General features: G+C 42.8%; 1 protein-coding gene and 1 long non-coding RNA gene across 4 annotated transcripts; one reads left to right on the forward strand and one right to left on the reverse strand.

The window, feature by feature from the left end:
* The first annotated feature begins 16299 nt into the window (after window positions 1–16299).
* Window positions 16300–51990, forward strand: LOC137226354 (uncharacterized). The gene is made up of 4 exons (XR_010944321.1): window positions 16300–19958; window positions 20072–20144; window positions 50869–50938; window positions 51798–51990. It is a non-coding gene; the product is annotated as an uncharacterized lncRNA (long non-coding RNA).
* AOX1 (aldehyde oxidase 1) lies at window positions 49675–120513 on the reverse strand. Of its 3 annotated transcripts, XM_067741055.1 has the most exons (35): window positions 120160–120492; window positions 113979–114036; window positions 111216–111312; window positions 109597–109705; window positions 107985–108111; window positions 105826–105887; window positions 104746–104835; window positions 104016–104096; window positions 103044–103188; window positions 102149–102241; window positions 101146–101297; window positions 100862–100955; window positions 99422–99531; window positions 98216–98400; window positions 97084–97246; window positions 94920–95012; window positions 90211–90380; window positions 89735–89861; window positions 87386–87508; window positions 83988–84084; window positions 81120–81244; window positions 78971–79104; window positions 77843–77930; window positions 73346–73432; window positions 72315–72506; window positions 69811–70038; window positions 64576–64671; window positions 62574–62702; window positions 61808–61882; window positions 60336–60388; window positions 58995–59109; window positions 55122–55187; window positions 52761–52949; window positions 51962–52129; window positions 49675–51002 (listed from the first exon to the last, which is right to left on the reverse strand). In XM_067741055.1, exons 1-35 carry the CDS (start codon window positions 120202–120204, stop codon window positions 50952–50954), a joined length of 4017 nt encoding a protein of 1338 aa, XP_067597156.1. In that variant the 5' UTR covers window positions 120205–120492; the 3' UTR covers window positions 49675–50951. The 3 variants fall into 3 exon arrangements, with proteins under 3 accessions (XP_067597156.1, XP_067597157.1, XP_067597158.1); XM_067741057.1 differs by lacking the exons at window positions 49675–51002; window positions 51962–52129; window positions 58995–59109 and having other exon boundaries at window positions 52811–52949; window positions 120160–120513; XM_067741056.1 differs by lacking the exons at window positions 105826–105887; window positions 109597–109705; window positions 111216–111312; window positions 113979–114036; window positions 120160–120492 and having other exon boundaries at window positions 49698–51002; window positions 107985–108114.
* Between the last annotated feature and the right edge of the window lie 1715 nt (window positions 120514–122228).

Consider the following 122228-nt stretch of genomic DNA (forward strand, 5'->3'; position numbering starts at 1 on the left):
TTATTTTTATGAATACGCCATAATTTTGTGAGATGATTTTTACAAAAGGTATAATGTTATAAACATCATTCTTGGATATTTTCCCATAGCAGCATATAAAGCTCTACCTCATTTATTTTAATATCTGCCTAGCAGTCCATCATATAGATGCAGCGTAATTTATTTAAGAAGTCCCAAATAAGGAACACTTTTTTTTGGGGGGGGGTGCCCTCTTGTATAAATATCTCCTGAATCAGTGAGTCCAACCCCAGGTAAAGAAAAGAATGGAAAGAACAGCTCTGCTGGATGGTGCCGCATTCCCAACCTTTTGTGGAGCTGGGACAAACCATTGTTTTCTGGATCTCAGGACAGCACCTCCTCCTCCAAGGTGTTATAGCATATATTTGTTATTTAAATTAGAATACATGTATTGTGAGAATTAAAAAATATGTGTATCACAAAATCATGGGGGGTGGGTCATGGAGATTCCATCTATAAAAGGAGTGGGCTGTGGGTTTCTATTTGAGGGCTCATTAGGAGGCAAAGGTAGAAGGTGGGGCCTCCCTCAAGGAGATGAGCAGGTAGAGAAAAGACGAGTTCTGAAGCTCCTAGAATAGCCAGAAACATCGGGGGAACACAGGAAAAAGCCCAATAGGCCAGTGATGCCTTCATACCTATTGCCAAGGGATTAGACAGTGAGTCAAAGGGGCCGTGGGAGGGACTCAATGCGGTTCTGGAACACGAGACAAAGCTGCAGAGGCAGTTGGGCTTGGATGAGGGTCAAGAATGAGGCCCAGGCCCCGGGCAGGAGAGGAGCTGCTGAGAAGTGCCCATGTAAGTGTTTCCCTTGGTATAAGCAGAGGAGGGATGTGCCTGGGACAGGCTCAAACCTCTGCCCTCCCTCCTTCCAGATGCCAAGGGCGTGACACCTACAAGCCTTGGGGTGAGGGCGGTGGGAGGGAAGAGAGGAAACGATGAGTGAGCTCTGTGGAAGTCGTTTGGGGGAAACCTGGGACATCCATCAAAAGGACACGCAGTCACTAGAGTACAGCTGAAGATGGGGTGGCCGAGCGTCAGTGTCGGGGAGCTCTGATGTGCGACCGTCGATGCCAGAAGGCGATCAGGGGAGGGAGGAAGTCCAACGTCCAGGGAGCCCCAGCTTAGAGACTGCAGGGAGGGAGCAGGGTGAGATGGGAGCCCTGGGGATTCTATCCTGGCTGACCAGTCGCCGTGTTTTGTTTGGCTTTAGACGGCGTCCACAGGTACAGCCCTTCCTCCCTTGGCTGCTTCCCGTCTCCTGACAGCGGCCCACGCTCACACCTCAGCTCTTTCCTTCTTCAGACTAAACGTTTTGAGTTTCTTCCATTATTTTAATGTTGTAGCTCTCAGTCACTGTTCTGGTTGACTTACTTGATACTCTCTGGTGGGCTCTATTGAAGAACCCTGAACTACTTATCTATCTGTTGAATGAGTGATCCCTCCAAGGGAAGCAGCCGTATATGACCCTCTACCTGCCTGACCCCTGACTCCTTTATGGTGTGCTGTCACACACTGCATTTCAGCACATATTATTGAGCATCTTGTATGTGTATTTTATGTGCTAGATACTAGGAGAATAGAAATGCAGAGGCAAGAAACTTCCCCCCACAAGAAGCCAGTGGTCTGGCAGGCAGACCAGCTTGTGACAAGCCACTTGATTCAGAATGAGATGTTCAAGGTACTGGGAAAGAGAGCACCTGGCATGTGGGAAGTGCTCACCAATTATGGTGCTGAATGAACTGTGCAGGGAATCTAGGCTCACACAGGGAGATTTCCTAGAGAAGGTGATGTCTGAGCAGGGATTTACTTCTAATGCACAGTGGAGTGGGAAATCACCCATGCTTGTAAATTAGTCTTGATAAAGCTCAGAGTAAGAACCAAAGAGCCTCTCCCGCAGGCTGAAATCTCCTGCGGTATAGTGCTTGGGCTTTGTGATGGTTGTTTTAGATTCTAGTGGTATTTTCTGCTTCTTTAGAGACTCAAGGCTCTATTCCACAGTGTTGATGGTGCCAGAAGAATATCCTTCAGTGAACAGGAGCATTTGTGTAACCAGGTTATAAACGCATGGGGATGAATCAGGCTTGGCCCAGTGTCACCCCAAATCCTAATCTGTCTGTATTCCCAAGGTCCCCCCAAACAAGGAGACCTGCAAATGCTATGGCTTCTCTTCATACGTTCATCCTGCTTTTAGCCTTTCCCTCATTCCCTGCATTAAAATGTTCCCTTTTCTTTTATGTGCAGTGACTCAACTGTCACAGAGTGCAGAAGTGGGGCTTGATAAGAAGGTGCAGAAATCACATTGTCAGCGGAGCCTGTGGGTGAACACAGGGTTCTGTAGATATTTGAAACTGCCAGCTAGTCAATCACTGAATTTTTATTGCATGTAATGACTTTCCACACCTTATATTTCCCAAGTAGTAGGTGGCATCCTCCATTTATTATTATGTCATGCCTACCTTTAGAATAAAATGGATTGGAATAAAATGGAGAGGAAAAAAATAGAATCTCAACTTTAAATGATTTGAGACTGTGAGTTCATGTTTATGGAGTATTCCAGAAACCATTGTCATCTTCTCGACTATATGAGTTAGGAGACAAAGAGTAGAATAACACCCAGGAAAGAGTAGGAAGCTATAAATTTCTTGCTTCTTCTTAATAAATGAGGCAGCTGGGAAGCTATCTTTATGTTTAAGAAGTTCCTTTTCTGTTGATCTTTCTTAGGAGTCACCTAAGAAACTCTCAGTTTCTAAGATTGGTTATCAAAAGCAATTCACTGGATTTCCTCTCAGTAGTTGGAGATTTTTTTCAGTGCTTTCTTTTTTTTTAAAATTGAAGTATAGTTGATTTACAGTGTTTCAGGTATACAGCAAGGTGATTCAGGTATATGTGTATATTCTTTTTTGGATTCTTTTCCATTATGGTTTATCACAGGATATTGAATACAGTTCCCTGTGCTATACAGTAGGACCTTGTTGTTTATCTGTTTTAAGGATAGTAGCATGTATCTTTTAACCCCAAATCCCTAATTATTCCCTCCCCCCACATTTCCCCTTTGGTAACCGTAAGTTTGTTTTCTATGTCTGAGTCTATTTCTGTTTTGTAAATTTACAAGTTCCTTTGTATAATATCTTTAGATTCCACATATAAGTGATATCGAATGATATTTGTCTTTCTCTGTCTGACTTACTTCACTTAGTATGATACCCTCCAAGTCCATCCATGTTGCTGGGAATGGCATTATTTCATTCTTTTTTGTGGCTGAATAGTATTTCATTGTATATATATACATATATATATGTATATATATATATATATATATGTATATATATATATATATATATACATACATATACCACATCCTCTTTATCCGTTCCTCTGTTGATGGACATTTGGGTTCCATGTCTTGGCTATTGTAAACAGTGCTGTTATGAACATTAGGGTGCATGTATCTTTTCGATTAGAGTTTTCATCTTTTCCGGATATATGTCCAGGATTGGGATTGCTGGATCATATGGTAGCTCTATTTTTAGTTTTTTAAGGAACCTCCATACTGTTTTCCATAGTGGCTGTACCAATTTACATTCCCACCAACAGTGTAGGAGGGTTCCCTTTTCTCCATACCCTCTAGTTTGAGATATTTTTTGATTCCTTTATTATTAACTTTGACAAGATTCTTTATATAATTAATGGCGTTAATGATTCACTGTTCTGCAAAGTTTTGTTTCAAGCCTTAATTTCTCATATTCTTCATCCAAATACCAATCCATGTTCAAACCTTGCCATTTATTTCTTCTCTCATAACATTTCTAGGATTCTATTCTCCTCTTTCAACAGCCATCCTTTTGTCTGAGCCTTAATTCTCTCACATCCAAACTACTGCAGCTGTTCAAATTCCAGAGTCTGCTCTAACCATTTCTATTTTAAATCCACCCCATGAAAGTGGCAGAAGCCACCTCCCAAGAAAACATCACTTTGCTTGCGACACCCATAACAGAAACCTAGTGGTTTTTCTTCAGTATACTGAACCCCACCCTTTTCTTTTTTCACTAAGTCACTTAATACCACCTCCTTTATGAAGCTCTTAAGATCACAGTCTGCCTAATTTTGGTTGGACTACTAAAAATTGAACATATGCCTATAATGCCTTTTAAAAATGATCCTGAGTCAGGTGGGCAAGGCAGCACATGTGCCACGAAGATAACCTTGGGTCTGAGGCTGGTGATGGTCCCACTGAGGCAGGTGAGGAGGGGTGATGGTAACTCTGCAGCTGCAGGTGGGAGCAAGTTAAAGAAAGGTGTCTCTCTTTCTTTGTATGGCTGTGTGTCTGCTCAGTACAGGATCCGTGTTTGACTCAGACATCAATCGGGAAATAATTTCTGCTGCCTCACTGGGCAGAATACAGCCCACCAGCACAGAATGCTGGGCCCCACTAGGAACAGACAGGTAGAAAGTAGAGCAGGTGAGCCCCTGGACGAGAGGCCAGGCGAAGAGCAGGAGGCATTCTTTGCAGTGAGTGGTGGTGGGAGCAGCCTGTGTGGAAACATGATGATAAGAAGACTAGATGTCTAGGAACTGAGAATAATCCATGTAGTGCAAGAAGGGTCCTGAATCAGACATCCACAGAGCCGTGTGGGGTAAGAAAGATACTAGAAACATAAACGTATTGTAAAATTGAAGCAGAGAAAGATCAAGGACAGTCTTTAGCTCTGTCTGAAGACTCACCAATTCTTGGATGAGGGATGAACTGAAAATATCAAAGCACCACTGCATGTAATTTCTATCATCTTATTCTCTATATTTACATCTAAGTTACATAAAATTTTACACGATTTCTAAAGATTCAGGGATGCATAATTAATTCTTGAGATACTTCTGGGGAAGAAGAGAGCCCCTCCATGGATTGTTACCAATAGATATTTGGATTGGGTGGCATCTCGAGAATCTTGTGCTCAGAGTTTGCAAGACTGATAAGTAGCTCCTCATAAAGCAATGCATGAAGGAAAACAAACAAAAAAGCCTGACTGACAAAATCCCACCCCCAGGGATTTTGATCTAACTGGTCTGAAGGGGAGATAAGTATCAGCATTCAAAAATCTCTCTAAGTGATAGTAATTGCACCAGGGGTTAAGACCACTGCTCAAAAGAATGGTCTTTGCTGGGTCATTTCTGCCTGGGGGTGGCGGGAGTCCCAGGAGCCCCCAGACACCATGGCTGGGGTAAGAGGAATAGAGGCGACGATAAGCAACATGAGTCCCAGCTTGTGGCCCGTATCCCAAGGGATAATCATGGCAGGTAGGTTGGCAGGAGATGGTATGTCACACTCTTAGGTGTACAAGGACACTGGGGAAGAACAAATTACTATTTATAATATATTTCTGAAAACTCTTCTGAATCCCCTGAAGAAGTCTTTGTAAAGTCTGAGGTTAAGCCCAAATAGCTTACTAGTGAAATATCAACAACTGAAGGATTCTATACATCCATTAATAGTTATGAGGATGTTTTACATGATGAAAAATTACATAAATGGCAATGGGGAAAATTCTCTACAATTGAATATATAAGCAGAAACAAATGAATTTAGCTGTATGTAAAACTGATGCTATTACCACAAAACATTAATCCAAGTAGATGTTGAACTCGATTTTCAGGGTATACACTCTCTCTAGGATCGATTGTTAGAATAAAAAGAAGGCTTCAACTTTACTTAGTAAGTTTGTGGTTTGTAGTGCTGAGCGTAGTGATTCTGAAGCTATTCTGTGTGGGTGTTTACAGGACTGAGCAAATGAATAAATACATGTATATTTTTGGGACCCAGAGTTCTCAGTGTGGGTGAAGGGGGATACAAATATGGAATGGGGGAAAGTGAGGAAGAACCCTGTAGCTTTGGGTTGAAATTAGAAGTATTAAAAGAAATATGAACTCATTTCTTTTAAAAATATGTATTTCCTAGCTGAAAATAGGAAAGAGCAAAGACACCCCAGTAGCAATGAACACACCTAACACCAGATCTGGTTTCTCAATACCATTTCCCACTAAAAGTAACCAGGGCTCCTTGGAGAAAGGTCAATTCCAGATTTGGGGCAATCTTGTTGTATTAGAAAGTAAGAATGTGCTCGAAAGCTGATGGATTTATGTCAAAAGGCTACAGGAGGCAGCTTGAAGGGGCTCCTACTGGCAAATGTGGAACAATCTGAGTGTCAAAAATCATATGGTTGGAAAGGATTTTGACACATTAATTTTTTTAAAGTCCATATTGATACAAAAAATTTAAATTTCTTTACAGAAGAATGTCAAGTAATAAATGTAAAATGTATAATAAAGTTAGAAGAAATCACCAGGCAAGAATCATCAGTGATATTAAAACCAATGGGTGGGGCTTCTCTGGTGGCGCAGTGGTTAAGAATCCGCCTGGTAATGCAGGGGACTTGGGTTTGAGCCCTGGTCCGGGAAGATCCCACATGCCACAGAGCAGCTAAGCCTGTGTGCCACAACTACTGAGCCCACACACCACAACTACTGAAGCCTGTGCTCCTAGAGCCTATGCTCCACAACAAGAGAAGCCGCCGCAATGAGAAGCCTGTGCACCGCAACGAAGATTAGGCCCCGCTTGCTGCAACTAGAGAAAGCAATGAAGACCCAATGCAGCCAAAAATAAATAAATAAAATAAATTTAAAAATAAATAAATAAATAAAACCAATGGGTGAAAGATTTGGGAGGAACAGAATATTCATTCAGTCTCAAACTATCACTCCACGGATAGCATATTCACTACAAAGGGGAAAAGATACCTTTGCATAGGATAAACCTGGCAGTACCACTTTAACCAAATGATCAAACTTAATATCACTGATAATGGGGCACATTAAGGTCTTGTGTCTCCAGACGTGTGGTGCTCAAAAGACATTCCTGATGTTCCTGCCAAAAATGTTTACCCTGAATCCAATCAGGAGGGGAAAACCATCAAATCCAAACAAAGGGATATTCTGCTGAACGGTCCTCCTGGCTCTTCAAAAATATCGATGCCATGAAAAAAATATCTGAGACAGTTTTAGAATAAAAGAGATAAAAGAGACATGCAGTGTATGATCCTGGATTCAATCCTGGACCAGAAAAAAACAAACCAAAAATTCCCAGGACATGATTGAGTCAATTGGAGAAATTTGAATATGACTCATATATGAGAGAAATAGTATTACGTAACGTTAAATTTCCCAAGAATGATTGTGTTGTGATTATGAAGGAAGATACTGTAGGAATACGTGTGTGTGTGTGTGTGTGTGTGTATTTAACATTTTATTTCCTTCTGATGTTTTGCTATTTAAATTTTTTATTTTGAAGAATTTCAAGCATTCAGAAGAATGAACACTGATAGAGGAGGGTGGGGTAAGGGAGAAAGAGAGAGAGAGAAGGGCACAAATATGGCAAAATACTAATAATTGGTGAATCTAGGGGAAGAGCATATAGATTTTCATTTTTCCAAACGACTGAAAATTTTCAAAAAAATTTAAATAGTAAAACATAAGAGAAACATGTTAAATAGTTTTCAGAGAACATTTAAGAGGTAGTTGGGAGGATTTTCTGCAGGAAGTGAGGGTGAGAGATTGAGAATGCCACTTAGTTTTCTGCCTTCTGTGCATAAGTAAATGATAAGGTCATTATTTCTGGTCAAAAACAGAATAAGAAATTGGTTTAAGGAGGAGGAAGGTTAGTTGAGTTTTGATCTTGTTGATTTTGAGGTGTCCATGGCCCAACCAAATGAAATATCTTAGATAGAGAAGTCAGATCTTCATGGGAAAGGTCAGGGCTAAAGTGGATAATTACCAGCATGGAGAGGGTAGAGAAACGATGAGAGACAGTGAGAGCACCAATGAGACCTTAAAGAAAGTGAAGAGCGATGAGCTACGGGATCCAGGGGAACTCTAACATTTAAAGCAGTTCTTAATCTAGGCATAAAGGAGTCTGGGAGACCCCACAGCATTTGCCAATATCCACTCCTCTTCCTTCCTAAGTGTGTAGCTAGCTACTTTTCTCAGTTTCTCCTGCCACTAGGTGAAATCGTGTGACTGAGCTCCAGCCAATGGAATGGGGGCAGGTACCTTCCCCTGCTTTTAGGTGATATCATGTGACCAAGCTCTGGCCGATGGAATGGGGGCAGGATCATATGCGTCTTTCACTCTCCCTGACTTCCCATCTGTGCAGTTGGAAGCTGAAGACTCCAAGGTGGCTGAGCCACATAATGTTGGAGGGCAGATCCCTGAATCATGCTTGGAGAAGAGCCACCTAGGAGAACATTCACACTGATTTGCCCAATCAGGAAATCAACCTCGGTTGTGCTAATCCATTAAGCTTTGGGGTTGTTTATTGAAGCTGGTAGGCTTATTTATACAGGAAATAGTTTATCTGGGAGAAAGGTCCTTTTTCTTTGGGAGAAAGGTCTATACCTTTATACTCTAAGGGGTCTGGGTTTCCAGAAGAATAATAGGACTAGGCAGAGATGGAGGAGCCAGAGAGAAATTAAAGAAGGAACAAAGAGGCACAAAAAGAAACTCGAGAGATTAATGTCAGAGAAGCCAGGAGAGTAGAGTTGCAAGGACCAAACGGTCTGCAGTGTAGAAGGCAGCAGAGATGACCAGAAAGAGCTGAAGAGTGTCTCACATTGGAGGACTAGTAGGCCACTGGTGGCCTTGGCAGAAGCAGTAAGTTGAGGCATAAACAGGAAGGAAGGAAGTACACAGGGTATGAAATTGCTATAAAAACTTGTCTCCGAAGGGAAGGATAAAGAAACAATAGCTAGAGGAGGAAGCAGAATCAAGAGAGGGTTACTTTTAAGGATAGGATGGACTTGAGTTTCTCAGAATGAGGCAGTAAAGAGATGGAAATTAAAGGTATGGAACACAGAAGGGATAATTGTGGAGAGTGAGTGGAACAAGGGAGCTGGTGTCAACACTGACCCCGGGAAGGAGGGAGGCGCCCTCACCATCCGAGACTGCATGCATGGTGGAGGTGGGGAGGGGAAATGGGGATTGGGGCAGTTCATACTTGATGGGCCTCAATTATTGTTATTCCTTTTTTATGAAGTAGGAGGCAGCTATTATCTGGGAAGAAGGGGAGGAGGACTTTTGGAGGAGACTAGAGGAGACTGGTACAAATCGGGGCTGGGCTGTGCCTCTTTTTTGATGTTTAATATTTGCCTAAGCATTAGCTTTTATACCTGGGTTCCACAGCTATAAATCAAGAAAATGACAACACGTCATTTAGAAATGCATCATGACCCCAAAATCGTGACTAGAAATGTACCAACCTGTGTTAATGCTGCATCCTGGCTTGACAGGTATATGTCCACTTCTTTATCCTCTGCCTTTGGTGCCACATAATAATGTTCCTGTCCTAAGTGTGTTTCCCCTGCTAAACACAGCAAGCAGATGAGGGTCTTATATTTATTTTTATTAAAAACTTTTTAAAAATTTAAAAAAAAAAATTTTTTGGCGTTGCCTTGCGGCATGTGAGGTCTTAGTTCCCCAACAGGGATCGAACCCGGGCCCTCGCAGTGAGAGCGCAGAGTCCTAACCACTGGACTGCCAGGAAATTCCCACAGGGTCTTATTTTTAGAGCTACTTAATTTAAACATATTCAAAACACAATACAGCACGTTTTACTAAGTGTTACTATTATTTTCTTCTAGGTCATGGGAGTAACATTTGGTTTCCTATCTTGATTACAAAGAATCATTTTAATTTGGCAAAGTTTTCACAGGCAGCTATTATTATACACAGGAGAATTGAGCGATTATGTGCAATTTAAAATCTCTCACATGTTTGGCTCCATTTCCCTATCTGCTTTCACTGGCATATTCTCAAGAACTCAAAACTAATTATTACTGACTTGAGCAAAAAGTCAGTGATCAGATAAGAATAAATAATGAGATGTTCTCACCCAAGGGTGAATCTACTTCTGCAATGAAACTGCCCAGGGGGCAGGGGTGGCTTTACCCAGCACATAGAGACTAGCGCTTCAGCAGTCACACCCAGCCAGTCATTTGTCTTGCATCTATCTACTAGAAAGATTAAATCCAAACCACAGCCAGCACCCACTGAAAGAGGCCTCTTTAGGTGTGGAGAAAAGGGAACCCTCTTACACTGTTGGTGGGAATGTAAACTGATACAGCCACTGTGGAGAACAGTATGGAGGTTCCTCAGAAAACTAAAAATAGAACTACCATATGACCCAGCGATCCGACTCCTGGGCCTATATCCAGACAAAACTGTAATTCAACAACATACATGCACCCCTATGTTCATGGCAGCACTATTCACAATAGCCCAGACATGGAAGCAACCTAAATGTCCATCGACAGATTAATGGATAAAGAAGATGTGGTAATATATACAGTGGAATACTACTCAGCCATAAAAAAAACAAAATAATGCCATTTGCAGCAACATGGATGCAACTAGAGATTATCGTACTAAGTGAAGTAGGTCAGAGAAAGACAAATACCATATGATATCATGTATATGTGAAATCTAAAATATGACACAAACGAACCTATCTATGAAATAGAATCAGGCACATAGAAAATAGACTGGTGGTTGCCAAGGGGGAGGGCGGTGGGAGAAAGTTGGACTGGGAGTTTGGGTTTAGCAGATGCAAACTGGTATATACAGAATGGGTAAACAACAAGGTCCTACTGTATGGCACAGGGAACTGTAGTCAATATCCTGTGATAAATCATAATGGAAAAGAATGTATATATATATATATATATATATGAGTCACTTTCTGTACAAATTAGCACAACATTGTAGTTCAACTATACTTCAATAAAAAGTTTAAAAAATATATTAAAAAATTTAAAAAGGAGAAAGAGTCCTCTTTAAAACCCACAGGGACCTCAGCTGTGAAGAATAAATGGTTGTATGTGAGGGGGAGAGGGGAGGGAAGGAGTGGAGGATAAAATTTTTTTTTTTTCTAAATTTCACTGAAGTGGGAGGTAAAAACTTCAGAAATCTATAATTAATCGTAGGTAGTAGAATATAAAGTTTGTTTGCCTTCAAGAAGCTGGAGATGGTGCAGAAAAGTACCAGGGCAATTGGAAAGAAGCATTTAATGATCAACCCATCAACATAAATTTTAAACTGACCTGGTACCAAAAAATATTTATATATGGGCAGCTTTTGAATTCATACCCCTGAAGATCTAGGATGGGTATCCTGGAATTACTAGGTTCATCCAATTTCAGTTCTCTCTGTGATAGAAGTCTGGGAATTTAATAGTAACTCCAATGAAAAGTGTTGCTACAGATTCTGTTTTCAGGCCTCTGTTTCTATCTCTTCTCCCTCCAGCTTCTGCCATGAGTTTGGTGGCTATAATTTTCCTTAATAAATCATAGGACCAATTCCTTCTCTCTCCACCCCTTTACTTCAGATTCTGGTCTTAGAGTATTTGTCTTTTTATTCGGAAATCTCTGAAGAACTAGGTGTGATGTATGTTTTAAAAATTGATTTTCAGATATTATTCTCTCCTTTGGTGATGTCATTCACTCACACGGCTTCTCCCAAACCTACATTTCCAGCCTCAGCATTTCTCAAAGCACCAGAATTTCCTTCTAACTGGCTGTGGACAGTACCCTCAAATGGCTTGCTGGCCCCTTGAACCCTCGTCTTCTGCCAATCTCTAATTTCAAGGTTTTCTTTGATTCTTTTTACTCTTCACACCTGGTTAGCGACTCGTACCTGTATTCTCCTCTCTACTCCAAGGTGCCAGCCGTCATCTCTCACTTGGCATACTATAATGACCTTTGACCTTGTTTCCAGTGGACACTTACATCCAAACTGCACTGCCAGGTTCACTGAAGGGAAATTTTGATCCTATCACCTTCCTATTCAAACCCTCAAATGACTTCCATAGTCTATGGAACCAGTACTATTTTTTGGCCAAGGATTCAATGTCCTTCATAAAACCTCCCACTCTTCTCTGAGTCTGATGTTCTGGTTGGTCCATCTCTTTACTAACTTCCATGAGAAGAATTAAGATGAGTCAGTTGCACCCAAGTTCTATAGAAGAAGCATCATCGATTAAAATCGCATCAGTATTTTAAAACTTTCATGATGAAAAGGGACTTAAGAATTGACCTTCAATTACTTGATCAAAGGTTGAAATGCCTCCTCCACATTTCTTTGTTCTCATTTTTTGTCAGGCCTGATGAATGACCTGTGTTGTATTGCATCCCGTGGGTGGTAACAAACAAAAGGTATTACCGATATAGTGTAATTCAAGATTCCTGATTTTGGTCGCCTCCACATTCTCACACTGAAAACCAAACGCAGTGTTAACCGTCACTCCAGGAATTTCCTAGGACAGCACAGATTTCAGACACAATGTCCTAGTGCCTCAAACCATCTTGACCTGGTACAGCTCAGAAAATATGACCATCATATAATGGAATCCCGTCATGTGCGTACTTAACTTACCTATGAACTTCAGCCTTCACTGAAACTGGGACTTCTCTAACACCTTTAATCCTCACAACCACAGACATTCTGGAGGCTTAATTTAGATTAGTCTAATCCCTGCAGGCGAGCAGATGGTCTTTAGAATTCTCCCTCCACCCCTAGCCAGGAATTTGATGGGAATGTTAGAGGAGAATGATTTCAATACTTAGACACCTGCATAGAAACTTAACCCTTGTTCCGTATTTTAAGTCACGTTGTTCTCAGACTTTAGTTTGCATAAACATTACCGAATAGGATCATATGTATAAAACCTTGTGTTCTGGACTTTATGGACAATTCAAGGGATTTTTCAAGGTTACTTTTAAAATTTATTTTTCAAAATTAAACAACACAGAATCAAACAGAATCAAAATGTATTTGATGGACAGTCTTGCCCCCATCATAAGTAACATGTCAGAAGGGAATGAAAATGTATAGCAGCAAGGTCCCGGTCAGCCAGGGACAACATGCCCTGGGATGATGCGTGGGGTTTCTTGTAGGGTAGAGCATGGGGTTTGAACGCCAGCTCAGCTCTGCCACCACTAGCTCTATGACCTCAGGCAATTCACTAGAACTCTCTAAGCCTCAGTGTTTTCATCTTAAAATGCCAACCTAAGAGGGTTCTTCGCTGTCTCAAATTCATTCTGAAATAAGGCTTAGTACAAATAAATAATCTAAGGTTCTAAGGTTGTGAGGAGGGTTACATGTGGTCCTGTGTATAAAGGCCTTTGGAAAATAGCACCAGGGAGGAGCAGTTGCCACTATGAAAGCACCGTGAGAATCTGAGACACTCTGGTCATACCACCTGGTCCTATGCAGATGGCCTTTCTACTTCACGGCCATTATCATGGGTCATCCTGAGTTTTTATCAGGTGGACCACACCAGGCAATGCCAGGGCCTTGGAGGCATCAGTGGGACTGGGGAGGAAACAGAACCACAAAGGAGCCAAGTGTTACATGGGATGCCGTGGCCCTCTTATGTGTGAACAGCATCTCAAGAACCCCAGTGTAATTCACAGGAGCACCACCAGGCAAGTCTATAATGGCAGTGTGTTAAAACCGTGCTAACGCTATGGAAGTGGAAAATATTGGTTTCATTGGATGCTGAGGATGACAAAAAAGGGCGTCCACAGGGGAGCATTTTATTATTCTCACCTTCCACTGAAGGCATATCCTTGAGGTTTCCTAAACCAATGCTCAGCTGGTGGCACTTCTGGGAACTCGGGCTCCTTTGAAGATGGACATTCAGTAAAACAGTAGAGAGAATTGTAGCTCTTTGGGATCTCATGAGCTGAGGAAGTAATTGTCATCCCTTACATTCTCGGGTAGCAATGGCCAGCTCTTCATATACCAGCTCCTTATCTTGGCAGGGATGCACTCTTTACCTGCTCCCAAACCCAGTTTTCTTTCTTCTTTAAAAATTTTCTTTGACCAAGCTAAATGCTGGGATTGCTTTGTTGTGAAATACTTTGATGTACTGAGTTGGGTAGATTGTTAATAGACAATTATGCCTTTATAATACCTGCTAGATATGTCTGGCTTTCTAAGTCTGCCCTTGTTTACTTACATGATTTTAGCGTGTGGTGCTGGTTGCACACCCAGGAAGCGTTCTCCTGCTAAGACAGGCGTGTCATCACAAGATACAGCCTCCCTGTGGCATCTTTAATACCTAACGGGTGCACGATGGAGCATCTGCCTGGGTCTTGGAGGGGCTGCTGAGGATCGACACTCTATGTTTACAAAAACAAAGCCAATCACGAAGCAAATCAGCCAAGCAGGAGTGTTGATGAGATGGAGACATCCACTAAGAAGTGGGTAGATCCTTCCCTAGTCTATGTGAGAAAGAACTTCCCAGACTAGTCTGTTCAACTTAAACTGGAATTTTCTTCTTCCTCGTTGTCTTACCAGTGTGAAGCTAAGAGGGTAGGTGTGATGAAGATGAGTTGGGGTGGGGACTGGACCACGAGAGAAGATGGACTTGGGACAGCTAATATGTGGGAAAGTCTGCTTTTCTGAGAAAGCATACATGTTTCATAAAACAGATCTTAGTGAAAGTCCACTTGAGGTAAACATCTCTAATACTGGCAAGTGGAAGGCCATGTGCTCTGGTCAGCGTCATCTGACAGCTTTGGAAGCCAGCCTATGTGATATCTCCCTCCAGGCAGGCAGTGCTGATCAAACAAGGGTCACATGGGAAACTGGGAGACAGGAGTTCTAGTCCCGGTTCTGCTGTCTTAATTTTGGGAAGGACTTTTTGTTCATTTGCTTGTTTGCTTTAAGCCCTTTGGGCTTCAGTTTCTAAACCAGCAAAAGTGCAAGATTAGATCCATGCTTCTCAACTAAAAAACATTTGAACTTATAAACGGAGAGCGGAGAATTTTCTGTTGACGTGGGACTCTGAATTTGGAGGTGGACTGAGGATAAAATTCCATTCAGGCAAATGGGGCAACATGTAAAAGAAGATCTTTAAGGAGTGTCAGTTCTTACCTTCTGTAATTCCATGTAACCAGAGGAATTCCATGTAACACAGGGAATACTCCTATCCTGCAGACGTCTTCCAGAGATCCTGGGGATGAACACCAGGCAGATCTCCAAATAACAGGCTCTTTTGTGCCATCTGGTAAACCTGTGTGGGCCAACAACCAACCCAGCCACAGCAGATCAGTCAGTGCCAGTGCGAGAACCAGCTTTCTGATCTGGGAAGCACGTTTGACCACTGCTCTGCCCTCTCTCTCCTGTTCATCCCGGGTCTATAGCAGTGGGTTGGTCTGGGGTCCTGAGGACCATGTGAATGTGACTGTCTGTCGTACATGCATACAACAATAAGTCTTTCTGCTTCCAGCCACAGGGGTCAGCCACAAAATCCTTTCCCTCTGCATTTCTCTCACGCTTCCTGCTGCCTTTTGTTGTATTTTTGTCCTTCAGATCTGTCTTTAGTGTTCATTTTTGTGAGATTTTATTAGCATAAAAACATAACAGAGCTATAGGGAGGGTGGGAGGGAGACGCAAGAGGGAGGGGATAGGGGGATATATGTATACATATAGCTGATTCACTTTGTTATACAGCAGCAACTAACACAACATTGTAAAGCAATTATACTCCAAAAAATGTTTAAAAAAGTCAATGTAATTTTTTAAAAAACGTATAACTTCACGGATAATTAAAGAAATGCTAATCAAAATAATAAGATACCCTTTTTTCTAGACTGTCAAATATTAGAAATATATATGTTAGAAATATATATACTGTATATATACAATATATATAAAATATATATATACCCAGTGTTGGTAAGGGTGTGATGAAATAAATGTAATCATACTCAGTTGCTGAAAGTGTAAGTGGAAATAATCTTCCTAAAGGCTACAAGTATTAAGGACCTAAAAAGTGGACAGAAACTTCACTTCTAGGAACTAATTGGAATTGGACATAAGTGGAAATGAAATGCAAAGATTTATGTACTAGAACATTCACTATAATATTATTGTTCTCAACAATGAGGGATTGGTTACATAAATTATAGCATATCCATCTGAATTAAAAAAATAGCCATTAAAATTGTTTTTGAAAAATAGTGACATGGAAAAATGTTCATGATACACTATAAAGTGAAAAAAGAAACATGTCTGATTATATATAAAACATAATCATCACTTGGTAAAAATATGTGTTTTATTTATTCACATATTTATATACACCCTAAAAACTCTTAAGACTAGAGGAAATCTATTAAAATCATAATGATGTGTTAAGAAAAACTATCCAAGGCTTGGAAAAAAGAATGACTGTATGTCCTTGCCATGTCATATCAAAACAGTCTAGCAGAGCCGCTCAGTGATTATCTGATTCTCTAGGGGAACACTCCTTTGTTTAAGTTACTATAGTTGTCACCTCTTATCTGAAGGGACTGTATTCCAAGACCCCCAGCGGCTGCCTGAAACTGCAAATAGTACTGAACTCCATACATATTGTTCTTTTCCTCTACATACATACCTATGATAAAGTTCATAAATAAGGCACAGTAAGAGAATATCCAGATTGCCAACATCACTACTCTCGCTCTTTGGGACCATTATGAAGTAAAATAAGGGTTACTTGAACACAGGCACTAGGATACTGTGGGTAACCGAGATGGCTACTAGGTGAATAACGGGAAGGAAACGCTGAACTAAGGGGTGATTCATGTCCCTGCCGGGATGGAGTGGGACGCCGAGAGATTTCATCATGCTCCTCAGGATGGCGCACAATTTAAAACTTATGAATTGTTTATTTCTGGAATTTTCCATTTAATATTTTTGGAGTGCGATTGACCAGGGGTAACTGAAACCACAGAAAAGTGAAACTGCAGATAAGCAGGATGACTGTCTTTACTATTGATTTAGAGCCTGGACTCTGTGAAGTTACATGACAACAAGTGGATTTTTCCCCCAGTAGCTAATCAAGTTATATCTGCTCTTAAAGATTACGGTTTTATTCTCTGCAAGATAGGAACCATCTTTGTATCTAAACTAGCAGTCTTCCTTCCTTGTTCTCTCAGTGCGTGTACACTCAGTCTCTCAAATTCACTTTCATTCAGTTTTATCATCTAGCTGGTTCCCTCAGTGCTGAGTTAAATAAATCTTTCATGTGTGCTTAGTTTAGATTTGTATGAGAATCAAGTTTTTAATATTTTTGAAATACTTTGACTGTGGCTGTATATTGGAGGTAGGTTTATAAGAGATTTCAGTGTTCTTCCTTACATCCTTCCATATTTGTCAAACATCCATGAAAGGACATGTTTCACTTTTATAAAGAAAGCACAAAATGTATGTGTATACGCGTATACGTACATTCTAAGTTGATTTTTCAGTCCATACTTGACCTGGTCCTATACCCAGTGAAGGGCTTACCTCCCCGATGATTTCCAAACGTGGCTTTGCAACTGACAGGGCAGACTCTGACTCCAGGGGACAAGAAAAGGCGTTATTATGCTCCCAGAAAACTAATCTGTGTTGCTGGATAAGTACAGGTAGGTTGATAAAATCCATTTCCACTGTCAGCTGAGCTGGACGGGGAACAAACTTCTTTAGTGGGAGCTGAGGACAAGTGCCTGAGTAAGGACACGCCCCCTCCCGCCCTCTTCATCAATGGAAACGAGTCAGAGTCCTGAATGAGGGACAGGAAGCACAGGAAGGTCTGAAATGTGAGACCCAGGGGAAGGCAGAGAGGACCACAGGAGGAAAGGGGGCCAAGCATGAGAAAGAGCGGGAGGCAGCAGACTGGAGGGGGAGCCTGCGGAGACCCCAGTGCCCCCTTGTAGGCTGGGAAGGGAGCTGGTTCAGGCTAGTCTTTTGCACCCACACTCTGAATTTATCTTTCATCTTCCCCTCCCGACTTCACCTCGTTTCCAACCCCATAGCCATGCAGCTGACATGACTGTGGTCGCTGGTGTTTGCTTAGAAATGCACATGAGAATTTCTGGCAGTTTCTTACTTTTGTTGCTCTCCTTTGCCTAATTTATTGACTATTGGAAACAATTCTTAGTGAAAAATCCAGATTCGAGTGCTTTAAATGCTGTCTTCCTGCAGAGACAGCTGCCTCACTCAATAATAACCTAGGAACAGAGGTGCTGTCATCCACTGGGCTCTGTGGTACGTATTCTGGCCTGGAGACACCACCTAGACAGCGACCACCTGATTTCTCATTGTCACTAAGGCCAGGACTGATAACACATCTGTTTTCTTGGTTCTGTCACGTCAGAAACCATATCAGAGAAAAAGCCACATCCCTAAAATTAGAACATAAATTACACCGAGGCAGGCGAGAAGGTCTTTGCTGCCCCCTGTTGGTGGGATCCTACTAACCCCTAACATTTTATTTCAAACATTTAAGCAATATGCTACTTGGTTTCCGTATTTTTACTCTTTGAGAGTTCTGGTCCTGGTTTTGCCACCTATTCGCTGTGAGACCTTGTTGAAATAATTAAATTTCTTTGGACCTCAACCCTCCTCACCTATACCACAAGCTTATTAGTCTCTTTCAATGATAGGATTTGTGGTGCTAAGGATCCTAGGTTTTTAGAACTTTTACAGAAGATGGATAAGAAACTAGTGCAATGACCTAAAGCCCTCTAATGATGCAGATCAACATCTAATCTGTTATTACTGTTTGCACCTAGGCATGTGTAAAATATTTGCTGCAAACTCTATTTTTATTATGTTGAATCCAATTCAAGATAAAAATAACTGAAACAGATGAAAGTGGACATCATAAACTTCATAATCTTATACCTTTCTAAAGACAGAAATGAAAACAGAAACTAGGACTTGATCTGGTTTAAGGCTTGCATGTGTTTCTCCAGAAAGAAAATGATCGTTTAAAGGAATTTACTGCGTTCCTTCTTGTTGGGGAGTGGGGGAAGAAGCATTAATTTTAGGCACCATATACTACTGAAACAACCGTATACTTTATTAATCCAGTAGTATTCTTATTATAAAAAGGCATTCTAAAGTTAAAATGAAATTGAAAATAGCCACACATAGTATCGTGACTCTCCCATGATATGGTTATATCCAGATGTATCTAGGGACCCTGCCCTGGAGAAAAAGCTTTCCACCTGTGCTAACAGAGCAAGACTCCTCCAGCTTACGGGAAGCACTCTGCCGAGGCTACAAGGGGGCAATTTATTGGGCAGAAGGGTCTGAGTCAGTGAGTAAATGTGACAGTGGCAGACAGATGGTATACTGTGGGAGAGAGCATGTGGGAGAGTTTGAAGAGCTGAAATATCTTGAGAGGGTCAGTGGTAAACACAGGTATGTTACTCACAAGAACAGTGACATCAACAAATAAAATCCAAATGACAGTGATAACATCAATCAATGAAAGACAGCCATAGAGGCATGTGATTATTTTCAATCCAAATCCTGAACTGTAGACGTGCAACTAAATATTACTCCCCTGGAAGCAGTCTCCTTGGGAGAGACCACACGCTATCTCAAGAGTGCTGTCCTCCTCAAGACATTTGGGGAGCCCTCTGGGAGGGATGTTCTTTCAAAGCCTGTGGCCTCTGTGGCAATAAATGTTTATCCTTTGAAGGGGGTTTGCTTCATGGTAGGAGGTAAAAGACATTCAAAAGCCAGCGTGATGGATAAGGCAGAGGGTCAGATTGGCTAAAACACTTTTTGGTCCAAAGTCAAGTAAAGGGCTTTCCTGGTGGTGCAGTGGTGAAGAGTCTGCCTGACAATGCAGGGGACACAGGTTTGAGCCCTGCTCCAGGAAGATCCCACATGCCGTGGAGCAGTTAAGCCCGTGCACCACAACTAATGAAGCCCGCGTGCCTACAGCCTGTGCTCCACAACGAGAGAAGCCACCGCAATGAGAAGCCTGTGCACTGCGGCGAGGAGTGGGCCCCGCTCACTGCAGCTGGAGAGGGCCCGTGCGCAGCGGCGAAGACCCAACGCAGCCAAAGGTAAATAAATAAATTTTAAAAAACGAAAAAAAGTTATTTAAAAAAAAAAGTAAAAAGAGACCTATTTTTCTCGTGTAGTTTGTAAACCAAAATGTGTTCTGTTTTGTCTTCAGTTTCACCACAGAGGGGCACTTCCCCAGGCCGGTCCTGTGGGAACTTCCGTTTCCAATTAATTTACCTGACAAGGTCAGTATAAATCTAGGTATTTTATAGTCAATAGGCTCTTGACACCATGAAAGATGTCTTGTGATCCTCATGAATCCTCTTCTGGGGATTCCACTATAGTTAAAATTGTTCCCGGTGAAGCACTATTGAACCCTTCCCATGGCTGCAGTACAGATGCAGGCAGCCCAGAGCTGACAAGGAATGAGGGCGTCAGGTGTGAGTGAGGGCAGAGTAACGATGGCCCGTGGGCAACACACAGTCACAACCTTCCTTCTGGGGAAGCTGCCCCCCAGGGAAGGCCATGGATGAGGATTCCATCTTTGAAGAATTCACTTTGAACACTGGACTGCAGATAGACTGAGATTACCATCAGTGGTTAAAGGCCCTCACAGAGAGAGACAGCCGTTCTAACTCAAGCAGCTAGAATGTGAACAGAACAGGATCCCGAGGAAGCCAACAGAAACACAAAGCCCCAGCATTCAAAGAGGGGTGTTTAGACTGGGCTGCAGGCACAACCCAACAATTCTTTCATACAGAGACACTGAGGGCTAACAAGGATAACTCTGTGGTATGTTATTTATATGTAGATTATAGTTTATAGTTAATAATTTATAGCTATATATGACATATTATAGTTGCTATAATATAGAATTACCCTAAAAGGTTGAATAAATTGTGTCATTCTCATTCACATTGATTACCAGTTCAGTTGCTCTCAACGAATCCATTAGTTGTCTTTTTAAATCTCCTTTGGGGGCTGTTAACATAGACTTTCTGGATGGGATAGACCCTCAACAGACAATGGCAGACAGGGCCTGGGTGGGGGGACCAGGAAGGCAGCACCCACCTCCCTTAGAGCCTGGTCATTCAAGTGGCTTATGCCACGAAGATCTGAAATTAAGTAGTCCGTCTGATTTGGCCTTGTGGAAGCACAGATGGATGTAGCAGGAAACGGCAGCAATACTGAGTGACACAACCTTTCCTCACTAAGGTACCCACACCCGGAGGTGGGCCAAGAGAACACAGAGCCATGATCTGCTGTGAAGCCCAGGTTCTCAAGTGACTCACCGCTGTGTTTTCGCCTCTGGGAGCTGTGTGGCGGCCTCTCCCAGGCTGTCCTGCCCAAAAGCGAGATATCATCATTCAGATTCTGTAAGCCTGGAAAAGAAGGCGAGTAGGGAAAGAAGGCTCCAGTGGACATATGGTGACAACTTTTTCGTTCGTAAATGTCGCATTTTTCTGATTATTAAAGTAACATATACTCATTGTGGACCATCTTGTAAATACAGAAAGTAAGAAAAAGAGAGTCAAAATAGCTTAGAACCCCTGAAAAAATATGGACGGAAACCATTAGAACCCTTTCTTGCTCCACAAAGTCGGCGCTCCCTCCCGGGTGATGGGTCCATCTCCAGCCTCTCCCCTCGTGGTCCAGCAGCAGCACGTTTTCCATCTCCAGCCCCTGGCATGCGCTGCGCTCATCCTCTTTACCTGGTTATCCCCACTTACCCTTTGATCTCAGCTAGGAGAAGCCTTCTCTAACTCCCCTATAAAATCGGTCCTCCTGTTATCTCTTCCCCTAACACCATGCACCTCTCCTTTGGAGCACTCGTCCAGTTGAAATTTTAGTTTGTGTGATTATTTGTTTGACATCTATCTTCATGCTTAAACTGTAGGTTTTGTGAGGGTGGCGTCCATGCCTTTTTTTTTTTAAAGACCATTGTATCCCAGTGCCTAGCACAATGCTTGCTTGCTTCCTTGTCTAACTTGACCAAACCCTCCCCATCTTTAAGGTTAAGCCTGAATTCCACACCCTTTCCCTGTGCCTTCAGTAATTCTCTCTTTCTCTCATTTCCTACTAATTTGTATCCAGTTCTACATGACTGGCACGGAATCGTTCTCTAAATGGGTCACATTCCTAGGTGACGCTTTCAGCAAGTGCTAACCTGACTTCCTGCTTCCCTCTCTTCCTCCACCCATTAACAAATATTCCTGTGCACCTACTGTGTGCCTGGCACTGTTCTAGGGCCGAGAGCAGACAAGTTCTTCTCTAACAGGAAGCCAGCATTTTAGCAGGGGAAGACAGCCATCACCAGATCAATGAATAAATAAGGACGGTAATTTCAGATATGATTGAGTGCTGTGAAGAACCAAAGCCAGGTAGTAGGGTAGGTGTGAGAACAGGGGCTTGTAAACACTTCCTGGTGATTCCAGCAATGGTGGTTATAAAGCGTCACCATGCAGGAGTGAGGTTTAGGGGGAAAAATCTCAACTAACGAATCTCTACCTTGTAAATTACTCTCCTCCACCTTTCCATTCCATCCCATATTATAGTCGTGATTTTTAAAAAGGAAAATATTTTTTTCACTTCATAATTGCTTGTTTATAAGAATTTTCTGGCATCACAGGCACTGCACAAATTCTGTTTCATACAATAATTCACTCAGCAGAGGGAGCTCATGCTTTAATTTTGGGAAGTTGGACAGAAAGCAAGATTCTTTAAAAAGAACCTGAAATAAATGCTGCAACTCTCATTTTAAATAAGGTTTTCTTTGAGTACTTCTTGGAGCTAAGACCATTTGACTAATACATAAATAGATGTGACTGATGAATTCATTTTGGGGAAGAATTTTCTTTAATAAGGTTCTGTTTTACATATCAAATAGGCTAATTTAGAACAGGTATCCCAGCTCAGGAGTCTAAGGATTCATCTAGAAAGAAGACAGCTGTCCACTTGTCCACCTTTCTGTTAAATTGCACTCTGAACTCAGAACATGAACTTATTTGACTCATTCTAACATGACTGTGATTTGACACTGAATGTGTGCATGTTGAGGTCCCTGCCTTTGAAATTATAAAACAGATATTTATTCAGACTTCAAAGACTGTTTACTACAACATGAGCCCAGGTCAAAGGCAGAGTGAAGATTGAGAGAATGAGTTAATCTCTTAAAGAGCCAGAACCATGAAGTTGACTCAGCAGTTCTGAAACCACAGGTGAAATCAGCAGCAGTAACAGCTGGGGTTTTGTGTGTGTAAACTACAATTTTCAGTTTCCCAGAGGACTACAATAATGACAGAAAAGGTATATTAGGTAGACTTTCTCTTACTGTACATATCTGATTAGTAATTCTGCATTCTAATTCTCATTTCTACAAGATAGAAAGCAACATTTAAAAACACACTGTCTTCTTATTAGCAAAGTCAAACATTTATTAATAGAAAATTGAGGAAAAAAAACGTTAAGAAGAGCATAAAAAACACAAGATATTTATTTTAGATTAGCACTTGCAACTTTATATCTAGCTTTAAAATTAATGTATGCAGTGTGGGGTTTTTTTGCTCTGTTTTTAAAATTGACGTATAGTTGATTTACAATGTTGTATTAATTTCTGCTGTATAGCAAAGGGATTCAGTTGTACATATATATATATATATATACACATTCTTTTTTATATATTCTTTTCCATTATGGTTTATCATAGGATACTGAATATAGTTCTCTGTGCTATACAGTAGGACCTAGTTGTTTATCCATTCCATATATAATAGCTTACGTCTGCTAACCCCAACTCCCCACTCCATCCCTCCCCCAACCCCCTCCCCCTCGGCAACCACAAGTCTGTTCTCTATGTCGGTGAGTCTATTTCTGTTTCATATGTATGCAGTGTTTAAAATGGTTATTTATTTTTGTCTTTTCCTCACTTAAAAATCCCCAAATTCTCCTTCATTAAAATTTAAAAATCGCCTTAACTGGGCTAATCCAAAAACAGTACAATTTTGAAAGCATCCCTTAGATTGTAGAGGAAGATTCCACTGATGAAAAAGAAAATATTGGGAATTCCTTGGCGGTCCAGTGGTTAGGACTCCATGCTTTCACGGCCTAGGGCCTGGGTTCAATCTAAGATCCTGCAAGCCGAGTGGTACAGCCAAATAGTATCACACTTATCGCTCTTTTTCTACGTCTATCTTTCCCACAATACGATGAGTTCCTAGGGAAGAAATCATGTCTTTTTCATTATTTAGCAGCATATAGCCCAGTGCCTGGCACATGGTAAGTGCTTAATAACTATACAATTAGTAGACAAATGAGTGTTTTGGGATTGCATTGGGTCTTTGTTGCTGCGTGTGGGCTTTAGTTGCGGCGAGCGGGGGCTACTCTTCATTGTGGTGCGCGGGCTTCTCATTGCGGTGGCTTCTCTCGTTGCGGAGCATGGGCTCGAGGCGCAGGGTTCAGTAGTTGTGGCTCGCGGGCTCTAGAGCGCAGGCTCAGTAGTTGTGGTGCACGGGCTTAGTTGCTCCGCGGCATGTGGGATGTTCCCAGACCAGGGTTCGAACCCGTGTCCCCTGCGTTGTCAGGCGGCTTCTTAACCACTGCACCACCAGGGAAGTCCCCCAAATGAGTGTTTTAAAATGATTTTATTTTACCTGTACTTTTCACAGAGTAATATTGGTCTATGGGATTGAGTACAAAAAAATAAAAAGAAAGAATTGAGTTCTAAATAGTTAAAAAAAAAAAAAAAAGCCTCTCCTTGTTGGATACCTTTGGGACAGGCTGCTTGGAGAAGGGAAAGCTGAAGGAGTGAGTGCCTGGTGACTATTTTGACCTGTGAAAACACCACGGGCTGTTTAACAGGGAATGTGGTCGCTGTTGCCGTCTGCTGCTGGAGGGGAGAAACTCACTAAGCCTGCTTGAACAATGGAGGTAGCTAGGGCAGCTAGAGGAGTTTCTGGGTGAATCAGCAAATATTTGTTGAGCCACAGCTCTGTGTAGAAAACTGAGTCTGAAGAGAAAATGTACAAGAATGGGCATCAACAGAAAATCTACAGACAACAAATGCTGAAGAGGGTGTGGAGAAAAGGGAACCCTCTTGCACTGTTGCTGGGAATGTAAATTGATACAGCCACTATGGAGAACAGTATGGAGGTTCCTTAAAAAACTAAAACTAGAACTACCATACGACCCAGCAATCCCACTACTGGGCATATACCCTGAGAAAACCATAATTCAAAAAGAGTCATGTACCACAATGTTCATTGCAGCTCTATTTACAATAGCCAGGACATGGAGCAACCTAAGTGTCCATCGACAGATGAACCGATAAAGAAGATGTGACACATATATACAATGGAATATTACTCAGCCATAAAAAGAAATGAAATTAGGTCATTTGTAGAGACATGGATGGATCTAGAGACTGTCATACAGAGTGAAGTAAGTCAGAAGGAGAAAAACAAATATTGTATATTAACGCATATATGTGGAACCTAGAAAAATGGTACAGGTGAACCGGTTTGCAGGGCAGAAATAGAGACACAGATGTAGAGAACACACATATGGACACCAAGGGGGGAAAGCGGTGGGGGTGGGGGTGGGATGAATTGGGAGATTGGGATAGACATGTATTCCCTGATATGTATGAAATAGATAACTAATAAGAACCTGCTATATAAAAAAATAAATAAAATTAAAAATTTTAAAAAGTCAGTTTAAAAAAAAAAGAGAGACAATGTACAATCTTTACCAGGATTTTCTGAATTTTCGAAAGATCAGATGTGGTTGAGCATCACACTGGAAAGTATGATTTCTTCCAGCCTCATGATCCTGTGATTTGGTTAGTGGCAAGTAGCCTTAGCTTTCTTTAGCAGAACCATCTGTAACGTAAGGGTCTCGTTATAATAAATGAGAAAACACCTTTTGTCTTAGTCACTATAAATAATTCCAGCATCCTTGCAGAGAGATAATAATTGGATGGAACATTTCCTTAAACTTTGTATCAGGCCCTTACAGGTAGGAGAATTATCATTAGTGGGAAAGAAGCCAGCTAGATTTCATGTTGCAAATAACACTGTGACCTAGAAGCAATTATCATAGGCCTAATAAGCAAAGTGAAATAAAACTGTGACAGATGAGGCTTGTTTTCGACCACATTCTAGAGTTGGACTGAGGTGGAATTGCTCTTTAGAAGCCAGAGATTTTAATTATATAACAAGCTGGCTATTAGTTGGGCAAAAGAGTGAGTTTGAATCGCCAGGTATGTATTTTGATTTGTGAGCAGATGCTGTGACACATCTTCTTCCATTAATTTTGATTTTCAATCAAAGTAGGAACTGTGGTGTCATTGCTGTCACCATCACAAGTGTTCCCCACAAGGGGAGCTTTAGGGTCCTTCATTTTCAGTCCCAGAGGTCATTTATGGTTCCTAGGGTGATCCAGGGGGTCCTCTCCCCATAGAAAGCCAGACATTTCTTTTTGGGCTCTTTTGCCAATCTCAGCAACAGATAAATTCAGACTTAATGCTGGTGTCAATGACAAACACACGGCCTTCATTAGAGCTTATAAACTGAACAAGATTTAATGGAACCCACCATGGATAACAAAACAAAGACAGATACTCATAGAACAGTAGCCTAATCACTGCACAATTAAATTCACTGCTTTGCATATTTATTTTTCCATCTCTTCTAGTTTAAAAAAAAAAAACTAAGTGGATTTTAATTAAATCTTATCTTATAAACAAACAAGAATCTTATGTGCCAGGGATGAGATCTCTAATGTCAACTTCTCAACCGAAGAAATAATTGCTGGCTAAGTTACAAATGATAACAGAACATCAACAGAGAATTAACTGTATGTGTGCTGGGAATGTGTGCTATTTATCATCAGGCAGGCTTGCAAAGTGCCAGAACACTGAGTCCATCAGGAAATGGGAGACCCAGGTTCTAAGCCCTGACTGACCACTAGGGAGCCAGGTGAATTTAGGAAAATCTCAGTGAGTCTCTAGGCTTGATTTTATCTGCAAATTAGGGATTTGACTAGAAGCTACTTTGGTTCTCAGAGGCCATACTTCTGTGAGGTAAGGCTGGCTGTGTGTTGAAACATGGTAAAAGAACAGAATGTCAGACTTTTTAAAGCCAATAAGGACCTTCCTTTCACCGACCATCATTGTTTCCCAAGCAAGATTGAGGGGTTTTACAGCTACGGCGGAAAGTTGGACTTTTCTCAGTTAGCAGAAGTAAAGAGCAGAATTTTGTTAAAGTTTTCCTCCCATTTCGTTTCTCTAAAGCCAACGGCACTGCAAGTGAGAGTTGACAATAAGATGGAAAGAACAAGTAAATATTTATGAGGGTAATTTGCAAAGAGTAGATCATGCTTAATTGGGTGACCTTTTCTTTTCCTTTTTCTTCTTTTTAATGGACTTCTGTGCTTCCTGTTTTGACCTGGTACAGGGACCATATAATAAGTCATCTTTTCTAAGTCTGAAATAGTTCCTATTCCACTCAGCCTAACTAAATTTGCCACTATTTTATGATGTTCAGCAAAGAACATGGTGTTCAAGGAAAAGCCCTGGACTTCTGCTTGCTCCTGCACATGAGTGAATCTGAGAACCACTGGTCTAGTTTTATAGACGGGAATAACAATGAGGCTCAAAGAGGGGATGTGACCTAGTCAAGGAGACACCGATGGTTAATGTGAGCAGAACCATGAGCCCAAGGGCACCAGGCTCCCTGCCTGGAGTTCTCTAAAGTTGAAATGGTTCCATACATCTGGAAAAAACATGGTTTAAACAACTTTCGCTAGTTAAAAAACATAAGGAAACCATTTCTCAAGGGAATTGAATTAATTTATTTGAAATTAAATTTGATGATACCTTTATAAAAATATTTTATGCAAAACTGTTTTGCTCTTTGTGGGAGCCATCAAAAGGGCAGATCTTTGGGTGGAGTTCTGTGTTTCCATAAATCATTTCACACTGAATAATTTCAACACTGAACAAAAATCATGGTGGAAGTTGCTTAACTGACTAAAGTGATGGAAATTGAACAGTAAAGGCAGATTGGCTAAAAGAGAATTTCTTTTCATAAGAATTCTGTAAATCTTGTCTTAAGTTATGTGTTTTGTCGGAAAGAATGACAGAGAGATGGAAGTTTCTGGGAACTGATTAAAAGCTCCAGTTAATGAAATAATCTGTACGCTTGTCTCACCAGGTTGGGCCAGTGGTTCTCAGAGGATAGTCCATGGATTCCTTTCAGGGGTTCCAAGGTCTAAACTATTTTATAGTAATATTTACCCTCTTCCTTCTCATTCTCTCACGAGTTACACTGGAGCTTTCCAAAGGTTGCATCATGTGTGGTACAGCAACAGGCTGAATGTAGAAGCAGATATGCAAATCCAGCTGTCTTTTAAGCCAGTATTAAAGAGCTTTGCAAAAATTGTAAAACAATGCCACTCTTCTCACTGATTTCTCTTTGGAAAGATAGAGTTATTCTTCATGAACCATATGTTATTCATGCTAATGTGCAATGTGTTCACCCATGTTATTTTCTTTTTTTAAAAATTTTTATTGGAGTACAGTTGCTTTACAATTTGTGTTAGTTTCTACTGTACAGCAAAGTGAATAAGCTATATGTATACATATATCCCCTCTTTTTTTGGATTTCCTTCCCATTTAGGTCACCACAGAGCATTGAGTAGAGTTCCCTGTGCTATACAGTAGGTTCTCATTAGTTATCTATCTTATACATAGTATCAATAGTGTATCTGTGTTGGACTTCCCTGGTGGCGCAGTGGTTAAGAATCCACATGCCAATGCAGGGGACATGGGTTTGAGCCCTGGTCCGGGAAGATCCCACATGCCTGTGCGCCACAACTACTGAGCCGGCACTCTACAGCCCAAGAGCCACAACTACTGAGCCTGCATGCCTAGAGCCCGTGCTCCTCACCAACAGAAGCCACCACAATAAGAAGCCCGTGCACCACAACGAAGAGTAGCCCTTGCTCGCTGCAACTAGAGAAAGCCCGCGCGCAGCAACAAAGACCCAACACAGCCAAAAATAAATAAATAAATAAATTTATTTAAAAAAAAAATAAAAGGGCTTCCCTGGTGACGGGGTGGTTGAGAGTCTGCCTGCCGATGCAGGGGACACAGGTTCGTGCCCCGGTCTGGGAAGATCCCACATGCCGCGGAGCGGCTGGGCCCGTGAGCCACGGCCGCTGAGCCTGCGCGTCCGGAGCCTGTGCTCCGCAACGGGAGAGGCCACAGCAGTGAGAGGCCCGTGTACCGCAAAAAACAAACAAAAAACAACAAGACAAAAAATTCCCAGTTTTAATTTCACATACTTCAAATGTTAATAGATATAACCCACATAAACAAAGGCTCTTTAGGGCCCTCAGTCATTTTTTAAGGGCATAGGCAGTCTTGAGACCAAAAAATTGAGATGCCCTGCAGGGCAATGGTGACACAGCAGTGAATGCCACATTCTCCTCACAGGGGGCTTGTGCTCACAACCTAGTGAGTATATAGGTGATGTCAATCTGGCAGAAGATACCCTACAGGATAAGCACAGAGCTCTAGGGAGCACAGGGGGATTCCTCCCCAGACTTGAGAAGACTTTTAGTGAAAGGTTTCTGAAAGAAATAGAGAAGGCGTTCCTCAGTCTGTGCTTTCGACCCACCCCTTCCATCTCTGAAGTTTTCAGCTTCTCCCTTTTACTTGTATTCTTCCCATCAATCTTCAAGCTTCTTCCACTAATAAATAATACAAAACTCAAACTCTTCAATCCCAATTCTCCACCAAACCCTATTGATTTTGCCTCTTAACCCTCTCTCCTGTCTGCCCTCTCTCTCCACCTCCACCACCAGCACCCTAATCCTAGACACCATTGTCCCTCTCCTGGGCTGTGTGATACCCACCTGTCACCCTGCATTCACTTGTGACCCCTTCCAATATTTACCCCATACAACAGCCAGAGTAATCTTTCCAAACGGTAAATATCCTTTATTGAAATCCTTTCATGACTCTCCATTACCTGCGCAAAATATTTATATTCTTTAGATCTGCACTAAAGGCCCATCAGGATCTGCCCTTCTCTGCCTTTCCAGTCCCACACTTTGGGGTAGGGGTGGGGGTTACAGTGAGCCCTCCAACAGGCGATGCCCTCATCATTTGGGATTGTTGGTTTTTCCTGAAAGCTCTGAGTTCCGCAAAGCCACTAGCCAATACACGTGATTTTTACTTTACCTAGAATTCCCTCTCCGTGTCCCATTCATTTCCCCTTCCTACTTCTTGATAACTTCTATTGATAATTCAAGTCTCAGCTCAAGCTTGGCGCTTTGGCAAAGTCTCTCTGGATGTCCACCCTCTCCCACCTCTTGCTCTCTGCTCCACTCCCAGCCCCGGTTCCTAGGTCTCCATACAGCCCTCTTGGCCTTCTATCATTAATTGTTATGGGCACATCTGTCTGACTCTTCCCTCCGACTGAGCTCCTGAGAGACAGGCAGTGTATCATTTCTGTATCCCAAGGGCCTAGCAAAGTGTCGATGTATGGGATGCTCCCCATAGAAGTTTGTGCAACAATTACAAATGAGTCCAAGAGATGCCTGGAGGAACAGGTTTTTAAAAAGAAAAGAAAATGCTTTAAACCTGTGCCAGGCTGTCAGGTAAGTGATACAGGGAGCTGGTAACTGCCCTCACCTGCTTACAGTTTGTACCCTGGGTTTTCTCTGGATTTTAATAAAGATGCCTGTGTGCCAAAACAGACTCTGACTGTTCTGCTTTGGACACAGAAGGAGATGAGTTCTACTAGATGAAAGGTCATGGACAAGGTGGGTCCACCCAGGGGCAGGGCAGGGAGGGGAATGCCTTCCACAGTTTCCTGAAGGTGACGGTAGTGCAAAGGTACCCATGGGACAATTTGATATTAAGTCTGTTAACATTTTGAGTAAGTAAAATTTCCTATGATAGGTAGTAAATCCTTGTTCATTTTGGCTTTATTTTTAGTGGGGCAAAAACCAAAGAAACAAGTTCTAAGGAAGAGAGTGTTTTTCTTTGAAGATGTTTTACATTTTCCTTTTGACATTCATGTTAAGATATCTGAGTTAAAGATGCTGGAAAGTATCACCTGGGAATGAGCTGATGGACTGTTTATTCCCTTAGAGTTGACATAAAAAGAGAAATAAATCAGGAGAAAAGAACATACCATTAGTTCAGGTGGAAATATAAGTTCCTGGGTTGAGTCCAAGGGCTGCAGGTCTTCTTTTTTACACAATTTGGTACAAACTTTAAGAAGAAAAATTAGTGTTTTAATCTTTTGATTAAAAAAAAAAAGTCAAAGTTTGATAAGCACCACGGTCATTAACAGCCAAGTACTGAGCCTCTCCTGTTTGAAAGGCCCTGGACTGGGCTCGGGATACATGGCAGTGAGGGACAGACCAGTCCCTCAGTTTTACTCTGACGAGAGGAGCATCTGTCAAGCAGTTGTCCTGTGCCAAGCACAGGGCCTGGCTGGAGCAAGATGAACTACAGTTAGGGCCAACAGAAGCCACGCATCAGAAGAGGGGTCCAGAGGCAGGCGCCCCGGAGGTCAGGGAACAGTGGTTGCAGAGGCTTCCTGGAAGAGGGGCGAGGGGGGAATGGAGCCAGCACAGACCCAGATTGGGAGGCTGTCCACAAGGTGTTAGGAAGAAACCAAGTCGGTGGCTTTGACCACAGGGAAGTGATTAGAAGGAGGCGGTGTGAGGGGTCAGAGCAGACAGACTGTGGAGCGTCTTCAAAGGCGGGCTTCAGTTTTGAGACAGCATTTGGGGCCAGTGGGAGCCACTCAGCATCTCTGAACTGATAGTTCTGGAAGGTTTCTTGAGCTACAGTATGCAGTGGTTCCTGATTCCAGACCTGCAGACTGGTTGCGTTTGTCACCTGGGGAGTTTTGTAAAAATTCTGAGCTACTCCCAGGCTACTCCGCACGAGGTTCCAATCCAGTAAAACTGAGGGAAATCCTAGGCCAGCACATTTTTTAAAAGCTTCGAAAGGAATTCTGGGAAATGTGAGGACCCTGCTGTGAGTTGCGTTGTGTGGGAGGTGTGGGAAGGAAGGTAACCAGGTGCAGAAGTTGTGTAATGATCTCAGTGTAAATGAAGATGGTCTGGATTAGGGCAGCGTGTGTGCGGAGGAAAAGCGACAGATGAGCTTGAGGACTAGTGCATGTTAAAATCATCAGGCCTTGGTTCTGGGTGAGAAAAAGCACACAATGATGGTATCATTTACCATAAGCATGGAAGGCAGGAGAGGGGCTGGTTCAGCAGAGTAAGAGTGGAGGTTATAGTGAGCTCAGGATTAGGTATGGGAGGGAAGGGTCCAGAGAGAGCAGCAGTAGGAGAGGATTCAGGAAGCATTTATGGAGATGTTACCTGGAGTCTCAGGAAGGAAGAGACGTTAGAAAAATGTATGACAATAACTCAGCTAGAAAGGGGACAAGGAAGGGATGCCAGGGTGGGGAAAAAAAGAAAAAGGAAAGGGGACAAGGAGGGTGAGTGCATAAGGATAGAGGGGATGAGAACTGGCTGCACCTATGGGAAAGGCTGTCTCATAAATGAGGCACGGATTTGCCCAACATATCCCATATGTGGACATTACAGGAAAGCGGGTCTCAGACAAAATTAGAAATGGCTTTCTAAACCAGAGTTGGCCTGGGGAACCACTGAATCCAGTTCTGTCTGTTGGCTATTACAGTTCCAGGGAAGTCTACCCGTTCTAACAGGGACTAAACATGGTTAGTTGACACTTTGCAGGGAGGTGATGTAAGGAAAATTATAGCTGAAGAGTGAGGAATGGTGAGATTAAGCACTTTGTTCGATTTTCTGTAACATTATTTTTTGTGTATATGAACTACCATCCTGGAGTCCACTCTTCTTTATATTTCTGTTGATGTCAGAAGTATCAAATGTGGCTTAAGGAGTCCATTCCCAACACCGTCCTTAGTCTCAGATTGTCGGGACTCCGCTCTGGGTCCCAACTCTGGCCCCTTCTTGCCACACCCATCCCCAAGGGGCAAGGGTCCTTGGGACCAAAGGGACATTCCACTCACAGCCAGTACCCCACCTTCCAGCCACAAGCCACGGACACACACAACCTCCGAATTCCCTGCTGCCAAGGCCCCAAACCCACTTCCAGGGCCCATGTTGGCCCCTGCTCTGGTCCCTCCTCCCAGAGAGGGCAGGGGTACAACCAGGGGCTCACCCCCAGGCCTGTGTGGTGGCCAAGGGCAGCTCTTTGGGGCATGGAAGGAGCTTGGAGACGTGAGCTGAGCGCCCAGTCTGTGATGACACCAATGCAGGACTTTAATCCATTCTTTAATCTTTCCTTTAGACATATTTCCTTGCACATCCCCCTTTGGCATCATCATAACGCTTTCTCACTTTTCCACATTCTTCTTAACAATTTAGGAATCCAAACATCTCTGGATATTTAACTTCTACAGTTTATACATTTGTAGGAAAAAGGTTATGTTTTTAAAATGAATAATTCTATATAGTCTTTCTTAGCGACTTATAGGTTTTTTAGGGAGAGGGATGTGGAGGCAGTAGGCATGAGAGGGTCTGAAACAGAAGCTCTGTGGATGGTACGTATACTTAGTGGCTATTGATTCCACATAGCATGAAAGATGGAAACAGCTTCTCCTCTCTTCCCCATAGACCATTAGTACTAATCAAGGATGGAATCACATTCAGAGAGAACACACGCAGTTATTTCAGAAAAACGTTTCACTTTGGCTATGACTCCACAAAACGTGCTGCTGAAATGACAGTGTGAGAAATAGATTCTTTTCTGTTTCTCCCTATCACAAAGCTAGATGTAAGGAAGATGGCATAATCTGTTTTCACTTAGAACATGCTAGTTTATAAACTTCACCTTCAAAAAAGCCATTAAGCCGCTCCCTGACTGTATTTCTGAGAAGAATATCTAGTTACCCTCATTGAGAAGGGCAAAATGGCAAACCTCTGAGTCTCTGATGCACAGTATTGTGCTTTCCTTGAAAACCAATTCCACGTAATGGGTGTGATGCTTTGCTGTTTCCTCCAGAAGTCCTGGCTCGGCAGCTCTCGGATGTTTTATACTCACAGGACTGAAACTTTTCCCACTCTCCACGATGGGTCTGTAGCCAGTACAGCAGCATAATTGCCTGGGTAGAAAGAAATATACAATGATTCGACCCAAAGTTCACTCCTCTGCCCTTGGAATGTCTCCCTCATTCATAACCAAGACTCCTCCCCCCTCCAAAAAATTACTGGGTCTACAAAATCCCAGTAATTTTTCTAGATTGAACTAGCGTCATCAGAAGACATTTAGGACACATTTCTGGACTGCACTCTGTGGAAGGGGGCAGAGCAGGAAACCAGTGAAGAGAAAGGGCAAAGGACTGAGGAAACGTCTTCAAGGCTACAAGTCACGTGCCAGAGATGTGCCCATCTCGTGAGCAGAGGCTCTGCCTCTTTTTGTTCCAGACCCTCTTTCTTCTGTTGTCGTTCTTATTTCTTTTGTTCTTGTTTTTAAAATTATAATATTTATTTTTTATTTACATACAGTAAAATTCACTCTTTTTAGTGTCCAGTTCTGCAAGTTTAGACAAACTCAAACAATTGTATATCCACTACCACGAACAAGCTATGAAACAGTTCTGTCTCCCTCACAAACTCCCCATGCCCTTTTGGAATCAACCCTCCAGCAACTCCCTGTCCCCAGAAACCACTGATCTGTTTTCTGATTCCAGACCCTCTTTTCAAGGATGTTGGTATAGTGAACAGCTTTGGAAAATAAAGCAGTGTCTCCCATGGAGGAATTAGCAGACATTCTTACTGTCCAGTATACTAAAGATAACGCCACCTTCTGGCAGGCTTACTATCCATTATCAAAGATTTGAGTTCCCTAATCTCAGGGTTCCTCTCCTGCAATGCAACCCTTTGCACATCCAGGTGTCCACTGGCCCTACTCATACTGCCTTCAGAATTGAGGCTCAGGAAGCGGGCATAAATTCTAATAATCTAGCTCTGCTGTTGCTGTGAAGAATAAAGTCCTTTGTCTCTGATCCAGGAGTCTTGTGTCTTCTGCTAGCATCCAGCAAACTGTGTCAGGCTAACTTGTTAGTTTGTAAGTAGGGTAAAATCTCAGACCCTTTACAGTTCTTGGAGGTCACTAGGTGGTATTAAGATATCTTTTAACATTGGAAGGACTGACCCAGACACAGAGGGAGTATCTCTTACAAAGCGTGTTTGCGGGAATGGCTCCTAGATCTGATCAGGATGTCACTGTATTGTAATTAGCTCTGTGTCTCTTTAGGCCAGTGATTCTCACCTTTGTGGGAAGTGGTCATAGACTCTTTGAGAATCTGATGATAGTTCTGTTCTGTGAATGTTTCCTCAAAATCACATGTGGATACACACACATTTTGCACATTCATGGACCCCTTTAAAGACTTTAATTGGCCCTGGATCAGAACCTCTGGTCTGGATTGATTCTCACTAGGTGTAAAGACCATATAGGCATACTGCTCATAACACAGTAGGCGCTGATGCTTGTAGAAAGGAACATGAATACATTTGAGCAATAATTAAGTAAATTAGAATACTAAAAACTTATATAGATGATACCCCACAATATGAAACCAAAGAAGACACTGGTTATAGTGGGGGGAAGAGTGATAATAATAAAAGAGGTCCTGGTAATTCTCTAGAGAAAATAACAAGGAAAATGACCTCAGGAAAATAAACATATTCAGATGAGTGGTTAAGAACGTGGATGCTGCAACCAGATTAGCTGAGTTCCAATCCTGACCCTTCCACTTGCTAGTGACGTGATCTCAGGCAGTAACTTACCCACTCTGTACCTCAGTTTCATCATCTGTACAGCCAGCATATAGTACCTACCATAGAATAGCGCCCGGTACATAGAAAGTTCTCAATAAAAGTTAGCTGTTACGGTGGCATCTAGATATTAAAGCACAGACTATGGATGATAAAGAAAGAAGACTTGCAATTTTGGTGCAATGATGCTACTGTTGTCTAATGGACACCACCAAAACCTAGAGGGATGAGATCCACGTGGTACCTGGCAATGTTAAAAACAAGAAAACTAACAAAGGGCGGGACCATATGATCATAAAATATAAACTTGAGTGGAAATCCAGGAACTTCACAGGAAGAAAGGGAGTAGAGACCATTTGGGTGAGAATGCAAATAGAAACAAACAGAAATGTACCTATGACTCTCTCTCGTACCTCACACTACGGGCCACAGTGCTTGCTAAAAGTAACTGTCCAGATTCCCAGCTTTTATTTTCCTAACTTAGTGTTTTTTTTTTTTTTTTTTTTTTTTTTTTTTTTTTTTTTGCGGTACGCGAGCCTCTCACTGTTGTGGCCTCTCCCGTTGCAGAGCACAGGCTCCGGACGCGCAGGCTCAGCGGCCGTGGCTCACGGGCCCAGCCGCTCTGCGGCATGTGGGGTCTTCCCGGACCGGGGCACGAACCTGTGTCCCCTGCATCGGCAGGTGGACTCTCAACCACTGCGCCACCAGGGAAGCCCCCTAACTTAGTGTTTTTATACCTGACCCTCTGATCCTTGGCTTTCCGTGGCTTTTTTGTTTTAAACATCCTTATTGGAGTATAATTGCTTTACCTTTGATATCTGCCTCTAGCCACTTAGTTTTGGGGCTGAGACTTCTACTTCTGGCTTATTGCATCCAGCTTCCTTGATCTGAGCATATAGTTTCAGCATCCGCTGCGGCCCCAACAGGGGTTGTCTTCGTGCCTCCAAACCCATCCTACTGCTTGAACCAGAAGCTTGCTCCCAGCGGGGTTTGGACAACACAAGCCTCTTGGCCCAACGAAAGGTACGGATGGGGCCTCCCTAAAGCAAATCACAAAACTTAAACAGAGGGAGAATATAGCTGGGAAGGGATCCTTCAATTACCCAGGTTTGAGAAGCTCTACCTCTTTTAAAGAAGAAGCCCTAAAAAATGCCTGCGTGGCTCAAAAAGTGAGAGGAATAAATGAGGGGAATGGCTGTCGAGCCAACCACAAAGGCTGTGATAGGAGAGTGACAGAATGTTTGGGGAGAACATCTTTGGGTTCATAACAAGAGAAAGACAAGAGTGCTGGGTGTTGTTATTCAGGGCTATAGGCTTCTCAGAAGTCCGTTTCAGAAAGTACAGAGCAGTGATGGCTCTTCTCCCATTTACCAGCAACTATAAAAAGGAAATATAGCATAAAATGCCCAGGAAGCTCTCAGAAATGAAATTTGGAGGATGTAACTGTAAATGAAGAAGAAAAAAGCACTGTGGGTGCGGGGGGCACTGTAACCAGATTGTTCTCTGCTAGGCAAAGACAAAGAAAGGACGTGAACAAATTATGGAAGTAATGGGGCAAACTGACGCCAAAGGCAGAAGTGTGAACCAGAGCAGTGCCAAGTTGGCTAAGTGCCAGACAGAGAGAACTTTTGTGGGAAATGCTATCGAACATAAGATGTATCAATCAAAGAACAAATATACTGCTCAATGAAGCTAGAGTAATATTAACAAGTGTCAGAGAGAAGGCACAACTATTTTATTCCTAGTTTTGCTTCCGTATTTCTCACCAGAGGAATACTTGGTAAACCAAAAGCATCAGATAAGCACATTTAAAAAGATGTGATGCCCACCATGTGTGGAGATTTTAAGACAGCACTTAGCTTCTTTAGATCTGTTCAAGTGGTCAGATCGATCAAGGTGAACTTTGTCCCATGACCTTGAATTTATAGATGAGATTGTGAAACCATGGTCAGTAGTGTTTTGGGACATCACAGGAAACCAGAGCAGAGCTGGAGCCCGGGAGACAGGCAACCATTGATCCTGGTCCTCGAAAAATGCACGCTGATGAGGTTGACTTTGTTCTCGGGCAACTTTCTGCATCTATTCTGGAATGGGTTATTGATGAGGGGGCCTTGAGATGTGGTCCCTAAGAGGAGAGTGAATACTGAAGAAAACTAGCCTCTTTCCCTTTTGAGAGAAGATTTCTTTCTTCCTTTTTTTTTTTTAATATATTTATTTATTTATTTTTGGCTGCATTGGGTGTTCGTTGCTGTGCACGGGCTTTCTCTAGTTGCAGCGAGCAGGGGCTACTCTTCGTTGCGGTGCGCGAGCTTCTCATTGCTGTGGCTTCTCTTGTTGCGGAGCACGGGCTCTAGGTGCCGGGCTTCAGTAGTTGTGGCTCGTGGGCTCAGTAGTTGTGGCACGTGGGCTCAGTAGTTGTGGCTCACGGGCTCTAGAGCTCAGGCTCAGTAGTTGTGGCGCACGGGCTTAGTTGCTCCGCCGCAGGTGGGATCTTCCCGGACCGGGGCTCGAACCTGTGTTCCCTGCACTGTCAGGAGGATTCTTAACCACTGCACCACCAGGGAAGTCCCTTGAGAGAAGATTTCTACACTGAGAAGCTGGTCAGTGCTGTAGACACAGTGCGCGGGGGTTTTATGAGGCATTTGATGCTGGCTGTGCTCCCTCTGTGGAGGCGATGAAGAAATGTAAATGCATGATACCCCAGAAGGGTTTGTACTTGAGTGAACAAGTCCAATGTCAACAGTGTTGATTAATTTTCTCATAGTTCTCCGCCTGGCTTATTCTATTCAGTATTTTAATCAATGACATACAGACAGAAGGTAATGTTTATCTGATTTGCAAATAATAGTATCAAAGTTAGAAAACAACGTGACAGGCATATATGCAATTTAATAAGAATTTAAAAGTTTCCAAAATGGCAAAAGGGGAAACACTGCTTTAAAAGTCTTAAGGCTTTTTTCAATTGAGTACAAGTTGATGAGTCATAGGGAGTTTGACTGATCCCTAAGAGTCTATAACTTCATAAGCGTTAATAATACTTAAATAACAACTGTAGCAGCTACAGCCACAACAAAACGTAAAGCAAACAAAAGTTCATTGCTTCTTTTGGCTGACTCTAAGTACATAATTAAAAGATTTTTAAAGGCCTAATATTTCCAAACACCATTCCAATGACATTGCAACTGCATCAGAATCACCCGTGCAAAGACTGTTTCCATAAACATGTGCTTCCCAAACATACATTATGTTAAAGTGAGCAGAAACGATTGATATGATGCCAAGAATGTAACAGTCATGTGGAAAACTCACTTTACTTCTTGACTGGCTGCCTCAGTTTCCCCTCCTGCTAAATAGGGATGGATAATATTTGCCAACACAGCTTGAGAGAAGTGGGTCACAGAGATCAACGAGTCAATCTTTGCCAAGTCCTTTGGCCTGATTCCTTGGAGGGAAATTCTTGAGTGTCCTGCTCATCTTGTCAAGGATGGTACTCGTTCTACAGTGTAGAGGTTTGGGACTCACCACCCAAGCTTCCCATTGACTGCTCTGTGGTGGGGCTCTGGGTGGTTCGTTAGGAGAGTGAAGATGCTCGTCACCATGCCTGGGGTGCAGAACTCGCAATGGGTACCATGGCCTTTAGCAATCCTTTTCTAAAAGCAGAGAACACAGAGCACCCAGCCTGAAAGCTGAGGGGTAGGAAGCTCTCAGAAATGAGGCAGAGGCTCCGACTGGTGCAACTGAAGGTCGGCACAGGCCCGGCAGGTATAGGCTGGAAGTGCTGTGATTATTCACATGTAAGATGCCAAGGGATGCTTTCTGGGGAGAGAGTCCATTGATGTCGCTGGGGAGGAAGTCCTCGAAGTTAACCCGGGACATGACTTCAAGGGCACAGTTTGGATTCAGCCAAGACCACAGACATTGAGATTATCTGCTTTTATTTTGTTCTCCCTCTCATTCTGCTACCAATTGGGGAAAAAAATTGAATTCGAGGGATTTGTTGTAAAGTCTTCTGTCCATAGAGAGAGCAGCTTTTCTTCTTATTTCCACTGAAGGGTTACCTGGTGTTTCATTCATTGTTGGACATTTGTACTCATGCAGCTGAGTACCTGAGTTTAAAAATCCCACACAAACTCAGCCTTGAGACTAATGCGCCCAGCTGCGTGCCTCTGATGGTGCGAGGGGCTTTGTGGGAGTAGAAGGACAAAAGGCCGGTGAGGTTCCTTCCCCCTGGCCTCTGGCTCAGCGGTCTGCCAGCGACCTTCCTGGTACACCAGTGCCTTATGGTGTGGGAGGGTCATTTATACGAGACATAGTCCTTGCCCCCAAAGGGTTTATTACTTATTCAACATATATAGTCTTGACTAAAGACTATCACATAGCATGCCAAATTCAAATATCTTAGTCACAAAAGTGTTTTTTTTTTTAAGTATTTTTTTCTGGCTAGAATTAGCAGCTTGGCCATTTACACAGAACAAACACAGAATAGGCAACCTTGTCTTTTTCATTTCGTTATAGGAAACAAGATAAATATTCATTTCCGTGTCTTTGTGCATAGGTCCCAAAACCTTCCTGCAGGAAGGATTCCTCCCTGAGGCAATTAGATGGTCTGAAGTGACTCAGAGAGTCACTCCCTCTGCACCCCTCGCCCGTACATTTTTACGGAAGCGTAATAAGCTTCAAATAATAATAAAGAAAGCCACAGAATGAAAAAAGAAATTAAGAAAAGGTTACCATTTTTTCCTATGAAAGGGACAGAGACCTTTACCTACCATATATATATTTTTTACATCTTTATCGGAGTATAATTGCTTTACAATGGTATGTTAGTTTCTGCTCTATAACAAAATGAATCAGCTATACGTATACATATATCCCCATATCCCCTCCCTCTTGCGTCTCCCTCCCACCCTCCCTATCCCACCCCTCTAGGTGGTCACAAAGCACTGAACTGATCTCCCTGTGCTATGCAGCTGCTTCCCTCTCACTGTCTGTTTTACTTTTTCGCCTGCTATCTTTGTTCTCTGAAACCATAAGCCATGGCCCAGACAGCTAAAGGAGCCACCTAGATCCATATCTATCCTGAACTCATTAACATATGCTCTTACCTGAACTAGATCAATCCTGGTTTTGGTGCTTCCTATGACTTCTAAGGTGGTGGCAGCAGCCCCATCGAGAGAGCAGATGGGCACCAGGCAGGCAGTGATGGAGGAGTGACTTCAGAGTTCACACAGGGAAGCTGAAAAGAATTGGCACAGTGACAGCAGCAGTTTCCAAAAAAGAAAAAGGAAAATGTATTTAGATGATTATAATAGTAATTACTTTGATATGAATACAATTAGTTGAGTATATATCAAAGCTGGGCCATTACATAAATGATTTGGAACTTGAGTATGGAGACCTAAAAATAAATATTCTGTTACTTGGAATTAAAAAAGCCATTTCCCCCTCCAAACTATCTTGTTGAAAAATATTTTTGGAGTCGAAATGGTCTGTTTATTCCTATGCCCTTTTCAGTTTGCCAGCTGTTATATGTCTGGTCAAATAAATTCGTTACCCTTCAAACAATCTCCAGGTTACCTGTGATCTTATAAAGACCCAGAGGATATGAGGAAGTTAAGAGACCACCTTGAAGGCAAGTCATTCAATAACTTCAGCAGAGTGTAAACTCCACGAGGGCAGGTAACTTTGGTTCCCAGTGCCTAGGACAGGGGAAGCTTGATAGATACTGGTTGAGTAAATAATGAGGATAATTGAGCATTTCCCCTAAATGTTCAGGCTTTTGAATGCACATGAAATTCACCTCTCAAGAGGAGGAGAGAACTTGAATTTGACCTTGAATATGGTCATCTGTCTATAGGAGGGTTATTAGGAAGGGTGAGAGCAGGCTTTTAGATCTCTCCTGGGGTGTCTCTCTTTTTTTCATTCACACAAAGACAGGAAAGGAGAAAGTATCTAAAAGGCACACAAACCATCGAAAATGGAAAATTTCTAATATAATTGGAGCCTCCCCAGTACCACTTCTTTTAAACAAGGAAACATAGGATAATTGGAAGAGAATGTAATACAACTTTGGGTGCTTGGCCTAAAAAAAGAAAAAGAAATCTATAGCCATCCCGCACAAAATGCCTGAACTTTCAATTCATTCATAAATCGATGATGGAATGAGCAGAGGGGATGTAGTGAATTACAGCTGGTTTTCTGCATGGTTGTGGGACACACCCCAACGCTGTCATGACACCTTTATACAGTCACAAGAATGTGAAAATGTCAAAGTGGAAAGAAGGTACACGAACAAGGTACTGCTGCCTGTTGAGTTTCTAAGGGCACTTTTCACACTTTTTTTGGGTATTGAAACAAGCAAAAAAAAAAATCAATGTCTCTCAGGGTCCTTCTCTTGATGGTGGCTTTCACTTCTTGCCTGATTGCAGGTATAGTTGTGTTTCCTGGTCTCCAAACCTGCCCCAAGACAAGTCTACAGGGGGCACCTGTCTTCACACTGTGATTGAAGGTTAGGAATCAGAACAGCCTCCAGGAGGCCGGACTGTCAGCCACAGTCTGGGGCTCAACTCTGGTGAATTCAGGCAGACCCCAGCTCTCCAGAGCTCTCACTGGTCAACCCTCAGTTCCATAGAGGGTCTGTGCAGACAGTGATCACGTGCTCACACCTGACCTGGCCCTGGAGACCAAGGCAGGACCCTCAGCTACACGTGATACTGACCAAGAGGCTGAGGGCCCCCATGAACTTACGTTTCTCAGAATGAATCAGGTGTCAGGGAATGGGGCTCAAAAACTTCCACATTTTAAACAATATCTCCAGGTAATCATTATCCTTGATTAAGTTCAGGAACCATTGTTTTATACCATTCCATTTGCAAGACAAGCCACTTACTTTAATCCTACCTACAATCGAAATGTTTGTAATGCCTACTTAGGTCTTCCGCCCATTTTTAAATTGGATTGTTTGTTTTTTTGATATTGAGCTCCATGAGCTGTTTGTATATTTTGGAGATTAATCCTTTGTCTGTTGTTTCATTTGCAAATATTTTCTCCCATTCTGAGGGTTGTCTTTTTGTCTTGTTTATGGTTTCGTTTGCTGTGCAAAAGCTTTTAAGTTTAATTAAGTCCCATTTGTTTATTTTTGTTTTTATTTCTGTTACTCTAGAACGTGGGTCAAAAAAGATCTTGCTGTGGTTTATGTCAAAGAATGTTCTTCCTATGTTTTCCTCTAAGAGTTTTATAGTGTCTGGTCTTACATTTAAGTCTTTAATCCATCTGGAGTTTATTTTTGTGTATGGTGTTAGGTAATGTTCTAATTTCATTATAAAGATATATTTTTTAAAAAAAGAAGCTTACATTACATCTCCTAGTCAAGGCCTATCCCTGTGAATACAGATCAGCCTTATTAAGCTACTGATTAGAAGAGGGAGGAGGTGGTAGAGTCAGCTAAGCTAGGGCTGGTGTAAGTTGGCACAGTTGCCTTATTTAATATTATTTAATTGCTAAATAAACTGATTCAGTGAATCAGCCCCACAGTAAAATGATGTAACAAGCAATAAATCTGGTTTAAAAAAATGTTTGCAATGAAGCATGATAGGAAGAAACAGTTCTAAACTTTGCAAGAGAGATTGCAAAGTTTCCAGAGTTTCTTATTAGCTTTGATTTCCCAAACAAACAAAACGATACAGTGTTTTCTCAGGTGGAGTAATAAATTTACTTCAGGATCTGAATTACTCTCAATGACCCCTGCGGAGGAAATGATTCTATAGATGGAGGCAGTTTACCTGTAGCCCGTTATTTCTGAATAATAAGAATCATTCGAACTATGCTTGTTGATCTTGTTTGCCTGAGTTGATCAAACATCACTCTTTGCAATTATAAAATTATGTAACACTGTATTGTATTTGGCTTTATTTTGGCCAAATGTTTGCCTTTGTGTCAGAGGATAACCAACAAGGATTTGCATTCTAACACAACACAGGTTTCAGGAAAATAATAAAAGATTATGAAATACTGAATATTATAAACTTTTTAAATTCTTGAGTTCACAGAGTTGAGTAAAATGGTTTTAACTCTCAATACTACCTAAAAAACACACTCCTGTTTTTCACTCATATTTGCAAAGTTAAGAAAACAAGACCTTGGCAGTAGTAATCAAATAGCATTATTTCAGCACCCACGGGAAAACATTTGCACAACTCACTGCCACTTCCCGTTGGTGAAGGGATTCTAGAAGGCTTGCTACCACCTGAGGAGAGGAAACTTGGTGCAGGGGAAGCAGCACAAACTCTGGGAGCAGAAAGATGAGAAGCAATGTCCCTCTGATGCCTATTAGCTGAGTGATCTGGGGCACATTACATAGCTGCCCTGAGCCTCCATTTCTGTACATGTGGAGTGGGCGCACATGGGACCATTATGCTCAGTTTCAACCTCAACTGCCTCTTCCTCTCTGCCAGTGGGACTGAGAACAACGATGCTGGGTTGTCCTTCAGGCCCAGCGTTAAAGACAGTGAAAAGCAAAGTGCACATTCCATTCGTGGATCGTGTCTTAGTTAAATCTCAAGAACTCAAAACAAAAGTGGGACCAGAAAATTATTTTGCCCTTTGTCCTAATTTAAGGACAAAGGTCTGATTTAAGCCCACTTAAAGAAGTAACAGATTAAAAGGTGAACTAACTGTAAAATTTATCCCTAGCTTTCCGGGATGACTTCTCTTCTAGTCTTGCTGGTCATAAGTTTTATAATTAGTTGCAAATGATCTGAAGATTTTACACTTCTAATTTGTGTGTGTCGGGGGAGGGTGGCTTGGGGCAGAGGGGAGGAAGGAAGTGGGGAGGAAGAGAGAGATGGGGAAGATGGTCATAAAGAGAAATCGATGTCTAACACTTAGATGAATACAACCTAATTTGGCATGCAATTACCAAATGTAGTCTGAAGACATCAATATAATCAAGTGCTTTTCATCTAGTAGTCCTAATGCATTTTACAAGTAGATTCCACCCCCTCCTCCCAGAGACCTACAGATTGATAGAGTGCCATGGTCACTGAGTCAATCACCAGTTCACACGCTGGTCACCTGAACCTAATACCTTCTTGCTACCATGGTTTCTTTCTCTACATAAATTTAGAAACTACAGCGTAATAAACTTACCTTCCTTCCATTCACAAAGAAAACAAGTTCATCTGACTCCTTAGAATGAGACATTACGCCAGAATAATTGGCCGAATGTTGTGGAGTTGCCCCTAAAGCACCTGCTGTTGTGTCCACCTGAGCCAGGGGCCGGGATGCTCCCATGGGAGGGTGACCAGCAGGACAGAGGGCAGCCCCGAGGGGTGATTCTGGTCTGCTCTCTGTCTGCGTTCCTGCCATCAAATCTTGTTTGCCTGCGCTCTCAGTCGTCTTATTTCCCTACCTCCCTCTGATACCCTCACTTTCCTCCTCCCTTAGGCCAATTTGAAAGGTCAATCTCAATCTAGTTCTTACACAATGTACACTTTTCCCTGCCCTGGGGGCGACCCACCGGAATAAAATTCCTTCTTACAGCCAGCAACAAGAACCTTCTTTAATCTGAAATGGAACTAAATCATGTAGATATAATGCGTTCAGGTGTGTTTTTAGGTGTTAATTTTTTTTTTTTTTTTTTTTTTTTTTTTTGCGGTACGCGGGCCTCTCACTGTTGCGGCCTCTCCCGTTGCGGAGCGCAGGCTCCGGACGCACAGGCTCAGCGGCCATGGCTCACGGGCCCAGCCGCTCTGCGGCACGTGGGATCTTCCCGGACCGGGGCACGAGCCCGTGTCCCCTGCATCGGCAGGCGGACTCTCAACCACTGCGTCACCAGGGTTTTAAATTATGAAGCTAATGCTTATTTTTTAAAAATCAAAACCACAAAATTGTATAAAGTAAAAGCGAAAATTCTCCTTCCCAATTTTCACTTTTCAGAGTTAACTCTTACCAGATTCCTCTGTATCCATACAGAATTTTCCCATGCGTATATGAAATATATGTACATACATGAATCTAGAAAGTGAAATCAAACTATTCATATTACTTCGAAATTTGCTTTTCTCAAGTTACCTAGGTGCTTTGTGCCTCAACTGCCTCACCTGTGAAATGGACAAAATAGTAGTATCTCTCTGGGCATTGCTGTGAGGATTCAATCAGCTAATAGTTGTGCTTAGAACAGCACCTGGCACCTAGGAAGTTCTCAATAAATGTTAACTATTTTTATTATTGTCATAATTTATTAAACTGTTCTCAGTTTACATTGTTTTCCATTTTTCACTATTACAAGTAGGCTTTATCTTTGCACATTTGAGCAAGTATATCTGCTGCACAAATTCTGAGAACTGGAATTCCTGGGTTGGAGGGTGTGCATGCTACTAGGTCCAACTAAACTGGCTTCCAAAATGTGCAGTAATACAATGAATCGTGTATGAGAGAGTGTCTGTTTCCCCATATCCTTCGCCAGCACTGAGTACCATCCACACTTGGCATTTTTCAAATATCTGGGGGAATTTCAGTTCATAATTGGCATTCCTTCTGTTATTGTGAGATATTCCATCTTGCTATAGATTTAGTGAATATTTTTATTTATTTTTCTGTCCTCTATTTTCTCCTATTAGGTTTTTTACTTTCTTACTAATTTGAAGAATTTTCTTATATACAAGGGATATTAACCATAATCTGCTGTAAATGTCCAGGTATTTTATGCCGGTTTGTTAACTGTCCACTGGAGACATCACATATAGCCCTTTAATTGCGAGTATCCTGCATCTGGGAGGATGGAGTTCCATCCCCACAAGCCTTCCAGATGGCATGTCAGTTGTATCCTCTCTAGGTCATTCCATTGCCCAGGCGCTTCTGAGTGGTACAGATGTGATATGACCATTGGATCCCATATCTCACACTTACCCCACCCTGCTGCAAAGCAGGTGACAGTATTTGCTGTAAATTGTTCTGAGGTGATGTTATGTGGGATCTTAAGAGAGCAGATTTAATACTAAGTAAGCCCTTAGGTAGTGGTGATGGCTGAGGTCCTGGAGGCAGGCACAGCAAACCTTCACCCAAGATATGCGTCTCCTCCTGTTAAAATAAATCACAGCTCCTTCCAGGGTAGAAGTGTTCGATGCTGTCAGCTTGCCACCAAGTGGCGAATTGGCCTCCTGGAAGGATGCTGCCAAACTGGGGACTAGCTTTAGTCTGTATTGGGGGCCGTTGGACATTCAGCAGCAGCTACATGGTGCACAGGGCCCACCCCTGCCCCCCTGGCCCTTCCCACATCCATTGTGTCAGCAGTGGAGTGACCAGGGACAGAGGTGGCTAATGTCAAATGCCATTTTGTCTACTTTGCCTCTTTCATGGTGGGTGTTTTCTGCTAGAACTGGAATTCCTGGGTCGAAGGGTATGTACACTGCTGGGTCCAACTAAATCACCTTCCAAAATGTGTGCGGTAGCACAACCAATGACGTATGAGATTGTCGCTACTACACATGAGTCCATGGGCCACTTGGGCCACTCAGCTTTCCACACAAAATGGATGACCAGGTGCGCCATCCAAAGCTCTGCCCATCAGGAGAATCTGCCCTCACCACCTCTGAGTGGGGCTCTAGTGAAGACACCACCCATACCTGGCTTGTACACACATACTGAGCCCACCCGTTGGTGAACCAAGCTGACTTTTCCTTTTCCATCGGTTTGTCCTAAAGGACCTCTCACTCCACCGTGTAGCCACAGGGATGATTTGCGGGAGACATGCTGATGCAACAGTAGTGGGTAACGGGGTCTGGGTTACCTGCAGCTTGCTTGTTCTTTCAATTCCTTGTGTTTGATTTTGGATGTGCCACTTCCGGCTTACCTTATTGCCTCTGGGCTTGCTTAATTGCATTTTAATAAGATCCTCAAGTTATTTGCGTGCATTTTAAAATGAGAGAAGCACTACGTAGTATCAGACAGACAAAAGGATAGGTCAAAGTGATAGTGTCTTCCAGGCAGAGGACACAGGCAAAGGTTCCAAAGTGAGAAATAGAACGGGAAGTGCTCACGGTAAAAGAGAGGGGGTTGTGAGATAATGCTGGAGAGGTAGGCAGGAGCCAGAGCACTGAGGGTACACACGCCACCTTAGGGACTTGGAACAGTATTCTGGTGGGATGAATAGGAAGCCATGGCAGGATTTGAGGCAAGATCGTAACATGATCATATTGTGTGTGTGTGTGTGTGTGTGTCCATACTTCTACACATAACTTTGGCTTTAATCTGGAGAATGGTTTGGAAGGGAAGCAAAATGAACACAGGGCAAAGATGAGGAGACTACCGCAATAGTCAAGTTAGAAATAATGATGGCTCGGGACAACATGGGAACAAAGAGAGTGAGAGGCAGATGTAAGACGTTTCTCTGAGGTGGGATTAACAGGACTTGCGCACCTGGATGACGGAGCATCTCGGATCACTCCCTCCTTCCCCCCAACCCCAGGCTTCGGCTCAGCGTCTTGTGGATGGCTGCACTGACAAGAAGATCTGTTTGGGACCCATTAAGATGGAGGTGCCTTTGAGACATCCAAGTGGCAGTGACAGGCAAGTTGGGTTTTCAGAGCTGGACTTTGAGTGAGAGAAGCCCAGGCTGCAGGCAGAGAAGCCACAGGAGTGAAGGCACCCGCCAGGGAGAGGGAGTGAGATGAGGACCCAGGGCTCCCTGGGAAATCCCAGCATTTATAGACGTGGGCTGGAGGAGGGGTTGGCAAAGGGACAAAAAGAGAGGGGGAGAAAGCAGAAGAAACAGAAAACCTGGGGAAGCCAAGCTGTGAGGATCCTAAGAATGTGCCCTCCTTTGATCTGTGTCACCACAGCACAGGGTGAGACTTTAAAATGGGTCAGTTCGTGTTACTTCTCTGCTCTGCCTTTCACTCAGATTAAAAGCCCACGTCCTCACAGTGGTCTCAAGGCTCTGCTTGTCTGCCCCTCCCCGGGCCTGTTCTGGGCTCACAAGCGCCATTTCTGTCCACAGAGAGGCAGGCACACTCCCACCGGCGCGGACTTTGCCCCCAGATGCTCTGATGTGCTCTTCCTCCAGGTACCTTCTTGGCTCAGACCCTCACCATCCTCATCCCCAGACCTACCAGCTGCAACCAGCTCCAGGCCTCCCTCACTCTCCGTCGCCTTAACCTGCTCTACTTGCATTGTTCCCTCAGCACTCGGCTCCTGCGATCACACTCTGTAATTCAATTATATTTGTTATTTTCTGTCTGTCTCCCCTGACTAGATTATAATCTTCACAAGGGCAGGGATCTTTGCTGACTTGGTTTACTGTTATGTCCTAAGTGACTAGAACAGCGCCTGGCACATAATAGGTGCTCCATAATCATTTGTGATATGAATGAGAAAGGCTGCTCTTTAAAGGGTTTTAACGTAACCATGTGTAACCGTAATAAGAATGACCTTAGTCTCTAGTCCTAGGTCACTGAAGAAGTTTTGCCGTCTTACCTGGCTCTGGGACAAGAGTCAAGAGTTGCAAGTGTGACAGGGAGAAGATATTATACTCTAGTCTCTAGTCCTTTATACATCAGTGCTGATGTTTGGAGTTTTTCAGTGATTCTGTCTTGCTGCTTGGTCCACTTTGAGGTTTCCTGTCACTAAAGGCCACTGGGATATATTTCTTATGAATCTCACAACTTCTCACTCTTTTCCTTGTTTTCTGTTTCTCACATGCCATAAAATTCACTCTTTTAAAGTGTGTGTAATTCAGTGGTTTTTAGTATATACACAGGTTGTTCACCCATCATCACTATCCAATTCCAGAACGTTGCCATCAGCCTGAAAAGAAACCCTGTACCCATTGGCCATCACCGTCCCATTCCCTTTTCCCCTCAGGGCCTGGCAACCATTAATCTACTTTCTGTCTCTATGAATTTGCCTATTCTGGACATCTCATAGATGGAATCATATTATTAATATGTGGCCTTTTGTGCCTGGCTACTTTCACTCAGATAATGTTGTCAAGGTTCATCCATGCTGTAGCATGTATCAGTATTTCACTCATTGTATGGCTCAGTAATATTCCCTTATATGGATATACCACATATATCAGTTTATAGAGTTGGGCTGTTTCCGGTTTGGGCTATTCTAAATAATGCTATGAACCTTTGTGTACAAGTTTCTGTGTGAACATACGTTTTCAATTCTCTTGGGTATATATGTAAGAGTGGTCATATGGTAATTACGTGTTTAACTTTCTGAGGAACTGCCAAGCTGTTTTCCAGAGGACCTGCACCATTTTCATTCTCCCCAGCAATGGATAAAGGTTCCAATGGCTCCACATTCTTGCCAGCACTTACTATTGTCCATCATTTTGATTACAGCTGCCCTAGTGGGTGTGAAATGATACCTCATTGTGGTTTTGATTTGCATTTTCTTCATGACTAATGAGTTTGACCATCTTTTCATGTGCTTATTGGCCACCTGGATGTCTTTGGAGAAATGTCTATTTAATTCCTTTGCCCATTTACAAATTGGGTTATTTATCTTTTTATTGTTGAGTTGTAAGAGTTTTAAAATATATTCTGCACAGTAGATCTTTATCAGACATACGATTTGCAAATATTTTCAATATTTTCTCCTGTTCTGTGGTTTGTCTTTTCAATTTCTCATAGTGTCTTTTGAAGCACAAAACTTTTTAGTTTTGATTAAGTTCAATTTATCTGGTTTTTTCTTTGGTCCTACAGACTCTTTAGACATAGTGCCTAGATCCATTCTGACAAGAAAAAGAGGGTGATAGCAGATGGGGACAAATGAGAAAATGATAACTTTACAGTTCATACTAATAAAGTTACTTAGAAAACCACCTTTCACTAGACAGTATAATTTCTGTTGGTGAATACAAGCCAACTATGAATTACATATAAACCATCATCTTCCATTCCATTCAGCTGGATGGATTTAAGGGACAGAATAATAAAGAATACCATTCTAGAGGAAACCAGTTAGCATTTATGCCATTTAAAATATGATTTCTAAATTGCTTAAGCATATCTATCAAATTCCAAATGGAACATTTAAAATTAGCATCCTATAAAAGCAATACTCTGTGAAATGATTTCTGAACTGTGAAAATTTGTCTTTCAGACCCATCATCCTAGAGCATTGAGACTGGATAGATTGCTTTGTTGGAAGAGCCACCCCATCTTCGCCAGAGGTTTGTATTTGGTTCATATGGGTACACTCCAAGGAACATAGGATCCAGGTTCATCTCTTGGAATCTGGAATAAAAGGACAAGTTTGGATGTTTGCAACTTGGAAAATGTTTGTGATGTGTGACAAATAGCAGACTATAAAATAGGATAAAAACCACCCAGAGGGTGACCAGGACAACGAGAGGTCTGGCCATGACAGTATGAGAAATGTGGAGGAATCCAGGAGGAGACCGAGGGTCAGGCGAGGCAGGACAGCTATGAGAGTCATCTCATGCTTGAAGAGGGACAAAGGAAAGGTGGAATCAGCCTCTGTGCTTCTCCAGAGGGAAGCGGCGATTTGTGGGGCTTAGGAAGAGCTATAAGGGGTACCGTGAAGAGCCCTCATGAGAGGAGGTATAGGACGGGGCTCTCCCCTCAGTATAAGGAATAACTTGTTTACAGTCAGAGGAGTCGCTGGCAATGGCATGACCTCCTCCCACAATGAAAAAGCCCACTGGGAACGCCCAAGGAGAGCTGAGATGTTTGCTCAGCCGGAGGGGGGCGGGGCGGGAGGGGGTTGGCTTGCAGGAGGGATTCCTGCTGCTGGGGGTTGGGAAAGGGCCCGTCCTACTTTGTGGTTCAAATGAGGAATGGCACATACTCCCAGTGGTTTGGAAGGAAGTTTTGTCTGTCCTCTAAACTTCCTTCCGAGGAAGTTAGACTGTGGAGGTGGCCCAGATTCTCGGCCTGGGATTCTTGGGTTCAGGACACAGTTCCTGAACTTTATCCCTGACTAATGTGTCCTGGGAAGGGAACAAAACTAATCAGGAGGAATATACAATTGATGAGTGAAGAAATGAAGAATGAACCTTTCTTTCTTAGTGGTGTAGAACTGAGCCCCACCGCAGGCAGGCTGCTCTCCTGCTCAGATGTCTTCAGGATTCCTGTCACCTCTTCTTCCGTGGAAAACCACCACGGCAGGTTAATGAAACTTAACCACAAGGACAGGGGAAAAAACAATTCAGACTTGCATGAGCAGAACATACCATTTTTGTGAACTTGTCTTCACAGGCCATTCTGATCTTCTCTGGGGTCAGCGGACTATTGAGTTTCAACGGTCCAAACAGCCCTCTCTCCTGTCGTGCTGCACTTACCGCGTCCCGGATGGCGAAAAACACCGAACACCCCAGGAATATCCCAGACTCTCCCAGACCCTGGAAGGGAAACAAGTCAACTAGATTATGACTCTCTCTTTCTCTCTCTGTATATATATACATATGTATGTGTATTATGTATACGTGCATCTATAGGTACATATGTGCATGTACGGGTACATAAAATATTAAATATTACATGTACAACTTTTTCCTTTAAAAAGCTAATTCACTATTTTAACCCAGTATTCCCATTCTTAGGATTCCAGCCTAAGGAAATGATCCCAAATGGAGAAAGCAGATATAGGCATTAAGATGATTATTGGCATGAAGATGAAAAATCAGACAACCTGATGGTAATAGTAGTTTGGGTTAGTCTCCACGATTTGGAGTATTTTTTAAAAATTATATAATGTTGTTAAATTACTTTAAAATTAAAATGTTTTGGGAATTCCCTGGTGGTCCAGTGTTTAGTACTCCGTGTTCCACTGCGGGGGGCACAGGTTCAGTCCCTGGTTGGGGAACTGAGATCCTGTAAGCCGCATGGCGGCCAAACAAAAAAAATGTTTAATAGGGCTTTTTTCCCCTACAATCCTGGCAAAACCCCCAAACAACCAAGAGATGAATGTAGCCCCTCCCTCCTGGCACAGATATCATGTAAACATGCATTTATTCATAGAGCACAGCTTACCTTAGACGAATACAGGGTATTTGAGTTTTGAGACGGAGGCAACAAAGAAACGTGCAACTCCGTGGGGATGTCACAGATGGCAGGGATCTTATATTGGTTTGGGCCCCGAGTGTACAGGACCCCCTGAGGAGAATAATTCAGTTCCTCTATTGTATAAAGTCCCACGCCTTGAATAAATGCACCTTCAATCTGAGGCAAAAAATAAATAAATAAAAATAAAAATGTCCATATATGAGAAAAGACAGTCAACAGTAACATTTCACCTTCTTGCTGTTAGTCTGAATCTTAAAAATGCAGTTGAAGGGGGTTTTCAGCATGTCTTGGAGTATGTCTCCAAATGTTTACTTACAAGTTCACCTCGAAGCATGTCTGAACATCTTAGTAAACGCTAAGTTCACTCAAAGGACTTGAGTTCGAATCTCAGCCTGGCATTAAAATTGCAGCTCTGGAAGAACCCTCAGGGAGCCCGTAGCCCAAATGCCCTGACTTTTTCTGCCTACAAGGCAGATGAAACGCTCTCTGACTGGTTGGCGACAGACCCCAGCACCCCAGGAAAGACTCTCGGGGCTCCGGAACCTTAGCAGCTCCTCACTTACGAGCCTGCTGGCCTCACATCTCTGGACTCAGTTTCCTCGCTTGTAACATGAAGGGTTCGAACCGTGTGCTTGCTTAGCTTCCTTTACAGCTTTAAAATGCTCCAGTTCTGGGCTTCCCTGGTGGCGCAGTGGTTGAGAGTCCGCCTGCCGATGCAGGGGACACGGGTTCGTGCCCCGGTCCGGGAAGATCCCACATGCCGCGGAGCTGCTGAGCCAGTGAGCCATGGCCGCTGAGCCTGCGCGTCTGGAGCCTGTGCTCCGCAACGGGAGAGGCCACGACAGTGAGAGGCCCGCGTATGGTAAAAAAAAAAAAAAAAAAAATGCTCCGGTTCTTAGATGTCAGCACGTGGACAAAATTACCTTTCCACATAGACTTCTGTTTTTTTTTTTTGGTACGCGGGCCTCTCACTGTCGTGGCCTCTCCCGTTGCGGAGCACAGGCTCCAGACGCGCAGGCTCAGCGGCCATGGCTCACTGGCTCAGCAGCTCCGCGGCATGTGGGATCTTCCCGGACCGGGGCACGAACCCGTGTCCCCTGCATCGGCAGGCGGACTCTCAACCACTGCGCCACCAGGGAAGCCCCACACAGACTTCTGATTTCTGAGTCTCTTCTTCCTTTCTTTCCTTCCTGTGGCCATTTTTTCTCCACCCATCTCCATCCTCACTTCTATCTATTAGCAGCGATGTTCTTCTCTACCACGATGTTAGAGGAAGCTTCCTAACACTCCAGACTGCTCCCCGGGCCAAGTCCCCTCCCCCTGCTAAGTGAGGTGCCTGTCTTTGGAGGCTTCCACCAGCCCGGCCCTCTTCTGCTCCCTACCTCCAGCCTCACATCCTGCTCCTGGGACATGGGTGAGCGCTGCCACCAGCCTCTCCTCACTGCCAGCCATGAACACAAGGTGTGCAGAATCTTAGCTCTTTCTTTAGGTTGATTTCCTCCACTCTCCTCCCACCCGGAACACCTCTTCCCGATCATTCTTTGACTACCTGGTCCACACCACTTCCTCCCGGAAGCCTGCTTTGACTTCTCCAACCCATACATTCTTCCCATTCTCCAGTCAATGTCCTAATTGGAGAGTCCCTCAGACTATACGCTCCATTGCAAGTAGGGAGCTGAATGGCCCACTGGGGTTGAGGCAGGTAAAGAAAGTGAGTGAAGCTTCCAGAGAGCATGTGACTCTCTAAAGAAGCAGCCAATCAACTTTTCCTCGTGGAAATGTAGTGCCGGTGTTGGCAAATTTTCTGTGTTTCCAAGAGGTGCTAGCCATTTGAAAATTCATGTAAAATAGCTTGTGATTTTTCAATCTTGTTAATTAGTTCAAATTTAAATTTTAAAATGTCTGTGGGCAAAATAGGCTACCCATCAACAGCTGCTGTAACTATTTGACGTTTGTTATCTCAACCCAACATTAAACTCCCTGAAGCCAGAGCCCATCATCTCCCCAGGATTCAGCACTAAGCACTGCATTCTACTTCCAGCCCACAGGTATGGGGCTCACTTTTCACCTCTAGGCTTAGTCCTGCTCATTCAGGCTCCCCAGTCACAGACTGTATGTTTCTTCAAAATCTACCTGAAACACCTTTGTCCCCTTCCCTTTTTTAAACACTAAGAGATTTGAGTTCCGTGGCTTTCCTGAACGGAAGGATTCTGAATAAAGGGATAGAATAAGAAGACGATGAACAAGCCAACGGGATGTGTTCCTGGCAGATCCCCCAGAAGTTTTGACTTTTACAAATAGGGAGTCAGGAAAGTCAGTTCCACATACCTGGCCTACGTCAAGGGCCGGATTTATACTGCAGCCAACATCCATGACAATGTCTGTTCTGATGTTCTAGTAATTAAAAAAAAAGTAAAAACGTTTAGTTTAATGAATACAACTTGGGGAGACAAAGTCGAGAAGCAGTTCCTGTCAGGATGGCATTGGAAAAGAACCTATCTTTGGGCCACATTATATTTCAGGAGAAAGAAGCAACAAAGTTTACTATGTATAACTTTCTAAGTTATATAAATACTCAACCAGCTTAATCAGTGATATTTTTTTTCTTGGAAAAAATAGGAGAGAAAAATATTTACTTGACTTTGATTCCAGCTGAGTGATGTAACATATTCAGTTTAATCCACTACAACAAATAGAACATATGCCACAGAAAACAGGAAGTGTCTATGGCCCTCCTGATCCTTGTTGCAAAACTCTGTGGCTACCACACAACCCCACATTCAGAGTCCAGCTGGCTGGGTGATAGTTACTGAATCAAGAGCTCAGGGCACATCAGCAAAAAATCTGTTATATGCTATTGTACATTTTTCACTTTCAGAGCAGAGCAGAGATGAAATCTAACATTGCCACCTTGGTGACCAAAAGTTCTCTGATAACCTACAAATGAGGAGAAGGACAGCAGGCCCAGCCAGGCTGGTGGTGACACCTTTGCTCCCCAGCAGGTCTGTACCTTCTTTTCTGTGACGTATGGTCTTTGTCATGACAGATTCTACTTATAATTATGAATGCAACAAAGGAAACCCAAGAATTTCCTTATTTGATCTGGGACTTTCATCTAGCATTTTTCTTAAGTAAATTAGATAGTGATCTAGAATGTTTTACTATGATAAAACTTCAGGTACCCACCCCTCTTGTTTAAAGACACAGTGAAATGTAAATTTCTCTTCCACACCAGTCAGCAAGGCTGGTGGCCTCTTCTAGGAGACCAGTGGCCTCAACTGGAGGCGAGCGGGGGTGCTCTCAATTCTGCAGTGTTAGTGAAGGTTTTGCTTTCAAGGCTGTGGACTTACTGCTGTCTGCACTGTCATCTGATAGGGCTGTTCTAGGCGGTGGCAGCAGACTCCACGCTGGCCCCCACCTCCCCGTATTCACGTCCTCATGCAGCCCGCTCCCGCACTCTACCAGGGGTGGCTTGTGTGGTCAGTAGGATATGGCAGGAGTAATAGTTCATCACTCCGAGACTAGGCTGACTCTGGCTTCTGTCTTGGGTTTTATCTTAATCACCCATACTCTCTCTCTCTCCTTTTCCTTTGGACCAATCCCTCACGGGGAACCAGCTTTCACGTCCTGAGGACACCGAAACATCCTATGGAGAGGTCCACGTGGTGAGGAATGGAGACCTCTGGCCAACAGCCAATGAGAAACTGAAGCTTCCTGCCAACAACCACGCAATGCAGCTTGGAATCGGATTCTCCAGCTGCCACTGAGCCTTGAGATGACTGCAACCCTTGGCGGTAGTCAACAGCTTGGCGGTAACCACATGAGGAAACCCAAGCCAGAATCACCCCAATAAGCCACTCCCAGGTTCCTGACCCTCAGAAATGGTATCAGCGAATAAATGTCTGTTAAAGCAATTCCATCAATATGAAGAGAATTTCTGAAAAACAGGCCACAGGGAGGTCCGTTAGTGGGATGTCACATTATGGCCTTTTGCCTTGGGGTGATACCTAACCTGAGCCTCAGATCTAGCTTATATGAAGACATCTGATAAGGCTTCTCGTGCATCTCTTAGGATTGTTCAGTTAGGCTTCCCTGGTGGCGCAGTGGTTAAGAATCCGCCTGCCAATGCAGAGGACACGGGTTTGAGCCCTGGTCCAGGAAGATCTCCCATGCTGCCAAGCAACTAAGCCCGTGCACCATAACTACTGAGCCTGAGCTCTAGAGCCCGCGAGCCACAACTACTGAGGCCGCATGCCACAACTACTGAAGCCCTTGCACCTAGAGCCCGTGCTCCGCAACGAGAAGTCTCTGCCATGAGAAGGCTGCGCACTGCAATGAAAGAGTAGCCCCCGCTCGCTGCAACTAGAGAAAGCCCGTGCACAGCAACAAAGACCCAACGCAGCCAAAAATAAATAAATAAATTTATATAAAAAAAAGATTGTTCAATAAATTATAAGAGCACACCTTAACATTTAACACCAAGGCTAATTATTACCCTGTTCTTAGATCTTAACAAGACCAAGGCATATGCAAGACACAAGGAAACCCAAATGATTAAGTTTTCACCAACATTTTCTTCGAGGGAGGGGGGATGTAGAAATCAGCATGAGAGGACTTTCTACTGAACTCCCTAACACAGGACAGCTACTGTAGCATGAAAAGCATGCTTAGAGAGATCACTGTCTTGCCCCAGTCCAAGTTTCCCCAAAAGTAATCTGGTTTGAATCAGAATCCTGACAAGCTAGATACTCGAATGGGCAGATTCAATAAAGGTGTAGGTTCAGTAAGGGTGTATATACTTTCAAAGATTAGGCTGACTACAGCGTAAAAACATACAGGCTGGAGACATATTAAATGCAAGCTTATATTTGATCATGATCCAAGATGCAGGCACGAAGGATGTTTGGAAATATCAAGAACCAGAGCTTGCCTCTGGGTAGCTTTTGGGCAGATTATCACATGACAGTTGTGAGGGTATCACAGTCCCATTTAATCCATCGATGATCATTTATTGTTATAGATAGTGGCAAGGGACTTCATTTACCCTCAAAGGCCCAGCTACAAGAGGAGAAACTCTGAGTCCTTGAAGCAGGAGCGTGTGTGTGTGTGTGTGTGAGAATCTATCTGAGCATCTCCTCATAGCATTTCTTTTTTTTTTTTTTTTTCTGTGATACGCGGGCCTCTCACTGTTGTGGCCTCTCCCGTTGCGGAGCACAGGCTCCGGACGTGCAGGCTCAGCGGCCATGGCTCACGGGCCCAGCCGCTCTGCGGCATGTGGGATCTTCCCGGACCCGGGCACGAACCCGTGTCCCCTGCATCGGCAGGCGGACTCTCAACCACTGCGCCACCAGGGAAGCCCCATAGCATTTCTTAAAAGCATAAGGATGCTCTTAAACTATCTAAAAAGCAGGACCTAGCTGGACAAAAGATATCAGAAGCTGGCCACCAGCTCCCCTGGGCTGGCCCTTGGCGCTTGTTAGCAGATTGTGGATGCTTATGAAATCCTTCAAGAACGCCATATGGGGCTTCCCTGGTGGCGCAGTGGCAGAGAATCTGCCTGCTAATGCAGGGGACATGGGTTCGAGCCCTGGTCTGGGAGGATCCCACATGCCGCGGAGCAACTGAGCCCGTGCGCCACAACTACTGAGCCTGCGCGTCTGGAGCCTGTGCTCCGCAACAAGAGAGACCACGATAGTGAGAGGCCTGTGCACCGCGATGAAGAGTGGCCCCCACTTGCCACAACTAGAGAAAGCCCTCTCACAGAAACGAAGACCCAACACAGCAAAAATAAATAAATTAATTAATAAACTCCTATCCCCAACATCTTCTTAAAAAGAAAGAAAAGGATGCCACATGATGGCATTTCATGGAAGAGGAAGCCCCCTGTAGGCTGTGTTTCTACATCGAAGCCCCCTGTAGGCTGTTTCTTCCTTGAAGCCCCCTGTAGGCTGTGTTTCTTCCTTGAAGTGATTTTTTTCCTGATTCCATTTGAAAGAGCAGGGGAAATAAAGAAGAGAGGCTGCCAGTTGTTTTCCACATAAAACACCGAGGCGATTGCTGAGCTTCTATCTTCCTTGGTAAAACAGACAAATTATCCTTAGGCCGATTACATGGTGCCTCTCTGGTGCTCAGACAGATGGAATACGTGGAAAATAGATGTATCTAGAGTTCAACTTGAAGACCTTCCCAACTGGTACTGACCTTATGAGCACCTGTCAGACAGTCTATCTCAACCTCGGAACAGGCAGCTCCATAAACAAAGTATTCGAAAGGATGGCCTTCGCCTGTCTCCCAGTTCATGTTCGACTCATAACCCCTGGAGGAAATAGAATTCTTGAGGAGTGTTGTTAAGTGATCAAGTCCCCTAATTGCAGACCACAATGATTAAACAGACCCGTTAAGAGCTGTGCTCAATTTGTATGCATAGCAAACCAGAGGAGTGCACCTGTACAATGATGTGTAGCACATAATACATGCAATAAGTCTGCTGAATAAGTAAATATTTACTTCTTTCTTATTAAACTTGCTTTGCCTGATAAAAACATGAAACCACTCCCTACCACTGACTCCTTATGCTTGGAAGTTAACTGCTGACTGTCTGGATATTCATCCTATTGCTTTGGCTAATATTGGGTCATGTAATCCTATCGTCATCAGATTTGGGGGATTCCACCTGGATTTTACACCAAACACTACATCAGAGGTGCACGCTTGCCAGTTCACCCGTCTGCTGGCTCTAGGATTCAGCCTTCTGTGCGAGGGATCAGGCCCCTTGGCTCTCATTCTGTGCCCCTACTCTGGTCGCTCCATCAGGCACCATGGCCTGCTCTGTTCCTAACTGTTCTTTAAGAACACCAAACAAATGCCATGATAGAGGAGAAGCATAGGCCAGCAGCTTGCCAGTACTTTCTACCCTTCTCTCCTCTGCTCCGCCCAGTCTGGAGGGGCTTATTCCTGAGAGCCAATTCCTGATAGCCTGGGACTCCCATGACAAGTGACAAAGAGACAAAATCAGGTATGACTCTCTGTATCACTCTATTCTCTGATGGCTTCCACTCTCCATTAAAATAACTCGATAAATTGATAGATTCTTTTCCAAAGTGTCTGAGTTCTAGTTGTGCCACATCTTGACAACACACAGTTATTGTCAAGTTCTTATATTTTGCCAATCTAGAAGGTGTGAGATGGTATTTATCTTATTATGGGTTTAATTTGCATCCCTTTTCCTTCATTTCCTAACTTAAGGGACACACTGAGTTTTCAACAAAAGGTCAACCACTGTTGTGGGTTCCAAGCACTAACCCCCAGGTTAGTACTTCCCAGTATGATTTGAATCATCGATTCAGCTGTATTTTATTTCTGTGTCTATTTTTTCCCAGGCTTTCTGGAAATTTGGATTAAGTAGCACCTAAATGTTCTTTATAACAGTGGGTTAACACAAGGTACAAAATCATTTTTTGCCAAAATGGCAAACAGAAATGAAACTTCCCCTCAAGATACCGCTGCCATTTTCCATAGCATGCGATTGAAAGGACTATTTACCTGAAGTATCCAGTAGCTGAAAGACTAATGCTTTCATCAAAAGCAGCCTGTGCCTGGAAAAGAAGAATACAACGTGATGCAATAAAGATGTTTAAAGTAAGAATCACTCGAGACTTCAATATTAATTTTACTCTGTGTTAAATAAAGTGATCAGTAGTAATAACTAGGAAGGACCAAGTTTAATTTATTCCTTTCAGCATTTTCCATCTCTATAGGCATTTATGGTTCACTGCTTGTAGGAATAGCATTTGTTCAATGCATATCATCATAATAAACGACTCCCATGGTATGTGACACTTATAGATTGGACTATTGGGGGCAACACATGTTCTGCTTATAAAGAATTTCACTCAGTCACCTGGTAAGACTTAGCCTATTAACACAGAACATTTCAGGAAAAAATGGGTGGTCAGACATTTAATTTTAATATCATGTATCCATAACAGACTTAGGAGAGGGGTACAATCTTACTAAATTGTACCATTTACACCAAAAGGGTTCTCCTGACTCTGCAGTGTACACAGCTGACTAAGATACAAAATGATGCCCCCAAGTCTGAGAAAGAAAAATGTGAGAAGTGCAACCATTACAGAGGAAAGTGGGCTGAATGGCAGCATTTTTTGATGGTGGAGGACCGACTCTCTTGCACTGCATCTCTCTCCATCTTTCTCCAACCAGACTCTCCCAGGAAGCACTGGGCAAAGGGCAGAAATAAATATGCCCAGAAAGGATTGAGAGCTCCTATAAATATGAATTATAGAATGAATCCTAACTCTATGGAATAGCAGGAACCATTTCTAAGTAAGACTCTCCAATGTTATTTCCTCCAGACCAGTGCTTTAATATGACTTGACATCCTAGAACTGTCAGCCTTCAGTGGGTATCCATTCCACACCACCTGGTACTTTAGAACCTGTTACTCTGAAAAGTTTCCTAGTTGACTTTAGAATGTGTGTCTTCTCATCCAATTAGATTTTAGGTAGATGAAAGGAAGCAGTTGAATATTTCCATTCCATTTAGTGCCTACGACTTGCTGAATATATACCCAAATGGCTTGGTTTCCTCTGTCTAAAGAGCGCTTATATGATTTTTACTTTTATAAAAGGATTCTAGCGTTATCTTCCAATTTTAGGAACAGGGGACCCCCCAAAAAAGAACAAATAGATGGACTGCTATTATCTAGAAAATACCTAGATTCCTTAGGAAGAAACATTAATTAATTCTTGATTAAAACAAGAGTTCTGGACATAAGAACCATCTTTTCTCTAATAGAGAATTGTCCCAGATGTAGGAGTTCCTCCATCATGCTGTGATAACATCTCCACATGCCGAGAGCCAAAGGCTTCTATTGATCATGATGTAACTGCAGTACCTTTTAATGTGCCCTTTCTACTGGTATTTGATTCACACATCTCACTCTCCTCTCTCCTTTTTTTTCCTAACATACAACACAAAGTAACAGTGGTTCTCACCCAGTCCTTCCAAGTGCCTCCAGGATTCTTGCTGATGATGGGTTCAAGGCGTTTTAGAAGAGTTTGACAAGCGTCCTAGGGATTATTTTTTAGTTAAAATTATGACCATAATGTCAAGAGAACAACAATTTCAAAAACACACTATTATGTGCTGATATATAGGCTTATTTAAGAGGAGAAGGAAGACACCAACCCCGTAAGAGGTGGGGTGAAAGGTCTCATGGGGTTGGGGGTGAGGCATGAGCTGGTCTTAAAGACAGACCGCCTGGGATGGGGGCCGTGTAAGCCCTGCTAAGCGGTCAGGACTTAACAGAAAAGCTGTTGATAAACCACCGGTCACTGTTTTTAAGCACAGCACGGTCAGATTTATTTTGTGGGAAAGCTTTCCCTGGCTGCAGGAAGCCAGAGTGAAAGGCAGTGAAACTGGGGTGGACAGACAGAGGCTCGCGATGGCCCTGACAAGAGGCGCGAGTTTGAACCAAAGCAGCCATGGTACTGCAACCTGGAACTGGAAAGAGACATTTCTGAGTAGAACTGATAGGGCCTGGGGACCAGTGAGCTGTCAGGAGTGAGGGAGAAAGGAGGTGGCATCTCCCGCTCGGGAGAGTGGCCAGTCCTGACACTGACTGAGCCCCCGACTGGGTGAAGGCGCAGTTTTCCCCAAGAGGGTGTGGGAAGGAGACAAGAGCTGGGTTGATTTGCAACATCTTCTGAGCTCCAGCCTTGACGGTGTTCATGATTTGGTTGCCACTGCAACGATTTTTACCTTTACTGCCAACCCATTGAGATCGGCCACCACGGAACCTCCAGAGATGTTTGCATTAGGGACGGTTTCTGTGCTTGTTCCCCGAAGGTGGATGTTGGACAATGGCATCCTTAATTCACGACTGGCCACCTGGATTTTGGAAGAGATCTTCTTTCACTTTTCTTTGGTTAGTCATAGACCCGTGCACTTAGCATACGATAGCATGTGTGTGGAACACCCCCATGCCCAACTGGAACAAGCAGCAGGACCACAAATTCTTCCAGCCACAAGAAGTTCCTCTTGTCTAAGACCCTGTAGCTAGTCTGGCCCCCCAGCCCTGAGCACACTTTCTTGTTCTTTGACTTTCTTTTGTGCAATAGCACCAGGAAGAGGAGGTGAGGCCCCAAGCCGAGGCAGGAAGAAATGCTTCATGTTTTCATCATCATGAAATCAGCATCTTCAAGGCCCCTCCTACCTCTGCACTCTGCAAAATTCTAGCAAATCTGACTTCATCAGAGAGGAGATGCCTTATGCACATTTCTGGAGATGCTCCAGGAAGAGAGCATTTCTGAGAAAGGACAATGGCTTTGTTAAAGCAGCTGCACCAACCAGAGATCCCAGAAGTACATGGTGCCAGTGCCACTGGCCAACATAAGGACGTGGCTGGCTGCTAGGTTCTTCCTTTGTGTTTAATGATGGGGCAAAATCATACTACTCATCTCAGCTGGTTCCACAATCTCTTTCCTGCTAGCAGTATGGCTTAGTTGAGTTTGTCCACAATTACGACAGGGGCATAAGGCATACAGAGCCCTCCCCATCACTGGCTTTCAGAAGACTGCCTACACAAAGTGCATAGGCTTAGAACAGAAAGGTTTCTGGTGGCCCAATAAGGAAAACACGGAAGTCTCACCCCAGAAAGGGGGACAGGTATGACCACACAATTCTCAAGCGAGTGATAACATGAAATAAAACATAAATTCAGCACCTCTATGATCAGAAAAGTGCAAATTAAAGCAATAATGAGATACTTTCCTCTATTAAATTATCTAAGCTTTTTTTTAAAACAATCCGTAATGTACAATGTTGGGTAGTGGTGTAACGCGATGGATACTTTCTGGAAAACAATTTGGTAACGTGGCAAGTGACTTAAGATATATTCTGTGACCCAGTAATTCCACTCCTGGAATTTATTTAAAAAAAAAATCATTGCTTTGATCACAGGCTTATGGACAAAAATGTTCACTGAAGTGTTCAGCAACTGGGGATGGCTAAATAAATTATACAGACATATACATGCAGCATTAAAAATCATGATTGTAAAAAATTCTTAATGACAGGAGGAAATGGTCACTCTATATAAGGATAGGTGAAAATCCAGGATATAAAATTATATAAAAAGAATGCTAGTGATTTTTTGAAAAAGAAAAAATGTCAAAATAGAGAGACCCCAAAACAGTGATTATTGCTAAGTGGTAGAATTGTGCAGGGTTTTCTAAAATAATGTTTGCCTTTTAAATGTTTTATAATCTGTAATATTACAATAACTAGCAAAATAGAAACAGTAGCTAAAAATTATTCTAAAATAATTGAGCGAAAAGAAAACTGGTAGTTCGGTTAGAAATATCAAATGTGTTTTATACTATCAGTTGTTCAGAGTCCTTACTATAAAAAGGGCAAGAAATAATGCAATACATCAGAATTTCTAAATCTTTTTATTGCCCAGCAAAGGTTCAAAAAAGACAACACACTTGTTAATATATCCAAAGGAAAGCAGCAAATGACCAAACAACCTTCTTTAGCAGTAAGACAACCAGAGGCAATTCTACCACATTCTTTCAGGAGGGTCGGTTACAAAACTGGCTTGTTTATCCAGTTTCTGTGAATAGCTTAGCAGCTGAAGTAGTCAAAGCTAAAGTCTCCTATCCTTTTTATTTGGGAACAGAAGATGTACATTCCAGGTTTCTCTCTCCTACACATATCTACAAGCACACACCCGACTTAATCCAATTATCTGCACTCTTACCTGAATCATTTTAGTGTGGACTCCCTGCCCCATTTCAATTCCACCATGAGTCACCAGCACAGACCCATCTAGATAAATGTGAACCAGGGCGGCAGCCTAAGTAAAAAAGATGAAAACAGTTGCCGCGATCTTTTTGATTGACATTATCACATATCTTGTCAATTAGAAAACCTTTTCCCCATAAAGCATCCCCTCCCTCCTTTCCACATCTGCCAAAATAAACGCAGACCCTTTCCCCATTGCCCTGAGAGCACTGAGCAGAGCCAGGGCAAGGCCGGGACAGGTGCTGCCTCATGATCGTCCCACAAGAGGCCAGCTTGTCACTGGATGGCTGTGAGTCTGGGGCAGGATTAGTTAGGCTGCTTACGCTACTATTTCCTCAGTAGAAAAGCTGAGCGCACTGGTACCTTCAAGGATCCCCCCTACCCAGGGTGGAACAATAATCTGGATTTGGGTGTTTTGGGGGAGAGGGTGTCGTCAGTTTTAAATGCAAAGTTAAGTATAGATAGTTTGGGGAAGAAGGAAGACTTGTTTACATGAACACTTATCCCCATAGTTGTAGGTATGTTATAGAGAAGCAAAAATAAAAATCCAAATAAGATGGGGCAGAGAGACATTACATTTTTGCTGCCAAATGAGCTAAGCCCACCCTCAGTCATCTTGGCCCAGAGTTATAGGGCTTTAGAGTTCGAAGAGAACTTCGAAGTAATCTTATCTAACTGCACAGCTCCCACAGGAATACAGAAGGAACCAAACAGCTAACATAGAATAAAAGGCTGCTGTGGTCAGAAACACCCAGGCTCTAAGCTAAGCATGTTTTACAGTCGATAGGAATGTGCCTTCTTGCCAAGTCTGCTTGTGCTAAACTAGGGGGTATGGAGATGGGCCAGGAGACTGAGATATCCCAGGAGACTGCAGAAAATGTGAATGGCGTCTTCACTTTGAGTCTCCAGTATACGAGCAATATTAACAGCATATGGTCCTAGAGAAAAATGCTTCTACTGGTTCCACTGTGATTCAGGGGGTCTCCAAGGCACACCTTTACTGCTGCTCAACTGGGTAATGTCAGTCTCTTAGATGTAGTCTAGGCCAGCCAGGGGTTACTAAAAGCTATCGGCTAGGATTCTTAATATCTAAGCTTCTATGCAGAGTGGCATAATAATCTAGGATTTGTAAAGGCAGGTCTTCAGAAAATTCTGGTAACAAGCTAATTTCCATTTAATGAAGCTAAAATTTTTAAGCCTTGCTTTACTCACTTAGATTAGTTATAAACAACCCTGGTCAGAAGTGAAAGTCGAAGGAACTGCATGTCAATCACCAGATATGCCCAAGGAAAGGAGTGCATTCCTAGATCGATTCTTTGGCCCACCAGAAGGACCTTTAGAGCCACCTGTGGGCCATGGGCCACACTTGGAGAGCTGCCTCTTTACTGGCATCCAAAGGTTCACACTACTCTAGCAAATGACAAGCAGAAGCCTCTAGCATTCCAAACCAGGCACTTTGACAGTGAAAATGGGCTCTATTTACCTGGTCAGCTGGTATAAACTAGGGATGTATTGAGAAAATGGGGACATAGGAGCACTTTCTCTGAGGACAAAGGCACCTACACTCACAACCCAAGGGAGAATCTTAGAACCTTAGCAAAGTCATCGTTGCCAGAATAATCATATCCAAGTGCCTTGGGGAGACCCAGCAGAGCACGTTCTACTGTCTGTTGACATATCAGTCCTGGAAACACTGTCTTGTGCTCCTGGTCATTTATTCTCTAAACAATAAAGATAAGGAGTGACATCCGCTACAGAGCACCGGGGCGGGCTGCCCAGGGGTTATGCACCAGACGGCGGGGGATGCCAGCTGCAGCGGCTGCTCCTGGGCTCCATTCTACAGCACCTCTTTGTACTCTGCTGGAATGTAAGCCCCCTGAAAGGAAAGTCCATGTCCTAAGGCATCCTTTGCAAAGCCACATAGTAACTCACGAGTAGTAAGTACTCAATAAAAGTTTGATAAATGAATTGGCAACAGCACAGCCATTTAATCTGTTCCTTAAGCTTGTAGACACTCTATTTGGCCTCCTTGGCTCTGCCAGCAATTCAGAAGTTGCTTGTGGGTGAAATGTGTAACTGGCACATGTGATTGAACTACAAGTACAGTGGATTGTGCATTTCATCACGTGTGACCCCGCTGGCAGCAGCGCTCTGCCTGTGTGTCAGGGCAGCATTTCTGTCCGAGACTGCTGAGTAATTGTCCCATGTGCTGCTGCAGGCTTCTTGGGCCACTTACAATGTCGAATTCGGTTCAGTTAAGTGGCACCACCGGGTGGCTCATTGTTAGCGCCAGAAAAGAGAATTCTGCAAAGCTGCATCTGCGAAATCAGCACAACTGGCACGTGGGAACAGATAGTTGTCCAATATAAACTTGGAACTTAGTCTGTGAAATGTAAGTCCTCAAGCAATGACTGCTGGTGTTGGTGAGACATGAGCTTTGACCCAACAGATTCCCAAAATGTCTCAGCCATTCAAACGTTTGAGTTCCTCTTCTGTGCCAGGTGCCGTATGAAGGCACTGGGAATACAGAGGTTCATTAGATACTGTGCGCACTTCAGTGCTCTGTCTAGGAATTAAATATAATGCAGGTGAGGCACGTTTGACACCCTCAGCTGTTGGGAGCACAGTCTTGAAGTCAAGTCCTTGTTCTACCACTCACTAGCTGGATGTCCTTCCGTAGGACAGCGGACCTCTGTGGGCTTCAGCTCCCCCTTCTATGAAACAGAATCACACCAGCCAACAGAGGGGAGATAGGGCTTAAATCAAGTGGGAAGTTGCAAATCACCCAGCCTAGGGCTGTAGACGCAGAAGGTGCTCTAGTTCCCCCCTCTATCTGGTTTGCTTCAGAACAGAGGCTTTCAGCGTATGGCTTCCAGGAAGCAGCCCGAGTGATCTCAAACTCCTCAGTTCAACTCTGCAATTCAGCCCTAAGCAAATGTTTTAAGCACAGAAGCTGGTTTCCAGGCAAGGATGGGAGGGGATGGTGGTGGTAGGGAAGGCGTCTCAGGAGCCTTTGAGAATGAATTTGTGCTGATGGCTGTTGTCTAGTTTCTTCCCAGCTGAGCTGAATCCCACCTCAGTTCCCCTCAGAAGGTGCTATGGGGAAGCAGCTTGATGTAGCTACAAAGCACAGCTTCTGGAGCCTCTGAGACCTGAGTTCTAGCACCAGCCCCGCCTCTCATCAGCTGTGGGGCTCTGGACAAGTGATTTAAGCTCTCTGAGCCTCAGTTTCTCATCATTAACATAAGGTTACAAATCTTATAGGTTGCCCTGAGGGCTGAATGAGTTAAAACCTAAAAGAACTTACAACATAGTAGGTGCTCAGTAATTATCGTTAATTTTTATCTACCTTTTGAGAAATTTCTGATGAGGGAAATGGGACAGACCTAGTCTCCTGTGGAGGTCAGGTATTAAGTAATGGCAACCATTGAATAGAGACAGCCTGCCATGTCTACCCACAGCCTAATGCCCCCAAATTTCCAGAAGATTCATATACAATGGAAATTGTTTTCTGCATGATCCTGGTCGGTGTACTCAAGGACAGACGGCCCAGACTGACCTCTTTGCTGGCCGCTGGCTAATCAGTTTGCCCCAAAGCTATATACAAAGCGTCACTGCTCGCTAACCCTTTTCTAGGGATAGTTTTCCCCCTTCCTTTCCTTTTTAATAACCTTGTTTTTGCCTTTATTCCTCAACCACAGCCTCTTGACTCTCTCATCTGAGTAAACTGTAGGCAGATGACTAAACAACATCTGTGCTGTTTTGCCATCGTAAACAGGAGAGGCATAGGAAGGCTGCACTCAGATCGCCACTGTGTTGTTATATGCCCCTCTGCGTTAACCCACCTACAATCAAAGCTGCATGAAAACGTTCTGGTGATTTCATCCAGGCTGAGTCAGGATAGATGGGTGAATGATGGGTGTGGAAACGGGGGAAGGGCCTTCCTGCCTGCTTTTCCTGGCCTCCCCATCACACGGCCTACACACTAGTGCTCTTCACGGCCCCACTCCCACTTATCCCTATTCTGTCAGCGCTCAAAACACACACCTGCCGTACCTTCTTCATGGTTCAGCCAAAGGCGTGAACTCTGCGAAGGGGAGGGACTATAGTTTTGAGGGCTCTGCCACCTCATCCACATGTATGTACAGATACACACACGGACACGTAAGAATGTAGGGAACAGGGTTCCCACGTCCCTGCTGTACAATGAGCGACAATAAAGACCACCAGCTGTTCGGGGTAAGTTCCACTCAAGAATGAAGAGGTGGAACCTGCAAGTGAGGTTTAAGCAACCGAGCAGGGAATTCATTTAATCAATTAAAGAAAGTAAACAACAAGAATAGATTTTTCAGGACTTCCCTGGTGGCGCAGTGGTTAAGAATCTGCCTGCCAATGCAGGGGACACGGGTGCAAGCCCTGGGCTGGGAAGATCCCACATGCCGCGGAGCAGCTAAGCCCGTGCACCACAACTACTGAGCCTGTGTGCTGCAACTACTGAAGCCTATGCACCTAGAGCCCATGCTCCGCAACAAGAGAAGCCACCGCAATGAGAAGCCCGCGCACCGCAACAGAGTAGCCTCCGCTCGCCCCAACTAGAGAAAGCCCACGTGCAGCAAAAGGACCCAACACAGCCAAAAATAAATAAATAAATTTATTAAAAAAAAAAATAGATTTTCAGTCCTCCCCGTGATACCTTTAATGGCTATAAAGTGAAAAAAAACTTCTACGATTGTTTGAAAAGATATTTAAATGATTTATTTTTCTGGATGTAATTTTCCCCAGCCCACCAAAAATGGGAGGAGCACCGAATGCCTTGCAGCTTTTGTTACTCTTCCATTTCCTGTTTCTATCTCACAGCATCAGAGTAGCTGAAGAGGAGTCTTGGGGGTCATTGGTCCCCCAATACTTAAGTATTTTATACTTCAGTGATATGGGCCCACAGTGAGCTAATTCAGCTGTTCAATTCCAAGGCCAGGAATAGGTGCTGGCTCTCCCAATTTCCCAGCAAGGATGCTTGTCACCAACCCTGGGGAAGTGGGCAAAGTAGCTCTCATCTCCTCTGGAGAAAAACTAGTTGGACGGAGCACAGCTCTGGGGAAGCTGAACAGTTAGACATTGCAACCATATGGCTAATCGACCTCAATGGAAAGTTCCCTCAACACCTTTTGATTTGTCTGTCTGGAGAACTGACCTGACCAGCAGCAACTGATCCAAGGCCGACAGGAAACTTCAGGGGGACCATTGCCAGCCCCTTCTTCTTCCAGCAGTTCTCCGAGTTGAATTTTTCTACGGCTGCTTTCCTTAGGGTGTAGGAAGACATGGCCATGCATTCTTTCCAACACTGGATCAGGTTCTTGGCATTAATCTCTTGTTTGTAGGGTGTTTGATCAATTTCCTTATACATGTTTATCGTTCGGACCTACAAAAGAGAAGGAGATCAAAAGGGTTGGTGGGGCACTAGGCAGACATAGTCTCTCCCACCCACTGTCCTCCTAGTCAAATTCTGCTCATCATAGAAAACCCAAACTGAGTTCAATCTACTCCTTGCTGAAGCCTTTCCCAACACATAACATCTTCCTCTTCCTCTACTCAGAGCCTCTATCAAATGTGTTAGCACTTATATGCCTTCGATGCCGCTCCTGTGTAAGTTCAGAGGAAGGACTCCTTTCCTCATATTTCTTATATAACTCAACAGTGCAGTCCAGGTACACTGTGGACTCTTAATTCCAGTTGTACTTGTGAGTATCTGTTGAAAGGTAATGCTGAATTTAATTACAGGCTACATGATCCGTGTGATTTCAATTTTCAGATGCTGAGGCAAGAGAAGACCACTCACTTCCAAACAGGAAACTATGAAAGTTTGTTTAAATATAGCCCATAACTAGGATGAAAAGCCAATTAAGTGATTGTATCCCAGGATGTCTGAAGCAGAGTAGAATTCTTCCTGAATTCCCAGAAATTGGTGACTAAGGCACCCAGCTGAGAACAAAAGGTCAAGTACTTCACATTCTCAGCTGAGAAAACTCTCAGCAGTTGAGGCCAGCCCTCTCCCCAAGCTGACAGGGGTCATTACAGACATATCTTCTTCCCATCTCCCCCTCCAAAAAGTCCCAGATCATTATAAAAGGATGACTGGAAATTAGTGAGCTGTGCCATTTTGGGGAAGGTGTTTTTTTTTGTTTTGGGGGGGTTTTAAAAAATTTTATTTATTTATTTGGCTGTGCTGGGTCTTAGTTGTGGCACACGGGATCTTTAGCTGCGGCACGCGGGATCTTTAGTTGCGGCACGTGGGATCTTTAGTTGCGGCACGCAGGATCTTTAGTTGTGGCACGCAGGATGTTTAGTTGCGGCACACGGGATCTTTAGTTGCAGCACGCGGGATCTTTAGTTGCGGCATGTGGCACCTAGTTCCCTGACCAGGGATCAAACCCAGATGCCCTCCATTGGGAGTGTGGATCTTAACCACTGGACCACCAGGGAAATCCCTGCTGTGGTGTTTTTTTTTTTTTTTTTTTTTTTGTGGTACGCAGGCCTCTCAATGTTGTGGCCTCTCCCGTTGCGGAGGCTCCGGACGCACAGGCTCAGCGGCCTTGGCTCATGGGCCCAGCTGCTCCGCGGTATGTGGCATCTTCCCGGACCGGGGCACGAACCCGTGTCCCTTGCGTCGGCAGGCGGACTCTCAACCACTGCGCCATCAGGGAAGCCCCCTGCTGTGGTGTTTTGAAGGATGGCTACTCTCTCCTCCATCTTCTCTGGGGATGAAGGGAGGTCATTAGCTGATCCTCCTCCTAGTGCTACCAGTGTGACAGCACATCTGGGAAAGAGGCCATGGTGAGACAGCCAGGAAGGGAGGGGCAGGGCCCCCCCCCAAGTTCAAGAGACATAAAGATGATGGCTCCTGTCTATGGTCACAAATTCTAGTGCTGGGGGGGGAGGAGGTAGATGAATCAGGGACTGGGGCTTTCCATGGATGGCTGCAGCATGGGGCCAAGAGGTGTGGGCTTCAGGGGATGCTGCGTGAGGGGCCAGCTGAGGGTCAGTTGGAGATTTAATGCTTGCAGGGGACTGTCAATTTCTGAGAGGGCTGGGAGAAATGGAGCCCGGAGACAACATACTTGAAAAGTGGCTTCATCTAACCAAGAAGAGGACAGAGAGCTTGCTGGGAGAAGTCAGCTGGGGAGATGCTGTCTGTTTTCCCTGGTCCTCACGGGAGGGAGAAGGGGGCAGAGGGCACACCTTCTGCCCACCTTAACTCTACTCCAGGATCCTGGGAAGGGAACCGAGTTTGTTAATGAATGAAATTGGGACCAAGACTTAAAGAACAGAAAGGAGGCCATTTTGGTAACTGAAATGACGCAGATGACAGCTCCCTAAGATGTTAAGGAAGCAGAGGAAAGAAGGGTTTGACAGAACTTATTAGTAGCAGTTAAACTTCTAACCCATGGAGACTTCTCACTAACAATGAATCCAGAGCTCACTTCTCAACACCCTCTACCCCAGGATTTTTGAGGAGCCCGAGTAAGACAAGGACCCCTGAACTCTGGAGTCCTGCTCTGTATTAACTAGTTAGCTGGGTTACCTGCAGCAAATCATGTAGCCCCTATGGACCACAAATTCCTCAACATGAAGACTGCCAGGGGCCCTCCCACCTCTAAAATTCACTATCGTTTGTCTGTGAAACGAATTCAGTTTTACCTTCTCAGGAGACAACCCGCATTTGGCTGCAACTTCCGTGATACAGGATTCGGTGATCAGCCCTGTCTGAGGAAAGCCAAACCCTCGCAAAGCCGTGTTGGACGGAAGGTTGGTTCTGCACGCCCATGCCCGACAGCGCAGGTTGGGAAACTTGTAGGCATTTTCCATTTTCAGAAGTCCCATCTCTATTATCTGGGGAAATCCAGAGTTGAGGTGATGAGACCTCATCCTTGTGCACCTGTTTTACCATCCTGAGACTTCGGACCAAAATCAGGCCAGAAATGACCTACGTCACATCAAACATGCTGACCTTGACCCATGTCTCAAATTAAATGCATTTTTACTGTAAAATGATTTTTAAAGATTTGAATAATTTTTTGGAAATCATGACTTTTACATTTTCACATTAGGGCTAATGCATTTTTCCCCAGGTTTTAAAAATTTCCAAAAGCCTTTGAAGCATTCATAGGCCCTCTCAGTCTACAGAATGTAGACTCTCTCTCAGTTTACAGAATAAAATATCCTGAAAAACAGGAAAAAAAATGCTGGTATTTGGCCTAATGCATTTGTTCTCAACCAGGGGCAACCTTCCCCTCTTCCTTCCTGGGACATTTGCCAATGTCTGGAGATATTTTGGGTTGTTAGGTCTGGAGGGTAGCTGCGCCACTGACACATACTGGATAGAAGCCAATGATACTGAGGGACCTCTTATAGTGCACAGGGCGGCCCTACAGCAAAGAATTACCCATTTCAAAACATCAGTGGGGTCAAGGTGAAGGTCTAATGCTTGCATCTGGGAAAAGAGCTCTAAGTTTGGGAAACACAGAGATAACACACAGATGCAGACTTAGCCAGTATCTCTGGGCTCACCCCTGGGGGCACCAGTAAGTAACATGAGTCTACTCGCTCCCTGCATTGCGAATCTTTACGCTTTTCTAATTAAATATTATTTAACTACTGAACATTTTTCTGAGTTAAATAATTTTACGTAACACTTTCCAGAATGTGAATTTGCTCATTAAAACACTTACAAGTAATGACTCATCCAGGGAGGCACCTCCATTGCTATAATGCTCTACATCCAGGGCCAAGATTCTGCCATCGTTCATGAATCCAGCCTGGGGAAAGAGAATGGACTTCTGATACTGGTTCTGGGGACCCAGTCTCTCTAAAGTTTACTCTGTCACTTGTGAACCCTCTACATATAGATGAAAAATTTTATGACCTTAGATTTGACAATTTCTTGGATAAGACACCAAAAGCATAAGCAACAAAAGAAAAAATAGATAAACTGGACGATATCAAAATTTAAAACTTCCTGGTATCAAAGGATACAATCAACAGAGTGAAAAGGCAATCCAGAGAATGGGAGAAAATATTTGCAAACCATATATCTGATAAGGGGTTAATATCTGGGATGTATAAAGAACTCCTACAACTCAACAACAAAAAGCCCCAAACAACCTGATTAAAAAGTAGACAAAGGACTTGAATAGACACTTCTCCAATGAAAATATACAAAATGGGTAACAAGCACATGAAAAGATGCTTGGCATCACTAATAATTAGGGAAATGCCAATCAAAACCATAAGATACCACCTCACATCCATTAGAATAGCTACTATAGCAAAAAAAAAAAAAAAAACCCCAAAACAGAAACAAAACAATAAGCGTTGGTGCAGATGTGGAGAAACTGGAACCCTTGTGCACTCTTGGTGGGAAGGTAAAACGGTGCAGCTGGGTATTTATCCAAAGGAATTGAAGGCAGGATCTCAGGGAGATATATGTATACCTATGTTCACAGCAGCATTATTCACAAGGGGTAGAAGCAACTCAAGTGTCCATCAGTAAATGAGTGGAGAAACAAAATATGGCATATACATACGATGGAATATTATTCAGCCAAAAAAAGGAAGGAAAAAATTCTGACACATGCTACAACATGGATGAACTTTGTGGACATTACGCTAAGTGAAATAAGTCAGTCACAAAAGGACCAACACTGTATGGTTCTATTTATGTGAGGCACCCAAAGTAGTCAAATGCACAGAGACAGACAGTAGAATGGTGGTTTCCTGGGGCTGTTGGGAGAGGAAGGAATGGGGAGTTATTGCTTCATGGGTACAGAGTTTCAGTTTTGCAAGGTGAAAAGAATTCCAGAGATGGATGGTGATGACTGCACAACAATGTGACTGTACTTAATAATGCCACTGAACTGTACACTTAAAAATGGTTAAGATAGTAAATTTTATGTTATGTGTATTTTGCCACAAATAAAATAATAACAATAAAAAGGAAGGATAGAGAAAGATATAAGAGCAAAACAAACACACACAAAAACCCTCCTGTTTAATCTGTCACTACTGTTCAATCTTTTTTCTCCTCCTAAAGCAAATCAACTGCATATTTCTTGACCTCTTATTCTCGCCATAAGTTCTTGAATTCTGACTCCCATCCTCATATTTCCACCAGAACCTTTTCCCCTAAAGCCAGCGATCTTCTAATCTCCAAATCTGGTGGCCTGCACATAAGGGACTCTGCACATTTTTCTCATAGGGCCCAATTTCATCACAATTCTCAGCAGCATTTGGTGTTGCTGGAGGTCTTTTAAATAAATATCTTCCTTGCTTTTAAGATGTATTCAATATTTCTGAACTTATTAAAGTTCATTTTGGGAATTCCCTGGCGCTCCAGTGGTTAGGACTCTGTGCTTTCATTGCCAGGGCCCGGGTTTGATCCCTGATCGGGGAACTAAGATCCCGCAAGCCATGCGACGTAGACAAAAGAAAATAATAATAATAATAATAAAAGTAAAGTTTATTTTAATGATTTTTCTTGACTGGAGCCAAATTCAAACTGAAGTCAAGGGCATGAACTGTGAATTCAGCAGTTTAAGTCTGAATCCTGGGTCTGCCACTTAACCCACTCTGTGATCTCAAGCAAGTCACATAACCTGACTATCTGTGACCTGGCAATAAGTAAGGTAATGCAGGCAAAATCATAAGCCAGTGACTGAAACCTAGCAAGTATCCTAAATAATACTACTGTAAATATTATTAATATCATCTCCTGTCCTCATACTACCCTCCATCAGAACACATTATTTTCTCAAGGTTTTAATCATCACTATGCTGATGGTTTCTGTAACTTATAATCCAGTCTTTTCAATAAAGTCCCATATCAATGAAGGAGATTTCCACTTTTAAATGTCCCACTGTCACTTCTTCTCCAAACACACAAATAAACTCATCCCTGTCCGTCCAGACTGTTTCCTCCTTCCAACTTGGCTCTTTCTATCAGAAACTTCCAAGGCATGTTTGTGGTTTTTATCCTCCATTATATTTTGCTAAGTTTGTCACCGACTTCTATTTTATTTTATAATAGCTCTTGGACCCATCTCTTTTTCTACATCTTCCTATCGTAACCAGACCCCAGCTGCTTCATGTCTGAAAGCATCAGCTGCCTCCAGGCGGTCTGTGTCCTCCCTCCTCGCTAGGCCGTCCTGCCCAGTGCCATCATATTCTCCCCCTCAAAGTGCCCATGTTTGGTTATGACACTTGACTGGTCAAGCATCTACTCAGTGTCACTGTATCTTATGAGATCAAGTCTAACCCCCCATCCTGGGATTCTCAGGCCACTCTGAGTCTGGCATCACCTAACCCAACCCATCTTATTTCCCATTACTTTCCAGTAAGTGCTCTGTGCTCTAATTCCCCTTCTCCCCTTACTCCTGCCCCTATCAAACAGGCCGTGTGTATCCCACCTCTGCATTTATGCTGCTACTATTCCCACCACCTTCTTTCTGCCTTCTTTCTGCCAATCCATTCTTGAAGGTCATTTACGTTTCACCTTCTCTAAGAAGTTTCCTGTACACACCCCAACTCATATTCATCTCTCCCCATAGTTTTACTATGTGCACCTCCTCCTTTAACCTGAGATTATTATGTTTTCATAATGACTTCATAGGTGTAAGTCTTATTTCTCCCTCAACGGCTAAAATGTGGTCTCCTTCAGGACAAAGTTTGCTCTAATAAATCTATGCTGCACTAAACCCAATTCAAAATATAGCTTAGGGTGAATGTAAGTTGAAATAGATACACTCGTTATCTTCTAACAATATGTATGCAGGTACACCAGTTGTGGTAGAAACGATGTGATGTGTTCAACAAATCCTGTCGTCTTTCATCCTGGGCATGCAGGAAGACTACATTTCCCATGCCCCCTTGCAGTTAGGTGGCAAAGTTCTGGCCAATAATGTGTCGATTAAAGCAAGGACCACCACTTCCAGGCCTGGTGCTCAGAACATCTCCCATACAACACTCCGCTCCCTCTCTTCCCTTCCCTTCCCTTGTCTGCTGCCCTCTGCAGAAAATCCAGTGGAGGACAAAGAGTTTTTAGGGCAGTGCTAACCAATGGAACTTCCTGTGATGATGGCAATGTTCTCTATTTGCATGTCCTATATGGCAGCCACTAGTCACAGGTGGTTATTGAGCACTTGAAATATAGTTAATGCAACTGTGGAACTGAATTTTTTTTTTTTTTTTTTTTTGCGGTACACGGGCCTCTCACTGTCATGGCCTCTCCCGTTGGGAAGCACAGGCTCCGGACGCGCAGGCTCAGCGGCCATGGCTCACGGGCCCAGCCGCTCCGCGGCACGTGGGATCCTCCCGGACTGGGGAACGAACCCGCATCCCGGCAGGCGGACTCTCAACCACTGCGCCACCAGGGAAGCCCTGGAACTGAATTTTAACTTTCATTTAACTTAGTAGATTTAAATTTAAATAGCCGTATGTGCCTAGTGGCTTCCGTATTCAACAGTGCGGTCTGAGGGGAGGATGGTGGTGTTACTAGATGGAAAAAGCTTGAGTCCATGAGTGATTCTGTGTAGCAGGGTTCTCTCCTGTTCTCCGCCCACCTCCCACCCTCCTCTGATTACACTGGGCTGTTACTTGAGCAAGAATTAACACAAAAAAGGTCTAAGTCCCAGAGAGTTTTTAGTTGTTAGAGCAGTTAGCCCATTCTGACAAGTAAACTTATTTCTTATAAAGCAAAAGAATACTTATTTTCTGTTACAGAAACTTTTCTAGGAATTTCTGGTACAGAGTTTTACAAAAATACCTTTGACATATTGATAAATGAGGAAGCTGTTGGCAAGCATTTGCAATTTCGCATAACATTATTGTTACAGAAATTATTCTGTTTTTACCTCCCACGTATAAAACTGTGGGAATAGTGTGGTTATCAGATCCACTTTCATGGACGTATGTATATACTCACATGTTTTCCAGCTATGCACTCTGTAGCAGCCAATACCAGCTCGTACTTTTTCCACAAACTGGTATCTTTGAGGAAAGCAGAAAAGCTTCACTGAACCAGCCAGTAATCAGTTAGCACAAGGAAGAGACAGTGTGACGCACAATTTGTTGATTTGCTCACTGTCATTCCCCAGTAGAGAGTAGCCCGATGCGGCCCTCTGCATTTCTGTTATGTTACATTTACAACATAAATCCTCCATCCTTCTACTCACTTTATACTTTCCAAGGTAAGGGTGGCGGCCTCCAGTTATTAACATGTCTTCTCCTCGTTCCAGAATGCAGCGGACTGCACGACCATGCCTAAAACAGGAAAAAAAAAAAAAAAATCGGGAGAGGTAAACTCTTTTACCTAACAGGTATTATCTAGGGTTTATGTAACGCCTAGTGAGAGCCTGGTGGCATCCACACACACCGCAGAACAGCAAAGTGACTCCCTGAGCCCAGGCTGTGCTGCTCTCAGGCATACACCAGTGTGACTTCTTCCTTTGGGTCAGGGCACAGTGCCTGGCACTCACTACTTATGCAAGGGGGCTCTCAGGCCCAAGGCTCCGGAGTATTGCTTTGGGGTTATTTCCCACTGTAATAATCACCTCCATGATAGGCAAACAGTCCCAAGGCCACATTATAGATGGTTACAAATGGAGGAAGTCAAGTGGTGTCTGACTGCCAAGTATTCCCAGATAGGACAGGTCTGGAATGAAGGTCTTTTTGTGTCATGGGGCAGAGGAACTGACGTACATTACTTAGCAAAGAAATTAAGCCTTCTAGGTGTGCCTGTTCCAAAGACAATTTCCTATGGTTATATTCTGACACCCTTAAAGGAAAATAGTACTATAAATAAAGGTAAGCATAACAGAAGCAAATTTTCCATTTAAATTAAGGGGAAAAAATATATACACACACACACACTTTTGAGATACACATATTTATATCTATCTATATGTATATAAACCTTTTGAGATATGTATAGGCGTAGATATATAGATAGATACAAATGTCTACCTCAAAAGGTTGAACTGACCTATGTAGATATACAGGTGCTAAGGACAAGTAACCCCACCCTTTCAGGATCTGCTTCTGTCTATCTCCAGGTATTATATATTTTACTGTGGTTTTTACTCTTTTCAGTAACTGATTCTCATTTTTGTTTTTATAGTATGTAGTTTGACAATATAAAATAAAGAAGTTGTAATAAGCTGGCAGCTGGTTTGTATATTTGTATATTATATGTGATTTTAAATAACCTTGACCCAGATTCTTCCTCCTTAACCGCAATATTGAAAATATTCAATGTGACCTCGCTTTATTTTTAGTCCACTTAACAGGTTTTCTCCACTTACTTGTTTGCAGCAAATGCGGTGATGGCTGCCATGATGCCAGTTTTCATCACCTTCCCCCCGAAAGCCCCACCAACACGCTTTACATGACACATGACCTTGTTAGCTGGGAGCTTCAAGGTTGAAGCAACTATGTCCTGCGAATGATAACAGTTCTCATTAATCTGACCCATCTGCAGCAAGGGAGTGGGAACAGTCCTTACACATGTTGATTCCTTAATGTTGTACATGATACACAAATTGTGTGTTTATACTAAATAATGGGATGATTTCCAGTAACCTAAGCATGCATCCATGCTGAGCTCAGCAGTATTTAGCTGTAATGACAGCACCAAAACTATCATTAATATTAAGTAGTCCTTCCAATATCAATGAGATATTTTTGTGATAATAAAATTTAAAAAAATTTTTCCCCATGAACTACACCCCAGGTATCCTTTGGGATATGTTTCCTGCAGCAGTGAGATTTCGTGCCCTTCCAAGCCTCTTTCAGACTGGGTCTTTTCCCTGCACACCACTGTCTCCACTGGAGAACGAGCACTCCTCACCCTCCATTCGGATTCAGTTGGCTGGTCGGTCTTCCCTGGATGCAGGCCTTGCTCTTCCTTGCCATCCTAATGTTTGAGGTCATTAAGTCTTTTTTGTTGTTGTTGTTATAAATTTATTTATTTATTTGTTCTTACTTTTATTTTTGGCTGCATTGGGTCATTGTTGCTGCGCGCAGGCTTTCTCTAGTTGTGGCGTGCGAGGCGCGGGGCTTGCTCTTCGTTGCGGAGCACGGGCTCAGTAGGTGCGCAGGCTCAGTAGTTGTGGCACGCGGGCTCTAGAGCGCAGGCACAGTAGTTGTGGTGCACAGGCTTAGTTGCTCCGTGGCATGTGGGATCTTCCTGGACCAGGGCTTGAAGCCACGTCCACTGCATTGGCAGGTGGATTATTAACCACTGTGCCACCAGGGAAGTCCAGGTCATTAAGTCTTAATAACTCATTTTTATAGGTGGGGAGCCCAAGAGGAATGAAGTGATGGGACCAATGTCACACAGGGAGTGAGAGGCACGACAGGAATGGAATGGAATTCGCCTGATCCTTCTTAGTGTTCCACCTTCTAAGAGGCCTCATTCTCCACATTCCCACATTCCTACTTGCTCTGATAATGACACTGGCTCCTTGTGACCTACTGAATCAAGACCCCAGTGTTTGTTCCCCTTACTTTCACCCTGATGCTTAAACTAGCCACCCCAGGCACCTCCAGATTGGGCAGTCTTCGTACTATTCCTCCTTCTTTACATGCATGCTGCCTGGCACATAGGACACAGGCAAAAAGTGTTTGCAGAAGGGACAAGTGAATGAATGAATGAACGAATGAGTGGCATTTGATCGTGGTGTGGAACTCCCTGGAAATGGCTTCTCCTCTCACCATCTAGACGAACCTCATTCCCACCACTGTAAATCCCAGCTTAAGACTTCATCTTCATGAGACTTCCTGGATGATTCTCGGGCTTTACAAACCTCCATTCCCTTAATTCTTCCACCTATGTAAATTCTGACTTTGCTGGTTGCATTCTGCCCAGTACTATTTCCTAAGTGCTTCATGTGAGTTAGGTGACTGTAAGTTTTGGAGGGCAGGCCTTCCTTTGTAAAATTTTGGGGTTTCTTTTTCAGTTTTATTGAGCAATAATTGACATACATCACTGTATAAGTTTAAGGTACATAGCATGATGGTTTGATTTACATATATTGATTACCACAATAGGTCTAGTTAACATCCACCATCTCATATAGATACAATTAAAAGAAAAAAATTTCTCCTTGTGACAAGAACTCTTAGGATCTGTTTCTTAACAACTTTCATATATAATACAGCAGTGTTGACTATAGTCGTCATTTCTTTCGTGTTCTTAACAGTGTCAAGAGTATAGAAAAAGAGACCGGCTGATCCCATAACTGATTTTAAAGTTACCCACAAACAGAAGGCCATTGCTTTCATAATACTATCTTAAAAGTTTTAAAGTTGTATGGTTATTAATACCCAAATGGATATGGCTATTAGTACTCCAAACTCCTTCAGTTTCTAAAATGTTCTAAATTGTTCTTGGTATATCTTGTTGACAGAAACCACTTAGCCATGTCCCCTCCATAATGGTCCCCACATTACCTGTATGTATTTGGGAAACTGTGTGGACACGTAGACATCAATTTCTTGATCCTCTCCTTTGGGAACAACAAGCATGCTTTGGGTTTCCATATAAAAATGTTCTTGACCTCCCATGTGTATTTCACCTGTTAGAGGAAAATATTCCAGAACCAAGGAGGCAGTCAGATAGGACAGGTAGCACCCCTCAGGTGTTATATCATTACAGAGAAATTACGACAGTGCTTCTGCTGGGGCAGTGGGTTACATTTCCATTTTGTTCTTTTATATCTTGTTTCTTTGCTGAGATTTTCTATTTTTTTTCATTTGTTCCAAGTGTTTATGTATTCCAAACATAACAATATTTAGCTTTTATTATACCTGCATATTTGAAGTAGAGTTCTGCAGGGGAATGTGTCATGTCTGCCAGCAGGGTAGGTCTTAGAGTGATAGGGAAAGATGTGTGACCTTTCAGAGTCAAAATACTACAGCAAGGAGAATTCCAGTTCCAAGACAAGATGTAGTAGATACATTTCTCCCTGTTCCTTCTTCTATGTACAGCTAACAATTCTGGACATTATATGTAATAAAAGAAACATAAGAAGGTTCTGAAAAGTAGAGGAGAAGGCAAACCAGCTAGGGACTTTGGGACCCAAGGAAAGACACAATGTTGAGTTCAGTGGGTTTTGTTATTGTTTGCTTCATATATCCCAGACTTGGTGCCAGGGAAGCAGAAATCCAGAAACACCAACAGGCAAAGAGAAAAAAAATCCCCCAAGAAAAGCCTACTTTCTCTAGCCAAAGGACCAGGAGAGCGGAAGCCTATCAAGACAGAAAACTTTTATGCAATACCTACTCTGCTCTAGCCAAACACTACAGAAAAAACTGAAGACCTATCTCTGTTTGCAAAAGTTGAGTGGGGAGCTTAGACTTCCACCCTTATCAAGCTGTGATGAGGTACCCCAAATCTTCCGCTGGGGTGGTGTTAATGGGGACCCTACAGGGAACCTGGACTTCTATGCTCCACCTGGCAATAACAAGACATCACCCCTCGTTCCTTCCAACACAGGGTCAGAGGAGTTCTGGTAAAATAGATGATTTAAATAAGATCCAAAGTCTTACAACATAATATCCAAAGTGAACCGGGTAAAATCAGAAGTCATTCATCATACCAAGAACTCAACTTGAATGAGAAAAGACAATCAACTGATGCCAACAGCAAGATGACACAGATGTAGGAACTATCTGTCAAGGATTTTAAAGCAGCCATCATAAAAATGCTTTAATTTACATAAACACTTGGGACAAATGAAAAAAAATAGAAAATCTCAGCAAAGAAACAGAAGATATAAAAGAACAAAATGGAAATTTTAGAACTAAGAAATACAACACTCAGAATATAAGGGGCTCAGTGGATGAGCTCAACAACAGAATAGAGAGAACAGTGGGAATCATCAGGGAACAAGAATACAGAACAATAGAAATTGCTCAACCTGAGCAATAGAGAGAATAGACTGAAAAGAAAATGAGCAGAGCCTCAGACACAGTTGTGATTAAAATTAAAGTCTGAACATTTGTGTCATTAGAGTCGAGTATTTGAAGATGTAATATGTGAAAATTTCCCAAACTTGGTAAAAGACACCAACTTACAGAAGCTGAGTAAATCCCAAAGAAGATAAACCAAAGAAGCTCATGCCAAGACAAATCACAGTCAAACTTCTGAAAACTAAAAACAAAGTATGTTGAAAGAAGAGAGAGAAAAACACTGTCTCTCCTATTGGGGAAAAATACTTCAAAAGACAACAGATTTCTCATCAGAAACCATGGAGGCCAGAAGAACTGGTATAACATGTTTCTTCAAGTGCTAAAAGACCTGTCAACTCAGAATTCTATATTCAGTGAAAATATCTTTCAAGGATAAAAAAGAAATTAAAAAGACATTCTCAGATGGGGGCTTCCCTGGTAGCGCAGTGGTTGAGAGTCCGCCTGCTGATGCAGGGGACACGGGTTTGTGCCCTGGTCCAGGAAGATCCCACATGCCGCGGAGCGCCTGGGCCCATGAGCCATGGCCGCTGAGCCTGTGCGTCCGGAGCCTGTGTTCCGCAACAGGAGAGGCCACAACAGTGAGAGGCCCGCGTACCGCAAAAAAAACAAAACAAAAAAACAACTGTATGTTTATGTAAGATAATATCCTTGTTCTTAGAAAATGGACACTGTGGTATTTAGGAGGACAGAGGCATCAAGTCAGTAACTTACTCTCAAACAGCTCAGAAAAAAATGTGTGTGTGTGTGTATGTGTGAGTGTATATGTCTCTCTCTCTATATATATATATAGAGAGAGACAGACAGACAGGCAGAGAGACAGAGACAGAGACAGAGACACACACACACACAGAATGATAAAGCAAGTGTCATGAAATGTCTATTGGGGAATCTGGGTAATTAGGAGTTTCTTTAATGTTTCTGCAACTTTTCTGAAATCTAAAACTATTTCAAAATAAAAAGTTACAAAAATTTTATTGGAAAGTTCAAATCAACTGATTTCCAAGAGGGAAATTTAATTTTCATTACATATATACATAACTAAAGGAAGTCTGCAAGGAAGTGGGGGAAGGAGACAGGGAGGGAAAGAAGAAAGGAAGGAGAAAGCAGAGATGGAGGGGGGAGGGAGAAGTCAGAAAGGATGAAACAGAAAGAAACATGGGCTTTGGAAATCCTGAAAAAAGCTATCAATCCACAGTGCTTCGTGGCTTAGTGGCTGTTGTATGACGGTGCTCCTTAACCACTCTGAGCCTCAGTTTCCGGACCTTCAGGAAAACAGACACCATCTGTATAACAACTGGGCAGGCTGGGGCTGCTTCCCCTCTCATCATTCTTTTCAGATAGTTTTACCTTCAAGAACTTGATCCACCATTTTAAATGCTTCATCAATATTTCCATACTCCAGTTTCCTTTCTTGCTCGAAGAAGGACTTGTGTTGTATAGCTTCCTAGAAAGAGAACAGAAAAGTGAGGCCCCCGGGGCAAGAGACCCAGCCCTACAGCAGTAGCCACATGTGATGCTGCATCGTCTGAGTCTGCGCAGCGCTTCTCTTGCTCTGGAATCGCATGAGCTGAGCTGAGAACCAGGCTGCAGAAAGACTCCCCATGGAGCAAATGCAAATGTCCGCATCAAAAAAAAAAAAAGTATGCTCAGAAAACACCTAGCACCAGGTGGTCCCATTACGGAACTAATATTTCCAGGCAGATTATTCTTTTCATTCCACAGCCCATGTTATGCAGCCAGTGTAACAAGGCACAGGGGTTTAGATCTTGGGCTCTGGACCCAGTCAGAGTTGTGTCCATTTTCTCCATTTACCAGCTGTTTGACTGTGGGTCTGTTACTTCACTTCTTTGAGCCTCATCTGTAAAATGAAGGTAGAGTTGTGCACATAGCTCCAATAGGGTTGTGGAAAGAATAGAATGAAATGAGGCATGAAAGAGCTTACACGGCATATAATAAGTGCTCTGTCAGTGTTAGCTGAAGACACTCTAGTGATAAGGACATGGTGGCCTTGCCTGCCAGCCCCAAGCTCCTCTGGGGGTATGAGTACAGCATTTGCACCTGGGACCTCCAGCCCTAGAAGAAAGATTCCATTACAAGTCCAGAGTGGGTACCACAAATCCACTTATATTCTGGCTCCTAATGGCTTCTCCCAGATGCCTACTGAAAGGGGTACAGTAGTAGGTACACATAATCAGGGATGTAGCTATAATAATCCAGGTTGGTTTTCTTACCTATCCTTAGGAATTCATCTTGCTGTAATCCCTGGGTCCTTGGCAAACGTGACATGCCAGCTCCTGCCAGAATTTCTACAATGCATTATTGTCCATCTATGAAATTCCAGCCTGCTGGCGGCTAGGGGTTCTCCTAACTCTGGCTCCCTCTGGCCACCAATCGGTGTCTAGACCTATCAGTATACCTTACGGGATGTTCTATTGTGATCCCGCCATTTCCTCCATTCAAAAAGTGGGTTGGTTTTTTTCTACTACCATGGGGCCAAGGGTCTTTGATAGAGTGTCTGTTGATCGCTTCTATTGCTGATCAGCTGCTGGACCTTGGGTAACTGTGTCTTTCAGTTTCTGCATCAGAATTGGGATAATGGGGAGTTTTTACCTCATAGGATTGTTGTGAGCATTTAGTGAGTTAATGAAGGAAACCTGCTTAGAACAAGGTAAACACACAGAGAACTCTAGGTATTAGCTATGGCCACGTTGTTGACCATGACGATTGATGAGAGATTCTGGTCAGAAGCATAGTTTTCTCACCATGGTCATCAGCCTGACCCCGTGAGCCAAGAGTTTTGATAGCATTTCCCCACTCAAACTATTAAAAATTCAAAACAGCATAAGCTAGGTTAAACAGTAGTGACAGTGCTGGAGATCCATTTGTTTTTATCCTATTTTGATTGATAACACACTTCCTAATGGAATCAATTCATATGATTTTCTTATTAATCTAAGACTCAGATATTCTAGGTTCAAAACAGAAATTAAGTTTTATAAATCCAATTTTTTTTTTAAGTTTAATCTTTTTTCCACTTCCCTTGCTGCTTGCTCTTTGAGTAACTTGGAGCTAATTTCCAGAATATTTCTTGGTCAGCAAAGTGATAAAAAGAACTGTAATGTGTAGGGAGCAGGACATACTTCCTTGCTATACAGTTTGATTAAATCTACTTGATCTAGTTGATTAACCCTGGAGAGTTTAACCTCTGATATAAACATATATAAAGGTATAAAGAGGTAGCTCTTTTCCACGATGTCAAAGTTTGGTATTTGATGCTGGGATTCTCTGGCAGACAATTAGAGATGTGCCGGTCCAAGTTGGGGGGGAAGGGGTGGGAAGAGAGTGGTGTCTATTTGCTTATTTGGAATTTTATTTGGCTGGAAAGTGGGACGAGGGGGAAGGGAAGATATTTAGCTACTGGAATTGGGCAAAGAACTACAAACAAGATTTTTGATAAAGTATTACGGACATAATTTCTTACTAAGAAGTAAGCCTAACTCTAAAACAAAATGTTGAGGAAGGAATGTATAAAGTAAGCAAGAAGAGCAGGCAACATATGAATGAAAAGGGTTTAAGAAGGGAACAGAATGTTTGAATTTGAAACTGGCCAGGAAAATTTGGAAAGCATAGTCACTCTTTGACTCCAACTAAACTTTTATGTTTTTGTCTCCTTGACATGATTTTATTTTAATTTCAGAACACTGAGGACATTGTCCAGAAACAAACACTATGTTCCTTGGCATGAAGCAGCATGATAGGAAACATAACCAAGGCCAAGTTCTCCTGGAGACACTAATCTTGGCCAACTTATTTCCTTATTTTCTGCCTCAGAGCATGCTAGTTACCTAGAGCCCAATTTATTTATTATGTTGTGGAGATAATATTGTATTCCGAGATTACCCTGAGTCTGTATGTGCTGAATCTTATCTATTCATGATGCTTTCCCAACTTTCATGCTTTTATTATTTAGTAAATTATAAGAACCAGTGAAATATATGCAGAAGAATACTCATATCATTTTAGGGAGATGAGTCTGAAAACCTTTAGAAATTTCAAAATCCTTTTTAAAAAACCGGATAGGAAATGCAGTTCCCCAATTTGTTTAAGTTGCCAAAATAGCTGTAGGCATCATAGGATCTATTTCTCATACTTACTTAAGATATGCATTAAAGGATCTAAAACTAGTGTCTCCAATATATGCTTCATAGAGCATCTTGTTGGTTCTCACTGTGTACCTGAAAGAGTCTGGGTGAAGGTGTATATGGAGTCCTGAACATTGTTGGTTACCCATCCAGCATTCTTTTCACCTGTCCCCTTCCAAATAGTGCTCAGATTTCTGTTTAGGTCTCCATCACTCCCCCATACAGCCCATAAACCGCAAAGAAATCTGACCCCCCCGCCAGCAGTAACCACCAGTTCTTGCCAGTCATGAATCCAGAGAGGGATGTGACCTACTCGTGGGATGTTGGGACAATGGCATCCTTTCTTGCTTATTGGACGTGAACTGGAAGCTCCTGGCTGCCAACCTGTCACCACAGGAGATAAAGCCTGTACCATGGGCAGCAAGGAGGAGAGGCAGAAGATCAGCTTTCTTGCTAACACTGATAGAGTTTGAGGCCAACAAAGCCCCTGTTTTTCGGAAGCCACTTTGAGTTGCATTTTCTTTCCTGTTTCTGCAGTCAAAAGCATGTTAAGTGATATGCCACTGAAATCTGCTCTTCTGGCGCAACCTTTGAACTCATTACCTCGATGGTCAGGATCAGTGGCTCCAAATCTCGGTAGACAATCTTCACTCGCTGCGCAGCTCGCTTTGCCTGAACCTCGGAATCAGCAATCACGGCACAGACAAGCTCACCCACGCAAAATACCTACAACACAGAAAAGACCTCTGTTCCCAAGGAGGGCAGGCACCAGGGCCTCTCCTTTTGTTCATTCCCCGCCTCCCTGCTATCACAGAGCTAGACACACAGTCAATGACCCCTTCACATGTGACTTAACCGCAGTGCTGTGGTGAACGAAGGCTTCGGTAGGGAAGCACATTTGTCAGAGTTGGCCTGCTGACCTCGGGCACTGGGAGAGTGCAGGTCTTTGCGCTGCATCATTGGCAGCGGTGGCTGAAGAGGGACAGGTCTGAGGCTGCCTCATGTACAGCAGAAGAGTCAGTCCCGTGGTTTGACCTGGGGTTGCCACACCACGAGCTGGGCCATTCTGAGAAGTGGCCTCTCCTTCATGAACCGGGAGCACAGACCATCTCACCCAGACCATCTCACCCAGAGAGGAAGGAGGGAGAGAGTGATAATGCAGCACTGCTGGTGAGCACATGTCTGCCCTGAACTGTGGTGGAGCACAGGCTTTTCACGGAGAGAAGTGACTACAGGAGCCAAGAGCGAGCCCGGAGCATTCTTCGGTTCACCAGCAGGTGGGGTAGGTAGGCGGCCTAAGGAGGTCACCCAGGGACCAGGGTAGAAAGCGGATGGGGATAAACAAGGTTAAGGCTCCAGAGAGGTAAAACAGTCAGGACTGGAAGAAGTCATACGACTCTTTGATTCTCTTTCCCACCTTTTACTGTGATCCAAATCAAAACATAATCACTCATTTTTAAGAATGACATTAGATTATTAGGTCTCTTCTACAATGAACATATAGTAGTTTTATCACCAAACAAAAATGGTAGTTAAAGAAAAGTTAAATCCAGCACACACACACAAAAGGGTGTTGGGTACGGGTGGGCGGGGGCGTGGGGAGACACATGAAACAAAAATGGCAAGTGTTAATAATGGTTGGAGCTGGGTGATGGGCCTAAGGGGATTCATTGTACTAGTCTCTACTTTTGTGTGTGTTTAAAATTTCTGCAATGAAACGATTTTTTAAAGATATAGCGTGCTAAGGACAAATGTTAAAAAAAAGGAATGAAACTAACGGAGGCAATCATTCGCAACAGCTCTGTTCTCCGCTCTCCACAGACGTGGGTCTTGCCCTGTGACCTGGTTCACAGACACACGCCTGAGATGCTCAGAATCAACGTGCACACACCTCAGAGCCCAGGAGGGCTTCGCTTGGTTAATTAACATTCACGCAAAGGCCATAGCTCTCATTGTCCTCTGCCTTGGGGGAGGTTCAACCTTGACATCAGACTCTCAGTCACCAAACTTTCATTTTTATCAACTGTGTCTGCTAGTGAGAGCCAGAGGCAGGGACTCTTGCAAATGATAAAGCTCTTTTGGGTAAACACTGAACTGAGAATCTGGAGTTATGCAGGAAACCTTCTGGACACTGCCCTTGCTGCATCTTCCGATAACCTGAGATACAGTAGTCAATGTTTCAATCATCTGAAACGTTCAAATGGCAACAATGCTATCACTGTTCCTCTGCTCATTGACTCTTCTTTGTAGGAAGCAGTGTATGGAATATGCCGATGAATCAGACGTGGGCCCTCACTCAAGGCATTTTACTAGGTAGGAGAAATAGGTAAGACATAGACATAGATACATAAGCTCAATATAAGATAGAAAGTGCAATAAAGGTCCACTTTGCCTTCTCCTGCAGACTTTAAGTTCTGCAAGGGCAAGAACCACAGGGGTCTTGTTCACCTACAGCAGTAGGTGCTCACTTAAAAGATGCCTGTTGAACACATGGCATATGAATGAACGAGAGGGAGTGAGTTCCGAGGGGGGGGAGAGAACTCCTGGATTAAAGGATAAGGAAAGACTTCATGGTGGAGCTACCCCTTGAACTTGGACGTTGGACTGAGACTGGGGCAATGGCAAGGGATTCTCAGGGAAAGTATCAGAAAATAAAAGTCATTATTCTCTTCTCATATATCCTTTCATAAGTATGAAAGCAACACATGATCTTACTACTAGAAAATATAAAACACTCAAGTATCTTTTATATAACTAGTCAACTTCTTTACTTACGTGGAAAATGAATATTTTTGAACTAATTCACTATTAGAATATAGTGATTTATAATAAGCATTCAAAGAATACTGGAATCCTTTATGATGTGCCAAGTTCAATGTTATCTTTTAAGAAAATACAAAGTGTCATAAACTGAGGAAGTTACTTTTAAAACAGAAAGCAAAAATGCAGTACCTCATCTGTCGATAGAAGTTTCTCAGGTACGGTTAAAAGGCGGAAGGAGTTGATGCCATGAAGATGTTCCTCAGTCAGGATGTCCACCACACCTGGCAGGCTGAGAGCTTCTGACAGATCCACAGACCTAAATGAGAACACACAGAACAGGGCTACTCAGGGTGGCCCTGCAGCCTGCAGACCACAGAGAACATGCTTAATCCGAGAATAAGATACGAGAGAGGGAAGATACATCCAAAACCCTCCAATAGTTCTATGCCAGACAATGCGGGAAAAATTCCTGGGACAATGAAGTTATTATACGGAGGGACAAACTGTGGTGAAGCCTACACTTTGATCCCATTTCACTTCAAATCTAATACATTGGACATTGCCAACAAACAGCTTACCCTCTTCAAACCGTTACTTTTCACTAATGTGACTTGGCCAAAAAAGGCAATCATTTCTGTCTACTGGGTAAAAACCTTATCACTTACACAATCTTAGCGTGAGCTCTTGAGCTTGTTACAAAAGTCAAGAACAGCTCCCGGTCCACTGCAGGCATGTCATCACAGTAGATGGCTTCACCTGTGGCATGCTTAATACCAGACAGATGCATGATGGGATGGCCAACTGGGTCTTCAGGGAGCTGCTTTGGGTCTGCATTCTGTTTAATCAATAATCAACATATCATTTTTATAATCATATTATGCACATCTCTCATAAGAGGGGAGCTATATCATTTACATCCAAACCAGAACACTTTCGAAAATAAAGACGTCACTGTTAATAACACCAGGACAGTAAGCCTATTTCAATAATTCAGTAGGCAAACTGGGATGTATAGCCATGATGTTGTTCTTATTTTTTTCCCCACTATTTTGATACAGACCACAAACGTCTCTAATGCAAATTCTATTTGTGTAAGTAAATGAATATAAATCTTTCTTCCTGACAATATAAAATGATGTCCTCTTGCAAATGCTCATGTATTTCTTTAATTTTTATTATCAAAATTATTTTACTGTTGTAGCTAAGCATGGCACATGTACTATTTTGCAGAAAAGCCTGATGACCATGTTTATGGAAAATGAGTGCATGCATTCAACCACAAGAGCTTTTGTTATTTTCTTCTTTGAGCGAGGAAGTCTAAGAAATAATTGGTAAGACTCATAACTCAGACAATCCTGACAAAGAATGAAGACAAAGGAAGCTGCATTTTGAGGAATGATTCACTAATATGACTTTTTCTTAGAGACCCACGGAGTAAAATGTCTTGCCACTGGTATACCTTAAATATGCTTCATTAACCAAAGTCGAAATTAAGAAACATAACATCTCCTCCAGTATTTTAAAATCAGAGAGTTGTTAGCTTTCTTGGTTGGGAGAAGAATTGGAGGTATGAAGAAAGAAGGGTTAAGAGACATGGTATAGACCACGCTCAGAGGCCAGGGGCAAGGCTGAGGCTGCCGAGGGGTCCGGTGATGGGACTGTGGGAGGTGGGAATTCCAGGAAAGTTGCCAGCCAAGCGGCCACTCCCAAAAGGCTCCTCTCAAAGAAGGCAGCTCTGGGGCCTGGAGCTCTGCGGGAGGAGCCGCCTGCGAGGCAGTGCCGAGCTGCCCCGTCCACACCTCGCGGGGTCAGTACTGCATCCGGCACCAGAGCTGAGGCCAGACCCCCTAGGCTTTCTCAGGAAGACCCGGGCAGGAGGAGGGTTGGCCAAGGTAAGGCCCGGAAAAAGCTATGGAGGCTCCCTTTCCCACCCCATCTGCTGCTCCACACCGCTTTTCACGGCGTCACCCTGAGCCTGGGTGAAACACGGGCTCTTTCTTTGAGATGAGGCTCACAGTACTCCACTAAATCACACAGTAGGAGGGAAGACAGAAAAGGCAACAACAGGGCTTCCCTGGTGGCGCAGTGGTTGAGGGTCCGCCTGCCGGTGCAGGGGACACGGGTTCGTGCCCCGGTCCGGGAAGATCCCACATGCCGCAGAGCGGCTGGGCCCGTGAGCCATGGCCGCTGAGCCTGCGCGTCCGGAGCCTGTGCTCCGCAACGGGAGAGGTCACGGCGATGAGAGGCCCGCGTACCGCAAAAAAAAAAAAAAAAAAAAAAAGAAAAGGCACCAACAGAACACATGCTGGTCAGCACCTCTACTGAGAGGAAAAGAAGCCATAGAAGCTGACCTGTTTCCAGCTCAGCATCATGTAAGGCATCTGAGAAATTTTTAAAAAGTAAATACATTTGTATTTGGTTCCCAGAATGTGCAGTTTGAGAAAGCCTACTTGTTACATATGGACAATACATCAGCTGTTTGATTCCATCTAGAGTGGTAGCTCATGTCAATCATAGCTGCAGATTTTCCAGAGTCAGAGCTTCCCTTGGTTCAACGAAAGTGCTCTGAGGCTCTTGCTGCACAGAATGGAAGGGAAAGACCCTAGCTGTCTGGGATCCCACTGATCAACTGTCATGTTTTCTTCTCATGCAGGCGTTTTGCTTTTCTGAACATTTGGATTCCATTTACCAAATACCATGAATGGAGGAAAGCCAGCATGGGTACGATGGGAACTTTACATAAAGGTATCTGTAAAAAGACACCTCCCCAAGCCCCTCGGCTGCTCACGAGATCCGGGAAGAATGGTTGTCAGTCACTGCCAACCTACTTGAGGGACTCAAAAAATAAACCTTCAGCTTGAGATAGATCAGAGGTTCTCTAGGCAGGAACCTGGAGAAACCTCTGATCTGTCAGAGGGAAAAGGAGAGTGGCACATGTAATCCGAAAACGCGTTCAGCATTTTTATTGGTTATTAGAGAAATGAGGAAAAAAACCCTATTGTTTTTATACTATAAATGACAACAAGTAAGATATCAGCCAAATTTTCCCTGACAGTTATATGTAGAAAGTAGAGTCATTTCTCAAATGAATTTGGCATAAGACATATGTGTAGGATGCTCTGAACTTATTCCTATTTCATATAAAATATACTGTTTTACAGTAAAATATATACTTACTGATAAATATTTATTGTTTTAAAGCCCATATTTGCTTCACTTAAATGTAAACTTCAATTCTGTAGTTAGTACCAGACAATGCACCAGAAAAGGAATGTTGGCTAAGTCTTTGTGTTTTGTTTTGTGGTGGTTGTGTTCATCCTGACTTTATCAACTAGAAAGCAGAAGATTATGAAGAAAAATAATTTAGAACTTGGACTAGGCACCGTTAAATAAAGGTGGACATTAGGCCACAAATGTAGGGGAAGGCGGGAAATGAGAGAAAATTTTCCATGTTGGGGTTCAGGCAATATGAACAGGAATTTGAATCAGCCCCAGTGCACACCAGCCCCATCCTCACGGCCAAGTGCTCTCAGCAGGCTTCTTCTCCCTCTTCTCTGAGAAGCTGAGGTGGTGATCCAAAGAAAAACATGTATCAGGTCTGGTTTGTTTCAGATGGTAGGGACTGATTCCGCTGTGAAATGCCCCCAAAGTGCTGCCCTATAATGCTGTGTTGAGTTCTCCATTTGAACAACATTTGAATGAAGAATCACCCACATCTTTTTTTTTTTTTTAATCCAAAGAGATTTTTTCTATCCTGAAGAGCAAAATTCCAGGTAATCCATAAGCTTAGACACTAAGGAAACATATTCATAGGTCTCTACATAGGCTCTGGGAGTTTTCTATGACATAATACTTTTTACTATAAATACTGAAACGCATCACTGCTTTGGGAAAAAAGTGTTTTGAAACCTTGCTGTGAGCCCTGCCTGCCAAAAGGTTGAAGATAAATGCCAAAATACATCTTTCATATATATATCTATAAATATAAAATTGATTAATTTAGCTGAAGCTATAAAATTTTTTTAAAAAGTCAGTTGTGATGAATCTACTGATGAAAGAGGTTGTATTTGATTACTTGCTTGTGTTTGTTATATGGCTAAAGACACCACGGAGGAAAGAATGTTGTCTCCTCTAACTGGTGATCTCTGTCAAAAGGCTTTTAAGCAAATTAACTGATTTGGGGGAAAAAAAATATTGGTCATGACTGCTGAAGTTCCTCTAGCAATGTGGGTATTTGTGTGTGTGTGTGTGCGCCTGTGCGCGTGTGTGTATGTGTGAAAACCCAGAGGAAAAACAAAAATAAAACATATATGTGAGAGATACACTACTTCCAAAACTTGATCTTGCAATCTATAATAACAAACTATGTGAAGATTATCACTTTTCTTTGGATGACTTGAAAGCCCATTAATTTGTTGTTGTCCCCGTGGTTGTTGAAGTTTATTCCATGGTCAAGGCAGTGTTAGGGTATTTATAAATGAGCCAAACGTTGCAGTGGTCGTATTTTACACCGGGGAAGAGGGAAGCTATTTTTGACTTTCAAAATGATCACTTTCAACACTTTCAATGGAGTTTGGCATATTTGAATTTTGAATATACTGAACCTAAAAACTGAAGAGATATATACCAACAGGGAACTGTTTGTTACGACATACTGTAAGCTTTTATAACTAAATTCAACAATAGATCCAATGAACTGAATCTATTTAAAAAGCATCTTTAAAAAGCCTTTTCATGCTCTTGACTTAATAAAACTCTCAAGGTAAAGTTTCTTGATAACAATTTCAAGGAGAAGCACTGAATCTTATCTAGTTTACCAATAGGAGGACTTCAGGCGATACTCTTATGATGTTGTAGCTGAAAATTCTGTTTGAAAGTCATGAGGACTTGTGTTCCAATAGGCAGCTTTCATTAGGAGACCTTGAAATTAGCTCTTAGAACTTATGTTTGATTCAACTCTAAAACTCTAACTCACAGAGAAAACACTTGGAGAATGGGGACTGGGGGAGCAGAGTATCTCCACATCCAAACAAAATAAATCAGCAGCTCTGCCTTTGGTTGTGTCCTGACTTCCACAATGCCAAGGGCAAGAGCACATGGCAAACTAGGCAGCTTGTTCATGTCAGTGGTACAAGGCCACAGAACAAAACACACAGTCCTCAAGTTGAAAACAGACATTTAAAAAAATTACCACTGCTAGCTTTATTTTTAATCACAATACTGCATTGATTTTGAAATTTAATTAACAGTAAAGAAGGCTGTGGGTTCACCAGAAGGCGAGCTCGGGCTAATACATCTTGACAATCACTGAGAGATAAGTGAAGAAGCTTTAGCCCAGGACCTCTGAATTAAAAAGAAGAAAAAAGCCACTAACCTGGTACTTTAATGTTCTCCAGGGATGTCTGGAATGAAGCTCTTCTAAAGCACTCTCGTACTTGTCTGTAAGGCTAGGATAGTGAACCGGGTCCTGAAAAGTAGAACCACTGTAGATATTTAAAATATGCCAGAATGGTCTTGGGAGGGAGGCTAACATGGCTCTTAGCAAGCAACTCTACTATGAAGTCTAAATTTGTTAAGTACTTCCCTAATTCAGAATCCTGGAAGTAGAAGCAGGGTTCTCCCTGACCTCCAGGACACACACTCTGGAAGGTCCACACATATGACCACATATTATGAACAGCCACATGAAAACAGTAGATTACTGACTCCCAATATCTTTATGTTTCTTATGATACTTTCACATGCCTTCCTAAATGATTTGAGGACTTACAAACCAATAAAACAGGAAAGTAGAAGCTAAGTAAATGACTGGAAAGGAAGAGAGTAGTTAAACCAGGAAAAAGTCAGAGCCAAGGTACACCATTGCAAATGAGCATCAAGCTCTGCTTTGTACCACCTGGCCAATCAGGAAGAAGAGAAACTGCGGCGGCTGCACCTCTGCCACAACCTCACAGCAGTAAGCATTCTGGGGCCCCAGGAGGAACACCTCCTAGAGCTGAGGAAAAGTGGGTCAATTTGGTCCTTAGGCAAGACTTCAAACAGTGCACCTAATGGTTATTTTTTACAATTTAAAAGTTTTAACAGAAAATTAAAGCCAACAAAGGCTATTATTTTTAATAGCAGAGGAATATTAATAGAGGAAATTGAATAGAAGGTAAAAGACTATAAGATGGAAGCTGTAATTTATATCATTTGATTCATCCAATAAATTGTATTAGTTTGCTATTAATTGGAGGAGTGTATAGTTGGCTTTATTGCTTTTTCTCTTTTGATTACCTAGTGACAACATGTCACTTATATATGATTTCAAGCTTCTATTCTAAAAACTTTGATACAAGTGTTCTGGTTCTTAGTTCTCATATATAATAAGAAGATACCGTCAGAAACAATGATAAGAGAGAACTCTGCCTCTAATTTAAAGTGATCATACTAGGGCTTCCCCGGTGGTGCAGTGGTTAAGAATCTGCCTGCCAATGCAGGGGGACACGGGTTCGAGCCCTGGTCTGGGCAGATCCCATACGCCACGGAGCAACTAAGCCCGTGTGCCACAACTACTGAGCCTGTGCTCTAAAGCCCGCAAGCCACAGCTACTGAGCCTGCATGCCACAACTACTGAAGCCCGCGTGCCGAGAGCCTGTGCTCCGCAACAAGAGAAGCCTCCACAGTGAGAAGCCCACGCACTGCAGCGAAGAGTAGCTCCCACTCACCACAACTAGAGAAAGCCCGCATGCAGCAACGAAGACCCAACACAGCCAAAAATAAATAATTTTATTAAAAAAAAAAAGTGATCATACTAATTTCTATACCACATGAGGAATGTTCTTGGCTTCTAGTCTAATTTGGTCTGCTGATTGTAGCTTGGGATTAATGAACCAATATGGCTGAAGTTCCCTTTGGGTCTAGCAAATTTATTCCAAACTTTTTTCAGTTGTATCCTCCCTTGCCAACAGTCTTGTAACTCTAATTGTTTGTCATAAGGGAGGCCAGGTGAAAGAATGCCCAGATGCTTACTACTGTGATTATGACTACCAGTAGACAGTCTTCACCATGGTTCTCTGAAGCATTAGGGACCATATGAAGCTTTTTCCTATGATGACCCATTTCTCAATAACCTTGTGGAGTGGCTGCCATTGCCATCTTACAAGTGAGAGAAAACAAAGATGAACCCAGAGAAGAAAGCCAAACGTACAAAGGTAAACCTCGACAGGTGGAAGAAACGCTTTCCTAAGGGAAAATATATTCAAATCATTAACAAGTTTCTGAACACAATGGAGACATACAACAGGTCAGAAACAAAATAACTGAGTGGTATTAAACCAAATCCCGCACAACTCTGTGTTCTACTTGCCATTCTTCCCCAAACACTCACTCCATCAACAGACGGCCTGCCATACGCCCAGCAAGCCCGTGAGTCTCGGATTTGGGTTGTTTTTTCTATTCTGTTCCACAGCTATTTGGCAAGGAGTTGTTGCCGCCACTTTGTGTATCCCCAGAGCCCCCAAGACTGGGAAAGGTAATGCATGGTCAGTTCCACTTACCATCCTCTTCAAAATCTGTGACACTTCCAGGTAGAACTTGAAGAGGAAGCTGATGATGAGAGTCCTCCTGAACTCCACCCTCCCACCTGGGGCTGAGCCTGGGAGGGAGACTTCATCCAGAATCAGCCTGCAAGCTGTGTCCAGCATCTCTTCATCCCAGCGCCTGTGGGCGTCAAAAGAGAAGACTCCTAGCCCAACAGGACTCACTACCTCACAGGCTCAGTGAGCTCGTAAGACAAATAGCAACAGTTTAATGCAGCAGAAAAAGAGTACAAACTCCAGAGTCAGGCAACCCAAGTTCAAATCACAGACCACCACTCTCAAGGTGTCTGGCCTGGGCCCACCAGTTCATCATCTCTAAAAGGGCAGTAATGGTAGAACACACCTCCTGGAATGGTCGTGAGAAAGAAATGACAACTCATGTTAAGTCCTCAGCCCAGGAATAACTGCTCCCTAGATCACTAGAACATTTACTGCATGCCAGGTTCTGTTTTACGTACCTTATCTGTATCCATTCATTTAATCCTCTCAACTGTCCTACGAGGTGTGATTATCTCCCTGACTGATAAGGAAACTGAGGTACTGTAAGATTAAGCAAGCTGAAAGAGATCACACAATTTATAAGAGTTGAACTGAGACTTGGACGCAGGCAGTGTGGTGCAATCAAGATCGTGGTTTTAACTGTTAGTCTATTACTTCTGAAATGTTAACTGGTACCTAGTAAATGCTCAAGAAATACTGGCCACTAGTATTACGTATAGAAATAAAAAAGTTAGGTATGCATGTGCATTTAGCAAGTTATTATAAAACAAACTCCCATAATCTATCTTTCATAAAGCTAAATTATTCTCTTATGATAAAGAATGCAGATTTACTCATTTTGCTTACTGTGTCTATATACTATTGGGAGATGGGTTCACACACACACACACACACACACACACACACACACACACACACACTATATGGTGTCCACTTCAGAATTCACTAAGACACATGGGAATAATCATGAGATCTTATTGGAATTCCATGTCATTAAACAGAAAATAGTAAGCATTTTTCTTCTTGTAATTACATGACACCACAGAAAGAGCTGCTCTATTACTTGGAGACTAAGGACATGAATCCATACCTTCCAATGAGTTTCTGGCAGGAATTCTTTGCACAGATGGTGGTTGGACCAACGCCTCCATATGCAATGGATAACTCTCTAATGATGCCATCTCCTCCTCCAAAAAAAACTCTCATTCCCGAATTGACTATCGCTAGCGCGTTCTGTTGCCGCTGGGCTTGTCGGAAGGCTGACACAAACTCCCACTGAAAGCAAAAGTGAAGTGGCACCTATAAAAGCACACTGAGGGACAACTGTGCACAAGGCGGTTTGTTTATGTTGCCTCATTTGACCCTTGCCACACTCTCTGTTATGGGCCAAATTGTGTCCCCCTCAAAATTGATAAGTTGAAGTCCTAACTCCCAGTACCTCAGGATGTGACTGTATCAGGAGATAGGGTCTTTAAAGAGGTGATTAAGTTAAAATGAGATAATCAGGGTGGGCGATGATGCAGCATGGTGGTGTCCTCACAAGAAGAGGAAATTTGGACACGGACACAAACAGAGGGAAAGCACACGGAGACACAGGGAGAAGATAGTTATCTAAAAGCCAAGGAGAAAAGCCAAGGGAAAACCAACCCTGCAGCACCTGGATATCACACTTCCAGCCTCCACAAGTAAGAGTGTAGTTAACCACCCAGGCTGTGGTTCTTTATTATGGCAGCCCTAGCAAATTCATACACCCTCCAAGGCAAGCTTGATTATTCGCATTTACAGATGAGGCATCTGTAATTAGGAGTGATTCAGTAATGAGCTCAGGGTCAAAGTAGGTCTAAAACTAGGATTCACTCTTGAGTCTGACTCCAAAGCCCTTCTTCTTACCATTAAGTTCTATTGCAAATTTATAGCCTCTTCAAAACCTCAAGATATAAGGAGAAGTATAGTTTTAAGCCTTATTTAGGAAAAAGCCTCATGGGACAAAGTATTTTTAAAAATCTGTAAGAAAGTAACTTTAGAGGCTGGTTTGGGTGGGGGGAAGGTGGGGAGGGAGAAAGAGACACAGAGAGTGAGAGAGAGGTGGCGGGCAGGGTTGGGGAGGAGGGTAGAGTCAAAGGTCTCCAGATTCTAGCAATGATGCAGGTATATAACACAAGTGAAACCTAACTATTCACAAATCCTCATATTCTCCACTGCAAACACTCAACACCTTTTCTTAACCCACCCTATGTGGGAATTAACAAGCTGTGCACTCACAAGTAAAACCAAGAAATTGAAAGGACATCCTCACCTTCCTCAAATAAGGGATGTTCACTGAGATCAAGATTTCTTCAGGCTTAAGGTCAGCACTGGGGCACTTTCTGAGAAACTGCTCATTTAAAGGAATCTGTCGTTTTCCTTCTGTGGAAAGAAATGACACTTTCCCTGGAATCTGTTCCATTAAACAATCAAACTCCCAAAACTTGGGAAATAATTCTACCAAATATCACAGGAAATTTATTGTTTGAGGAAAAAAGTGCTCTTCCTATGTTTAAAAATCTTTCACCATGAAATGGCATCTTGCAATGTTTCTTCCCAACTAGGGCCCACCTTTTTTTTTTTTGGCTTCCATGCTTGATTATAAATAAAAGTATCTAGCAGAGTAGACCAGAGGTCAGGTAGAGTCGGACCTTAGCACTCTTTCTGAACAGCATGATTCATTTTGAGCTTTGTAAGAAGGGAGAGGACATTAATATCCCTTTTGATATTCTAATAAAGTCATTCAACAAACATTTATTTATAACCAAGAACCCTACTTGATACAGTAGTGAATAAATAAATTGCCTTTAATGAATTTTATACTAGTGGGATGCAGTCTTATTTGTTTATATCTTTTCTCAGCACCAAAAGAATTTCTGTTCTTTAATCAGTATATTGGGGGGAGGAACTATTTAAAGCTATAATGAAATAGGACTTTGGGATAAAACTAAGAAGCTTTTGATGTTCATATTTACATCACAAAACCTATTTCTCAATAAATGATTTTTTTAAAGGATGTTACTTAAATTGATAACTGAATGTACACCTTCTTCCTTAAGATAATTTTGTGGTTTAGACGACATGAAGAGTAGGCATTTAACAATGCAGGTAACAGAAAGTTAGTACATATTTCTAAATGAAAAAAAAAACAACGGATGTATAGAGGACCAATGAAAACTTCCTAATAATTGTCGACAAAGTTAAAATAAAAGAAATAACTGAAAAGTCCTGGACTTAGTTTCAAAAAACAAAACTCAAGTAAATAAATATAGAATGAAGCCCAACCACTGTTCAATAGAAAAAGGTCCGCAGGCTTCCATCAATGACAGCATGAGCACATAGCATGACGTGGGTCTCACACACTCCTGTACCACCTGGAGAAAGTCTTTGACAAAGGGGCCCAATCGTTGTCAATAGCCTAGAGTTCTCTCCACTACTCAGATCACACCGGGACACTAGCCAACACTGGTCGATGTCAGGTGACCAGTATGGGACAACATCTCGCACAAGTCCTCAGAAAGAAAGAGATGAAGACATTGGGTGTGTGTGCATTTAGGACCAGACTGACCAACTTTCCAAGCATCCAGAAAGGCAGAGGAATTATTATTATAAAGGATAGTAATTTTCAAAACTGGACTTCCTGCATCCCTAGAGAGGCAAAAGGGTAGGAGGAACAGGGTTTAATAGTCACTAAGAAGGAGCTGTCACTTACCTTTTGATAGCAAGTTGAGGGTACAGTTGCCCACGGCGAGGAGGGGGTTCAGATCCGAATCTGGATGCCTGGTCACTATGTGGCCCCCTAAAGACTTTTTAAAATAATGGGTTATTTTCACTCCACTTATGTAATTATAAAGACACAAGTGGTAAAATAAGAATCAAGCAAGACTTTGGAAAACTATTCTTTTTGTCTGTTCCAAAAGAATGAAAATGTCATGATTTATCAGGGACAGTCATTCATGGGACACATACTAGGTGTTACAGTCGTCAGATACATACAGCCATGTTCCTGATCTGGGATCCAGCCAGAGTTCCCAGATGCTTCAAGAGGGCATGGTACATCTGTGTCTTCTCCTCCGGGAGCTTCAGGATCCCATTAGCCAGGACGTCCTTCACCTGAGCCAGGCTGAGGGCAGCACCTAAGGTCAGTCCTGAAATGAAATCATTTGTAGATAACGCAATGTGATCATTGCTGACCTGGAAATGTCCATTAGATTTTAGACTACAGATATGGGATCTTTATGCTAGATACACGCTACCCTGCGTACTGGTGGTCATGGTGGTGACGGTGGGAATAGTGGTTGGTAATGGAGGTGTTAATGATGATGGTGAAGGAGGTGATGGTGCTGGTGACAGAGGCAGGGTTGAGAGTGATGGAGGTCATGGAGGCTAAACTTTCTGAATACTCACTGGGTCAAAGCACTATGCTGAATGCTTCACAGAATCTTCTTGAATTCTAACAAAGCTTTGAAGTATTAATAGCCCCCCACACACTGAGGTTCAGTTAAGTAACTTGACTCAGTTTTTCAGCTAATATATGACATGGTCAGGAATTGGACTCCAGAGCCAGCCTCCAAACCCACATTTCATTGCTTCTCATCATTGTTATTAAATCAGTTTCCTTTACTGAAATGGAAAAGCCAGTTTGTAAGCTGCTTCATACGTAAACTTGTTTGGTTACTACTGTGCTTCTGGAGAGCAAAGACTCTCATCTTTATCTTCTACCCAGCACTTAGCACAGTACCCTTCACTGAAGAGCTGTTACATTTCCCTCATACAGCAGACATAAAAGTTCTTCAGTGAAAACCCGACTCTTCAGACAATTAGTATCTCGTATAATCATAGAGAATTCTTCCCTGAGCCTCCTCCAGTTATCACCTTACAAGGGAGTCTCTCTGTATATTCTAATTATGAATGAGACTTTTTTTGCTTGTCTGCTGATCAAAGCAAATAAGCTGATTAATGCATTTCAACTAAGAAAATAGGGACCTTAAGAACTCACCATTATCTGTATAGTTTACAACACTCAGTTCTTCAATTCTATCAGGAGAAATTATAACTGGGTGAAAGATGGCTTTAAATTTCATGTCAGGCCCTGAAGGATTAGGAAAAAAAAATAAGCAGACTGAGATGAAGGGGGGCTAACTGCCTTTTAGATTTTGAAATTGTGATTAAAACTGATGTCCTTAAATATATAAAACTGATGTCTTTAAATATATAAAATATATTTTATATAAATATATAAAACTGATGTCTTTAAATATATAAATATATAAAATATATAAAAAATTACATATCTATTGGTCTGTTCATTGCCAAATCGCACGCACAGAGAATGGACGGGTGGATTTTCACTGAACTTGGGGAACTCTTTGGACTCGTCAGCCTTAAAACTTGGCAGATACGTCCAAGACCACGTGTGGCATACTCAAAATTCTCCTTGGGAAGACTCTAGGAGACTCCTCAAAGAAGTACGCAGTCAAACTGAGTTTACAATGGACACCATAGAAAGAGCCTGTCCCTGCAGTTTAAGAAAACCTATTATGGCCATTGAGACACCACTGAGAGAGGAAACAGCAATTTCAAATACAAGCCCCAGATCAGTCTCTACATGGAAAGACAGGACAGCTGTCACTGGAGCTGCTGCTGCTAATTTGTCATGGAGCAGGCCTCTTGGGTACAGCTCTGTGCACTGCTCCGGTTAGGGCAACAGGAATTCACTGATGTGATGGAAATTGTAAAAGCCTCTTGAGCAGTGCTCAAGAGAAGTCAAGTATAAATGATTTAAAATGTTATTTCAGACTGCTTTTTCTGAGAACATGCATATATGAGGTTTTCTCCTCCCCAAAGCCCTTTTCCTCAGTTTCCTCATAAGAAGTCCCTGGGGATCTACATACCCACAGAGGTGTTCCCCATGACAACCGGGGCCTGGGGATACTTGACTTTGGCTTCTAGAAGTTCCTTCAGGGTCACTGGAGAAATCCATGTCATTCTATCACCACCAAAAATCCTGGTCCTTTGAGGTTGTTTCTCAGCCATTGTCTATTGAAAAAGCAGTAAAGATTCAAGATCATCTCGTGATAATATTTCCACCTGTTTCTTCTCTGTCTTTATGGGAACAGAGGCAGGAGATAGAGATCTTTTTAAAAAATAAAATAATAGTGGGACTTCCCTGGTGGCGCAGTGGATAAGACTTGGCGCTCCCAATGCAGGGGGTCCAGGTTCGATCCCTGGTCAGGGAACTAGATCCCACATGCCACAAGTAAGAGTTCGTATGCCACAACTAAGGAGACCATGCACTGCAAGTAAGACCCAGCTCAGCCAAATAAATAAATATTAAAAAAAAAATCATCATTGGAAAAAACAAAACAAAATAAAATAAAAGTCACCTAAAAGTAGAGCTTTACTAGGAATCAGAGTACAAGATAAAATATGACAATATTTTACTCCTTCTGGAGACTATTCCAATACATCTCCCTTTGGTGCTTTTATATCTCAAAAGAATCCATTTCTATGCTTAAAAATATTTTACATGCTTAATTTCGTCAAAACATTTAATGGAAGAATAAAACTCAGCAAAACCGGAAATAGAAAACATGTCTAAATCTACAGATGCTGTGATGTCTTTTCAGGACATTTTTTAATACATACCATCTGCTGCTTCTTACGTTCAACTGTCCCCTGGTGGTGACTCCACCCTCATTCCCCCATCTCTGCCCTGGTCCCATACTCTTTAGACCTTGGACTGAGAATGGCAGGTGGATATTACCTATTCGCCAATCAGCTTTCGAGAGGATCCATAAGCAAATATCCTTCCTGGCATTTCACCGTGAATTCCTCTAGGATGAGCTCAACTTTGTCTTACTTACCATTAGCTCAGGAGGAAATATCAATTCCTGAGTTGGATCCAATGGCAGAAACTCCTCTTCTGAGAAGAGTTTTAGATTTGTCTTAAAAAGAGAAAGTACCAGAAGTTATTGTCATCAGGCAATTCTCCCTACTTTAAATCCTTTTGTGGAATAAGGTCAGATGAAGATAGGCACAGAAGAGACAGACAGACAAAAAACCCCACTGGTCAGCCATGGTACCTGGGCTCTAAGCCAAGGGCTCTAACACAGACCAGGTCACCAGCATCTCAGTGCAGATGCTGGTGGGCGTCCAAAGCCCTCAGCCCCTGCACATGCTCCTTGGAGTCTGGGGGGAGCACAGGAGGCAGCAGTGTGAGACACAACTGAGAGCCAGAACACTCCCCTGAATTGCCACCTCTCTTATCACTCCCTGCCCTTCCATTTCCCTAACATCTCCACTAGAAAAAAGACTTGAAGAAGGCTTTTTTTAAACTAAGAGACAATAAGAGATCAATGTGTTCTCCCTCTTATAGGTAGTTGTATGTGACCGAGAGTAACATCAGGAGTGAGGGATGAAGTTGTTAGGTTAGAATTTTTTTTTTTTTTGATAGACATGGGGTGAGAATGGGGGACGGGACATGCTGCACACCTCAAATTAGCTACCTTACACAGCCATTTAATCTTCCTAAAGGTAAGTTGGTCTCTACTCATGTCCTGAGAAAATCTTATAAAAAATTTACATTTCACTGACCTCATTTCCTTCCTCAAACTCTGGTAATCCATTTATTCCTTGATCCAAACAGCAAACCCCATTTTCTTTACTTTGATAGCAGCCAGAAACCTAGTGGGTGAAGAAAACAAATAACCAAGAATTTATTGTTGATTCTACTAAATATTTTTCCGGCTTTATTGAGATATAATTAACAAATAAAATTGGGTATATTTAAAGTGTACAATGTGACTATTTGACATGCGTATACTTTGTGAAATGATGACCACAACCAAGTTAATTAACACATCCATCACCTCACAGTTACCATTTGTGTGTGTGTGTGTGTGTGTGTGTGTGTGTGTGTGGTGAGAACACTTAAGGTCTACTCTCTTCACAAATTTCAAGTACACAACACAGTATTATTACTATAGTCACCAGGCTGTAAAGATCTTATAACAAAGTCTGGCACATGGCAATAAATATTAACAATGGTTGATTTAATATTTCATTAACAAGAAATAATTTATTAATTTATTATTAATAATTTACTAATAAAGAAATATTAACAAGTATTATTATTATCACTCTGTTCTTATGATACACTGCTTTCATCATTTAAATTCCAAAGGGCCATCTTATGTCCCTCATTTCAACATTGTTTGTTCATCTATTCATTCAACAAGCATCGACTGAGTGCCTAATTCCGTTGGTGCACAGTGACTCAGCCTCTGCGTCAAGCAGACCACATTCTGGTAAAGAGACGGAAGAGCGAATGGGCAATTACACCACCGTGTGCCCAGCGCTGTGATAGGGGTGCGGGAGCAGCGGGGCAGGGTACCCAACCCAGACAAGCAGGTCAGTTAAGACCCCTTGGAACAATGACCCACAGCCAATGTTGAAGTGCTCAGGTGCTGCCTGTGTGGCTACAGGGCAAGCTCAATGAACCAGGGTAGGTGCCCTGCTCAAGATCAAGTAACAAACAGCAATTACGGACCTTGAGATAAGAAGTAGCCCTGCATTAGTGACAATGGGCTATTCTCCTAATCACACCTGCCAACTCGCACCATTTTGTTTCATTGAGGAAAAAATATACTCAAAAACGTGTTCCTTTCTACTCACTTTACAGAAAGTCTTGCATGCATCGATTATGGGCCTGTATCCAGTGCAACGGCACAAGTTACCTGAAGGGGAAAAACCCAACTCTGTTAATCAAGGAACCTAGAGAGAGGCACCGTCTGCCAGATGCATGCTGGAAATAAGGACCCCATCCAAGAAGGAAGCCCTGTTTCACATTTTGGTCCCCAAATCCACAAAGTCGGATTTTTTTTTGTCAGCTACTTGGGATACTTGGTTGATAGTCTTGAGGTAATCTAACAACTCAGCTATTTGTACTTTCTCTCTGTAAACAGTTTTTATATCCTCTGCTTGTGACAGGTGCTCAGAGAACACAATGATTGCAAGCCAAGAACTCTTGGTCTATAGGCACATTCAAGAGCTAAGCTTCACAACCCAAATGCCCATCAACAGATGATTGGGTTAAGAAGATGTGGTATATATACATATAATGGAATGTTACTGAGCCATAAAAAGAGAATAAAATACTGCCATTTGCAGCAATGTGGATGGACCCAGAGAATATTAGGCTAAGTGAAATAAGTCAAAGACAAATACTGTAATATGTGGAATTAAAAAAATAATACAAATATACAAAACAGAGACAGACTCACAGACATAGAAAACAAACTTGTGGTTATCATAGGGGAGAAGGAAGAGGAAAGGTAAATTAGAAGTATGGGATTAACAGATACAAACTATTACATATAAAATAAACAACAAGGATTTACTGTATAACACAGGGAATTTTACCCATTATCTTGTAATAACCTATAATGGAATATAATCTGCAAAAATACTGAATTACTATGCTGTACACCTGAAACTAACACAATATTGTAAATCAACTATACTTCAATAAAAAAATTTATTTTCCATATGCAGTAAAAGACAATGTAAATAAAGCTACATTGTACGTCATTTCTTTTTGATATTTAAAAAAAAGAGCTAAGCTGCAGTTGATAGAAAGATCAAAGGCATTATATAGCAGCAAAGATAATTTTTAAACTCTGGAAGCAATTGGGCACACAGTTTATTTACAGTAAATCATTAGGCCAGTGCTCCTCCACAGTGGTCCATATCCCATGTTCTCTTCCAACCCCCAAACCTGGCATCTATTTAAAACACAAAGCCACTGAAGCCAGCTGTCTGGGGTTGGGTCCCAGGAATCTTCATTCTTTACAAACTCCTATGTAAGTCTTAAGCACCCGAAAATTTGAGAACCCCTTGTCACTTGTTCACATCACAAACGGCCACGAAATCAAATGCATAATAAGACTTAAGGGAAATAAGGCAGAAGACAGTTTGTGTCTTATGCACCTCCCCTTTCTACTTCTGTTTAGTCCTGTCTTCCCTGGAACACTTTCACAGAGGAGCTGAACACATGAGCTTTAGGCCCATGTAACACGGCAGAGAAATAAGGTCCCTAGGAGACAGCAGACAAGTAGAGCCATGGAGAATTTCACCAGAAATAGGATTTGGGAGGCTCTTATTCTTTAGAATTGTTCAGAGTCTTGTTAATGAAGGCCTCCTCCAATGCTCCCCCCTATCCCCCACTACACACACACACACACACACACACACACACACTGAGCTCCTGAACTTGATAAACTAGCTCCAGATAAAGGCAGTTCTTTGAAATAAGTATCACCAGAAGATGTCAGTCTCTTTGATTTCATGTTGTATTCATCATGAGCCTTCTGATAACTTCATATTGCGCTGAGAGCACCCACCCAATAGGAGAGAGCAGCATGTGGAGATAACTGGACCGTTTCCAAGGGTAAATAAATAAACTGGCTTTGTAATTATTATTAAAATAAGCAAACAATAAAAAAGGGAGACGACTCTTATAGATTAAGAGAGACTTGAGAAATATATCAGCCAAGTGCAATGTGTGGATCGTGTTTGAATCCTGATTTGAACAAACTAACTCCTCCACTTATTGGTGGCATAATTTTTAGTAAATTACTCTCTTTAAACCTCAGTTTCTCCATCTATGAAATGGGGGATAATAATAATGCCTACCTTATAAAGTTATCATAAAGAGTAAATGAGGTAATGTTTATATAGCACTTAATGCAGTGTGTGGCACCTGATAAATGGCTAATGTTAGCTATCATTATCAACATCATTTAAAAATTAAAGCACACACACATATAACCTACCACCAAGAGCATCAGTTAACTGACTCAGGGTGGGCTCTGGATGGTTCCTCAGCAGCGTGTAGATGGACATCACCATCCCAGGGGTGCAGAAGCCACACTGCGTGCCATGACACTTGGCAATCCTCTCCTGGAAGCACAGAAAGGTTGAAAGGCAGAATCTTGGGCCTGACCCGAGACCTAATGAATCAGAACCTGCATTCTAACTAGATCCCTGGGCGGTTCACATGCACATTAAAGTTGGAGAAGAAGCCCTGGAAAATCCTTCTCAGCCTTGGTGTCTCCCTTTCTTGGGCTGGGGTGGCCGTGATGACTGGTCCTCAACAGCTTTTGAGCTTCATTGAAGGTTCTCAGCTTTCAGAATCACCAGAGGAGCTTTAAAATTTCCAAGGTCCAAGCAGTACCCCAGACCATTTGACTGAGAATCTCTGGGGGTGGGGCACAGACACGTATTTTTTAAAGATTCCCAGGTGTTTCAATCTGTAGTCCAGAATGGGAATCACCGAGATAAAGGAAGTCCTTCAAAGAAATGAACTGAATTATATTCAAGTTGAGGGGAAAAAATCCTTTTATTTCCCAAGTGCCTTTATCTGCCCATGTTGCCCTAACACTTCAGCACACAGGGACTCTTTTACAAAGTGCCATCTTTAATCCAAACAACAATCAAGAAGGAAACATTGCCTTGATTTCTCTTCCAAATCTCCCCCCAGCCCCCAGCCTGTTCTCTTTGGAGTCTAACTTCAAAGGTGCAACCCCGTTTCAGAAGCCGTCATCTGTCTACACTGCAGCCAGGAGATGGGCGGCAGGTACTAAATGAAAAGGTGTCTTCATGCCTCCGAACAGCCGTGTCTCACAAGCATACCCAGGCAGAATCTGCTCCTTCTAGGTAAACAGGTTTCATAGAAAATAAACAGAACCCAAGAGTCCTTCAAGCACACAGAATTTAAACTTTGGCCATTTTCTATGTTGCCCCTATCTTTTTCCTCTTCCACCCTCTCCTCTTAAGTGGTACTCATTAACTTAGATAAAAACAAGTAGCAGCAGCATTTTTCTGGGCAATGTATACATAATTGAAAGAGTCAGGAGTCTGAGGTGCCCTTTCATTGAGGCAAAGTTCTAACAAGGTGCCTCCTTAGGAGAAAAGCTTCAAAATTCATTAACAACTCCTATTATATATCTTCCGAACAAGCCCTAAATTTAACAAATCTTTTTGGTAGCTGAGATTTTCACTCAGCTTTAAAATCATGTTATTTTCCTCTTTATAGAAAAAAAATATTAAGATTATATCCCCCAATGCACTTGGCTCTCATTTCTTTATAAGTTTGGAAAATGTAAAATGGACAGGTCCCATCTAATTAGAATACAGAAAACAACGCTAGTGATGTCAAGATTTTTTTTTTTTTTAAAGAGAAAGCTCTCTAGTCTTTCAAAAGTATTTTTCTAAGAAGTCAGTCACATGTCCCAGGTTTCACTCCTGGCCCCCAGCTTGGTGTCATCTGTTGCCTGTGACCAAGCAGCAGGGCTCATTGATCTACTGTATTCATTTCAAGAGCTCATCATGTCATTAATGGTTTTCGAAGCACAGAAACCCTGTGAAGAAGAGGTGCATCCTCACCTGAACAGGATGAATCCTGGTCTTGGTGCTTCCTATGCCTTCCACTGTGGTGACGGCAGCACCATACAGAGAACAGATGGGAATCAGACAGGCGTTGGCTGAATAATGTCTTCAGAATGAAAAAGAGAAGCACAAACTACATTGTATCCAGTGGGAAAGGAGCACCTCCAACATGGCAGGTTTTGTATAATGTCCTAGGCTTTGCATATACATTTTGTCCTTAGTTCATGGCCATTTTACAGAATAAGACTCTGAGGGTCAGAGTGAGTTGCTCAGGATCACAGCTGGAGTGTCAGATAGGATTCAAATTAGGCCTCCTAATTCTAACTCAAGAACAGTTTCCACTAACATTGTTTTTTTTTCTTGATTGAGGGGCTGACATTCTCCTCTCCAGCCACATGTGACAATCACCTAGAGCATATTTCATCCTCCAAGCAGATGCTGGGCAAGGGGTTAGTTGGGCAATAGAGTTAAATTGATATTGTGCCTCAGAAGAAGAAATAGGGTGTGGATACAGAACTCCTCAATCCCACAAACCTACTGCTAGAAAATGTCTAACTCAAAACGACTCCTAAAATGTTCTCATTTACCAAACAAAATTACAGATGGCCAATAAATACATGAAATGAACGTTCAACCTCAAAAGGAATCAAGAGAGATTCAAATTAAGCAATGAAAAATCATTTTTATCAAAGAAAATGACAAAGGTTAAAAAAATTGTAATGTGCATTATTAGCAAAGGTTTGGGAAAATGGAATTCACATACTGCTGAAAAGAATGTAAACTGATAGAGCTCTTCTGAGAGACATTTTGCTGGAAGGCATAAAAACTTAAAGACGCACTCACTCTTTTATCCTCTAATTCCACCTCCATGGATCTATCATAAGGAAATCATCAGAAACATAAATATAAACATATATATACGCATGAATGCTCACTCTCCTTATAATAGTGAAAACCAAAAAATAATCTAAGTGATCACTATTTGAGGGTTGGTTTTGATACACCCAAACAACAGAACATATACAGCCATTAAAATTATATTTATTATTTTGAAAAGATACTTATGAGAAGTTCAGCAAAAAATAGAGGTTTCTAAGCTGTATAGGCAGTATGCTTCCTTAAGTATACACACAAAAGAAAGACTGGAAGAATATTTTTCATTTATTAAATAAATGTAAATATTTATTGAGTGCCTACTGTGTGCCAGGTGGAGTACCAGGCACTAGGATTCATTGGTGAACAAGACAGATAAAATCCCTGCCTTTGTAGAGTATATATTCTAGTTGAGGAAGATAGACAATACATAGGTACATAGACAATACATACATACACAAACATATGGTGAGAAGTGCTATGAATACCTTAATATAGGCGAAGGGAGTAGGGAGTTGCCGAGGTGAGATGGGGCACTGCTATGGAGAAGGTGATCAGGGAGGGCTGAGAATGTAACATTTTTGCTGGAACCGGAATGATTTGATGCCCATCAGTGTATCCCCAATGCCTATCACAGTTCCTGTCACATAGTAGATGCTCAATGCATATTTACCAAAGGAAGAAGAAAAACAAAGTTCAAAGCTACAAAATTTCAACCATATCTGGACTTTGCAGCAAGGTACCTTATCCTCTTGGTAATGGGGTTACATCGTGATATCATCACCGTGCAGGCACCACAGCCTCCCGCTCCACAGCCATATTTAGTTCCTGTGAGTCGGACTGGAAAAAGCACAGTTAAAGATAATGTGTTTTCCATAATTCTCTTTGTGAAATAGCTCTGACCTTAGGAGACAACACCATCAAAGACTCTTAAATGTACAGTTAAGCTTCATACTTATTTATCAAATAATGTATGTATGTCTTAGCTGCTATTATTTATAATCTTGTAAATTCTTGATTTACATTTGCATGCTATATCTAGTCTCTTCCTTTTTAAAACAACTGGACCCCAGGTTGCCAAAAATAAGGCCAAACTTAAGAAAAGGAAGAGTCTACACATATAAGGCCTTGAGGATTTGAAGGTCTGAGTACACTGCATATCTGTTCTTATCCTTATCTGTGTCTTTGATGACATACAAAGTAGAATGTCAAAATGTAAATAATTCTTAGAATATTAGTGTCATGTTATACAAGTGTGCCATATTTCTCTGCTTCTCAGTGGCAGAAACTGCTAGTTGTTTCCCAATATCTTTTCCCTCATTCTTTCTTGGTAATAGAAATCCTCATTTTTGAGCTACACACACGGTTGCCCAGAAGTAAAAAAATACATTTTCACAGCCTCGTCTGATGCTTGGTGGGGTCATTAACAATGTTGGCCAATGGGATGTAAGCATAAAGGCTGTTTTTGATGTCCAGGAGGGAAATGTCCTCAGAGGGAGAGGGGTGCCCCTCCTTCATCCCTTACTTCTTCCTATTTGCTGGAATTCAGATATGATGGCTGGACCTCAGTGAGTTATCTCTGACCATGAGGAGAAAGCTTCTTGCTGAGGAGGGTGAAGCAGCAAGACAGAAAGAGCTTGGTTCCTGATAATGTTGTGACAATGCTTTGCTAGCCTGGATCTACCTACCTTTGGGATTCCTTTACGTGAGTATGACAACCATGAGAATGTGCCTCAGAGACTTCCTTCAACACAGAGGGTAACTGACCAAGAGAGCCAACTGCTGCACTTTGATATCCATCACCCCACTTTGCATCAAGGCCATGCCTCGCATGGGGTGCTTCCCACCAATGGCTCAGTGCTATGCAGAGGTGTGGGAGTCCTTGTCAACCATTCTCAGTGGCTTTGATGAACGTGCCTTAGACTGCACAGCAGTCTGAGACCCTTCAACTCAGCCTTCTCTCCCTCTCTTCCTTACAGGTATCAGTCTTCCGTGGCTGCCTCCCTATTTCACTCAGACATTTTTCCTAATAAAACCCTTGAATATTTAATCTCATTTTTTAGTGTGTGCTTCCCAGAGAACCTGAAATAACACAATGAGAAAGAAATAAACTATCTTGTTTACTGCTATTGGGATTTTCTGTCACTCACAAGTGAACCAAATCTTAAATATCACATTGGTACCATGGATAACCAGGAAATTAGTATTAATTACTTTTATGTCCAAAAACCTTGAGTACTTCCCTGGTGGCACAGTGGTTAAGAATCCACCTGCCAATGCAGGGGACATGGGTTGGATCCCTGGTCTGGGAAGATCCCACATGGTGCGGAGCAACTAAGCCCATGTGCCACAACTACTGAGCCCGCGTGCTGCAGCTACTGAAGCCCGTGCGCCTAGAGCCCGTGCTCCGCAACAAGAGAAGCCACTGCAGCATGAGAAGACTGTGCACCTCAACAAAGAGTAGCCCCTGCTCGCCACAACTAGAGAAAGCCCGTGCACAACAATGAAGACCCAATGCAGCCAAAAATAAATAAAATTAATAGAATAATAATAATAATAAATCCTTGAATGACTTTCAGAAGATAGCTATTGATATTTTCTGAGTTGTGTGCTCTTTTGGGAATTTCACTCTCTCTGGGGGAAAAATGTACAAATTCCCATTGTCACACAAGTTTGTATATAATGTAGTGGGGTCCACAGACCTCTGGAAGCCCACTGGAGTTCATGCGTAGCAGGATAAGAACCCATTCCTTAGATGATTTTTATTGAGAAAGTTTTTCCAAGGTAACATTTTCAGGTTTAATGTCTCTATTGTTCTTTCACTTTCATTTCAGGAGATTTCTGTGCTCTGTTTTTCTTTTTTTAAATAACTTTTATTACTTGTTTATTTATTTTTTATTTTTGGTTGCGTCAGGTCTTAGTTGCAGCACGCGGGATCTTTCATTGCGGTGCGCAGGCTCTTCACTGCAGTGCGTGGTCTTCTCTCTCTAGTTGTGGCTTGCATGCTCGGTAGCTGCGGCTTGCGGGTTTAGTTGCCCTGCCGCATGTGGGATCTTAGTTCCCCGACCAGGGATCAAACCGTGATCCCTGCATTGGAAGGTGCATTCTTAACCACTGGACCACCAGGGAAGTTCCTGTGCTCTCTTTTTCTAATGGGCATGATGATTAGTCCTTGAAGGTAGAATATCAATATTGTGACTCAATTCTAAAGGATGTTTAATTAAGCCATTTTAGCACCCATTGTTTTAATTCCCATTGTTAGCTTCTCCATTTTATTCAATATATTTAATGCCGAAACAGAGATTAGAAAGAACTTGGTTCTCTGATAAGCACAGTTGTTCACTGCCTACAAAACTCCAATCTAGGACTTTCTTAAAGATGAACATAAAACCCCAGTAGGGAATATGACTCATTGTGGCTCTAAAAAGATACTTGAAATAACATTTGATGAGGATATCAGGGATATACACACATACACACATATGCACACTCAAAGCAAAGGATACGCTTCTTCCTCAGATATGGTAACAGCATTGTTTCAGGATCGACATTTTTTTCTATCACCTGTACCAAAAGAAAGAGTTTAACTCACAAAGCTGAGAGAACTAGAATATTTACATCGGTGATTTCATGAACATGCACTCTTCTACTCATATTCTAAACTTGATTTAATGTTTACGGAACACCTGTGATATACAAATCACCTCTCTGAAGTGTGAAGTCTACATCTTGAGCCCCAGCCACTACTCTGCCACTGTCCTTGGTCCTGAATTATCACTGTTCTCTAAGGCGGTGGTTGTTTCTACTAACAAAACATTACTGACTCCTGTCCAACTTCTCCTAGAAAGTCTGAAGCAAGTGAGGGTAAAGATAACAGTAGAACTGAATATAGGAGCGGGAGAAAGAGAAAGAGAGAGGTGGGGGAGGTCTCTTGGACTAGAATAGTCTCTGAGAAATTGATATAGTTTTTTTTTAAAGACTTATTTGTTCACCATGTTCAAAGAATTACAGTTTCCAGAAAGAGATCACAACCAACCATGGCTCCCAAATCTAAGAGACAAAGGATGATACAAAGATGTGCAAGCAAAGACACACTTAAGAAGTAAGTTTGTGTGGGCAGCCTAGCAGCATGGCAGTTAGGACAGCAGCACCCAGTGGATGGCATGACTGAAATGTCACGATTGGTTATGTTTTCCAAAGTGATCGTGTTTTCTCTTTTTTGATGACAAATTTGGATTTCTTTTACCTTCACAAATAGAAGCATGATTTGCTTCACAATTTCAGAACTAGAAATCATCCTTCACCATGTTATACTAATTTTCCCTTCTGGAAAGTAGGTGACGAGGGGACACATGCTTCCTCACCCTCAATTCTAAGTGGCCATAGGCCGGGCAAAGTGAGGCACGTGCCAATTACCAAGGTCAGATCTGTGCCCTAGAGGAATGTGCAATATGGTAACAGACAAGTGATTATGTGTGTGTGTGTGTGTGTGTGTGTGTGTACATACTAGAATACAAGGAAAACTGTGGGACGTCCCCAGGCATCCCTAACTAAATTGGTCCTCAAATGGAACTCTTTATTTCCCAAACTTACTTCTTCCTTTCTTTTCCCTAACTTGTTTAATAGCCTTACCATCTGCTAGGTCACCTAAGCTTAAAAAACTGCGCTATCTGCGACATTTTCTTTCCTTCAATCCACCACAGTCAGCATCACCAAGTCCTGCCATTTAAACTTCCAAAACGATTCTCTAAACACCCTTCACTTCTACTGTCACTCCCTGAAATCCACCCTTATTACCTCCAGCCTGAACAATGATAACAGCTGCCTAACAGGTCTCCTGCCTCCATTCCGGGCACCTGCAATGCCCCCCTCTATACCACCACTGGAGCAACCTCTCTAAAATCCAAGTCTGATCATGTCCTGTATCTGCCTAAATCCAACACTGGCTCCTGGATGCCAAACTGCTCTGCTGGGAATTCCTGAATCACTCAGGGTGCTTGTTAAAATGAAACCCCTATCGAATCAGGATTTCTGGGAGAGGGAACCAGAAAATGTGCATCTTTAATGAATACACTGAGTGGGTCTTAGGTGAATTTCTACTCAAGAGCTCCTGGAACACAAGAAGAAATTCAAACTCCTTAGCATAGCCTACAAGGCCTCTTTGAGAAACTTCCCATCATTTGTCATTCAACCCATGCATCTTGAACTCTGGTCACATGGGAGAACTGGCTGGTCCCAGCAGTGCAGGGACTTTTACCCTTAACTACGTTTGCTTATAGGATTCCCTCTGTCCTGAAAGTCCTCCCTCTTTTCTCTACTTAGCAGAAGTTTGTATGCCACTCAAAGCCCTGCTCAAGTGTTCTCTCCTGTGGGATTTGCTGCCATTTAATATATGCTTCCCACTCTCTGCTCCAAGAAACAGTTCTCCTCTGTGCTCCCATGGTCAACATCTACCCATCTTTCACAGAACGTGTTACTCTGCAGCATAATTAGTTGTTTATGTATAAGCCTCTCTTGATCCTGAGAGAAACCACCTTCCATTATTCTTTATGTCAAACACTGAACTAGGTGCTGGGGATATATGACAGGGACATAATAAATGTTAATTAATCTAAATGAATAACTTGATATGTACAATTTGCTATGAGAACACTAAGAAAGGAGGGATGGTTTCTCACAGGCTGGGACTTATGAACAGAAGAAAAGAAAGAAAAACAGAAGAACCAGTAATGGTGGCAGAAACTACTGATTGTCTATCTCAGCATGCTTTCTCCATTTCTTCCTTCCTGCTGCCTGTAATAAAGATGACGTGGCTAGAATGCCAGCAACCATTTTAGACCATAAGGCAACACATTAACGGCAACGGGGGAAAAAAAAGAAAAGAAACTTGGGTCTCAGATGACACCAAGAAGCTTCTAGACCAGCTCTGCAATGTCTATCCCCAGATACAGTATCCTTTATGTAAAAGTAAACATGAATTATATCTTTTTTGAACTAACTTAGTTTTGAATTTGTGCCATTTGCAGGTGAAACTAATTCTAATTCATACATATGATGATGAATCCTCAGAAGCCCAATTTTAATGGAGAAACAGGATCTGGGTAATAAAGAGCACTTTAGGCTTGAGAGATATTAGTATTTTCATAAGGAATTAATGGAAGAGCAGGCCTGGCTTGCTTGGGTATTTTTTCCCGGAGATGTCTCAAGAGATCGGACTTTGGCTCAAAGTGCCCCTGGCTTGAAATGTGTTTACTTTTCTTGATTTGGTGGATGGCACATTGGGAGGAGGGAAGTGGGGCAGGGATCTGGCACGTACCCTGTCCCGGCAGGTCTTGGAGTGAAACAGGGAGGTCAGGACTCAGATGGTAGCTGGCAGGGGGTGGAGAGGGAGGGAGGGAATGACGAACAGAGTTATTCTCACTGACTCTGGTTGGGAGAAATGATGCCAGCTCTCAGCTCAGGGTCATTGCATGTTTTTGTCTCAGTAAAGCCTTGCATGTTGCAAGGGTGGCATGTGTCCCTCTGTATTTCCACTGGCCCTTTGGGAGATAAGTTCACATTGCACAAGGTTGACAAATCACTTTCCTCTGTGCAGGGCTTGTGACTAGTGCATGAAGGGGGCCTTGCCGGATACAAGACAGAGGCAGAAAGAAGAAAGAGAAAGAGATCAGGAGGAGAGAGAAAGGGGTAAAAGAACAGAAAACAAGGAAAGCTGAGAGGAAGAAGACAGAAGAGGTGTGTATTGTGGGACATGGTGAGGAGAGAAAGACGGAAAGAGGCCTGAGGGGACAACCAATGAGGACACTTGCTCAAGGCCCCAGAGCTGCTGAGCGTTAGAGCAGACAGCACAGGACTCAAATCCATGCCTAACCATTTCCAAAGCCCACACCTTAGATCTCTACACCTCACTGCTTCATAAAATGAGTTGCTACGGTTCCTGAGATGTGTTGAGAGTGGCATCTAGGATGTAATTTATTCCTGGGCTCTGCCTCCCGCAAACTCCATGTTAACTGAGTCACCTGCTTTGGAGGCTGCTGGTGAAGCGAGTAAGATTTCAGAAATCTCTCTGCAGCTCGATCTCTGACCAACCTGCATGGCCTTAGCCCCTACCCAACGACACCTTTTGGTGACTTGGGGGGATTCTGCAAAAAACCCAGACTGGAGGCCAATCACATCACCCAGAGTCTCCTAACTGGCTTCAAAGCTTCCTTTCAAGGGCAGGATTTTAATCCCAGAGGTTATGTTTGACTTCAATACCCCCTCTCCTGGTGGCTTTCTTCTCTCACTTTTCTCGACATCCACTTGCCCTCTGAACCAGAGACTTTATTCTAATTCTATCCATGTGGCAATCAGGCTTCCTTGCTGGGATTGAAGCACACACCTAACAGAATTTGGAAGGGAGGGGCAGGAAAGGGAAGGGGTGACATAATTTCTTTTAACAGGGTAATTGCAAAAACTAAATCAATATTTCTAGCCTGCACTTTCCAAATGATCACAGGACTTTTGGCTCATAGATAAAACAAGCCCATAGATAAGAACCAGCTTATCTATTTTTAAAAGTCAACAGAGCTTCCTGGTGGCGCAGTGGTTGAGAGTCCGCCTGCCGATGCAGGGGACGCGGGTTCGTGCCCCGGTCCGGGAAGACCCCACATGCCGCAAAGCGGCTGGGCCCGTGAGCCACGGCTGCTGAGCCTGCGCGTCCGGAGCCTGTGCTCCACAACAGGAGAGGCAACAACAGTGAGAGGCCCGTGTACCGCAAAAAAAAAAAAAAAAATCAACAGAGCACAAACTATTATTAGCCATTCTGTTAAAAGTTCCACTACAGTTTGTTTGGGAACGGGGGAGGGAGGAGGGGGAGAAGAAGGTAGACTCAAACACCTGTTTCCTCCTTTAACCAAAACCCTACCATCTCCTCCAAAGCCCCTGGCCACATCTCCAGCCCCACCAGCCTCCTTGCTAACCCCCCAAGCACGAAGAAATCCTCGTGTCTGAGGATCTCTGCACCTCTGCTCCCTCGGTCTGGAATGCTTTTCCCTCAGATGTCTGTTCCTCACTTCATACTGGCCACCACTCAAATGTCAGCCTCTCAGAAAGTCTTAAACATCCATCCCGCCTGAAGAACCAGCTCTCGCCACTCTCCGGTCCCTCACCCTGCTTTATTTTTTATCCTGGTATTATCACTGCCTGGCTTGATACATTTCTATTTATTTATATGCTTGTCGTCTGTCTCCCCAGCACAACATAAACTCCGTGCAGACAGGGACTTGGTCATTTCTGTGCTCTGTTGTGTCCCCTGAGGGCACTGGAACACTGGCATATAGCAGGTCCTTAAATAAACGGATTAAAAACTCACCATCACTCTTTGTGAAGTAGGCAGTATTATCTCTCTTTAACAGAGGAACTGAGGCTAGGTTAGGTTGTCTCCATAAGAATTGGAGCTGGAAATGAATACTTGTTTGTCCAAATATAAAGGCCAGAGCTGTGTCTACTATACCATTCAGTTATGCAAAAGAAAAAAAAAATGACATCACGTGATCACTTCAAACCCAACTCCCATCTGCCATCCTCGCCCTTATCATGGTTCACGCTCATAGCAGTCCTGCGAGGGGGCCCTAACGGCCCCCAACACAGTTCAGGAAAAACAAGCTCATCTTACCCAGGGTGAAATCCAGGCAGCAGGAACAGAGGAAGGTTTTATAGGGCCTAGAACTTGCACAGTTTGGGGGAGGGAATCCTCTTTAAGAAAAATAATACAAAATCCAAATTCGAAATTAGGCTCAGGGCTTTAGCAGAGGCTTCACAAGTGAGAGGCCCCGATGCTTGACCTTCCTTAGCTTTCTGGTGAGTCCCTGTGCCAGTCAGGGAAAGTCGGCCTATCCCGGCCCAGAAGCAGGGATCACAGGGCGGCTCTGAAGGCGCCGGCGTGTGGAAAGGCCGCTATCACGGCCCTTGCTCCTTTGTCTGCTCTTAAGGAAGCCCTTTAACACTCCTGCCTCAGTTTCCCCCTTGCAAAGTGGCGGCAATATGCTGGGACAACATGAAGAGTGAGCAATCTATGGTCACGTCCGTGGGAGTGTTTTAAAGGATTCCCCGGGCGCTTTGCTGCCTCCAAACATCGGACAATCGCTGGAACTGCCCCAGAGGATCTGCAGAGCCAGCACGGCTTCTGAGAGGGCAGCTGCCGCGCCAGCAGTGGACCCACTAAGGACCTTCGAGTCCCCAGAGGAGGGTGTCGGTTCAGCGCTGCCAGGAACTAGCTGTGACTTTGGAAACGATGGGAGTGAGAGGTCTCAATGAATTCATCTCTGTGGTCCTGTCCTGACTCCAAACCGCTCTCTGCTCATCCAAACACACCCAAGAGCTGAGGCCTAATGAAAGACATTCCCGTTTGGGGGTGGGTTTGACGGAGGGAAGATTTGGGAGTGCTGACTCTGCTGAATAAGGACAGTCATTTCTCTTCCTGTTTATGGGGTGGGGTGCGGTTGATACTGTGCGTCTTGTAAGGAGAGGAGAAAGGAACATGAGGAAGGCGGAACCCAAAGATCCAGTCAGTCCCTTAAGACGCATCCTTTCCCTGCCCCGACGCGCAGGCAAACCCGCGTGCAGTCCAGGGCCCGGCGCGTGAGCAGCGCTCCAGCACCGGGGAGGCCCGGCGGGACCGGCCGGGCAGCCCCGGGGCGCGCTCACCTTGCGGCCGTTCACGTAGAAGAGCAGCTCGGTCGTCCCGTCCATGGTGGCGTCCCGCGGTCCCACCGCGCAGGCCCGCGGTCCGAGGATCCCGAGGAAGAGTCGCCGGCACCTGGGACCCGACACGACGACGCAGACCGGGCTGCAGAAGCCTAAAGTCCAGCCACCGCCGAGGGATAAAGTCCCAATTAAGATCCAAAGTGCTGTGAGCGCCCGGCCAGGGAAGCTCTCCCCCCGGATATCAGACGTCACCGCCGCGCTCCCTCCGGCCTGAGACCATTGGCTGAGACCCTCGTTCCCTCGCCTGCGGCGGTGGGCGTCTGCGCCCCACTCCCCCGCCTCTTAGCAGGTAGGGCGGGTCCTGTGACTCTCTACGGTCTCTTATATTAGTACATATTTTAATGACTTTCCAGCTAGATTTGAAGTCCGGGAACAGTAGGGGTTTTTTTTGTACCTTTCCTGCCACCACGCCTGCCTCATCCTGTACTTTTAACAGTTGATAAACAATCACATTCATTCCAGCTTTGCAGGAAAGAAACTTAAGGACAATGGATGGTTTTACAACTTTACCTCACAGTTTTACAAACAATTATTCCAGTTTTTTATATCAAGAGCTACCTTGATATAAACTATCTTTTTAAAGTTTTATCGTTATTCAGTTTATCCAGTAAATCACTATAAAGTTTATCTGATGAGTGTCAATAGTGATGTAAAACATCTTGAAAAACTTTTTAAAAATAAAACTTGGAAAATACTGAAAAGCATAAAAAGAAAAGTCACCTGTGTCCACAACTTAGAACTTACCACTGTTAACTTTCTGGGTCTATTTTTACATTTTTGAAATCTGCACTATAACACCTTTTAAAAGCTCAAATGGACTCACACTCTTTTCCAGACTTCTCTTAACATACCTAGAACATTTGCCATCTCATTTATGTAAACGTATACGTTATTGTGAAAATTTCTAAAATTTGTACACAAAAGAGTACGACTAGCATCCCCATACACCTGACTCACTGAGCTTTAAAAATTCGCAAGATTTTTCCACACTCCCATGTCTCTTCTGGAGTATTTTAAAGCCAATGTCAAGCACATTATTTTACCCCTAAATACTTCAGTATACATTAAAATTTTTGTTCTTACAAAGGAAAATGCCATTATCAAATATAACAAAATGAGTATTTTAATATCTTCAAATTTCCCAGTGTCTTAAAAAAATGTCTTTTTACATTTGGTTTCTACTTGATGTACGTCCTTGTTGTCTCTTCAGTCTTTTTAAATCTAGAATAGGCTCCTCATCCACTCCTCCTTTCTAAAGCTATCAACGCTTTGAAGAAGAAACCTAGGTCAGTTGTCCTATAGAATGAACCACATTTTGAATATGACTGGTTGCTTCTCCCTGGTGTTCTTTGTTCCTCCATGCTACTGACTTCTTGTACCCTGCTTACGGATCTAAAGCCTTGATTTAATTCAGGTTCAATTTTTTTTAACCATCTTGGGTTTTACAATTGTATCTCTTTTCGCTTATGCCAAAAATCTTGGTTCTAAAACTTCAACATAATTGCTTTATCTTGTCCTTAGATCGATTTCAAAACAACCACATCAATACTATGGCCACAATAAGGTTAGTGAATAAAAGTTTAAGATTTCTTTACAGTTCTTTTATTCTTAGAGTATACTCTAATAAAGATACATATTTAAAATTTTTTCTAAGGTCAGTTATCTGTGTTTGTCACCATCTCGATAGTTTTCATTTTCACTTGTTTTTCAAGTTAGCTGCTCCCTATTGCTACTTATGTTGTTCCTTTTTTGTTGTTGTTATTACAAACCATACCATAGTGAAATTTTTGTATTCTTTTCAAGAGAATTTTTGGTATAGTTTCCTAAAAGTGGGATTGCTGCGTCAAATGATTTTATACGCATATGTATTGAATAATTTTGCTAGATATTGTCAAAACCTTTTCTATAAATGTTGTATCATTTTGCATTCCCTCCAGCAATGAACAGAAACCTCCCCGGGGAAAAAAGGAAGAGGCTGGGATTATTAGAACTTGGAAACTTAAGAGGAG

Source organism: Pseudorca crassidens, chromosome 6 (genome assembly GCF_039906515.1).
Source record: "Pseudorca crassidens isolate mPseCra1 chromosome 6, mPseCra1.hap1, whole genome shotgun sequence".
Lineage (NCBI taxonomy): Eukaryota > Metazoa > Chordata > Mammalia > Artiodactyla > Delphinidae > Pseudorca > Pseudorca crassidens.

Bases quoted from the DNA above. Each gene is read 5' to 3' on its own strand.
- AOX1 (XM_067741055.1), bottom strand. From the start codon at position 120,204: ATGGACGGGACGACCGAGCTGCTCTTCTACGTGAACGGCCGCAAG. The intron at 97,247-98,215 runs GTATGGATTCAT...TGACGCCCACAG, and splicing joins TGCCAGAAACTCATTGGAAG to GCGCTGGGATGAAGAGATGC. The intron at 79,105-81,119 runs GTAATGTGGGGA...TATCATTCGCAG, and splicing joins AGTTTCCCAAATACATACAG to GACATAGTTGCTTCAACCTT.